Source organism: Dipteris shenzhenensis, chromosome 9 (genome assembly GCF_047967505.1).
Source record: "Dipteris shenzhenensis isolate YYH24624 ecotype China chromosome 9, Dip_SZ_1.0, whole genome shotgun sequence".
Lineage (NCBI taxonomy): Eukaryota > Viridiplantae > Streptophyta > Polypodiopsida > Gleicheniales > Dipteridaceae > Dipteris > Dipteris shenzhenensis.
In genome coordinates, this window is record NC_141604.1 from 54,599,341 (window position 1) to 54,720,612 (window position 121,272).

The window sequence follows — 121,272 nt, forward strand, 5'->3', positions numbered from 1 at the left end:
GTGTGTGTTAGTGATTTGAAGCTTAGCTTCTGAAAGTTATTGAGTCATTTGATCTATCATAAATTCTATAGTTCTTTGTCTTAAGTTTACAATTCATCTCGTGATTCTTATAAGCATTTAATTTGATTGAGCCTTCAAGCTATGCTTATATATTAATATAAAATCTTGGCGAAAGTCTTCAAACTCATTTTTAAAGATCATAGTATTAGTAGAAGGCAATACCTTTTTGTATATATTCTTTTGAATTTTGAAGGAAAAAATGTAATCCTGGCAAATTTTTAAATTTTTTTGTGTAAAATTTTCGAATCCTGGCGAATGTTTCAAACTTTTATTTTTATTAAGGCGTAAAAACTTTCGATGCCATATAAAAGCTTAGCTTCTTAACAAAACTAACTTGAAAAAATCCTGTATTTGAATTTTGTTCATTGATGGTGGCAAAGTCATGTATTTGAATTTTGTTGATTGATGGTGCCAACAAAGAGAGAGAGATCTATGTAACAAATGCAAAATTTTCAACACAAAAAGAATCAATAAGCCCTCCTAGACCACAAGCATGTAGTAACATTGACTTTGGCAAAATTTGGGACACTTTGTAGGCTTTTGCCAAGTGTTCCACACAAAACGCATCTTCTGTCACTATCCTCAGTATGATCTTCAACCTAGGGTGATTCATTGGGAACTATGATGGCTATGCTTGATCTTTGGGTCATGAAGGCTACTTGCTTACTTGATGGCAACTGGGTCGTAACTTAGGTAAAGAATTGTTGAGTTGTCGAGGCCTTTCTAGGAACCTAACTTAGATAGATGTGATTAGTTCGTGCATGATTGAGTGTTGGTCATAGAGATGAGAAAACATGAGCGGGGATGATAAAGATGAAAGTAGAAAGTATGCAAAAGAATAAAATAGAGTTATACTCACATAACTTCCTTTTATAATGTTTCCTTACTCCACATGGGCATGAATAATTGGCTCTTTTGGGTCGATGCAGTTATTCATACATGCATTTGCAATTTTAGTTGGTCTTGTAAGGTCGACTATTATTAATGGAACACCAACTTGTAAGGGCTTCATCTCGTACGGTCGACTATTATCAATGTAATGCTAGTTTGTAAGGGCTTCATCTCGCAATGCCTTGGTCTTGCAATATATTTTTCCTTTTTAAAGCCTAACCATTTGTGAGGTCTATTGGTTGCATGGTCTATTCGCATGGCAAGTTCACGAGGTTGGCTTACAAATTTTCAACTTGAGAGGTCTTTAGTGTTGTTACTAATTTGGCATATTCTCTCCTATTGTGTGAAGTGCAATGCCTACCTTTTTGGACCCATGTTGTTTTCTTATATTTTCTAAACATGTGATTTTCTAATGCAATGTTAGCATCTTACTTTACCCATTGCAAAATAAATGACCTATCCTATATGCGCAGCTCCGCTCCAAGTGACTTATATACAAATTGTTTGCAAATGAACTACAAACCTTGTTCTAGAAGTAAAATCTTACTAGGATTGACTTAAGGACTCTATAAGGATTAGCAAACAATGGAGTTGCCAATTTAATCGCTTTCTCTATCCATTCCCTCGTGTCTTGTAGGATCCTTGTTTGTAATTGTGCTCTCTTGTTCTGATGTCTTCAATCACTCGTCCCTTGGCTCAAAAAAGCAAGTGTAGCTTCAAAGGTCTCTAGAGATGGCTCCTTCATCTTAGGTATCCATTGCAATCATATACCTAGCTTTATTAAAATATTGTTGTTAGGAGCATTCATGGTAGGCACTCTAGATTAGATTTGGATCTTGCTTCATTCATCATGTTGTCCTTTTTCGCATCACTTCCCATGGAGAGGAGCACTTGGGAGTAGTTTATTTTCTCCATTAGCAACCGAGACCCTCAGCGAGAGGCAAAGTTTACCAACATTCAAGAAAGCCTTCAATATTCCTTTGGCCAATGTCGCTATGATGGATTCCTTGAGAGGTGACACAGAAGATAAGATTAGGATTACCCACAACAAACCCTTGCATGAGGGTTTCATCACCCAAAATAATCTATTAATGAGTGCCACATGTCAAGGTCTCGTTCCTTCTTCCTCCCTATTTTTTTAAGGCTTTTTAAATTTCTAAAGGTTTTAAAATTGCTGAAGCCATCCATTGCATATTCTTTATCACTGACGCACCTCCAATCACCCACGCATCTCCGCCGTCACCATATCTAAAGCAACATATGCCCACAATTGCATCCCCTCAAAAAGTTGAAACAACATAGTTTAAAGCTTGCACATCTTTCATGTAGATCAGTCAGTGCGATGGTAAACGTGTGGCACCGAGAAATCTATATAGAAGTTCCTTTGATTGCATATGTAATATTACGCAGTAGTTAGCATAATTCAAGCATGACACAACCTTCTCTTGATAGTAAACACATCTGAGTTTTCTTTCCTTACCTGCAATTTTAGTATTTCTGTGCTCCTAAAATTGATAACCCTAGAATAGCACATCCAACCTAGTCTACAAACTCACAAAATTGGTGGAGTATAAATATATTCCACAGAGAAAATGTAGAAAATGCCCACACCTTTGATAATAGTACAAGACATAAGCAAGTCCATAGGTTTGGGAAAAACGTTATTTCTCTTACTTTTCTTTTTAAATAATTTCCTCATCCATGCTACATCATAGTTACACCATGATAACAGGTATTGGTATAGTCAGGATTGAAAGTAGTGACATTTGGGAAATAATTCATTCTCTCAAGAAAATATTCATTTGATAAGTTCCTTGCCCATGACAAAAAAAAAAGGTAAAATTTGCCGACCTTTATGATGAAAAGGGATTCTTTGGACTTCCAATCTCTTTGAATGCAGAGGGACATGTGCTATTTAGGAGACACTCTTCACAATGAGGCCGCAATGGTGTACAAATAGTTTGCCCGAATCCAACCTGTACAATGAACAATGACTCTCTCTCTCTCTCTCTCTCTCTCTCTCTCTCTCTCTCATACATCTCACATGTGGGTGCAGATGCTTGCTTTAGCGACATCACCCCATAGCTTCTATTATATTTTCTTCAATCTCATAGAGTCTTCTTTTTTTTAAATACTTAAATAGACTTTCTTTCTTTCTTTCTACTTTCCTGTCTCGCATTTGTCAAACTTCATATGAGCAACCGTCCTAGATCTATACGACATTCTCCCTCCATCCCCTCTTTCGGCAAGGGCCTTACCAAGCTTTGCTTCAGCCCACAATGGCTTGTCTGACTTACTTTATTTACTGTACTCTGTCTCATAGGCCCGCAACGCATTCTGAAAGCGTTAATACAACTTTCTTTCTTCCTTTCTCAACTCCCTGTCTCACAACCTGGCAGACACAGATGCGAGATATCTTTGCAGCTCCACCCTTGCACAGGGCTATGTATTTCGACCTTGACTCTAAGTACTAGATTCTTGTTATTTTTGTTTTAGCTTTAGTGTGTGTACTCTGCAAAGGGCCTTAGCAGTATGGGTTACTTCTTGTGCTTGTACTTTGTCTAATAGGCCCGTGAGGCCTCTAGAAGATGTAAATACATCTTTCTTTTCTTTCTTTTTTCTCTAGTCACCCCCCCCACGCCCTCTCCCTTCTCTCTCTCTCTCTCTCTCTCTCTCTCTCTCTCCCCCCCCCCCCCGGCAGACCAAGCCCCTCACAACTCCCCGCTCCACCCCTTCAGTGCGCCCCCACCCCCCTCCTCCCCTGGAACATTCTACACCTCCTCCCAGCGCCCTACAGGCCCCTCCCACCCCTTGAAGCCCCCCCCCAAAAAAAATTAAAATTAAAATTAAATCAGTTGCTGCGCCTCTCCCCACCCCCCTCGCAGTTCCCTCTTCAAGTTGCTGCTGCTGCTGTTGAGGTTGCTGCTGTAAAGCCTGGAAGTTGCTGAAGCTGCCAATTGAGGCTGCTGCATGGTGCTCCTACAGTCATACAACCAATCAATCATGTAAGAAATCTCAAAGTATCAGTGTTAGTAAGAAATCTGGCGTGTAAGAAGTCTGCAAAAGAAGGAATCTAGAAGAGCAGGGAGGAGCAAGAAAGACGCAGGACTGCATGTCCACATCATGATGATACAAGGCTGCTTAGAGGATACATGGGGGAAACAAGTACTCAAACAGGTAATGACCACCTAAGTGGCTGGGACACTGCCTAAGTCCACCTCTGATCTCCTCATGCACTGATGGGTGAGAAGGCACATGTGGATAAAGTCCTGGCCAAGATGACGAAGCAAGTGGAGAAATTAAAGGCATAATGTGAGCTGGAAAGCACCAGCACAAAGGGGAAAATGCAGGTTGTGGAAACGGAGTTGAAAAAACTCAACAAAATGAAGGGATCGCCAGAGATTGCATGCAAGGAAATGGAGGAATTGAAATCAGAAAATGCGCATCTAAGAAAGCAAAGGGCAGCCATGAGGAATATGCAGGGGAACACGAGGAAATTGTGACGTGAATGGCTGACAAACACACAGAGTTTTCACAGCAAATAACCGAGGGGAAGAGATGCTAGAGTGGAAAGAGGTAGTCAAAAAATGTCCACAAAAACAATGTGTATCAGATGCTTTAGAGGAAGATAAAATTTTTGAACGTACTTGTTAGAGGGCTGGCAGTGGGTGACACCTGGATGGACGATGCTGAAGATTCGATTAATAACATGGGCATAAATCTGACTTTTGAGGCAGCTTGGAGAGTGTGTAAAGCTGATGCACCAGCAAGGCCAATGGTGATCAAATTCAGAACTGTAGCAAAGCAAGGATGCTCCCTCTCAACTACACTTTTTGGGCTATACATTGATACATAGAGAGTCACCGCTTCGCCAACCTCATGGTATAGATACTCATATTGAAATGATATCATACCCATAGCCTTTCTGGCATTAGGCTTACAGAGACATTTAGAGCCCATAGAGGTGTTTTGCACACAGAGAGACTTGACGGTTAAACCAAGGTTATGCTCACGGGCGGTATGGCATTGACATAGTTTCGGATATCAGGGGGAGCTGGTGGAGATCGTGCAAATCTACACTCGTTTAGGGTCTTTTCAAAGGACTGGTGTTCACGGTCCTTCATGTAGCTAGAGCACAGCTTACAAAGGTCAAAGACCCCTAGCTCGACTAGAGCAATAGTAGCAACTCACCCTTCAGTTATGGGATTTACATATCATCATAATGCTTTTACAGAATATTGGGCCAAGCTTGATAGATGGTATCTTATTCATGCTCAGCAATATGATGATTATACATGTCAAATGTGGACTGATTATTCTCAACAACTATCTGATCAAACTCCACTTTGGCTCAACCTTTCATTTGGTATGCCTCTGGATGACATGCAGCTCTCTTCAGTCAGACACTTACAGGTCAATCAATTATATCTCTCACGAAAAATTCCAGCAAATGATCAGACTGGCTTGCAGGCCCTTGTTATTCCATGCTCAAGAGGATCTGGACTTTGCTTGGAACTCTTTTGTACATCGTATTCAAAATGTCATTAAGGAATATGGAAGATGGTACATGGCAGAAACCAGACAGCATATCCAGTGGGCAAAATCATATAAGCAGTAATTGGTACAGATTAGTCATCAAAGGTCTCTTTCTGCTTCTGAGCAACATTTATTGTCTTGTGTTTCTTCCATAATTGATGCTAATGATAAACGCAAGCTTTCCAAATGGCAGACAAGGGCTATAGTTAAACCTATGCTGGATAAGGGTTGTTCCTCGAAATCTTTCTTTCGGACTTTACATGCACATAGACAAAGTCAATCCATCATGAGGGTCAGGAAACCTGATGGTCTTTGGACACAGACTTTATCTCAGCTAGAAAAACAATGTTTGGATCATTTTCAGCTTCTTTTTTCTCAGCCATCTTCTTCTACATCTCAGGTTGTATTGCCTTAGAACACATTTATTGAGCTTGTTTCTCCTATTGTTTCTTTGCAAAAAGCTTCCATGCTGGAAATGTCTTTTTCAGATATTGAATTGGATGAAGCCCTCAAGCATTTGGGTAAACATAAATCCCCTGGCTGGGATGGTTTGACGGTTGAATTTTTTGCAGCCTTCTGGGCTGAATTGAAGGGTCCAATTTTGAAGTTCATTAATGTAGCCTGGCAGCATCAACATCTTCCCTCAGCTTGGAAGCATGGTCTGGTTAAGCTTGTGCCCAAAAAACCTCTATGTGAGACAATGGATGATTGGAGGCCCATCACTTTGATGCCTGTTATATATAAACTTATTGCTAAAATGTTGGTACATCGGATAAAGGATATCCTTCATGATGGACTTCATCCCAGGCAATATGGTTTTGTTCCAAGAAGGCATATACATGACAATATCTCCAATACTCTCATCGCAATGGAATATGCAAAATATTCAGCTCAAGATGTTTTGGTCATGCAGGTGGATGTGGCAAAGGCATTTGATACGGTACAGTGGGATTATGTCTCTCAAATCATGTTTAAACTTGGTTTTGGGCCAAAGCTAGTTAATGTCATATATTGGCTTTACTCAGATTCCACTGCTCAATGCTTTATAGGGAATCATTTGTCTGAGTCTTGGACTCTGGAACGATCAGTTCGACAAGGATGCCCTCTCAGTGCTTTGCTCTATGCCATTGCTTCACATCTTTTGCTTCTTTATATGGATCATCTGGTTGATACTGGACAGTTAGAGGGGCTTCAGATTTTTGGTTCACGGCCTTTCATTGCACAGGCTTATGCACATGATTCGTTCTTCATGCCAAAGAACAGTCCTCTGGAGCTTCGCCTATTGATGGATACCCTTTCAGATTTTGGGTTGGCAGCTGGTCTTAAAATTAATTTTCAAAAATCAAAACTCTTGCCTCTCAAGCATTGTGACTGGCATGCTATCCTGTGGCCCGGCCAGATTATTTTTCGGAAAACATAGTAAGACATTTGGGCTACCCCATTGGCTGGAAAATCAGAAATAAGCAACAAATATCTTGGGTGTTAAACAAAATTCAGGAAAAATAAGAATATTGGAAGCTCTCCACTTGGCCCCTGCATGTACGGCTTCGAATTGTCCAGTCCATTGTTCTAGATTATGTCCAGTTCTACCTTCCTCTATTACATTGGTCATCTCGAGATCTCTCTTCTTTTATGTCTCAAGCCATGGAGATTTTCTGGAAAACTAAGCTTCATAAAAAAGCTTTAAGGTTGCTCAAAATGGACCTGCTTTGCTCACCAAGAATGCATGGTGGTTTGAATATAATAAACATCAAATTTCATGTGTTGGCAAAAAGATCACTATGCTCAAGACCTTTTTTCAACAAGAGCAGCCTTGGTCTATCATGTTGGCAATTTTGTGTGGTCAGATGCGCACAAATGCTTATGGACATTGGCTAGTTGATCCATCGGAAGTAGTACTTGGCGAATTTATCCCTGGTTGTCCATTTTCTACTTCCTTGATTCAAGATTGGAAGAAAGTTCTCTCTCACATCAAATGGTCTCCCCATCCTGCTTCTATAGCTTCCTCACTTAGAAGGGAAAGCCTTCATTGGAGTGCTGTATTTTCCTCTCCCCTTGCTGTACAACAACCAATCAGAGCTTACAATCTTATGAAGTTGGGCATCCGGTTCATTGATAACGTGGTAGATACGCAAGGACATATTCTCTCTTTTCTGGGTAGCATGCCGACAATACAATCTTGGGATGCATCACATACCTATTTGGAAAGCTATTGCCAATCTCTTACTCCCTTTGGTTCCGATTCCAACCATGGTTGTAAGACACGTTAAGACACGACACGTTAGACACGCTTCAGACACGAGTGTCTAAAGTGTCTTAAAGATAAGACACGTCATTGTAATAATAAATATTTAATTAATATATGTATAAGTATACAAGTGTACAACTTGCTAGCATAGCTAGTTGCTTGATTCTAGAAGTACAATAAGCTACACTTAAACAATGCAAGAAGTAACAATGCAAGACTCACTACTCAAGAGCTTGCAAGTCAAGAGTCACGACTCAAGAGCTTGCAAGTCATGACTCACAATTTTAAAGATTTAACAACATCATTAATCAATACACATAAATATTATGGCAACACTCTGTCAATCACATGTCACATGAATGCAATATGCATCTCGATACATATAATTGAAAGGAAACTTTTGACTCTCAAGATTCATCCTAATCCGAATCTGCGAGGTCACTGCCACTGCTAGATCCGAAGTCACCATCAGTGATAGCATGGTTAAGTCAAACTCGATGTTTGTTGTTACACCCAACCCACTTAAAAAAACAAGAGTGTCTAAAGGTGTCTTAAGGTAAGACACGTGTCTTAAGTGTCTTATCATAAGACACGAGTGTCTTAACAACCATGATTCCAACATTGAATGTAAGAGATAGGCTTCAAGATTGGCACCTTCAGTCTTCAAGTCCAAGATTATCCTCTCGGCCTTTGCATTTATTGACTTCTATACAGGCTTATCGATTGATATTACCTCCTCCATGGATTGCTCATCATGCTAATTCTCTATGGCATCTGAATAAGTCATTAGCCTGGTGGAAAGGAAAATTGCAATTGCTATGGAAGTTGAAAATGCCATTGAAGCAGAGACTCTTTCTTTGGAGATGCATTGTTGGTATTCTTCCAGTGGGAGTGAAATTGGCTCAAAGAAGGATTGCCTCACCTCTTTGTCCAAGATGTCATCATACTCCTGAGAGTATTCCGCATTTATTGTGGTTTTGTTCATACTCCAGAGACCTTCTAGACAAGATCTCCTATTTCTTATCTCTCAGATTTCCTGCACACAGGTTCTACAGGTTTTTCTGGATGTTTGGCAAGCGATCAGCTTCTTTGTCACAGTATTCTCTTTTCTTCCAATGGATCAGATACTGGGCCTTATGGACCCTCTGGCTGCAGCGAAATCATGCATATCTGAATTCTCCCCTTCAGCACCCTTATGAGTTCTTCCGAGCCTCATTGCGGCTGTCTTTATATGATGCCTTACATGAGGAAGATTTGGATGTTTCTTGTATTCAGCTTTTCTTTTACTGCTTCTGATGGATAGGGCATTGGCTCTTTTCTCGAGCACTACCCTGATGTAAATGGATGTTTCATAATATAATTTTCTTGGTTTCACCCAAAAAAAAAAAAAAGTGTGTGTGTTTGAAGATATGGTGAGTGTCGTTGTGTGGGTGTGTATGTGTCTGTGTATGTGTGAGTGACCTCTGCTGTTCAACCTCGTCAAGGTTTCCGTACAGCCTCCCCCTTCTGTCCATATACCTGTACGGTCCCCGTACAACGTTCGCACGCTGTTCGTACGTCCGTACAAACCTAGGTTGCAAATTTCGTAAAGGTTAGGTGGACGTACGTACGTGCAGTTCTGCTCGCAGTTCCGTACAGTCCCGTCTGCATCTCCGTACAGATTTCAGAAAGACCACCTCTGCAGCTCCGTACACGTTTGTTGTTTATGTACTTCCCCGTACAGTCATGTCTTTGTACGCTCTTTTTTTCCTTCTTGTCTTGTCATATCTCAATCATGGCTTCAGGTTTGGATGTTTGTACATATGCTCAAAAAGAAAGACCCGCAGATGCTAAGCGCCGCCTATCAGAGCCTACATCACAAGATGATAAACTTACTATGGAAGCTCAGTACGTGTTTGACACCCTTAAGGATGACTTTCAGCAGTCACGACAGGAATGGGGCAAACCGGTTCCAGAGGTCACGTACAAATTGAAATTGCCGTCCCTTGTGAATCCTCTCAGGAAGTTGTCTCAAACTGCGGTTATAATTTTCTTTCCAGAAGAATCCCAGCGGCCAGTGATGTCACGCAGTGGATTAAGTCCATCCTTGGAGAATGCTTTGTACAGGGAGTGTATTTTGCTTCCAGAGGCTTTTATGAGGTGCATTTATCAGATGCTTCGTGCAAGCAGAGGCTTCTTGAAGAATCTGCGCGATCAGATGATTGCGATTGCCATCACCATCACCAACAACCCTGTTTTACGAGAAGCAGATGGTACATGCTATGCCCTGGTCCCCAAACAAGCATTATCAAAGTCTTATACGACATCATTGTCCTGTATGGGTTAAGGTTGTTAATTTCCCGGACTATATGCGTGAGAGTTTCCTGGCCTGGCTGCTTCTTTGGGACAGGTCATTTGTCCTCCACGCCCCATGGAAAACCGTAACAGGTTCTGCATTCTCTAGGACACCGATACACCTACCCCTCCTTCTATTGCAGTGGAAGTTGAGGGAGTACAATTGGGAAAAAAGTATTTTAAATTGAAGTGGGGCGTGTTTACAGGAGCTTGTTTTGCCTGCCACAAGTTTGGGCATCTAGCCTCTGAATGCCCAATGGTTCTGCATCAGCCCCCTCCCAATGCCTTGCCGCCCCAGACACGAGAAAAGAATGAGAATTTGCAAGCTAAGACAGCAAATAGAAATGGAGCAAAGAATGCCAAACCAATCAATCAGGTGCAGTCACTTGCAGGAAAAGGAAAAGAGAAGATGAAGGAATCTGCAAAGACAAATCCATGACAATATATCCAATGCCTTGACTGCAATTGAATATGCTAAGTATTTGCATCAAGATGTGCTTATATTGCACGTGGATATTGCTAAGGCATTTGACACTGCTCAATGGGATTTTATCTCTCAAATCATGACAAATTTGGGCTTTGATCCCAAGATAGCAAATGCAGTTTACTGGCTTTATTCTGGCTCTACTTCTCAGTGCATTCTTGGGGGTCATCTGTCTCAGTCATGGACATTGGGTCGATCAGTTAGACAGGGCTGCCCTCTTAGTGCTCTCTTCTATGCCATTGCGACCCATCCCCTTTTAATGTATCTTGATCATCTTACAAACACAGGACAGATGACTAGTCTTAAAATCCCTGGGGCTGCATCTTTTTTGGCACAAGCATATGCTAATGATTCCTTCTTTATGCCACAGAATTCTCCCCGGGAAGTTCACATGCTTATGACCACTCTTTCATTGTATGGTTTGGCAGCGGGATTGCATGTCAATTTCAACAAATCTAAATTACTTCCCCTGAAACAATGTGACTGGCATTCTATTCTTTGGCCAGGTCAGGTGGTGCATTCCAAAGATGTAGTCAGGCATTTGGGATATCCCATAGGATGGCATATCACCAGGAAGCAGCAGCTAAAATGGATCTTCCAAAGACTTCAACATAAACTGGAATACTGGAAGATTTCTATTTGGCCTCTTCATGTCAGGCTCAAAATAGTACACTCCATTGTAATGTCCTATGTCCAGTTCTATTTGCCTTTGCTGCATTGGTCCTCCAGGGATATTTCAGCCTTTATGTCTCAAGCTATGGAGATGTTATGGAGAACAAAAACTGCTGCGAAAGCATTGAGACTGATGAAGATGGAAATGTTGTGCTCTCCTAGGATGCATGGTGGACTTAATGTCCTCAATATAAGATATCATGTACTTGCAAGGAAGGCGACTATAATGCATACTTTTTTCCGCCAACAACAGCCATGGACTTGTATGCTAGCATCCATGTGTGTCAACATGAGGACTTGTGCTTATGGTCATTGGACTACTGATCATTGGGAGGTTGTTATTGGGAGATTTGTAGGGAAGATACCTGGCTGTCCTTTCTCTACTGCTCTGATACTTGACTGGAAACAAGTACTTTCTAAGGTCAAATGGGCTCTTGATAATTGCTCAGGAACAAACTCAATGAGGAAAGAAAGTATTCATTGGAGTGCCATCTTTGACATTCCACTCGCTTTACAGGAACCTGTACAATCTCATGAAATTGGGAATTAGATACATACATGATGTGGTAGATGATCAGGCTATGTCTTATCTTTTCCTCATGCCACTGCTTCCTATGCATTGGGAATGCATCATAGGTCTATATGAAAGAAAATTGCTGATTTATTACATCCTTTTCTACCTGTTTCTCCTGTGGCTGACACAGACAGGCTTACGGATTGGCAATTGCAACCCTCTGCTACATGCACTCATCCTATTCCTCTTCCTGCCTTAACCTCCATCAAAGCCCACAGGCTTCTTCAGCCTGCTCCATGGATTCAGCAATATGCTAATTCTCTATGGCATATAAGGAAGCCCCTCTGATGGTGGCGGAAGAATCTCGGGATGTTATGGAAGTGTAAAATGCCATTGAAATAAAGACTTTTTCTTTGGAGATGTATGACAAGCACATTGTTAGTGGGGGTCACACTTGCTAAACGTCGCATTGCACCATCCACATGTTTAAGATGTCAAGCTCCTTCAGAGACTGTTCTTCATTTGCTTTGGCACTGCCCGTGTTCTAGGATCCTCTTCAGGAGAATTTCAGATAATCTTCAGCTCCGTTTCCCGAGTCACAGATTTGGGAAACATTTCTGACTCTTTGGCAGATTTATGAGGTCTTTGTCTCAATACTCACTATTTCTCTCTTGGGTGAGATATTGGGCTCTTTGCACAATCTAGAGTGAGCATAATTTGGCATACTTGGGTCGGCAGATTCACAAGTCATATGAATCTTTCCGAGCCTCATTGCGGCAATCCTTATATGATGCCTGCCATGAGGGTGATATGGATGCTTCTTGCATAGAGCTTTTCTTTTTATGTTTCTGATCTTTGGGATACTCTCCATTTCGGAGACCTCCCATCATGTAAATTTATGAGCATATAAATATATTGCACTGGATATTACCAAAAAAAAAAGTGTGTGTGTGTGTGTGTTGTGTGTGTGTGTGAGACATGTGTGTGTACCCCCCACACACACACACACATATGTATGTATGTATGTACCGAACTGCTCAAGCCACGATCTACTTCGCAACTTGCTCGACCTGCTAGGCCACAACTGCTCCATGACCTGGCGGCAACCTTCTGTAAAGCTGCTTGATGACCTGATCATGAACCTTATGCGTGAATACAATTTTCCCCACCTTGCTGCTTCGTCAGGCATTCTTGAATCTCCTGCGGCCAGCTATTGCGTATCGTGCTGCTCACATGGGTTTTCGACGCTGCAACCTACTGTCACGCCTAGCCTTTGAGCTGCTGAACCCTCCATCTTGCAGTCTAGCGCTTCGTCCGATCCTTCAAACTCTGTTCAGCCAGCTTCGACTCCTTGCTGCTGTTGCAATTCTCTATGCAGCTCGTTTTCAAGCTCTTTCCACATCTCATTGGCTTATGTCGCTATCTTTCTTTTGCTTTTCACCTGCTCACAGCATATGGGTTTGTCGTTGTGTGGATGTGTCCAGTGAGCTTCCCTTGCTGTTTCTTTCCTCTTCACCTTCCAATGGTAAAGAAGGCAGGTGGATCATTATGCAATGTCTTAGTCAAGGTGAAATTCTTGAATTTGCCTCAGTTTATGCACTTCAACTTTCTCATTGTAGAGCTTCAATCTGGGAGACAATGCAACAGTAATCCTGGAGGCACCACGCATTTATTTGTGGGGATTTTAATAATGCACCAAAACAAGGGGATAATACACCTGCCAACACCCACATACTAGCACTTGAACGTTATCATTGGTCCCAATTTATCTCTCGGCTCAGCCTTGTAAAACTTTGAAATGAATTGAAACCTATGCTTCCTGGATATACCTTTCAACATAATGCCCATTCCTCGTATTGGGCAAGATTGGACCATTGGCACATGGGAAATGCACACCAGTACGATGCTCTCACTTGCCAGATATGGGTAAATTTCGCCTTTTCACATTTTGATCATGCTCCTCTATGGCTGAGATTGTCCTTTCATGAGATGTCACATGACAGGTTGCCGAATAAATGATTCCTTATAGTTCACAACAGCTATTTGGAGTGTGATTAGTATAAACACAATTTTTATCATGCTATACCCCTCTTTGGGAACAAATTCAGATTGATCTTCATTATGCCTGGAATGCTTTTGCCTCTCGTATGCGGTCTGTCATTTAGGAGCAGGGGAAGAGTTATTTACATAACTTACGCAAAGCGATTGCTGATGCTAAATTCAACTATCAAAATTCGACAGAACTCATCCATTTCAGAGATTTAACTCAGTCACAGCTCATGTGTTTATGTAGGCCAGACATTTACAGAGCAATGACCATAGGAAAATTGTCATATGGGAAACAAAAGCCAGGCAAAAGGATCTCCCTGATAGAGGTTGTTCTTCTAAGGAGTTTTTTAAAGGCCTGCATCATAAGAGGCAGACTCAAAAATTCTGCGGGTTTTGGTAGCTGATGGTGGTTGGACTTCCTCTCGGATGCAGCTTGCTCAGGCATGTATCACTCATTTTGCTCGACAATTTGGCGATCTGGGATCTGATTCACAGGAGGCTTTGCTTGCAAGACGTAAGCATTTACAGCATCTCCAATTATCACTCCCGTCAAGTCCATGCAGCTGGATGCACCTTTCACAGAAAGGGAGTTGTGTGATGAATTGAAATCTGTCGTAAATGGAAGTCTCTAGGTTGGGATGGTCTTACTATGGAACTCTTCCTTGCACATTTGGATGCTCTCAAGCCTGTTTTATTGCATATAATAAATTATGCTTGGGAAAATCAGTAAATGCTTGACGCTAAGAAAGGGCTGGTCAAGCTACTCCCAAAAAAGAATCTATGTCAGTCATGTGTTAATTGGAGAATCATCACACTTATGCCGGTCATTTATAAGGTGGTTGCTAACGTGGTGGTTGATAGAATAAAATGTTTTCTACATGATGGTCTGCATCCTACCCAATATGGCTTCATACCTGGTCGCCATATCACCGATAATATTGCCAATGCTTATGAATTTGGGATAGAATATGCAAAATATACACAATAAGGTCTGCTTTTGCTGGAAGTAGACATCGCCAAAGCATTTGATATTGTTCAATGGGACTTCATCTCTCAAACCATGCAATGTTTGGGTTTGGGGGATAAAATGCAGCATGTCATATATTGGTTGTACTCTGACAGTAAAGCCGACCACATCTTATCGGGTAACATTTTTGACCAGTGGAGTTTGCATCGACCATTCAGACAAGGATGCCCGCTCAGCTCACTACTATATGCAATAGCTACTTATCCGATGCTTCGATATATAGATTACCTTGTGGATACTGATGCCTTGCACGGTTTAGAGATACATGGCGGAAAGCCCATGCTTGCACAAGCTTATGCAGAGGATTTTTTCTTCCCCCCCGAAAAATACTGAGCAAGATCCTTCACACTCATTGTCTATCCTTGTATGGATTAGCTGCTGGTTTCATGTAAATTCTCGAAAATCGAAGCTTATGTCTTTACATGCTAAAGAGTAGCATTCCTCTCTATGGCCTGGGGAAATTGTGGCTGGATGGTCACTCACCAATTGGGAGGAGACTGCCCGACCAGAGGCGTCACTGTTGACATGGCCCACCGAATATAGAGACCTTGGTGCACGCCCTCCACCACAGTGTGAGACGACCAAACAGACACAAATATGAGAATTTTTGCAGCTCACAGAAGGGCCACCATGGCTCCTGGATATGTCTTCTGACTCCTACTTTGACTCTGAGTGTAGCAATTAGTCACTAGTTTTGGATTTGGAGTCTGAATGTTTTGTAACTTTCATTAAGTCTAGTATACTCCTCAGCCCTTTGTGGCTTGTATGAGTATGTGTTCCTTTGATTTTGTACTTTGTTTCATAGGCCCGCGAGGCCGTTCGAAGATGTTTATACATCTCTATTTATCTAAGAGGCTTCGACAACGATTTCCTACTGTCACTTTTGGCAGATTTTTCTGGTTGTTTGGATTTCATCCTCAGAGACAGGGTTTTGATTTATTTTTTGTATGGGTGAGATATTGGACCCTATGGACTTTATGGCTGGATAGAAATCACAGAGTCTTTGGTGATCCACTATTTTCATCCTTTCTTTTTTTCAAACGATCTCTGCAACAATCATTCTACGATTGTTTTCAGACTCGTTTGATAGATCAGGATGTGTATACAGCTTATACTGAGATCTTTTGTTGAGTAGTAGCTACTTCGTTTTGAAGCAGCTATGAATGTAATTATTTCATCGAAATAAAAGATTTCTTCTCACAAAAAAAAAGAGTGTGTGTGTGTGTGTGTGTGTGTGTGTGTTCCTACAATTCTAATAAGATACTTACGAGATCATTCCAACATTGTACTTTCTTTACACTTCAGCCTTACACTCCTGCTTCTAAATGAATGGTCCTAGCCATAGTTAGAACGAGTCCTATTGCAGTAATGTTCTGGCCACGAAATCTATTTGTACCTAATCAGCTGTTTGAGCCACACTTTAAGCTCCACGTGGTGATCTTGTTTGGTCATAAAAGAAATTTTCAGCAAAGAATTGTCTTCAAAAAAAACATTGGGAGCAGGAGCAGCACTAATCTCACTAGTAAACAAAGTTTCAATAGTGTGACCCCGTGTTAGCTAATACTTGTAATCAGGCTGAATATTCGACCCTCATCTTCGGCCTACAAGGGACCATCACCTCACCCAACTTGAGGTACGTGATGACTCACAACTAGTGTGATGGCAAGTAAGTGAAGACTGAAAGGTTCGAAGTGAAAGTATGATACCACGCCATCAACCACCTATGGAATTTGGTCAAGAGTTCCAAGAAGTAATGCGACATATCCCAAGGTCTCAAAACAGTGTTGCCGATTGCCTAGCACCTGTGGCTTGTGTTCAAGTGGTTCATTGAAGTAGGAACCGGTACCACCCCAAAGGAAGCGGACAGCCAGCATGCCGGTCGTCATTTGTAAGGAGAAAGAAGGGCACCTTGTCCACCTACTCGGCAAGGCCGCCCCCGGAGGAACAGAACTACTCTCCTAGATCCCACTGGGCCTCCCTCAAGGACATACCCTCCCAAAGCCAAAGGCAACATCTGGAGACATCCTGCTCTGAGATACTCGGAGGATCAATGTGCCACTCCTTCCCCAAATGTCCCACCACTCTAATCATCTGCCAATGAATCCCATCCTGACTCCCATCCATCTCTAGGTATCTCTCAGTGAGTGCCTGGAGTAGGCCTCCAGGTCCTACATGGAAAAAAACAGGCTACGTGCAGCCTCGCTGCATCATCATCCTCAAGGGGACACCAATTCGAGAAAACTGGCCCAATTATCTGCTGTCCATCCACACACGAAGTCCCTCCTACCAGGACTCAGGGATAGCTAGGTCAATCTCTCTCATCCGTTGCCCTACTCCTCGTAAATGTGCTAAGGCGCCAAGCCAAGCCTCTGCCTCCATGGGTAATCTGCTCCATCAGCCAAAGGGGCCGGCCGGTCCCACTGTGCCCAACCAATGTGAGAGCATACGCCTCTCATGATCTCTGATCTCTAGGTACCAAACAAGGGGTTGACACTCGAACCCCACTCTACATCTATGCTGAGCACGAATGAGACCCCTGCTAATCTTTGCCAGACCTTATTCAGGCTCCTCATCAAGGAGGAACCCTTCCCCATAAGGGGGGACTTTGAGAAGATCCATCTGTGTGAATGCTGCCACTGTCCCCCAGTGTGTAGGGTGAAGAGGTGAGTGGAATAAAAGAGGTGCATCATGGCAAGGAGTGAGAACACATGAGATATAGAAATAAGTGTTCTATTGATTGTGAGAGAAGTGACTCTCTCTTATAGAAATGGGAAGAGGGTGGCCTAGATCATAGGCACCTTCCCTACATCAGTGGCAATCAGGCCCTATATCAGTGGGACTAGCCTAAATCAAACGAACCTCCCCTGTGGGGGCCTTTGTGCTTACATCATCACTTAGGTCGCACACTAGACACATCATAGCACTTTATGACACACACACTTTTTTTTGTGAGAAGAAATCTTTTATTGCTGTAAAATAATTACATTCATAGTTACTTCGAAAATGAAGTAACTACTACTCAACTAAAGATCTTAGTATAAGCTGTATACATATCCTGATCAATCAAACAAGTCTGAACACAATCATAGAAAGATTGCTGCAGAGATCGTTTGAAAAAAATAAAAGACGAAAAAAGTGGATCACCAAAGACTCTATGATTTCTGTCCATCCATAAAGTCCATAGTGCCCAGTAGCGTACCCATACAAAAAATAAGTCAAAACCATGTCTCTCTGGATGAAAACCAAACAACCAGAAAATTCTGCCAAAAGTAACAGTAGGAAATCTCGCTCGAAGCCTCTGTCGGATGAGAGCAATGAAGTCACAAGTATGTGGACAGAACCAAAAGATGTGAAGCACAGATTCAGTAGAGTGCAGGCATCTGTGACAAACAGCCAGAGCAATATGTCTGTGTGCGAGTAACTGGCCAGATGGAAAAATGCCAAGCAGAACTCGCCAAAAGAAAAGTTGTTGCCGAAGAGGGACTTTGTAATGCCAAAGGAGACGCAGCCGTTTTCTCCACCACTTTAGTGGGCGATCCATATGCCAAACAGTATTTGCTCTGTCAGAAATCCAAGGCGGAGGTAATAACACTTTATACAGAGATGACACTGTGATATGTGAGAGCTTCAAGGGACGTGCTGAAGAGGAGGAAGAGAGTAAAATCCAATCCTAAAGCCTATTCTGAAGTTCCAAGCGAGGTACCGGCAAGAACGGTTGAAGCATTGCTGAGATCCTATGCCATAAAGGACGATAATGAGCTCCCAAACCGTATTTGCTAGCAGTCATAGAAGATAAAAGTGTGCCATCATCCTGAAGTACATCCACCACAGATGAAATGCCTTTGAAGGAGAGAAAATAAGAACGTCTGGGTTCTTGAATGGCCAAAGAAGGGTGGAATACTTTAGACCAATAAATATTCTCAGCCCTCAAAGAGTTTCCCGATAGAGAATCTTGGCCATGCCATTCTAAGTGGGATAAGATATGTTTCCAATCGAGAAGCAGGCGAGAGACAAAAGGGTAGCCTCTGATCTTGCCATGGATAGACCCAAATAGGAAATCCCACTGAGTAGGCTGCCAATGCCCAAAGGCAGAAGTATGAATATGTAATAAGAGAGAGCAGATCATGAAAGCCCAAGGCTGATCTCCTTGCACAAACTGCAACATCATTTTTCCTCTGTGAGCAAGTAAATGCATTTGAATATTGAGAATGTTCAGACCCCCGTGCATCTTTGGACAACAGAGACGATGCATAGAGAGCAATCTGAGACTCTTCTTCCCATGTTTTCCTGAAAATTTCCATGATAGCTGACATAAAGGAAACCAGCTCTGCCTTAGTGAACATAATGAGAGGCAGATAAAATTATATGTATGCTATCAAAATGGATTGTGCGATTCGCAAACGAACATGTAGTGGCCAAGTTGCAAGCTTCCAATATTCAAGTTTTACCCTCAACTTTGTTAGCACCCAATCAGTTTGATGGGAACGGGTGAGTCCCCAACCTAAAGGATAGCCAAGATGTCGAATGAATTGAGAAGCGGAGACAATTTCCCCAAGCCACAAAAGACTGTGCCATTCCTGTTCATGCAACGGCAACAATTTTGATTTCTGAAAATTTACCCGAAGACTAGCAGCCAATCCATATGTAGAAAGAGCCTGCATAATCATGGACAGATCACTCCGAGTATTTTTTGGGGTAAAGAATGAATCATCAGCATATGCTACTTGCATTTTGGAAACAAAAGAATCCCACGCATTATCAATATGAATATGGCTGCGAGAAGACAGAATGAGATGCTTCAGTAACCATGGCCTTGAAAGCAGCATGTTGCAAGTAGCTATTGTTCACGATTAGATGTCGCCTTTGTGGCAATCTATCATCTGGCATAGCATGAAAGGATAACCACAACCATAGAGGTGCATTGCACAAAGGCATAATCAATCCACATTTTGCATGTAAAATCCCCATTTTGTTGCGGAGCTACACTATACCATCGATCCAGACATGCCTTATAAGTAGACAGGGCATTATGTTGGAAGGTCTATCCAGGTGATAAAGGCTGCAATTCCTTCCAAAGGTCAACCAAATCCAGACGCATCAGTAATTGAGACCATGCATGTCTTTCAGGGGTTAACATATGAGTATGTATGGAGATATTGTCACCCTGTTGAGGAGCATTATTGAAATCCCCACATATAAAGGCATGATATCTCCATGGATATTGTTGCATGGCATCCCAAACTGCAGTTCTTTCTCTAGAGGATTGAGGTGCATAAACAGAAGCAAATTCAAACACCTCTTCTCGAATAATGCATTGAAGAACAAGCCATCTGCCTTTGTTGTCATTTAAAGCAATAACTGGGTGAAGCTCATGTTTGATTAGAAAGACCACCCCTGAGAAAGAGTGCTCCCCAGCATAGAAAATATCATAGCCACAGTAGTGTCCTGTCTTTCCTGCATAGACATGTTGGTTGTGTTCTTGTAATGCCACCATGTCAGGCTGAAATCTGTTGATGTACAGCCACACTGTTTTCCATTTCCTACTGTCACACATCCCCTGGACATTGAGTGTAAAACATTTGATATGAGCAGTCATATTTACATATATTTATAGCAATATAACAACTAATTAAAGAAAAAGTGATATATTCCATTCAAAACGAATCATACAACAGGTGGGAGAGAAAGTACTCTATCCCTAGCCTCAACAATGTGGCTAAAAAGCCATGGAGGTGGTCTAAAATGCCACGACATCCCAAAAGGGATCAAATGAAAAAATAATGAGCAGTCCCATGTCCTCATGAAGGATAAAAGTCTCCCACGAGCTGCCAAAGAGGTGCCTGTACACCGCTCCCACTGACTCCTGAGAGTGAAGATAATCTCCGCCCAAATGGAAGCAAGAGTGTCAGCCTCCGTGCATAAATGACCCCCAAGGACAAAAGAACATCGCGAACACCATATCCGCCATAGGGTAATACTAGAAATCACCTCCCAGGCTGACCCTGCAGGTGAAGTAGGCCTGTAATCCTGAGCTGGTACTAGTACCAAAAGTAAGTCCTGCGGCTCCATGATGCTAACATCTGTGGGACCCCGTCTCTGGTGATACTGCATGGAGAAACCGTGGTCTCCTGGCTCTGACTCGTAGAGGGCAAAGGCTCCAAATCCTCTCCCCCATAGGGCTGCGCCCCATGTCATCAGAAAGGACTCGGATGTAACATATGAGAACATCCTGAAAATACCTGTCCAAACCACTCTAGAGCTGAGGCAACTCCATAAACAATGCTTACTAGATTCCTCTGCCAGCTGACAACGCATACACAAGGAGGGTCTACCCATCTGCTGAAGCCAAGTACCCACATGTATAGTCCTATAAATAGTGAGCCAAAGGAAGTAGGAGACTTTCTTGGCTCTACTGATGCCCCAAAAGTGAGTCCAGTAACTCAGCAAGAGCTCTGCACTAAGTTCCTGTGCGTGCCAATGCTGTGAGGCAGATGGTAGATGATGAGAGTCTCTCTGCTGAAGCCTGTAAACTGCCCTCGTCGAGTACTGGAAAAAAGAAAGAGGACGGGCACCTGCCACCGGTGCAGGCCACGCCCACTCCCCTGGGTCCCAATCAAGCTCTGCAAGAGGTCGACCCTGAAAGATCCAAAGTCTCCATCTAGGATCCTCTGCAATGGTCAACCTGGAAGGATCTGTGGCCCATTCCTTACCAAGGCAACCAATGACCCTACCTCTCTGCCAAAGGAGCTCCCATCGATCCAAGGACTGAGTGGGATACAATCTGTGAGAGGAGTCCGTCTAAAAATAAGTAAACGGTGCCGGTCCTAAACGAACTCCAATGCATAGCCCAGCCTCACTAAAACAACCTGACCAAGTAGGGATGGGATGAACACAGGCTGAATCTGTAAGCATATCCCTCCACCCCTGAGGAATAGCTCTCATGATCAGTAATCTAGTGGCAGCAATCTGTCCAAGTGGCCCGTGTCTATCTCTGATCTCCTCCTCTTACATCTCCACACCTCCCCTGAACCAATCTCCGACTGTCACAACCCCCTGAGCATGCCATCTGGCCAAGGGAGTCCTAAGTTCTGTACCAGGGGAAGATCCCTGATACCGAACCAGGGGGTTATGATATAGTGGCTGTCGGACAATTTCCTCTCTGGAGGAGGGAACTACTCTGATGAGGTGTTGTCGGAAAAGATCCCATATCTGTATAAGCCTTTTCACAAGTGGTGAGGAAGGCTGAGAATGCTGGTCTGTCAGGAAAATCCAACTGACTCTACCTGCCCACTGGCCTGTTGCTCTGGGGGTACACTGGTGAATCCCATGCAGTAGGAACTGCTTCCACGGCTGATCTCCTGGAGTCAAACCTCTAACAAGAAGTTTGACTAAAAGGACTCTGCTCTGCAACTCATGATCAAGAACTCCAAGTCCTCCCTGCGAGGCGGGTAAAGTGATAGTATCCCATGAAACCCTGGCCCTAGTGTCCGCAGAACCATCACCACCACTCCACAGGAAGTTCCGGAGCAATCTCCTCACCTAACGGATCGAGTCAGCATGAAAGCACCAACATGACGCAACATACCACATAGTTGCTAGTAGAACCTGGTTGAGTACCAACGCTCTTCCGGCCAAAGAAAGTCTAGCCGTGCTCCAGTAGGCTAGCTTTCTCCGGATGCTCTCAAGAACTGGGGCAAACTGTTGCGTCGGGGACACCTCAATGCCAACCTGAAAGCCAAGATATCTCGTGGAGGTGCCTCTGGGAATCCATACAAAGCCTCTGTCTCCTCCCCATGCTGGGGTATCCTACTGAGCTCCAGTCCAGATGCCTTTTCATTTGTTCCAATTGACAAGTCCTCCTGAGGCTAGGCAGAACTTGTCAATTGAATCCGCATCAATAGCAAGACTAAATGCATCTCCTCTGACTGTCAGTGCCGTGTCGTCAGCAAACTCAGTGTCCAGAAGCTCCTGCTCCTGCCGGATAGGCAGATGGAGGCCCAAAGTGCCATGACTGGTAGCTTGCATAAAGTATCCCATAGCCTCCGCTACGAAAAGGAAAAGGTAAGGTGCAAGCGGGCATCCCTGTCGTACCGATCTGGATAGCTGAAAAGCCGGTCCTCTGCCTCCACAGACCACCATCCTGCTAGAGGAGTGGGAGTAAAGAGAGGAGACCCAAGAAATCCATCTATCACTGAAGCCTAGTCTCCTCATAGTGCCCTCCAAGAAACCCCAGTCCACCCTATCATAAGCCTTCTCAAAATCGAGGAGAAGAACTGCAATCTCTTGCTGACTCTCCTTTGCCGAGTGAGTGGCCTCCCAAAAAGTGAAGATGTTATCCAAGATACTCCGATCTTGGACAAATCCTGTCTGAGTAGCTCTGATGATATCTGGCAGCAAAGGCTTTAGGCGAAGAGCCAAGGTCTTCACTAGGATCTTGTAGGCCGTCCCTAAAAGTGTAATGGGTCTCCAATTACGAAGAACTGTCTTGTCTCCCCCTTTCGAGATAAGACAAATCAAACCTGTGCATAATGTCTCGCCCAAAGATCCTGAATCAAGAGCCTCTGAAAAGGCTGAGAGTAGATGAGGCCCAATCGTATCCCAAAGAGCTCTAAAAAGAAGTGGCGACAAACCGTGCTCCCCCGGGAATCTGTCTCTGGGCAGCTCATGTAACGCATCCGTGATCTCCAAGAGTGATAGTGGGCTATCCAAAACATGACTCATCCTGTCTGAGACCATGAGGGGGACATGGCTCCAAATCTCCTCTCTGGCTCTGATCATCTCCTCGGTGACTGGATCGACGGTGTAAAGAGTGGAGTAAAAATCAGAAGTGATCTCAACAAGATGGTGAGGGTCCGTCTAAAGAGACCCGGCCTCATCCACAAGTCTACGAAGGCTGTCCGAAGAGTATCTCTGACCCACTGCCCTGAAGAATTCTCTAGAACATCTATCCCCCTTCTGAATCCAGAAAGTCTGCTGAGAGTAAAACCTGAACTGGGCCCTCTTGCCCTGAATCTCCTCTAGTCTCTCCTGAGCCTCCGAAAGCTGCCCTTTGATGAAAAGAGAATGAAAAAAACTCTGAATCAATCTCTGAAGTCTGGATACCTCCGCTCTTGCATTCCGATCTCTGATTCTGAGCTTTTTCTTCTCCTCTTTTGCCCTCAACTGGCAAGCCATGCTGACTCTAGCCCAAGCCCTCTCTACCCACAACAACCAGCCCTGATCCACAGGAGTGTCCACTGACAATCAAGTCTCTCTCAACCGTTCCACGAACTCTGTATCCTGAAAAACAAAGTCCGGAACTCTGACAGAGCCTGTGCTCTCCAATCGAGAGGTAGGAAGAATCTGTAATAGGATTGGAGCATGGTCAGATAAAACATAATGCGGGCGGATCCCAATGGCGGATATAAAACCTGTCAAGTCTAACCAAAGAAAGAGAGCCATGGAAAACCCCGGACCAAGAGAACTGAAGACTGTCTGCCAATTGACGAAAGTCATCCAATCGAGCAGCATCATGAAGTCCAACATGCAAAACCAAACTATCCCACTCCACTCTCTCCCTGTCGGAAAGGCCACCCTCTGTCTGACCCGACTTGTCTTCAGTGAATTCAACCATGTTGAAGTCACCTCCAACAATCCAGGTGTCTGCCTGAGGAAGGGACTCTCTAAGCTGTCTCCAAAAAGCACGTCTGTGAGCTGGATCCGTGGGAGCATACACATTAAGAACACCAACTGCTGTGTTCTCAATATGAAGAATAACATAGCATGCTCTGCCCTCCACTAGTGTACCCTCTTGGGTGATCTCTGAGGCCCACCTAGCTGAAACTGAAATGCAAACTCCTCCTCTCGTGCCATCCGCTGGGCTCCAAAAAGTCCGGCTCTGTCCTCTGAGTAAGGATCTGCATCTGTCAATCCTGTCCTGGGAGAGCTTATGCTCCTGGATAAGCACAATGTCTGGAGGGGACCCTGAGGAAATAAACCGAAGGGAGTCCCTAAGCAACTGCAATCTAGGAACTCCCAATCTACGACCATCCGCATCTGAGGTAAATCTGCGGCCGTTCAGTCCTCTCACATTCCAAGATATGATGGACAACCTAGACATCGGATGGAAGTGAGGGTGTGCCAGTGGCAACGGCATAAAACTCTCTCTCTGATGGCTCAATCCAAAGTCGGTCTCTGATCAAACTCAAAATCTGTCCCAACTTATGTAAAATGGCTCCATCCAAGGGAATAGTACTCTGCCGCGAACCAAGGAGCTGAAAGTCAAACCAACCAGCACTCCTGGGCAAATCAAAGTCTCCCTAAATCTCAAAGAACAGAAATAGAAAGGCCCTGCCACCGAAGCCAGGTCGAAGGGTCCTAGGGTAAGAATGAATCTGCGAGCCGAAAAAACAGTGAACCGATGAAAACTGAGTCATCCTCATAAGCTGTATAGCAATCTCACTATCAAGTAACTCAGCTGACCAGCTTTCACTCCCCCGAGATCAAAAGCTACTAGTGGAGAAACGAAGAACATGCCCCTCTCTAGAAGAGTAGCTGATCCCAAGAACTCCTCTACCTCCTCTGACCGTCGGCAAAACACTGGTAGAAGTTCCAATTGAGTGAGGGAGTCTGTGATAACCCCTCGAGCCAAAAAGGGCCAAAACTCAATGGGCAGATCTCTGTCAACCATCATGGGGTCAGGTCTAGGAGTCTGAAGAGCTGAAAAGGGTTGAGCCATCCTGACTCTGCTCCTGGAATAGGTGAGAGGGAGAGGAAGAATCTGCGACGAGGTGCCTGTCCGCATGGGTGACTAAAACTCTGTCTCCGTCTCCTCTGAGCTCTCCGTGAAAGCTGTTGCACTGGAGGCACCTCCAGGTCCTCTAATTCCACTGGAGGCCCACCCAGAGGAGTCTCCTCTCGTTCTGCTGAATGAGTCGAAGCAGGCTCAGAGACCCCTGGAGGCTGAACTGAAACTCTGGGTCTCTTGTAGGGTGAGAAAGATCCGGAGTCTCTGAACGAGGCCTACGACTAGGGCAATCCCTAATAAAATGACCTCTCTTCCGACAGACAAGACACTGATCAGGAAGCCCCTCGTACAAAACCCTCTGCTGCATCTAGACCCCATCTCCCGTGGAGTACGAAATCAAAGTAGGCAAAGGTCGAGGAGGGGGGAACTCTGAAGTGAGTCCAACCCTCATAACACCTGTACCAGCAAGTGACTGAGCATAGGAAAGTCTAGCACCTGATGGGATGACTGTACCTGCCACGCTAGCCATATGCTCCATAGCTCTGCGACAAGAGCTAACCTCATCAGGAAGTCCAAGGAAAAGCATCCAAAAAGAGACCTGACGCGGTCCTGGGGATGTAGTACTGAAGTGCTTCCGCCAAGGCCACAAATGGATGACTCTGCTCTGAAACTGAATCGGAGAGCTCATAAGTACTCTTTGAGCCTGCTCTGCGGACTGAAGGCCAAAAGACCCTCTGCCAAGCAATCGAAAAAATGTAACTGAGACACCCAATGAGGCCATGCTGGTGTACACCCAATCACGTAACTGTTGGCCTCTACCGGGGAGAAAGCCAATGATGTGCGTCAAACGAAAACCCTCCTCCGCTACCTCAATCATCTGCACAATGTCGGGAGGAAAGGAAACTGTGACTTCGATCTCCTCAGGTTCGGCGACAAGAGTGGCATTAGTGTCCTCCATTGTCTCAGCTTGCGCTGTCCTGAGGGGAGGAGCTATCTCTGCTGAGAATACCCACCAAGAACTCGCAACCAACCACTAGAATCCCAAAAAAACCCCTGGTTAAAGAATGCTCCCAACTTCAGCCTGCGAGGAATGACAACAGAAAAAACCCTCCGCCAATGCCTGGAAGCAGCCCAAGAACACAGCTCCCCGAAACTCACGCAGAACAGTCCCGGAAGAGGGCCCTGAAGCCCAACTTGAGGTGCAAGGGAGGGGGCAGACAGCAGCTACTGGCAGCCTGAAGGGCGTCCTAGAAGGCAGCCCGAAGGGGCAACCTGAAGAAGGCACAGCAGGGCGCGACCTGCACAGCGGGCTGAAGGGAGGGACGCAACGCGAACAGGCTAAGGGGGGCTCGACCACCAGGACCCCCCTGCAGCAGCCAAACGGGCTGAGAGGAGGCGCAACTCGAGTAGGCAAGGGGAGGCGACGCGCTGCAGGGAAACCTGTGCAACCTAGGCAGCAAGGCGCTGACCAGGAGCAGGTCGCGGCTAACCTGCGAGGCCTAGGCAACAGGTCGCTGCCAAGGAGCAGATCGCGGCTAAGGGCAGGGCGCTGCCAGGGGTGGCTAATGGCGACGGACGAAGGCGGGGGGCAGCAGCAGACGATGCTCCTCCTACGATCTAAGACATTTTACCCATTGGAGGTTAACTAATATAACAACTATGTACAACAGAAATTTTCATTGATGTCAGCCCTGCATTTCTATCTCAGGGTCAAGGCCTCTTCCCTGAGTAGAAGTATCCACCTGAGGAGTAGACAGCAAAGCAGCAACCTCTTCTTCAGGGAAGAGTGTTATGCTAGCTGTCACTACAGCCCATGTGATCCCAATTCCTGTATTGACCTCTGGGGTGTTTCCACTAGAAGACGCACCATTCCAAGTGCGAGGGGGTGGAAGTCTTCGAGCAGAAATAACTTTTCTTGGACTTTGCCATCCATCAGTTGGAGGTTTCTGTCCTTTTGTTGAGGGTTGAATACAACACATACACACACATGTGACTCCCCTAGATGCACACATGCACCATAGAGCAAGCCCTTGATCACACTTATCCCAACATACCCCCCCTCAAGGGTTTGCCTCTTGCAATGTCAAGGATACATCTAGTCTCATAGTTTCTCATGCCATCTCATGGTGGTCAAGAATAAGTCTATGTCTAGGATCTCATGCTAGCAAAGGTACCCAAGGGTCAAGGTTTACAAAACTGGGATAGACCAAACACATATCACATGACCTCCATCATATGGTGACCACAAAGGTGATTTACAAGAGACAAAACATATGACATTCTTTGTACTACTCGAGACAGAGAACCTCAAAATTTGACCAAGTGATGATAAACAAAAAATCAAAAGACAAAGTGCTCAAAAGGCAAAGTCCTTGTCTTCTAACACAAAGTTTGATTTTTCATTTGTTGATGGAGTCTTTCCTTCACCAAGATTTTCTTTGTTGTTGATGCAGCTATTCTTCACATGAAATGCTTCATTCTCTTGGGACTCATTCCTCTCCTCTTCTTGGGATTGTCTCTTGGAGAGCAGCTGTCCTTGTCTTCTACCACAAAGTTTGATTTTTCATTTGTTGATGGAGTCTTTCCTTCACCAAGATTTTCTTTGTTGTTGATGCAGCTCTTCTTCACATGAAATGCTTCATTCTCTTGGGAATCATTCCTCTCCTCTTCTTGGGATTGTCTCTTAGAGAGCAGCTGTAGAGAAAACCTTTTTAGATGGCAATACTCCATAGTATGATTGGGTACTCCACAGAAGGCACATGTCTTTTTCTTAGTGTTCACCTTGATGAAATATTTACCATTACAAGACTTTACTCTCATTCTAGGCTTCTTTTGGAATGCTTTCCTCTGAGATACATAATCAATGTTAAAGGAACAATATGATGAAGGCATATTGAAAAGGTCTTACCACTAATATGGTAGTGTCTAGTCCCTTACAAATAAGTCTCCTTCTCCACAAGTATAATTGATTGGAGAGAGAGTTAGATACCCCAAACTCTTAGCATAAAGGAAATACAATGTCTATTGCTTCAAAAAATAGCATTCAAGCATATTCAAAACCTAAATACATTATGAGCATTTACCAAAACTGTCAAACTGCAGGACAGTGGTCCAAAGATAAGACTGAAAAATGCCTCAGATCACTTCCACTGGTCAAACATCCAAAAGACCAAAGATAACTGACATAATAATGAAACTTTCTAGCACTTAACCATATTCAATGGTTCATCTTAGAAGCAGATATCACTGTTACCCCCAAATTGAGAAGTCTGAAATTGGAGGGTGCAATTGAAGCTGAAGAGAAAAGCTTTGAGAGGGCTTTCAAAGGCAAATGGAAGCTCTTACTGAGGACTACTTCCAGGAGAGACGAATAGCAAAATTGTGCGTTGTGTCACCGTGGATTCTATGGACCATTGTCCACCAAAATTCATCAGCACCTTCCCAAGAGTGTCGCCCAGCTCGCCCTCAGAGTAATTGACAAGATATGGCTCTAACAGGCTGAATTGCACGAAATTTCGTCGAGCAGTCTGAGTGTCGCCACGGGCAGCATAAGCCTAATTGCGCAGATCCCAACGGTGAAGACATGCGCCTTAACTAGATAAAGCTACAGCATGAAGCGTTCTAAAAGTTAACGATCAGATGGCTCTAGGTGACTCTAGGAGCTAGGTAGGATCAACCTTGCTCTGATAGCAAATGAAGAGGTGAGTGGGATAAAAGCGATGCATCATGGCAAGAAGTGAGAACACATGAGATATAGAAATGAGTGTTCTATTGATTGTGATAGGTGACTCTCTCTTATAGAAATAAGAAGAGGGTGGCCTAGATCATAGGCACCTTCCCTACATCAGTGGGACTGGCCTAAATCAAAGGAACCTCCCATGTGGGGGCCTTTCTGCTTACATCATCACTTAGGTCACACACTAGACACATCATAGCACTCGATGTGCCTCTACAACACACACACACACACACATGTGACTCCCCTAGATGCACACATGCACCATAGAGCAAGCCCTTGATCACACTTATCCCAACATAGGGTGTTCCTGAGAAACCCTTGCTGTAAGAAGAGCTTCCAAGGTTTTGCACCTGGGAGGCCGCGAACAACCAACTTCCCTAGGAGGGCTCTGCTCTGCATCACAGATCAATGATACCCAAGCCTCCCAATACCTACGGCATGATCACCGTCTGCCAAGCAACCTGGGCTCTGGTATTCCTCGTGCCATCCAATCCTGCCCAAAGAAAATTCCGAATCAAACGTCGAAGCTGTCCAATGCACACTCTGTAAAAGCACCAGCAAAAGGCAATGTACTAGGCCGTGGCAAGAAGGACCAGGTTTGCAACTAAGGCAAGGCACGGCCTGCTAGGCCGAGCTCCAATAGAGAAGCTTACACCAAACACTCTCGAGAACCCAGGCAATCTGCTGCTCTGTTGTAATATCATCCCCACCTGGCATCCGAGGTATCTCGTTGTCTGACCCCGAGGTATCGAGCGAAAGCCAAAGGCACTCCCCCACTCTTAAATCTCCTCAGAGCCTATGAAGAAACCGATGGATTTTGTCCAATTCATCCATGCACCAGAGGCCTCGCAGTAGATGGTGGCTAGGGCTTCCCTAACTCTCTCCAAGCTCAAAGTGGTACTCTCGACGTATAAGACTCTGAACATCTCAACACACTTCTGGAGGGGGTAGTAGTGTGCCGGATCATCCTTGCCTCAGGCAGTAATCTAATAACTCCTACTGACAAACAATGAATCAGCTTCTCCTGCATGAAGCTCAACTGGAAGTTCACTTCAGCACCATAAGCGTGCCAAAGATCTAGACCCACTAGACCCATCCAATCTTCCATCATGCTAGAGATCTGCTTCACAAGTGTTAAGGCGGTAGTAGGAGAGTTCAGCTGGAAAACACCTCTTCCGTAGATGGTGACCTCCTGGATGTAGTCCCCTTTTAGTGCTAGACTTGCTAGAATCCAGTCTCTCACTTGCCTCCTCGTGGGTGTGAGACCAACTATTCTGCCCACTATTGCCTTGTCCTAAAGTGACCAAACTGCATGCTTCATCTTCAAAACTGTATTGAAGATCTTTGGTGACACTCCTAACCACCTCTTGGTACCTTGAAGGAGATTGCTCACTTGGAAATGAGGTACTTTTAGAGCTAGTGACAGGTCTTGACGACTGTGAAGCCCTTCTAGTTCTTTCTGATCCACTAACAAGAGAAGACAAGGGTGATGCACTCATCTGCCCACTGTCCACCTTGGAGGAAGGAGGTGGGGACAATCCTCTAGTGACTGAGTTGGTACTAGTTGGTGATGAGGCCTCTGATATTGATGTTGAGTCATCCTTACTACTGTCACCTTTCATTTGTAACCTTGTCACAGCTCCCAACCCGGCACCAATCAAATGGGGTTTGTCACTCTCCCCCGCCACTACTACATCAACCATGTTGACTTGGGATGCTGATTCCCCTCGGCCATTGGGACAATCTTTGGTGTAGTGGTCATTTGTATTGCACTGTGTACAAGAGGGTCCCTCGAATGGTTGTGTACAGAAATCTTGGTAGTGGCCGTACTCACCACATCTATAGCACATGATGGGCTTGCGAAAGTTGGTACCCTGCCTCCACCTCCACGTCCACCTTGGAACCCACCCCGTCGACCGCATTGATAAGGGGATCCATATCCACCCCCTCACATAGGTGGCTAATACTATGCATAGTAGGACGGAGGATAGAAGTATGGAGACCCAATCTGATTGGGAGCAAGAGCTTGGAGCAAAGGAGGATTAGGGAGAAGCAGAGGTGGAATGGTAGGAGGGGTAGGTGGTTCAGGTGCCTTCACAGCGGCTGAAACTAAAGGTACTGGCCCCGAAGTGATTGATGCAGCTCTGTTGACTGTAGCCACTAAAGGTTCCCCAGTTGGATACTCCGTTAGAAGCTTTCTCAACCCCTTAAGATATCTACACTCGGAGGCATCGTGTCCATGAATTTCACAAAATATGCAAAAGGAGGTTGGAGTGGGTACCTTATGCTTCAATGGACATTCCCAGTAACCATGGCCAAAACCCTTGCAGTCGGTGCACCAAAGGCCACTTCTTATCTGAGCTTCAAAGGGTGACTGTCCATCCCCCCTTGTTCTGTCTTTCAGACCTTCTTTGATTTCTTCTAACGCCTTCTTGAGTTGCTGCCAAGCTTGGGAGCCCTCTTCTCTTGAAAGTTGGGCGGTCTAAGTATGTGTTAAGGCGAAACTTAACTGGGACCGTTCCATCTTCACCGCTTTCCTCAGGAATTCTTATAGTGAGGCATGCTCATGGAGTTTGTCAACCAGTCTTATAGCGATGGTGGAAGGTAAGCCTTCAAAAACCACCCCTTCATGACGGCATCATTGGGTGGCACAGACATCTTTGCGACCAGGACCCTCAGAGTAGCCTGAAATCCTCTCCATTTCTCCATCTTGTTTTGGAATCTGTTCATGAAGAATGCAATTGGCTGTAAGTGGATTTATAAGGTGAAGCACAATGCAGATGGTTCTGTGAACAGATACAAGGGAAGATTAGTTGTCAAGGGGTATGCACAGACATATGGCATTGATTATGAAGAAACATTCAGTCCAGTTGCAAGGATGGCAACCGTAAGAGCAGTCATTGCTATGGCTGCATCAAAGGGATGGTCTTTACATCAGATCGATGTAAAGAATGCCTTCTTGCATGGTAATTTGCAAGAAGAGGTATTTATGGAGCAGCCACCAGATTATGTTCATGCTGCTCATCCTGAGCTTGTTTGCGGGTTGAAGAAAGCCTTGTATGGCTTGAAGCAAGCACCTAGAGCATGGTCTGACAAGATAGGAAAGTATCTTGTCACTATTGGCTTTCAGATTTCCAAGGCAGATTTCTCACTTTATGTGAGAAAAACAGAGAAAGGTATTATGCTGCTTGTCATTTATGTTAATGATTTGATCATCACAGGTGATAGTGATGAAGATATCCTTCATGTGAAAATGCTATTGAAGCAGAAGTTTGAGATGAAGGATTTGGGAGAGCTGCGTTATTTCTCGGGCATTGAGGTGATTAGATCACCAAGTGGGATACGGCTCTTGCAGAGGCAGTATGGATTGGACATGCTGTCCAAATATGGGATGACAGGCTGCAAGCCTATTTCAGTTCCTTTGGAGCAGAATGTGAAGCTGAGTGCAGATGCAGGTGAGCTTCTGGAAGACCCTACTATGTAGAGGCGCATAGTAGGAAGTTTGATTTATATGACTATTACCAGGCCAACTTTGAGCTATGTTGTTGGATTGATAAGTCAGTTTATGCAAGCTTCAAGGAAACCGCATTTGGATGCGGCTAGACGCATACTCAGGTATGTGAAGTCCACATTGCAATATGGACTCTTTTATGAGACTGGGGTTCAAATACAGTTGCATGGATACACTGATGCTGATTGGGCTGATAGTATTTCTGATGGACGATCTACCAGTGGATATGTGTTCTCTTTTGGGAGTGCTGCAGTCACTTGGAGCAGCAAGAAACAGCCTACAGTTGCTTTGTCGAGCACAGAGGCTAAGTACAGGGGTGCAGCAATGGCTGCATGTGAGGTAGCTTGGTTGCATAAGCTACTTTATGATATGCATCAGTCTACAGATGGGTCAGTTGTCATTTATTGTGACAACATGAGCAGTATACACTTGGCAAATAATCCAGTCTATCATACTAGAACAAAGCACATTGAGGTGCATTATCACTATGTGCGAGAGAAGGTTTTACTAGGTCTTATTGATCTAGTTTATGTCAACACAGAGGATCAGGTAGCTGACATATTCACGAAGGCATTGGGCGCAGAGAAGCTGCGCAAGTTCAGAGACCTGCTTGGTGTGCAGGAATTGGAATTGAGCTCGAGGGGGAGTGTTCAGATATCGAGCTCCACTCGTGATATGCCAAGGTGACCGTTGTGCATTTATGTCACCAACTTGTTAGCTGCAGATGCGGTTGGTACACCGCCCATGAATAATAGCTGGATGACAGCTATCCTTATGTACTCTAGTTCGTGGCTCAGTTAGTATGCCACCTTAGTTAGCTGAGTTTGGTTTGAGACCCACATATAGGGTTCTTCTATTTCTTTGTACTAGAGTTCTTTTGGCTTTCACAACTAAGAAGAGGAAATTTGTTTTCAGCCTCCACCTTTGTGTGTATTCCCCCATTGTGTATGTGAGAAAGCCGCAAGTGAGACTCCTTCCTTCTCTCCCACTATCTTCACAGGGAAGACTGTCAGCAGGCCTAAAACTAATGATGGTACCTCATCTTCATCTAGCCACGCTGATCACAAAAGAAAAAGAGATGCAATGATTGCAGGAAGCCCAAACATGACATTTCAGAATATAGAAAGCAACTTGCGTCAAAGAAAAAGAAGCAGCAGCAAGGATTTGCATTAGAGATGCTCCTATTGAAGTGAGCACAGCCATGAGGCAGCAAATATTGCTGGTTGTGGGCCTTTGTTGTCACATGCAGCTTTATCTGTGGTTGATTCTAGTCGAATTAGTCGTTCTAAGCACATCACCTCCTATAAAGAAGCTATTTCAGTCCTTGGATGATGCACCTAAGGGGCACATAGTTACATGTGCCAATAATGTATCATATCCCATAAGAGGGATCGGTCAAGTAGAAGTCACTTCAGTCTGAAGTGATGCAATCACTTTTTTGTAAGTTATGTATGTTCCAAGAATAAAGTTTAATCTAATTCCTATTTAAGCCATAGCAAAAAAGGGCTATAGAGTCATTTTTTATGGTTATTATTGTGCCGTGTATAGCTTCCGGCATGATAACAGCATTGTACTTACTGGAACGGTCAACAGAGGGCTGCATGATCTTGACTCCTATGAAGAAGCTATTTCAGTCCTTGGATGATGCACCTAAGGGGCACATAGTTACATGTGCCAATAATGTATCATATCCCATAAGAGGGATCGGTCAAGTAGAAGTCACTTCAGTCTGAAGTGATGCAATCACTTTTTTGTAAGTTATGTATGTTCCAAGAATAAAGTTTAATCTAATTCCTATTTAAGCCATAGCAAAAAAGGGCTATAGAGTCATTTTTTATGGTTATTATTGTGCCGTGTATAGCTTCCGGCATGATAACAGCATTGTACTTACTGGAACGGTCAACAGAGGGCTGCATGATCTTGACTCCTATGAAGAAGCTATTTCAGTCCTTGGATGATGCACCTAAGGGGCACATAGTTACATGTGCCAATAATGTATCATATCCCATAAGAGGGATCGGTCAAGTAGAAGTCACTTCAGTCTGAAGTGATGCAATCACTTTTTTGTAAGTTATGTATGTTCCAAGAATAAAGTTTAATCTAATTCCTATTTAAGCCATAGCAAAAAAGGGCTATAGAGTCATTTTTTATGGTTATTATTGTGCCGTGTATAGCTTCCGGCATGATAACAGCATTGTACTTACTGGAACGGTCAACAGAGGGCTGCATGATCTTGACTCCTATGACAACGGGGCTGTTATTGTTGAGTCTCTCATGCCATAGGCATGTATCAGAAATAAATTATTCAGCATCTAATGGCCTTGGAAATGTTATGTAGATTTTGGTATTTCCATTTTTTGTTTATGCCACTTAAACTTCACAATGAGAAGTCCCCTTTTCCATATGTTTGTTTGCATTGGTCCATAGGGTTCTTGAGTGTATCTAATCTTCATAAAAATTCAATGATTTTTTCCATCCAAGCCTACTTTCACTATAACTCTGTAAAACTCAAATTTCCTTCTTCCTCAAAGGACACATCTCTTCAGCTTTGTATTGACTAAGGCATCAATATCATTGATGTTTATTTTTTGTACATCCTCTGGTATTACAAGGTTTGTAGTTGTATTCCATGTTATGCCTATGCCCTTCACTGTGCCCATTCCTTACATCAATCGTTTCTTCTCCTCCGCAATATCTATGTGCAGATGCATGTGTAGCAGTGACTTCCAAAGGTACTACCCTATCATGTCAGATCTGCAAACTGTTACAAGGACATGTCAAAAGTGTGCCTCTCGTGTTCAGACATCTATAGAGTATCTTTTTATGTGGAGATGATTATGAGTCTCTTTTGAGCTCATTCTTATACAGAATCTTCCAAACCACAGATGTAAAGATGCTTCTTTAATTTCCCTAGCAGAGCCTCCTTGATCTTTGCCTTTGAAACTATGAGTTCAGCTGTCTCACCTTCCCATCACTGCTCTTCAAGAAACATTACAGTGTCTTTGCTAGCTGTCACAAGAAATAAAGTTATGGGAGCAGGCTGATCACAGAAACTTCTTCTACAGATGCTCTTTTCCAGCTCTCAAATGTCAAATTTATCTTCTCATGTCAAGGCATGCTATGCCAACCAAGCTTTCTATTCTTTGAAAGTCGCTTCTTCAATAATGTCCGTTGTTTATCTACATTAGTCTCAATCACAAGTCTAAAGTTGATGTCTTCTCTTTATTTCTACTAGCTTCTATTCCAGTATGCTTCTGATTGCTACCTTCAAGCATGTGTGCATGTCTATGTAAAGGTAAAACCAACAGGAATATGGACGAAGTTGGAAGCCTCTGCATACTTCTTGAAGAAAAAACGAGGCTGCTGTAAAGTAGGACTTCCTAAAAATTCACACACAAATGCCATGCATCCTTATGACTCCATCAAAGTAAAATGGAGATGGTTCACCAAGGCTCAAAGCAATCGATGATGCTAGTACTAAATTCTGTCAAAAAGCTGCTTTATCAGAAAAAGCTAACTTCATGAAGCTTTACATCATGACACCAAAGGTATGAGGTGGATGTAAGAGATTGCTAGCCGAGAGAATCAATAAAGCAGATGGCAAGAGCTGAATTCTGGTTAAGCTATGAGACGCCTGTTGAGTTCTTGACAAAAAATTATGGTGGGTTTCTAAACCACATTTAAGGTTTAGTCTCATGACAATACTTCAAACCATTACAAAAACCAACGTAGGAAATTGACTTAGCTTTGAAGGTGCATAGTACTGTGGAAACTAAAGCAATGAAGACATTGAGACAACTTACAAGAAGAGGGTTGATTTCCATCCATTCTTCTTTTGGAAGCCAAGCCTCTAGAGCTATCCTTGTCTCCTCTGGAGTTTTTGTCTTCTGCAGAAACAGATGATTGGAATCACTAATATGGACCTTAGATCAATCTCTCCAACAGAATTATACCATTAAATTTCAAAGCTGAATATATATAAGCATAAATGCAATGACAGCACTACTCATAAAGATGAAACGGTAGAAACACATTAAAAAACCATTGCATGCTTATTGTATTAATGTAGCGCAATGACATTTATTAACCAGCTTTTCTATGCTGAGAGGGTTGTTTTTTTGAAGTTACAAAGTATTTATGGGGAAAACACAACAAAATCTCACACTAGCTCCAATGCGGATAGTTTCTTTCTTTTTCAAAGAATCTATTAATAAATTCCTTAGTGACACGGACACCGAGGAAAATACAAGTCCCCCTTGATATCAAAGCTACAAGGATGTCCCCTTGGCTGGCCACTCTATGGGGATTACTTCGTACAAAGGGCTGAACAAATAGCCACTCTGTTGGTTTATAATGTCATATTGTACCACCATCTATGAAATGAAGGAAAGGGCATGGCTCCCATATACTGATGAAAGCCTCCCTCCTGCGCATAGCACAATCTGAGTCTCCCTGGAGCCTATACTATCCCCCTCTGAGAATATGAATGGTATCTAGCCAAATGTGGGCCAATGTCTCCAAGGCTGATGTGGTCTGCTGCTCTATGGCCTGCTTGCACCTAGCTGTCAACATGTACCAGGCAACGATGCTCACTATCAGCTCTCATCTATGATGGTGTCTAGGTATGCATGAAGGGTAGCTCTTGTCCTACCAATCTGAAGGACAAACTCCCCTGAATGTCCTCGTACCCACAAGTATATACTTTGTAGCTCAAGCCACCGCTCCCTAGGTCACCACTGTCGCATCCCGAATCCTAGTGGAGACCATCCTCAAAACTCTTCTTCAAAGCTCTTGTGCTAGTGGGTGATCCCAAATGCAATGCCTCTAAGACTCCTTCGTGAAACCAATCGTGAGCATGTAACTGGAAAACAACCAAACCCAAGGCATGTGCCCACTGCAAGGGTTCTATATGCGCCAACTGCCAAAGGAAGTGGGAGATCCTCGTTGGCTTGTAATAGTCCTCGAGCCTGCACCAAAAACCCTCAACAAGCCTCCAAAGAGTCCTTGTTTGTGCCACTGCACTGCTGCGGTTGGTATGCCATCAATCCTCCCGATCTAAATAGCTGGGAAAAAAAATATCGAGGCCATCTTGAATGAAAGAGTCTCTACGAAACCCCTCTCCTAGGTCCCAATGAATCCTTTGTAAGGGTCTCATTTCCAACCACCAAGCCGCCTCCTTTGTTGCGCATAGAGCTGTATCATTATACAACCTCCTCTGATACTGAGCTACTATTCTGGCCCTCTGAGGTGTACATCCTCCAAAGTCCTCCATTCTGACCACGTGTCTGCATCCTACCGTCGTCTTGCACCATAAATGTTAAAGAAGACTGACTTAAGTATCCACCGCCAATACCAAGATCTCATGCCTCATAAAATACCCAAGCCATAAAGGAGCCCATACAACAAATGGCTCCTCCAATCCTCAGAGCATGCACAATCTCCTTTATCATGGTCTGCGATCCTCTAAGCCCTTGAATTCTCTATCTCAATGCAAGTGGGAGCAACTCCGTGAAAAAAAAAAGCACTCTCCCACTATGCTAGCCGTGGTCTGAGAGAAACCTCCCCAACAAAGGTTGGGTCTCTGCCCAATGGTATGTTCAGACAGCAAACCGATAAGATCGTTGAAAAGGAGAGGCTGTCGCCTCCTCTCTTCAAACAACATGGGATGCTTCAGAAAAAGTGTCTCATTCTGCATCCCAAGCCCTACGAATAGCTACAGTAAATCTCACCTCTTAGCTCATATCCAAGCGAGTTGCCCTCATCCTAGAAAAAATCGCCTAGTACTGGACTCCCAAGCATCTCCCAAGTCTGGCAGGATCTCATTAAGTTTGTAAAGGAGTAGTTCCTTCCACGGCATACTGCCAAGCAACATGCCTCAAATAATGACTTTCACAAGCAACGCTCTGCTCTGGAGCCCTGAGTCCACAATGCCTAACCCTCCTTTGGAGCTTGGCTGAATAATGACATTCCAAGCCATCCCCTCTTGACCAAATGAAGTTTTGATGAGTCGCTTAACCTGGCCATTGGATGATCCAGCAAGAGGCTATGTACCACATAGTAGCAAGCAAAACCTGGTTGACAACCACTACTCTACCTACCAAGGATAGCCTAGCTGAGCTTTAATGCAAGAACTTTCTCTGAATGCTCAGGAATAGCTGTGCCAATTACTTCTCAAATGCGTTGACCAGGCTGCAGCCCTACATGGCAATCCAAGTATTGCCCTGCAATCCCTTTAAGTACCTAAGTAAAATGTCCATGCGGTCTCTAGTCAAGGTGTGGTAAATCACTGATTAAAACCCCGTAGGACTTGTGCCAATTAATAAGAGCTCCCCAAGTGAGGCGAAACACCTCCATTGCTAAAACAAATGCTCTGAAGTTGTCTACCCTTCTATCAAGATACACTGCCATATCATCTACAAGCCAAACTGCCGACCAGTCACAGAACTCCTGCCTCTACCGGCCTGATATACATGTTGTCGTACAACCCGCATTACCCTCCGCACCTGCTATTATACCAGCTCAAGTACCTTTACAAAGCTTGACCTAACAATAGATCTATGTGCTGCCATGTGGCAGCCAATCTGCTGGCCACATGGCAGCCCTAATCTTTCCATGTATGTCCCATCTAGTATAATAATCATACTCCCCCATGTTCTCCTCATATGAGGGTTCACAAGTGCGGCGATGAAGACACACCACATATCGTTAGACAGACCTTGTGGTGATGAACGATGGTGCATGCAAAGCTTGTGGTGATCAGCAACGAGGCTAGCGATGAACCTTCGTCCACCATATGTTGCTCTAACGGAACAATCCACCAACATTTCAGTGGTTTGCATGCGTGTGTAAAGACATTCCAAATTGGAATGCATGCGGGCATCTTTATAAGCGCCTTGCGTAGTCTATCGCACTCCATCGTTGGGTATGAAGCCGCTCAAGTATCGTACTCGAGCATTGGTCGATGATTGCTTGAAGTTCGCATGCCCTTGCTTTTTGTGGCATTGCAATTGTAGTTCGCAAGCCCCTGCTTCATTCGACGAGCGATGCTACTACAACTATTCTGCATTCCATGGTCAGGCTGCTATCGGGTTCCGTCAGAATTTCAATGTGGTTGTAATGATTGCTATTAGTGACGCAGGCTTCTATTTCGTTCAATGTTTGTGTAGTCTTGACAATTGCCATTGGCTTCGATCGTTGTACAGGTGCAGGTCTTTATCTCGCTAGAGCACCCTGTTTCTTAGAATACCAGCATTCTCTCTCTCTCTCTCTCTCTCTCTCTCTCTCTCTCTCTCTCTCTCTCTCTCTCTCTCTCTCCGCTCCCCCTTGCTCACCCCTCCGCTCAGCCCCCCCGCTCACCCCTCGCTCACCCCTCCGCTCAGTCCCCCCGCTCACCCCTCCTTGCTGCTCCTTTGCCCTCAGCTCACCCCTCCGCTCAGTCCCCCCGCTCACCCCTCCGCTCAGCCCCCCCACTCACCCCTCCGCTCAGCCCCCCCACTCACCCCTCCGCTCAATCCCCCCGCTCACCCCTCCGCTCACCCCCCGCCCCCCCCCCGCTCACCCCCCCCGCTCAGCCCCCACAGCCCTCACAGCCCCTCGCTCAGCCCCCCGCTCAGCCCCCCCCCTCACTCACCCCTCCGCTCAGTCCCCCCGCTCACCCCTCCACTCACCCCCCGCCCCCCCCCCGCTCACACCCTCGCACTTGCAGCCCCGACCCCCCCCCTTTTTTTGTTTTTTTTTTTTTTGGGTGTGGCAGCCCCAAACCCACCCTCTTTTTTTTTTTTTTTTTTTTGGGGGGGCAGCCCCAACCCCAACTTTTCTTCCCGCTTTTCAATGTTGCCGGCTTCCCGTAATTAAAAATGGCTGACACCGTCAAGCATGTTACAGAAGCAGCAACAGCAGCAACATCAATGGCCGCCACGACCGAGATGCTGCACTATAGTAGAAGAGGACTCGCATCTTCTACAAAGGACAGCGCACTGCCCGCACTTGCCGCACTCCCAGTCGCAGGTACACTGGTTTCAGCTCCATTGTCCCATCTTCTGCCCAACGCAGTGCCCGCACTCCCAGTCGCAGGTTCACCGGTTTCAGCTCCATTATCTCATCTTTCGCCCATAGCTACTTTGTACCCGCAGTTTTTTTCACCCCTCCCCTCTCAGGTTCCTTCTTCTCCTACCCCTTCTCCACCCTTTTTTCTCTCCCTCTCACAGCCCTATGTCACCTCTTCCCCTTTGTTGCCTATTTTACCTACTTTGCCAGAGGTTACCTCCTCCTCATCCTCTCTACAGACAAGCTTGTTCCTTTCACTGAGCAGGTTGAGAAATATTGTTGCGGGCTGCCTAAGGAGTTGAGAGACTATTGCACGAAGACCCAAGTTTCTAATATGTCTCAACTTATCAAGAATGCTAGCACGGCTTATGCTTTGATGCAGGGGAAGACTTCGGGGTTCAAAGGTGGACAAGCAAGAAGCTAAGAAAGATGACACAGATAAGAAAACTGGATTCCAATTTTCCAAAATAGAGAAGAAGGCCAATCGTCATAAGGCTGCGTTTGTTGCAAGGAGGCGACAAAATAATAAAAAGGCATCCGAGTATTTGAGTAAAGAGGAGCGGAGAACTCTCTTTGAGGAAAAGAAGTGTTTCAAATGCATAGAACCAGGTCATATATCTCGGGATTGCCCACAGTGGAAAGAGGAGAAGGCTGAGGCAAGAAAAGGTGATCAAAAAGGGAAGAAACAGAAGACCATGGCTGGGTTGATGCCTGATGTGATCAGAAGGTGAGGAAACTGAGTTATGCAGAACTTGAGATAAGGTTTGGGATCAAACAGCCCTTATTTGCTTTGATCTATGGCTAACCCGGAGCTCACTACTCCTGTCACACCTATTATAGGGAAGTTGCACATGCATATCCAGTATTTTGTGGACAGCAAAGATTTTTACATTATGCCACTTGCAAGTTGTGATGTTTTGTTGGGTATGCCATGGATGCATTGTTGGGATGCGGTGATCGAAGCCAAGAAGAGAAAAAATACAGTTTTGCATAAGGGGAAGACCCATGTAATTGACACGAAATTAAAAGGGGAGTCTGTCCCAGTTGTAACGGCTTCTGCCATTAATTCTATAATGAAAAATCATATTTCTGCATACATGGTTTTTGCTCGTGAGATACCCCCTGTAGATGAAGAGCATACTGTTTCCCGTTTAGAAAAGCAAAGGGCTGTTTTTCTAACTGAATTTTCAGATTGCTTTTCTAATGAGTTGCCTAGTGAGCTTCCACCAGAAAGGCCAGAGGACCATGGGATTGACATCATACATGGCAATAGTCCACCCAATAGACCACCTTACAGAGTTAGTGCGGCGCAACAACAAGAGATCATGAGTCAGGTAAATGAACTTTTGGAGAAGGGGCTGATTCAACCAAGTTCATCACCTTATTGCTCTCCAGTTCTGCTGGTTCAAAAGAAGGATGGTTCTTGGTGTACGTGTATTGATTACCACGCCCTGAATAAAATCACCATTAAGAATCGCTTCCCTATACCCAAAATCGATGACATTCTGGATAGGTTGAAGGGGGGAGCTGTTTTCAGCCGCATTGATTTGAAAAGTGGGTACCATCAGGTTCACATACGTTCGGAGGATATCCATAAGACGGCGTTCAAGACTTCTTTTGAGTTGTATGAGTTTTTGGTTAAGCCTTTCGGACTCACTAATGCTCCTGCCACCTTCAATCGTATGATGGACAGGATCTTTCGAGACCACAAAGCCTTTGTGGGTACTTTCTTTGATGACATGATTGTATTTTCAAAAGATGAAGACGAGCATTGGGAGCATCTCACGATTGTGTTCGCTGAGCTCAGGAAGCAAACGTTGCTCATAAACCCCAAGAAGAGTGAGTTTTTCATGACTGAGATTCATTTTCTGGAGCGTATTGTTTCCAAGGACGGGGTTCGTATGGATCCAACTAAAGTGGAAGCAATACGGAGTTGGCCACAACCAAAGAATTTGCACGAGGTTCGTAGTTTCTTGGGTTTGTGTTCCTACTACCGTCGTTTTATCCGTCACCTTGCAGAAATTGCAGCCCGTATGCATGCGCTTTCCAAGAAGGAGAGACCTTTCCAGTGGGCACAAGCGGAGAATGACTCTTTCGAGGAGTTGAAGCGCAAGCTTACAACAGATCCGGTGCTGATTTTACCAGACTTGAGGAAGTCTTTTCATGTGCATGCGGATGCTTGCAGTAAAAATGGTATTGGAGCTGTTCTCACACAGGATGGGCATCCTATAGCTTATGAGAGCCGCATTCTACAGCCAGCTGAGTTGCATTTATAGATTTATGAGAAGGAGATGTTGGCTGTCCTTCATGCTTTATCCACTTGGAAGCATTATTTATTGGGAGCTGATTTTACAGCACAGACGGATCATCAATCTTTGCGCTACTTCTTGACACAGTCTAAGCTCTCCGAGAAGCACATGAGGTGGGCAAACTTCTTGTCCATGTTTCATTTTCAGATTGTACATGTGGAGGGCAAGAAGAATGTGGTTGAAAATGCCTTGTCCACGAAGCCACAAGTTTCAGCTATGACAATTGCTTATCACAATGGGTTGGATGAAATGAAGGATTTCTATGCGGAAGATGAGCAATTTGCTGAAATCTATGACCAGCTTATTAATGGACTACGGCACGAACATTATGTGTTTAAGGATGGGTTTATGATGATGCATGGCAGGTTATGTGTAGCTAAGCAACTAAGGCAAAAGGTCATGAGGGAATGTCATGATCCACCATATGCAAGACATCGAGGTATTGATGCTACAGCTAAGGCAGCGGAGCATTTCTTTTATTGGCCTACACTGCGTCGCGATATTGATGAGTATGTCCGCACGTGCCTAACCTGTCAGAAGGCGAAGTACGATGGCAAGAAGACTTCTGAACTGTTACATCCTTTGCCCATACGCGATGGACCATGGGAGAGCATAGCCATGGATTTTATTTTTGATTTGCCGAGGACACCTACAGGTAATGATGGAATATGGACAATCATTGATCGCTTCAGTAAGCAGGCGCACTTCATTCCTGTACAGAAGAAGATTGGGACAGATCATATGACGAAGTTGTTCATGCAGAATATCTTCAAGTATCATGGTATGCCAAAGTCCATGGATGAGATCCTTGTACCCGAGTAGATCCTAGCACATAGGGAAAGGAAGGTAAAAGGTAATATTGTACAACGCTATTTGGTGAAGCTTTGTAACTATTCATCATTGCATACGAAGTGGATGGAGGAGGACGAGTTAGCAGATACTCCTCGGGTGTTACAGCTTTATCTTGAGGCTTTCCAGTTTTAGCCCACTTTACGTGGTGCTCATTCAGGTTCAGCAGAGCGCCGGGTGTCTGTAGCATTAACTGATGCACAGGGGGGGAGTTTGAGCTTCCATTCTTGTTGTACAGACCCGCCCATGTATCTTAGAGGACACTTGGTGTTCCATTTTGTTTCACCCGAGGTATTGGTTGCTGACAATATCTTCGTTGTGACGGCCTCTATGATTGGTATCCTAGCCACTTGGTTTTGATGCATCTTATGTGCAATGTATTATGTATTTGTTACCTAGGCTCTACAGATACATATTCATTATTGGTTCACCTGTTGGCGGCATTGGTACGCTGTCCTTTCAGGTTTGGTTGGTCTGTTGGGTCGCTCTCATTTCAGACTTGGTTGATCTATTGATGGCATTGTTGGCTGTATTTCAGATTTGGTTATTTTTCTATTTCAGCTTTGGTTATTTCATTTGCTCCATTGCTACTCTTTCTTTTTGTTTGGTTTGCAAGCAATCGAGGACGTTTGCCTTCTTTCAAGAGGGGGGTTTGTCACGAGGACGTGAAATTATGGGACTTTTGATTTGCAACTTTCGTAATTTGCGTGTGACTGCCTTGAGCCTCTAGGTGGGAAATCGAAATTCCTAGTGCGCCCTTCAAAATAGTAAATGTGCGCCCAGTTACTAGGCAATTAATTCCTAGGGCCAAAGTGTGCAACAGGGGGCCAAAAGAGTGGTAAAATTAAAAACTGCTATTTTAAGCACAGGACTACAAAAGAGGCCCAGTGCTCTTATTTTGGGGTAGAAGAGGGCTTGTCTTTGCTTGCTTTTGCTGTTCCCAGGTTAGTTGCCGGCTAGTTATTGCGTTTGGGTTTCTTTCCTCGCGAAGAAGGGTTGATTTATGCTGTTGGGCAGTGGCCACGGAGGCTATAGACTGTGGCAACCCGCTGGGAAGTACTTGGTTGTTTGATTGCACCAGAGTCCAGCTGTTGAGGGCTTTGTCTTGCAATTGTTCAGCCATGTTGGCTGGTTGGGCACTTGGATGTGCGATTGCGAGAGTGGTTCAGACAGTGGATGCTATTGGCGTCTCTGTTGCATGCTTTGGTTGGCTGAGGATACAGGATTGCCTAGGGATTGGATGCCGTTCATCGTTTGAAGTTGAGCAGGGAATTACAGGGTGGGCTGGACGAGAAGTCTGAGGGCATTGGTTTGCCTGTAGAGCAGCTTCCCTTTGTAATTAGCCTCTTGGCTTCAAATGAATATTAAATAAATACCGCAAGGGGCACCAGTGTTTGGGGCCAATCGGTGTCTTTGTTTTTTAGTAGGAGCGCTTTAGCTCCCCTGTGATTTGTGGTGTGGTGCAAATTTATTTGTCTATTTACTGTATATGTTGTATTTACATGGATCCTACCACCCTTTACGTTGTTGAGGCTGGTTTCAGCATATTTGCCCATTTCATATGCTTCTCGGAGAGTTTTGTCTGAGTCTGGAAATATCTCAAACCTCGGTGATCTGTTTTAACAGTAAAATCTGCACCCAAAAGATAATGCTTCCATGTATGGATGGCATGAATTTCAGCCAGCAACTCTTTCTCATAGATTCCCAAATATCTGTCTGCATCCCAGAGTCTCCAGCTCTCATAGGCCTGATGCAATGCAGCCCCAGCACATTCCCCACAAGCATCACAATCCACCTCGAATGACTGATACAAATCTAGAGGTATTAAGATTGGCTCTGTGGTCAGCCTCTCTTTGAGTGTGGTGAATGTTGTCTTTTGTGGAATTCCCCATCTGAAAGCGGCATTTTTCTTTGTAAGATCATGGAGTGGAGTGGCTATATCTGCAAAATGCCGGATAAATCTTTTGTAGTAAGAACACATGCCTAGGAAACTTCAAACTTCATGCACAATTTTCATCTCTGGCCATTCCTGAATGGCACGGATCTTTGTCGGATCCATCCGTATCCCATCTTTGGATATTATATGCCCGAAGTAATGGATCTCTTCCAGAAAGAATTCACTTTTCTTGCTGTTTGCATAGAGCTGATGATTTCTTAGCTCTTGAAACACTGTAGCAAGATGATCCTTGTGCTCTTCTTCGGACTTCAAAAAGACAATAATGTCATTGAAGAAGGTACCAGTGAACTGTCTGTAGGGTCGGAAGATGCGATCCATCATCCTATTGAAAGTAGTTGGGGCATTAGTCAATCCAAAAGGCATCACCAGATATTCATACAACCCAAAAGTAGTGCAGAAAGCTGTCTTATGCACATCCTGAGGTTGTATCCTCACTTGGTGATAGCCACTCTTTAAGTCTATTCTGCTGAAAACTGAAGCTCCATTTAACTAATCCAGCACATCATCAATGCGCAGAATAGGGAATCTATTCTTGATGGTCATTTTGTTCAATGCGCGGTAATCGACGCACATATGGAATGAGCCATCTTTCTTCTGTACTAGCAGTACAGGGGAACAAAAAGGATAAGAACTGAGCTGAATCAGCCCCTTGGACAACAAGTCCTGCACCTGAGTCATAATCTCCTCTCACTGAGTTGCACCAACTCTGTATGGGGGCCAATTGGGTGGCTCACTGCCAGGAATGAGTTCTGTACCATGATCCTCAAGTCTGTCAGGGGGTAACGCCCCTGGCAAAGCGCAGAAAAACAATCTTTAAAAATTTCAAGAAACTAAAATTTATTCTGATCTGCCTCACTTATTTCAGCATGCATTTCCATCTCTCTCTCTTTTACAAAATCCATGTAAGCTGAAACTGCGGACTTTATTTCTTTTCCAACATAACTACTTGATATAATGGGAATAGTTTCCCCTCTATTCCTAGCAACCACACCATGTACTTTGCCCCTATTTACAAACTCGAGCACTCCCTCAGGAAGAGTCAACTTCACTGCCTTGCGATGGAACCAAGGCATACCCAAGACTACATCATGATGTTTTAGTGGAGAAATGAAGAAGTCTTCCTGATCCACATAACTCTGTACATGAAGACGGAGCTTCCCTATCAAGGGAGTAACTGGCACAAGGTTCCCACAGAACATCTCGTCGGCATCTAGAGCCCTGCCCAACTCCTTCCTCCTTATTCCTAGCCTCAAGGCTAGATCCTCTGATCCTCTGGGTTTGAAACATGACCCAAAATGTTAGGAATTCCTCCTGCTATTGACTTGTGCCGTCCCCATGGCTTCTCTGCCACTTTTCCCTTCGGAGTTGAAGGCTTTTCTGGGCACTGGGCAGCCACATGCCCCTCTTTGCCGCATCTAAAGCATTTACCCTCTTTCCTGAAAGTTTCAATCTGTTCAGGGGTAAATTGCGGTCTTCCCTTATAGGGCTTTTGTACCTGGTTTCCCCTCGGCTTCTGAGGCTGAAATCCCCTCTTCTGAGCCTTGGGAAACTCTCTTGTTTCAAACATGGGGGTCACTGGCTTTTTATCCCCCGGTATCCCTGCCTGTAGTGAAGGCACACTAGTAGGATCTTGCATGTACACGAGACTAGCCACATTGGCCGAATGCATAAGATCTAATATTTCTTTAATATCTTTAGTGTTCACTTGGGCCTCTATCTTTGGAGTGAGTCCGGCCCAGTACTTCTTGAGTTGAGTCATGTCAGAAATTTTCTTGAAAGGCGAAACCTGCAAGTATGCGTCCCAAAATTTCTGGTTGTAAGACTCAACTGTATCTTGTGCTTCCATATGAATGCTCTCCCAACCAAGAAGGCCATGATCCCGAAACTGTTTGGGAATAAACTGTTTATAGAAAGCTTTCTTGAAGTCCTTCCATTTCTTGAGGGCTACATAGTTGGCTGTTTTAGCTATCCACCATGCACTGGCTGTACCAGTCAAGTGCAAACCAACCATACGACGCTTTGAGAACTCACTGAAATTTTACAAGCTGAAGGCAGCATCAAACTGCCTTTTCAACTTGGCCATATTGGCCATTGTAAGTGGCAAATCTTACTGACTTCCCACCATCTTTAAATTCTTTAGTCTCTGCCTTCCTGCCGGACTTCTTCTTCTTCTTCTTCTTCTTCTTTGGCTCTGAAGATCCAAAAGAAGGAGATGATGTTGAGGATGAAGAGGTAGAGCTAGAAGATGAAGACGAACTGGATGAACTATGATGATGCTTCGCCTTTTTCTTCTTGGGAAAAGGACCTGCTCTTTTCCTCTTTTTGCCCACCACTTCTTCCTGATCTGCTCCAGAGGGAGGCTTTTTTGGCTTTTCCTCGAAAAGAGGTTGTACCATCTTGCGAAACAAGGGATCGCTTGTTGCCTCTCCCAACTGAGTAATCAACTCTCTGTAGGCATTCTCTTTATTTATCTGTATAGCCTCAGCCTGCTGTACCTGATCAGACTCTGCCATTCCCTCATGGGATGATTGGGCATGCTACTGTGAAGCCATCTCTGCAACTTGTCTGAGATCTGCAAACTCTCACACACACGGTGTATGCAACTGATGCACTCAGCCTTTGCTTTTCAAAGAGAAAATACCTCAACAAGAGGTGTATTTCATTCACACTTGTGCCAGTACAAGCTATCAACTCAAGGCATGAACTCAAAACTGTGTGCCCCTTTTCTGGCTACTGCAAATGACATTCACAATGCATCTGTTTTCCCCTTTTTCACTGCTCAAAGGCATGCATGTTCTTTACTTGTGCAAATCTCTGATTTTTTTGCTTTTTCTGTTACTTTTCTGACAGAAAAAAGTCTGACAGGTAGGTGGAAACTGATGGCCAGAATTGTCTCTGCGACTGTCTCTTTTTTTTTTCTTTTCTTTTTGAAACAGTAACTGGATGAGTAACCGACTAGTTACACTAACCAGACTAGTACTGTTCTGGTCTGGTTAGAAGAACAGTCTAGTTGGTCTGTAACTAGACCACTGACTGAACTGAACTAGGTACAGTCTGGTTAGACTAGTCTGGTTGGGTCAAGTTAACTAGGCCTCTAACCAGTTCACTAACCAAGGTTAAGTTAGATTAACCCATGGTCTGCCACATTAACGAATTTGTCCACCTCAACTGTCTCCCATGTCAGCATGTGTGGTCTGGTTGCCATGTCAACCACCTGTATGCCACGTGTCAGGGCCATGTCAGCATCTAAGCTGGCTGCCACGTGTACTGCCATGCCAGCACCACACGTGAGTATGCCACGTCATCTGTGTGCCACGTGTCTGCTGACCTGCCATGTCATCTTTGCTGCCTGGCTGGGCACCACGTCAACGTAGCCTAAGGTTGAGAAAAATTCTGGCAAAGTTTCAAGGTTGTCACGGACTTCCGTCAGCGTCGCAAAACTGTGATGAACAACTTTGCTCGCATCTATTTCACGACGAACACCTCGAAAGCTCTTCTCTTGTGGTTCACCAGTCGACACCCTGTGCTTGCCAACCATCAGTGCACGCGTGAGAATATTCCTTTGGGGTCGTCAGCGCAGAATTCGCCTTCGCAAAACCTCCACGCTACCAGAAACTCCAAACAACGTTGAAAGATCTCTCCAGGTCCTTTTGGTCGTTCAGCGTTGTGAGACTACCCGGAGATGCATGCCAAGGTAAGCGTCACGTGAAGAATTTACTTCACGGAGAGGCGTGTTGCTGTGTGGAGATCTCCGTCGTCCAGCTCTTCATCAGATGCACAAGTCTCTAGTGAAGGCGTGTCTACACCTTCACGACGCCTGACCACATATTCACACCCCCAAATCTCTACCTGCATCACAATTTCTTGTGGAGTTTTCTTTTTGCACGCAGCCCGTACTTGATCGTCACAGCTACAAAGAGTTGTGAAGCCATGCTCTGATACCAATGCAATCTTCCCGCTTTTTCACAAACTTCTTACTGATGCAATCTTTCTGCTCTTTGCAATCTTACGAACAGCTCCATCGCTATTTCTTTACTCTCTCTCTCTCTATCTATCTATCTATCTCTCTCTCTCTCTCTTTCTCTCTGTTGGAAAATCAACCCTTCTTAGTACCTGCAACAATTAATTGTTAGCGCTGTTGCATGCAAATAAGAATATATATTTGTTATGTGTGCACGTGTGTTCAGTAGGGATGCCCACCGTGACTAGGATTAGTCCACATATTATTATTTGCATGCAACAGCGCTAATATATATATATATATATATATATTCTCTGGTTGACCGGAGTCAATGCTCTTGATCATAATTAAGGAGGCTTTGACCAATGGTCGAGGAACCTTAATTGTGGCCAAGTCTCTTGAACCGAAGGTGGCACATCTCTCCAACCGAAGTTGGCACAACTTAGTTAACTGTAGTTAACCCTCTTGGCGCATGCCAAGTCTCGTTGATCGAAGTCAACACTCTCTGACCGTAGTCAACTCTGTGGTTCTCTGGTTAACCACAGTTAACCCTCTTGGTAATGAACCAAGTCTCCCCGACCGAAATCAAGTTTACTTGACCAAAGTCAAGTATCTTTGACCGTAGTCAATTCTTTGACCATTCAAAGAACTCTTTGACCATAATTGACACAAATGAAAACTCTTTAATTATGATCAGATAAATGGTCAACTGTACCTTGACTTAGGATATTTACATTGTGATGACACTTCTTTGGGTTCATCACCTTCCTTCCTCTTTTGACAGGCTTTCTTCTTTCTACATTCTTTTGCAATATGGGCCGGCTTGTCACAATAGAAACACTTTTGATCCCGATTCGTCTTTCTTTTATCACCATTGTCATAGAACGCCCCTTCTAGTAACGATCATCCTTGGGCTTTCTTTTTTCAAGCTTACCCTTGCCGCCTTTCCCTCTCACAAGGAAGGCCTCGCACCACCATAGCTCCATCGTGGGAGCAATAGAGGCCCAAGCTGCTCAGAGGTCGTTGGAGTAGACTGTTGTATTGTTGTGACAAACCTTTGAAGCTTCTAGGGAGAGACTCTAGCACAAGCATAGCCAACTGCCTTGTATCATTGTGTGGCCGATTGCAACCAATTGGTTCGTCACATTCTTGACCTTAGTGAGATGGCCATGGATCTTGTCTCCATCCTACATCCGCATAGTGAACAATAAAAATGGAGGGAAAGGATGCGTGATGTGTTATTTGTTTCATAAAGATCCCTTAAGATCTTCTAGGCCTCGCTGTGGTATCTGCAAGCTGGAAGTGGAGGATGACCACCCAATTGCAGTGATGACCACCCAACTGCAATGCTGTCGACTATCATGGAGAGTGCCTCCGCATTTATGTGTCCAATCTCACACTGCTACTAGGTCTGCCGGTGTCACGAATCTGTTGTCGGATCCATCACGTCCTTGGGCGTCATCTCGGTTCCTTTAGTAATCCCCCATACTAGCCTTGCAACTAAATTACTACATAGGTTCACCTTCCAAATAAGATAGTTAGCCCCATCCAATTTCCCACTTTCTCCAAAGTTAGGAATAGGCATGCGAGAGGCCATTGCAAGCAATTGAGAATGACCTAACAAACTTTGACCAGAGTACAACCATCAAATAGAAAAGTGAAATTACAGCACCTGACTGAATCGGAATCTCCTCCTTCCTAGAGGGACGCCTTTCTTCAGCTCATTGGAGCAAAACACAAGGGTATCACCCTTGTCTCTGATATTAGAGTTGAGGGTCTACTGAAGAAGTAACCTTATGCAAGCGAATAAACTTCTCAATTCTCTCTCTCTTCTCAATTATCTCTATCTCACTCTTGACACACACACACTCTGGGCCAACACTAAGAGAAATGAAGCAGAAGATAGAGAAGAAGCACTCAGATTTTATTCATCCACAGGCATCGGAAAAACCACTCACAGAGTGTGAACAAGAAACATCAGGCAAAGTGCTGGGAAAAAGACAGCTAGAAAGGGGGCTTCCCAAAAATCTAAGACGTGAGGTTGATTCATACTTAGGGGCAACGAAAACGAGGAAACAAGAAACGTGAATGGAAACATTTCGGGGTGTCTAGAAGGGCTGAAACGGGGAAATGCCACGACATCAATGGGGGTTTAGAAAAAAGGATTTTGAGCTGAGCACACGCATACTATATACAGCCTACAACCTACCTTTAACTTAAAACATGGAGCATAACACATACCACAAGCTACAAAATTACAACTTTGAAGAAAGATCAAGTATAGAACTTAGACCTATCACCTTAGAAGTTAGAGCAGTGAGGAATAAATGACAAATATGAAATCAATGAGAAAGGCTAAATAGTAAAGATTGGCAAGTTACAAAATGCCAATATTGAATATATCGCTCAAAGTTTCCAACTTCATATATGTCGAAACTTGAAAGTACAAAACCCAAAAAGCCTAGTTTATAAGCCTCAAGGCCATCTGCTACATCAATGATGCTATGATCAAAATCTAGAATCCAAAAGCCTCAACCTCCTCCTCCTCTTCCTCCTCCTCCTCCTCCTCCTCTTCCTCCTCCTCCTCCTCCTCCTCATCATCATCATCATCATCATCTGATGCCTCCTCCTCCGCCTCCCCCTCCTCCTCCTTCTCATCATCATCATCATCATCAGTGAGGGTGTCACTTTGTTGTGCACTTCCCTTGTGTTGAAACTCTGGGTCCACAACACAAACACAGCTGAATGGGAGAGTAGTATTGGTTCCACCTGCTCACGGCCAAGTTCTCCAGCTCTCTCAACATTTGGGGATCTTTCTCTAACACTCTGATTGTTATGCTCTAGCCAAGATAGCATGACCTCGGAAAGATCGGTGGGCATTTTCTCTTAGATGACCGACTTCTGTAATATTTTATGTGCGTAAATGAAATCGTCAAGAGAAGTAACTGCCAAGGTCCTAGGTGAGGGTGAAATGGCATTGACTAGGTGGTTCTGAGTGCTAAGGCCTAGGTGCACCTAAATGTGCAATAATGCCAAGGGGCAAGTGGTTTTAAATGTGCCCCAAGAGAGGGGTAAATGGTGCACCAAGTGGAAAGGCTAAAATGATGACATTTGGCAAGGGGAACATCTAGGGAAATGAGGGTCTCGTGGATATGCATGAGGAAGAAAAAGGACGAATTAATTGAAAAATGTGCGATCCAGGAGAGTAGGCTGGGAGGAAATAACAGATGCCATCGCCCGGTCCTAGGTGAGGGTTGATAGTACCAGACTAGGTGGATCTAAGGCTAAGGGTCTAATGCAATAAATGTGCCTAGGGGCAAAGGAAACTAAAGCATCCCAAGAGAGGGGTGAAATGTTGCATTAGTAAGGCCCTATAATGATGACATATGGCATCTAGATCCATCTAGGGAGATGGGGCTTGTTGAAGCTAGAGAGAGATGAGAATGAGCTCTCACGTATGTTTTTTTTGGAATTCTCAGTTGGCTCTCACGTTTCAACAAGGTTGGCTGGGTGGAACAATAGTGGTGCTTCTCCCGTGATTTGTCTGTAGTTAGAAGTTAGTGTGTTACATCAGCGTGGGTGACTGATAATCTAGCTCGATCTCATGAGTATGTGTTAGAGAATAGAGATTCTATCAATTGGTATCAGAGCTCAAGGCAAAGGAAGAGCGACGAGTTAGGTGACGGAAGGAAGGCTTGAAGCGCAGAAGTGACGCAAGGTGGTCAATTGCATCACCTGTTCGTGACGTGCGAGGGACGTGAGGATCGCTGGTTGTGACGAAGGCTGTACGTGACGGGAGCAGGTGGACGCGCATCTCCGGTTGATGTTCTGCAATGACAATGTGGTGTGGTGTTGACGGGCACTTACGCTCATTTACGTAGGCCTCCCTCCATCAGAGCGATGTCCATCTATAAGCCTACAAAGATTCCGTCGGTTAACGAACTGTAGGCCTAGATATCCTGGTGGATTGACAAGGTGAGGAGAAACGGGCAACGTAGGAAGAGTCGCCATCGCCATCGCCTGCCAAGTTTCCGTGGCTAATTTACGTCATAGTTCCAGAAGGTCGCCGGTGAAACGACGCACATCAGGGGCGAGTGACAACTGGATACCCGTCGGTGGTAGCGACGATGCTGAATCATTGACTGGACTTCCGCGGTTTTACCGTTTTTCTTTCCAACCGTTGATGGGGCTTTGTTTGGATATGACATCGAAGCTGACATCAGGCGCTTTGGTATCTTTAACGGTGGAGGGAAAAGATCGTGGTTAGCCCAGGATGCTTAAAACCCGATCGTTGAACTCGGGATATATTAAAAAAAAGCGAACCAGAGATAAGTACGACAAGGGGGATCAATCAACATTTCGAGAAGGAAATCAGGGAGCACCTTCTTTCGATACAGCTTTTACAGTTTTATATATGGTCCTGTTATTCCTGCACCGTAAAAGGAACGTTCAGAGTATTATATATTTGGGAGTTTAGTGTGCAGGAGAAAGAAAAACAAGAAAGCAAAATAGAAAAGAGGTGTATATATATTTTATTTGGGTTCTAGAAAAGACTGAAAAAAAAAAAACCATTTTCCCTTTTTAAACTATGGAGGCAGAAGGACAAAATTCTAGGGTGAATCCTAGTGAGTCTAGAGCACGGTCTACGCAACAAATGTCGCATCACACAGCACCTACTTTGATCGGTAGGATTTCGATATTAGAAGATGCTTTACAGCAGATTATGAACCAGCAGCTTCAAGTGAACGCTGGTCAGAATGAGATCAGGAAGATGGTGCAAGCCTTGTCGGCTAGACCGTCTAGAATTGATAAGGGCAAAGCTCCAGCAGAGCCAGAGCCCAGTATACACTCATCAGAGCGCGCGAGGGTCAAAGTGCCTAATATCGCTAATTATAGACCGGAGAAGTACACTGGTCGGATGACCGAGCGCAGTTCTGATGTGATCGAGGTCTGGTTACACAAGTGGGAAGAAGCCTTCGCCATTTGTGAAATCAGATCTGATCTAAAGAAAATCCGTGAGGCCACTCACCTGTTTATTGAGGCAGCGGATAGATGGTGGATAAAGCAACAGAAGGATCAAGTTGCTCCTACCACCTGGAAAGGGTTTAAAGCTGAATTTAAGAAACACTTTCTCCCACCTGATGAAGAGTCTCGAGCTTGGGATGCTTATAGAAATCTTTGTCAGACGAGTCTGTCGGTGGCAGAGTACACCGACAAATTCAGGGAATGTGTCATGAAAATAACAGACCCTCTCCCTATGTCGGTTCAGTTAAAAGACTATATCTATGGACTGAACGACAAGATCAAAATGGCAGTTCGGGCTAAATATGTGACTACATTAGATGAATCTATTGCAGTAGCCTTGAACTATGAGGATGCCAGAGGCAGATCTGGTGGATTTGTGCAGGCAGGGACTCAGTATGAGTACCCGAAAAAAGGGGGATTTCAGAGGAAATGGACTTCAAAGACAAGTGTCTCGCAGCCAAGTGGCCAAACCAAGCAGGTGAAGCCGGTTGAGGGACCAGTAAAAAAAGTACCACCGTTGCGGTGAAAAGGAAAATAACTCCAATGGCAGCCCGGGCTTGGTCAAAGTTCGGGTTGACCCCTGAACAAAAAGAGAAAATGCCCACCGATCTTTTCGAGGTCATGCTATCTCGGCTAGAGCATAACATTCTTGCCACCGGGGTCTAAGGTGCACCCAGTATTTCATGTTTCTCGTTTAAAGAAATTTTTGCATATTGGTGACTCACTACTCGAAGGTGTGGTTTTGTTTCAGGAGATAGAGGATAATGCAAGACGCAAACCAACAAGAATCCTGGACCGAGGAACAATGCAAATACGAAATCGGAAGATACCCACGGTGTTGGTTGCATGGCATGGTCAACCTCTATCGGAAACTACCTGGGAATCCGTATACCAGTTACGGAAAGTGTTCCCAGATTTCATCATCGAGGACGTTGATGCTTGAAGAGGGAAGGAATGTTATGCTCTAGCCAAGATAGCATGACCTCGGAAAGATAAGTGGGCATTTTCTCTTAGATGACCGACTTCTGTAATATTTTATGTGTGTAAATGAAATGGTCAAGAGAAGTAACTGCCAAGGTCCTAGGTGAGGGTGAAATGGCATTGACTAGGTGGTTCTGAGTGCTAAGGCCTAGGTGCACCTAAATGTGCAATAATGCCAAGGGGCAAGTGGTTTTCAATGTGCCCCAAGAGAGGGGTAAATGGTGCACCAAGTGGAAAGGCTAAAATGATGACATTTGGCAAGGGGAACCATCTAGGAAAATGAGGGTCTTGTGGATATGCATGAGGAAGAAAAAGGACGAATTAATTGAAAAACGTGCGATCCAGGAGAGTAGGCTGGGAGGAAATAACAGATGCCATCGCCCATGATCTGAGTGTGTGTTAGAGAATAGAGATTCTATCACTGATATTTTCTATCATGCGATCCATCCCCTGATATACTTTGCCAATATTAGGCTTATCTCCATCAACCTTTTTCAGCAACAACACAATCGTCTAACACAAAGCATACATGTGTGATGCATTAGCCCAAAAGCCATCGCTGCCTATACACAAGTCATAGACCAACAACCAAAGGGCCTGCCTATAAGTGGGCCATGCATCCCAATTTGGGCTTGCCACAACCTACTTAGGTGCAAGTCTCATTTCAATGAGTCTTCGAAGCATCAGATAATTGTATGCAAGCGTTGTCTCCGCATACTTCAAGAGCTCCTTGCTTGCAACCTTGCGATACAAGGAGAGAGAAAAATGATGATGTGTAATAAATGCAACTATCTCTCTTCCATTGTCAATACTATTTTTTACCCAGGGCAATTGGCCAATATCTTTCAACAAATTATTTAAACAATGGGCAATACAAGAACTTCACTGAATGTGAGGATGCTTTTGCTCCAATAATGCACCTGCAGCTTTGTTGGTATTTTCACCATATGAAACAAGCTGCACAACATCGGATGGCCCACATATTCCACTACATCTGCCCACATCTGCATCAAAACATTTGCTTTTTTTTTGCTGTACTCCACACTCTATGGAGTGTATGTAAAGAGAAGATCATCTACAATATGCCAAAATGCCCTCAAGTGAGCGACTCCGCACATTACTCCAACCATCTGCAACCAAAGTGACCCCACACTTATGCCATTTCTCCTTCACAGGCTGAATGGCTTCATAAACTGCCTTCACCTCATCCTCTCAAAGCTTTCCCCTCAATGCATCAAAAGTGGGAGGGATATATGTGGGCCAACATCTCCTTGAAATAAGTAGATCTTGCAACATTGAAACTAATCCGATCAAGTAAAAAAAAGGTCCATGGCTGAATCTACCTGTACCTTCTATTGTGGATGCCATGTTGTGTAAAGGGTTCCTTGCCTTCGTGCAGGTGGGAGAGGTGAAGGAGATGCACTAGGAGTAGAACCTGTAGCTCCAAGAACATGTGCACTCCCAGAAGAGGAAACTGTAGCGGAGGGAAGAGGAGTCCTTTTTGCCGTAGCCACATGAGACCCTGAAGTAGCTCCTCCACCTGTGGATGCAATATTCTTTAGTCTATTTACGGGAGGAAATGCTTCAACCTCTCGTGCCAACCTTGCTTTCTTTGCCTCAAAGACTACGCCACATAGCGTAATTCCCTCTCCCTTGATGCCAAGAAGATGGGCCTTCACCCTATCAGGGATCCCACCTCTTTTCAATCCACACCACCTGGACATGAACCTGCGGCGAGCGCCTCCTTTCTTGCTGTTATAGGAACCCAGCAGATCAACTTGACTCCACCGAAAATCTGCTTGGGTGAAGTCCGCCTTGGGAGAAGCCTCAAGGATGGCTTCTTGAAGCCATGGAGGATTGAAAGAGGGCTGAAACTAGAAAGAGGGCTGAAGGGCTGAAAGGGAGGGCTGAAACTTGAACAAAGGAGGCTAAAAGAGGACTGAATAGACGGCGGAAAGAGAGGGCAGAAAGAGAGGGCTGAAGGAGGGTTGAAAGAGGGCTGAAAGAGGGCTGAAAGAGAGGGCTGAAGGAGTAGCAGCTGAGCTATAAAGAAGGGCTGAGGGGAGTGGATGATGGAGGGGGGCTGAGCCAGCTTCTACATCCTCTTTGAAATCCTCTTTGAAAAGCAATCGTCCCTTTATTTGCTGTGAGACTAAGAAAGAACGAAATTTGATTAAGTCTAGGCTCCTACACTATGTGAAATTTCTATTCTCTTGTTAAGAGTCATATATTTTCAGTTTTTGTCACGTGACTTACTTTGACTCTTGAATTCTTGCGATTTTTGTCATCCGAACTTTGGAGCTTGGCAATCATGACTCTAGTTTTTGGATTTCCATTATTGGCAGCGTTCTTAGCTCTTTGTTGTTTGCAGTTCAATTTAAATGCTAGTTTTTAATGAACTAAGACACAACAAATCCATACAACCTTTGAGGCAGCTGTCCCTAAGGGGATCCCTAATTGCCTCATGAGTCAATTCACATGATTCATGACTCATGAGGCATCGAGACTTTCCCTTAAGAACCATGCATGCTCGTTCTACAATGTTATAAAATCTTACCTCTTTATCAACCAACATACATGAGTATCTTAAATGGAGATCTTCTTCATCGAGGCCTGTTAGAAAAGTTCACTGATCCATTTGTGAGTCCCATATGAGCAGGCTGAGGGTTAAGTTTCCCTAGTTAGTGTGGAGACTTACCTGGAATTCTGCCTAGTGTACAACCTGGTTCATGGTTTGCAGTACGGGCTGGTACAGTCTTTGGAACAGTGTGCGGCACGCGGGTGTTTGGAACATTGCGCAGGTCAGCAGCACTCCTGCAGCAGCCTTGCAGTATTGGGACAGGTCTATTTATAGGCCTGGCATGGCCTGGGAACAGGTGGGGTATATACAGATAGGCAGACCTGGATGTTGGTCGAGCTTAACAGACCCAGGTCAGCTGGGGTCTGTTTTGGTAAAAATTATTGACTAGGTTGGCCTGGTCAGGTGCCTGCTGCCTATAAAAAAGGAGTCTTAGTTGGCTCAGTTCAAATCACACAGAATCCCTTGACAGAAGGCATGTAGGAGCAAACAGAGTCAGCCTTTTTGGCCCATAGTTATGAAACGCGCCGCGAAACGCGTTTCAGGAAAACCCCCAGCCAGAAACGGCGTTTCAGGGCTGAAACGTTTCAGCCCCCTGAAACAGCTGTCTGAAACATTTAAGCCAGTCTGAAATGCGTTTAAGGGACCCTGAAACGGGCCGTTTCAAGTAACACATGCTCCATTCTAAATCGCGATTTGCGCCAATGGGTATTCTCTCTCTCTGTGTTTTCATTTTTGGCCTCCACTGCAATCTTTCACTCCCTCCACCCCTTCAGCCTCACACTCTTGGAGTTTTGAGGGTTTTCTAGCCCTCCTTCAGCCCCATTCACTCCTTGGGAGTCCTTTCTCGGATTATTAATTATTTGAAGGGTTGCAAATCCACTTTCCCCTAATGGGCTGGACCTCGTTCTGAACAACCATCACTAAGCATAGATGCCTTGTGTAGCTCAGGTAGCTGGACAACAAGTATACGGTGGCATGGGACACTGTAGCTTATTGTTGTTGATCAGGAGGAGTAATGTGCTTCTTATGGAGCGGTGGGTCAAGAACATCCTAATAGAAGCAAACGGAAAAATCCATCTCCATCAAGGAAATTTCCTACCTCAATTTCTGCATCAACAGGGCAGGCAACTGAGTTGCAGCAAAGCCGAGGCCCGAGAAGGGATAGGGAACAGGAGAAAAGTGCATAGACAATAGAATAATGATGCAAGCAAGGACAAGGAAGAGAGGCAAACAGCAAGGTGGAAGGCAGCAAGCAAGAAAAGAGAGTTGAGACATGCAAAGAGGGAGAAAAAAATTAGGGAGAAGGGTTGAAGAGCTCAAATGAGATGTGGGGGCAGGAGGGTAGTGTCAAACAATGAGCAGGAAGACAAAATGAGTATTTCATCTTAATCTCGCCGTATAAGCCGTTCCAAGCACAAAACTTGGGGAAGGTACCTGATAGGGAGCAGACTGCTAAAAATATTGCCACAACATCAGCAGCCGCAACTTAGACAGAAACTTCACGAGGTGAAAACCCACATGTCCACTAACACACCAAATACCACATTATTGCCATAAAAACTGTATGCAGCATATGTGTTGCTTCCAGACCTATATATTCTTTGACAGAAAGTTCCTGTCTTGTGAAAAAATTAGCTCTTTTCAGCTGCAACGCTTTCAAGAAAACCAAAACTGGAAGTAAACTTGCCAGCTACTTACAACAGAACTGTTGGATAAAATGGCCAGAATATACATAAAGAAAAACGGAAAGGAGTCTTAAAAGTTTAAAAACAAATGGGAAGTAACAAAGCAAAACAATATCTGGCCTGATTGACAAAAGAAGGCCAATCCATGCCCAAATTTATTGAGTCAATTGCATTTTTAACAAGCATATATATATCCCCTCCTGTCCCATAAATATTTAGACAAGTGCTCACCTGCAGAAGTCCTGTGGAGTTTGATTGTCCAACCCAGCCAAGCCAGTTGGCAATGCATTGGACGTGAGTATGCACACATCGTAAGTAACAAAGCAAAACAATATCTGGCCTGATTGACAAAGCTAAACAAAAGAAGGCCAATGCATGCCCAAATCTATTGAGTCAATTGTATTTTTAACAAGCATATATATATCCCTTCCTGTCCCATAAATTTTTAGACAAGTGCTCACCTGCGGAAGTCCTGTGGAGTTTGATTGTCCAACCCAGCCAAGCCGGTTGGCAATGCGGTGGACATGAGTATCCACACAGATACCTTGAACATTCTCCCAAGCAACATTCATAATCTGCAACAATTTATTATTTAATAGAACAAAATTGCCACCTTTATTTGCCTAATTACTGTGTTTCCCCCCCATTTAAAAATGAATCGCTCATCCCACAGCTCATTTGAGACTTACTAGGTAAGCCATCTTGGGACCTATTCCAGGAAGAGCGAGAAGGTCTTGTAGATTGTTTGGGATGTCTCCACCATATCTGTCCTGACACAATGCTGCTAATTTCTTCAAGTAGCCCGCCTTTCTTGAATAAAACCCAACCTTTCATGATCCAAAAAGAAGACATAATTCTTGCTTCCAAAGAAACAAAAATGACAGTACACCTGCAGATGAAATATTAAAGGATCCAAGTTCCAAACTTTAGCATTACACTACACCTTACCGGGTATATAAGTTTACTGATGGATGTTTCCGTTGATCTTGCAATACCTTCAACGGATAAAATGCCTTGTTTCTGAAGCCTTTGCACTGCCCCTGATTACCAACATCAGGGGTTCAGAAAGTACTTCGCAACTCTCTTTGCAAAATATATTTGGAAACCTTCTTTCGGAAAGTTCTATGTGCAGAGCATGTGAGTGAAAATACAGCCTGTTAATTTGAAGTAGCCTCTATCTGAAGAAATTACCCATTCTATGATAGAAAATAGATTATCAAGAAGTTCACAGTATGATTTGTAGTTATACATCATTGTCAGAGACGTTATGACAGAAATTACAAAACAAATCCATTCAACCCAACCATCAAGTAAAAAATTGAATTCACACCATTCAAGAAACAAATCAAGGAAAATGAAATATATGAATTTGCTATAGGTCCCTCTCTTTTCTTTTCTTTATTTTCATCCTTTTAATCATCTTGGTGTAAATCTTTTCACCAAAAGTATGTGTCTATGTATGCAAGTAGCTACATATATAGCTAGGTGGATATATATAGGTATGTGCGTAGGTATGTAGGTGTGTACATATGTTATTATGGAGGATGTACTTGTGTATGTAATGTAGGCATGTTCGTGTTTTATGTATGTACATGTGTGTCTAGGTATGTACGTACGTACAAAGGTAACTAGGTGTGTAAGCCCCTAGAAGCGAATATTGATTACCTATGTCCGAAATGCTACGAATTCAAATAATTGAGAGGGGAGCTCTTCTCTAATAACAAAGTGTGGAGATGCATACAATGCAAGCCAAAATATAACCTTTGGGAGGAACAGTCCAACACATGCAAGACCAGACTGTCCAAATGCAACACAAAGGGACAATGCCAAGTCACATCCAAAACAGCTGATGTAGACACGTACAAAACCCAAGGGAAAATCATCCCTGCTCATCTGGCTCAGAAAGAGCTTGGAGTGGAGGCTGAAAAGAAAAAAACCGAGGCTCAACTAGCAAGCTTGGCTGCAAAAGTAGCTGAAGCAAATACGATGATAGTAAAGGCAGGCCCAACGTCGTATGCACATTGCTTCATAACATCTCGGCTCTCCTACAAGGGACCCAACTATATGTTGGAGAGGACTTCACTTCAAAAGAGTAAGAAGACCACATGAAGCGCTTTGAAGCACGTAAGAACCCTCAACCTAGACTAGGCTCAAGCAACAAGGGGAGTCCACTAAGATTGTTAAGGGCTTCATGACCCATGGGATCATGAGAAACCTTGATGCCTTGATGAAGGGTTCACCATAAGGCGTTCAACAAAACTCAAACTCTCCTCCTGGACATGCGCATTTTGTTACCTTCCGGCATCCTCTTCAAGAATGCTATCGTTCAATCCTTGATTTGTGGAGATAGCTGTCTCAAAATCATGTTGGGTTAGAGCTTAGAATGTCATTAAATCATCCCTCAACGAATAGGCTGCATGGGCTTTTGTAACCTAGTAGCCCTAGCTTCCACTCCCAAGGCCGTGGTCTTTGAGTCTAGACCAGCTATTTGCTCTCGCACTACCTCCATCACTTTCTTTTTCTTGACCTCCGAGCTAACACTCATGTCATGTGTATCCCCTTCTCTTTGTTGGACACTGGTATGCTTGGTCATCTTTTAACTAAAATTTCTCAGTCTCACCCCTTATTGCTTCTCCTTAATTTTTGCATTAGCAATACTCAAGCAAGAAATTGTGGAGGACTTCCCTCTTCCTCAGAGCTTTCTTTGATGCCACGGGTGATAGTTTTGATGACAGATCGGTATCGCATAGGCATGCTTTGGTTGCCTTTGAAACTATGTCCTTTGAAAGTCAGCAAGAGCTTAGATTGCTTTGCTCCTTCAAATGTCCCCTACGAGATGAAAGCTAAGAAGAAGACAATGTCTTGTTGGATGAGTTGTCTGCTAAGTCAATCGCACCATCTTTTGACTTGAGGAGTTAATTGTCAATTGATTTACCTTCTTTTGTTGATCTTGTCAAAAAGTAATGATTGCTCCTATCATATGTACTACCTCATCCATACTAACTTGAGATGTAGGTTTCTCCACCCCATCTTTGCTATTATGATCATATGTATTGCACCACATCCAGTTGTGATAGTGTCTTACGCACTTGCACTTGCACTTGCAAGAGGCGACTTGATCGCCACAAATTGGTATCAAAGCACACTGACGTCTCTGTGGGAGAACATGTGGACTGGATGAATTCAATTAGTTCCATAATACTTGGAGTTTTGAATTTGGGATCTGTTGCACGCTTGGGATGTTTGATTGCCTAGTGATTGGATGCATATTCGCCATATAAAGTTGAGTATTGCAAGGTGTGCAAGATATTGGAAGTCTGTGGGCAATGGTTTGCCTGTGGTGCAGCTTTCAAGAGACCTTGTAAATTGTAATCAGCCCTCTTGGCTTTATATGAATATTAAAGAAATACCGTAAGGGGCGCCAGTGTTTGGGGCCAATTGGTGTCTTTGTTTTTGAGTAGGAGCGCTCTAGCTCCCTGTAATTTAATCTGTGGTGATTGATAATTTCATTATTTGCTGTGTATGATGTGGTTAAAGTGGGTTCTACCACACTTTGATTAGTGAAGGCTGGTTTCAAAGATCTTCAAACATGGAAAGATATTTTGAGCAAGAGATGAAAGTGGAATGGAAAATTTCCTATGTCGACCCCTTCGGATTGAGAGTCCGGCCAAAACAACAGGTATCTTGCCTTATGACACGCAAGATTCAGTAGTTGAATGCCAAAATAGGAATTTTAGAAGATGCTTGTAACAAATTATTATGCAACAATTATAAGCAAACAAAAGTCAAGAAGAGTTAAAAAAAATTTTATGCATACATTTGTTGAAGTGTGTTCTAGGGAGGATAAAGGTAAAGAACTAGCAAAACCAAAGTTTGGTGTCCATACGCAAGAAAACATAAAACTGACATGGCCTAACATAGCAAACTATATGCTTGATAATATAAAGGCCCAAGAATTTTGATATATGAAGGCCTAACATAGCAAACTATATGCCTAATAAATATGAAGGCCCAAGAATTTTCCAAGGTTGGCTTCATAAAAAGGGACAAGGCTTTTGCCATTTGTGATGTACATAATGACATTATGGAAATCCGCGAGGCCACTCACATGTTCACTGAGGTAGCACATAGATGGTGGATCAAAGCAAAAGGGCGGTGTTGCTTGCGTTACTTTGGAGAACCTCAAGATGGAGTTCTAGAACATTTTCTCTCTTGATGAAGCATCAAGAGCGTGGGATGAATAGAAGTATGTCACACGAAAGAATTAAAAGAATATACCAATGATTCAAAGAAATTATAATGAGATTCTTGACCCATTATCACAATTTGTTCCAGTCAAAGATATATATTTTCTGCTTGAATGAAGGTAAGTGGGCAATGCAATAGCAATTGCATTAAATTATGAAGATTGAGAATCAAAACCAATGGTTTCGTGCCTCTCGGGGCTCAGAACGAGTACCCACAAAAACCTATGTTTGTGAAGAAGTTTGTAAAGAAGTGAAGCAATCAGCTACCTTCAACAATAAGCGAGATATACCTTTGTAAGACTAGAATATATCCAATCATACAAATTTAGAATTATTGTTATTCTAAAGTCCAAATATTTACACAGAAAACGAAAGAGAAGAAAAAAGAGGTAACAAAAACTTTTTTTAAAAACAAAAGGAAGACATACTTAGCAAGCAAAGCAACACTTATGGTCGTCATCAATGCCCAAGCATAAGCATAAGTAGCTATATTGCGTTTCTAATGACCCGCGGAGTCTCTTGGGCAAACCAATGCTTACTAAAATACGTCGAATAAACAAAAGAGAAAGAAAACAAGAAATAAAGAAGAAAGGAAGAAGGTGACTACGCAAAAATAAACAAGCAAATCAAGAGACAAAATCTTTTAAAAAACAGGAATAAAATCAAAATCAATCTCTCTCTCTCTCTCTCTCTCTCTCTCTCTCTCTCTCTCTCTCTCTCTCTCTCTCTATTATCTTGTCCCTTGCATCCTTTAGCTACCAAGACACAGTAACAACACATCCCCCTCACACCCCCCTCCAAACCTCTCTCAGCCCCTCACCCCCCTCGCAGCTCCCCTCTCCCCCTCGCAGCCCCTCACCCCCCCCTCGCAGCTCCCCTCACCCCCCCTCGCAGCTCCCCCCTCTCCCCCTCGCAGCCCCTCCCCCCCCCTCGCAGCTCCCCTCTCCCCCTCGCAGCCCCTCACCCCCCCCTCGCAGCTCCCCTCACCCCCCCCTCGCAGCTCCCCTCTCCCCCTCGCAGCCCCTCGCAGCTCACCCCTCCCCCTCGCAGCCCCTCTCCCCCTCGCAGCTCACCTCACCCCCCCCTCGCAGCTCCCCTCTCCCCCTCGCAGCCCCTCGCAGCTCACCCCCCTCGCAGCCCCCTCTCCCCCTCGCAGCCCCCCTCTCCCCCTCGCAACCCCTCGCAGCTCACCCCTCCCCCCCCTCGCAGCTCCCCCCCCTCGCAGCTCCTCGCCCCCCCCTCGCAGCTCCTCCCCCCCCCCTCGCAGCTCCTCCCCCTCGCAGCGGCCCACCCCGCTCAGACCCTCCCCCTCGCAGCTCAGCCGCTCAGGCCCCCCACCCCGCTCACCCGCTCATCACGCATTGGCAGCGCTCGCCATCTCCTGCTTTTCAATGCCGCCGGTTTCCCGTTTCCCGTAATTAAACATGGCCGACATCGTCGAGCATATTACAGAAGGAGCAACAACAGCAACATCAATGGCCTCCACGACCGACATGCTGCACTATAGTAGAAGAGGACTTGCATCCTCTTCAAAGGACAGAGCAGTACCCGCACTTGCCGCACTCCCAGTCGCAGGTACACCGGTTTCAGCTCCACTATCTCATCTTCCGCCCAGCGCAGTGCCCGCACTTGCCGCACTCCCAGTCACAGGTACACCAGTTTCAGCCCCATTATCTCATCTTCCACCCATAGCCACCTTGTACCCGCAGTTTTTTTCACCCCTCCCCTCTCAGGTCCCTTCTTCTCCTACCCCTTCTCCAACTTTAGCCTTCCCCTCCTCTCCATCCTCGGTACCCGCTTTCTCTCCCCCTCTCCAGCCTTCTCCCTCATCCCCGCTACCCACCTTACCGGTTTCCCCCCTTTCCCCCCTTTCTCCCTCTCTTTCTCCTTCCATGCCTTGCACTATTTGTCCTTGCCAACACATCCAACCAGAGCTTCAGCACTTTCAGACCCACCTCCGAGATGCCCTTCAGATGCTTCACAGGAAGGACGAGACCATTGCTCTCCTTACAGCTCAGGTTGCATCTCTTACTGATCGAGTGACACAGCAGGACCGGGAGATCTTGTCTATTAGAACAGATCTTCAGGTCTTACAGGCGACTCATAGGACTCTTGCTGGAGAGATTCATGGACACACAGAGCGAGTGCAACAGATCGAGACTCGCGTTCAGCACATAGACATATCTCCCACTACAGCAGTAGCAGCGGTTGAGGAGCGTTTGACCTCCCTTCAGACAGAGGTCCAGAGAGCCACAGAGTGGGTGGATGTCGTCCGCCGTCAGCCATCACAGCCTCAGAGATCGACTGTATCAGCTACATTGGCCGAGTCACAGCAGAGGGCCACAAAGGCCCTCAACATTCGCATTCGTGGTATCTTGCCCTCGGAGACAGAGTCCACGATGACACAGGCTGTGACCTTTGTCTCTCAGACATTGGGAGTACAGGATCATGGCATAGTAGGAGCATATAGAGTCGGGAGAGATCGTACTAGAGAGCAGCCCCTCATTATCAGATTCAGAGATGCCCAGGCACGTCTAGCTGCCCTCAGGAGGAGAGGGACACTCAGAGACCACCCACAGATTTCCATGGACGAGGATCTGACTCAGATACAGGTTGAGGAGCGCAAGGCGCTCATGCCTCAGAGAGACGCAGCCCGAGCTCAGGGCAAGTGGCCAGTGATCAGGGATGGCAGACTCATCACAGGCACCTTGAGGCGTGCTCCCACAGTGCCTAGGGATGACAGACCAGCAGATATGGCCCCACCTCCACCTCCTGCTCCGACCGCCTGACGGGACAGGGCTCATGGGACACGCCACCTGTCAGATAGTCTACGCATCGCTGTATGGAACTGCAATGGTTCTTTTACAGCACAGCCAGGCAATCTACGGGGGGCATTCTTTGGGAGAGATATCATCTTTTTCACAGAGACACACGAGAGTCCAGAGAGACCTTTGCCACGAGTGACAGGATATACATGGAGATCTGCCTTTAGACAGCACACTCGAGCATTTGGAGTGAGAGGATCTGGAGGAGTGGCCATTTTGTACAGAGAGCATCTCGATCGGATCATCACAGTGGAGAGAGCGGATTCACATGCCCGATTCTTGTGGGTACGCATCCACCGCAGAGCCTCTCAGCGAGATCTCTTTATTGCAGTTTGCTACTTCCCCCCGGCGCAGTCGTTTTATTCTTCCACTGGACCAGGCCAGTCCATATTTGAGGATCTCTCAGCGGACATTGCAGATTTTTCACATCGCGGAGAAGTCATCCTCTTAGGGGACTTCAACGCGAGGACCTCAAACAGACAGGCCCTCACTTATGACTTCACGGAGGATCCGGTCATACTTCCGGCATCTCACAATGATAGCCTCTGTCGGACTTCATCAGACAGCACAGTACAGCCCACAGATCAGGGACGTCAGTTACTGGAGCTCCTCACCTCGCACAGTATGGTCATTTATAACGGCTTGTCCAGGTGGCCACAGTCTTCCATGCCTACATTCTCTTCTGCTTCTGGGCGTGGCACTAGCGTGATCGACTACATCATAGGTCCCCCGACTCTAGTCCCTTCCATCCATAGCCTTACTGTTAGCCCCTTCATGCCCTCTGCCGACCATGCACTCATCCACTTTACTTTGACTCATGTCTCCCATGACCCACCCCCCCCTCGTCATCACGACCGCACATCCTATTATGAGGTTCATTTCGACCACCAGTTCGATGATGTATATAGCCAGAACCTCAACCGCCTACTCCGTCCTCATCTATTAGATGCTCTACCATCCACGCAGGACCGGTGGGAACTTGTACATTCTTCACTCGTTTCTGCTGCCCACATGTCCTTCCCTGCCACGTGTCATTCGTCTAGTCCCCCACCGGTTGGTCTTGTTCCTTGCAACGGTTGGTATGACGAGGAGTGTAAGGAACTCCGCAGGAAACTTCACCTTGAGACCAAGGAGAAGTCTCCCCTCCTTACCGAAACCAAGAGAGACTACAAGTGGTTGGTTAGGCGCAAGAAACGCCAATTTCTAGCCCAGAATGAGGAGGAGCTGAGAAGCTTGCTTTTCAGCTGTGACTCCAAGGAATTCTGGAGAAAATTCCTCCGCTCGAAGTCTCAGAGCCCCCTTACAGATCCACGTGTCTGGTCTGCATATACTTCAGCTCTATACGATGTTCCAGATCAGCCAGCCATCGATTTATCCCATTCCCCTAGGCCAGCTTCATCTATTCTTTTCACACCAGAGAGTGTCCGTGCAGCAGTCCACCGATTGAAGAATGGGAGAGCTAAGGATCATGATGGATTGCAAGCGGAGTATGTAATCCATGGGATTGATGCCTTAGATTTTGTTCTTTCCCGTCTCTTCAATGAGTCTGTTTGTACAGGCCTACCACAGTCCTGGTTAGGCAATACCATAGTACCTATCCACAAGTCGGGGGACCCTATGGAGCCGTCGAATTACAGGACCATCATGATCGGCCACGTTATGGCCAAGATCTTTGCATCAGTTTTGGAAAGCCGTATAAATGACCATGCCGAGACGACAGGACTCAGAGCCAGAGGGCAGGCTGGATTTCGTAGGGATCATTCGACACTTGACCACATCCTCACACTTAGGGCACTGGTGGAAGAGGCGAAGTCACGAAGGCAACGGCTTTATTGTTGCTTCATGGACTTCAGGAAGGCATTTGACACAGTTCCGCGATTCAGATTGTTTCAGAGGATTCGCCAGATGGGCTTTAGTGGAGAGATACAGTGGGCTATCATGGCTTTGTATGAGAGGGTCATTGGTCGGGCTCGGACACGTGAGGGGCTCTCAGAGGAGGTATGCAGCACGATTGGGGTGAAGCAGGGCTGCCCGCTCTCTCCCACTCTCTTTGGATTATACATTGATGAGCTAGAGATGTTTGTACAGATGACAGGTGGTGTGGGCTCTACTCTCTCAGGATCCTCCATTCCTATCCTCCTGTATGCGGACGATGTGGTTCTCATTTCCTCTACTGCTCAGGGCCTCCAGGCACATATTGAGGCACTTCACAGGTTTTGCCAGGACAGGGGGTTGACCGTAAACCTTGGCAAGACCAAGGTTATGGTTTTCAACACCTCTGATCGTATTTACAGCATGGATGAGTTTTACTTCACTTATGACGGACAGCCCATTGAGCTTGTTAGAGAGTACACTTATTTGGGGGCAGTTTTCAGGGGACCGGTCTTCACCATGACATATGCAGCACGAGATAGGATTAGTAAAGGGTATGCCTCGTTGGCTCATCTTGAGCGTCAGTGTTTTCAGTCCCACTTTCAGCATCCCGATACGAAATCCTTGCTTTTTGATACATTGGTGAGACCAGCTGCGATGTATGCAGCTCCTTTCTGGGCAGGAGACCTCGGCGCTGCAGATTGGAGACGAGTAGAGAGGTTACAGATCATCATGTTCTCTCGGCTCATTAGGGCCAAGGCTACAGTTCCGCACGAGATCATGCTAGCAGAGTTTGGAGCTACTCCCCTTGCATTGGATGCAGCGTTTCAGTCGGTCATGTATCTGCACAGGGTCAGGGAGTTTGGAGACTCAGCAGCAGGCAGAGCTCGGTTGCCATGGTTAGCACTTGCATCTTCTATGGAGTTGGCACGATCAGGGACCCGATACTGCTGGTACTTCAGACTCACTAGGTGGCTCACATCCCTTGGACTAGATATGGATAGACTGCCTCCGTTCCGATACAGCATAGATGCCCCTCATCTCAAGTTGACTCGCCACGAGCTTAGCCAGGTCACGAGAGCAGACTTGCTGCAGCTTCATACGTATCGCACTTGGGTTTATCCCACGCAGCTTCCGGTGAAGATGGCCACATATCGTGACCACTTCCTTCGGATCTCAGAGGATGGATTTGTCATCCCACCAGGCTATACAGGTACCCACATGTCCCACTCACTGAGGATTGCCCTCGGCCAGCTTAGAGTCTCTTCGCATCAGCTCGAGATAGAGGCTGGTAGGATGCGACGCATGGAGGATGGACGGCGACCAGGCCGAGAGACCAGGATCTGCCCTTGTTGCACCATGGGAGAGGTGGAGTCAGAGGAGCACTTCATTTGCAGATGCCCGCTATATTATGAGATCAGAGGTAGATTCCACTGTCTCTTCACGGATGGCTTTGGACCTCTCTCACGAGTGATGGACTACGAGGATCAGCATTGCCTAGCCCTTTATGTCAGGGAGGCCACTATGCTTCGGCGAGACTACCTCAGAGAGCACAGACCGGAGCGTGATAGAGCCCAGCCTCATAGAGCTCAGGCACACGCTATACTAGAGGACAGAGACCAAGAGGAGCACGAGGACGGCAGAGCCCACACAGGACACATGCCTCCACCATGTGGATGTACATATGAGATGGTGCAGGATCTTGTTACATAGGGGACGTACTCGCCGCTTCATCTCCAGACGATCCAGGATGATGGCAGCATTTCGGAGGAGACTTACTCATGGAGATCTCGCCCCACCAGCCGCTCACCTCACCTTTGCCCAGATTTGTACTCTCATAGCAGGAGGTAGAGTCGATGGACAGGATTTCCAGTATTATTTTGGTTCTCAGACTCCGTGACACCTGGACTTGTATCTTTGCATTGGCATATTGTGCTCATCCCCCCCATTTTGCATCCGGGGGCGGTTTCCGTGCATCTAGTTTACTCTGTATTTAGGCTCAGATTTGACATTATGTACTTTCACTTGCATTATATTGCGTAGCACTTAGATGATATTCGACGATGCCTCTTCTTTGGGGCACGTTGATTTTGTGCTATCTTGTATGCAGAGTTCTTGATGTCCCATGGGCCCATTTTGGCCTCTAGTGGACAATAATACACTTTCTTTCTTTCTTTCTTTCTCTCTCTCTCACTTGCATTGTATTGCGTAGCACTTAGATGATATTCGACGATGCCTCTTCTTTGTGGCACGTTGATTTTGTGCTATCTTGTATGCAGAGTTCTTGATGTCCCATGGGCCCATTTTGGCCTTTAGTGGACAATAATACACTTTCTTTCTTTCTTTCTTTCTCTCTCTCTCTCTCTCTCTCAGCCCCTCCATCACCCGCTCAGCCCCCCGCTCAGCCTCTCCGCCTCAGCCCCCCCCCCCTCTCACCCGCTCAGCCCCCCCGCTCACCCCCTTGCACTCGCAGCCCCCGCTCACCACTCGCTCACCCCTTGCACCCCTCCTCTCACCCCTCCGCTGCCCCCCCGCTCACCCCTTGGAACCCCCCCCTTCACCCCTCCGCTCAGCCCTCGCACCCCTCCTCTCACCCCTCCGCTCAGCCCCCGCAGCCCCCCCGCTCACCCCCCTCCCTCAACCCTCCCGCTCACCCCCTCGGTCAACCCCCCCGCCCACCCCCTCGCGCCCCTCCTCTCACCCCCCCCCTCGCACTTGCAGCCCCGACCCCCCCCCGGCCTCCCCCCCTTTTTTTTTTTTTAAATAATTTTTAAACGCAGCCCCAACCCCCTTTTTTTTCTTTTAAAATAAAAAATAAATTTAAAAAACACCAACTTTTCTTTTTAATTTTAAAATCTCTCTCTCTCTCTCTCTCTCTCTCTCTCTCTCTCTCATCGCGCATTGGCAGCGCTCGCCATCTCCCGCTTTTCAATGTTGCTAGTTTCCCGTAATTAAACATGGCCGACACCGTCGAGCATGTTACAGAAGCAGCAACAGCAGCAACATCAATGGCCACCACGACCGATATGCTGCACTATAGTAGAAGAGGACTTGCATCTTCTTCAAAGGACAGCGCAGTGCGTGCACTTGCCGCACTCCCAGTCGCAGGTACACCGGTTTCAGCTCCACTATCTCATCTTCCGCCAAGCGCAGTGCCCGCACTTGCCGCACTCCCAGTCGCGGGTACACCGGTTTCAGCTCCATTATCTCATCTTCCGCCCATAGCTACTTTGTACCCGCAGTTTTTTTCACCCCTCCCCTCTCAGGTTCCTTCTTCTCCTACCCCTTCTCCACCCTTTTTGCTCCCCCTCTCACAGCCCTCTGTCACCTCTTCCCCCCCTTTGTTGCCTATTTTACCTACTTTGCCAGAGGCTCCCTCCTCCTCATCCTCTCTACAGACTTTACCCATCCCCTCCTCTCCATCCCCGGTACCCGCTTTCTCTCCCCCTTTCCAGCCTTCTCCTTCATCCCTGCTACCCACCTTACCCCTTCCATGCCTTGTGCTGTTTGTCCTTGCCGCCACATCCTACCAGAGCTTCAGCACTTTGAGACCCACCTCCGAGCTGCCCTTCAGATGCTTCACAGGAAGGACGAGACCATTGCTCTACTTACAGCTCAGGTTGCATCTCTTGCTGATCGAGTGACACAACAGGATCGGGAGATCTTGTCTATTAGGACAGATCTTCAGGTCTTACAGGCGACTCATAGGACTCTTGCTGGAGAGATTCATGGACACACAGAGCGAGTGCAGCAGATCGAGACTCGCGTTCAGCACATAGACACATCTCCCACTACAGCAGTAGCAGCGGTTCAGGAGCGTTTGACCTCCCTTCAGACAGAGGTCCAGAGAGCCACAGAGTGGGTGGATGTAGTCCGCCGTCAGCCATCACAGCCTCAGAGATCGACTGTATCAGCTACATTGGCCGAGCCACAGCAGAGGGCCACAAAGGCCCTCAACATTCGCATTCGTGGTATCTTGCCCTCGGTGACAGAGTCCACGATGACACAGGCTGTGACCTTTGTCTCTCAGACACTGGGAGTACAGGATCATGGCATAGTAGGATCATATAGAGTTGGGAGGGATCGTACTAGAGAGCAGCCCCTCATTATCAGATTCAGAGATGCCCATGCACATCTAGCTGCCCTCAGGAGGAGAGGGACACTCAGAGACCACCCACAGATTTCCATGGACGAGGATCTGACTCAGATACAAGTTGAGGAGCGCAAGGCACTCATGCCTCAGAGAGATGCAGCCCGAGCTCAGGGCAAGTGGGCAGTGATCAGGGATGGCAGACTCATCACAGGCACCTTGAGGCATGCTCCCACAGTGCTTAGAGATGACAAACCAGTAGATATAGCCCCACCTCCACCTCCTGCTACGACCGCTTGACGGGACAGGGCCCATGGGACACACCACCCGTCAGATAGTCTACGCATCGTTGTATGGAACTGCAATGGTTCTTTTATAGCACAGCCAGGCAATCTACGGGGGGCATTCTTTGGGAGAGATATCATCTTTTTCACAGAGACACACGAGAGTCCAGAGAGACCTTTGCCACGAGTGACAGGGTATACATGGAGGTCTGCCTTCACGCAGCACACTCGAACATTTGGAGTGAAAGGATCTAGAGGAGTGGCCATTTTCTACAGAGAGCATCTCGATTGGATCATCACAGTGGAGAGAGCGGATTCACATGCCCGATTCTTGTGGGTACGCATCCGCCGCAGAGCCCCTCAGCGAGATCTTTTTACTGCAGTTTGCTACTTCCCCCCGGCGCAATCGATCTATTCTTCCACTGGACCAGGCCAGTCCATATTTGAGGATCTCTCAGCGGACATTGCAGATTTTTCACATCGCGGAGAAGTCATCCTTTTAGGAGACTTCAACGCGAGGACCTCAGACAGATAGGCCCTCACTTATGGCTTCATGGAGGATCCGGTCATACTCCCAGCATTTCATGATGATAGCCTCTGTAGAACTTCATCAGACTGCACAGTACAGCCCACAGATCAGGGACGTCAGTTACTGGAGCTCCTCACCTCGCACAGTATGGTCATTTATAACGGCTTGTCCAGGTGGACACAGTCTTCCATGCCTACATTCTCTTCTGCTTCTGGGCGTGGTACTAGCGTGATTGACTACATCATAGGTCCCCCGACTCTAGTCCCTTCCATCCATAGCCTTACTGTTAGCCCCTTCATGCCCTCTGTCGACCATGCACTCATCCACTTTACTTTGACTAATGTCTCCCATGACCCACCCCCCTCGTTATCATGACCGCCAACCCTATTACGAGGTTCATTTCGACCACCAGTTCGATGATGTATATAGCCAGAACCTCAGCCGCCTACTCCGTCCTCATCTATTAGATGCTCTACCATCCACGCAGGACCGGTGGGAACTTGTACATACTTCACTCGTTTCTGCCGCTCACATGTCATTCCCTGCCACATGTCATTTGTCTAGTCCCCCATCGGTTGGTCTTGTTCCTTGCAACGGTTGGTATGACGAGAAGTGTAAGGAACTCCGCAGGAAACTTCACCTTGAGACCAAGGAGAAGTCTCCCCTCCTTGCTGAAACCAAGAGAGACTACAAGTGGTTGGTTAGGCGCAAGAAACGCCAATTTCTAGCCCGGAATGAGGAGGAGCTGAGAAGCTTGCTTTTCAGCTGTGACTCCAAGGAATTCTAGAGAAAATTCCTCCGCTCGAAGTCTCAGAGCCCCCTCACAGATCCACGTGTCTGCTCTGCATACACTTCCGCTCTATACGATGTTCCAGATCAGCCAGCCATCGATTTATCCCATTCCCCTAGGCCAGCTTCATCTAGTCTCTTCACACCAGAGAGTGTCCGTGCAGCAGTCCACCGATTGAAGAATGGGAGAGCTAAGGATCATGATGGATTGCAAGCGGAGTATGTAATCCATGGGATTGATGCCTTAGATTTTGTTCTTTCCCGTCTCTTCAATGAGTCTGTTTGTACAGGCCTACCACAGTCCTGGTTAGGCAATACCATAGTACCTATCCACAAGTCGGGGGACCCTATGGAGCCGTCGAATCACAGGACCATCATGATTGGCCACGTTATGGCCAAGATCTATGCATCAGTTTTGGAAAGCTGTATAAATGACCATGCCGAGATGACAGGACTCAGAGCCAGAGGGCAGGCTGGATTTCGCAGGGATCATTCGACACTTGACCACATCCTCACACTCAGGGCACTGGTAGAGGCGGCGAAGTCACGAAGGCAACGGCTTTATTGTTGCTTCGTGGACTTCAGGAAGGCATTTGACACAGTTCCGCGATTCAGATTGTTTCAGAGGATTCGCCAGATGGGCTTCAGTGGAGAGATACAGTGGGCTATCATGGCTTTGTATGAGAGGGTCACTGGTCGGGTTCGGACACGTGAGGGGCTCTCAGAGGAGGTATGCAGCACGATTGGGGTGAAGCAGGGTTGCCCGCTCTCTCCTACTCTCTTTGGATTATATATTTATGAGCTAGAGATGTTTATACAGATGACAGGCGGTGTGGGCTCTACTCTCTCAGGATCCTCCATTCCTATCCTCCTGTATGCGGACAATGTGGTTCTCATTTCCTCTACTGCTCAGGGCCTCCAGGCACATATTGAGGCACTCCACACGTTTTGCCAGGACAGGGGGTTGACCGTAAACCTTGGCAAGACCAAGGTTATGGTTTTCAACACCTCTGATCGTATTTACAGCACGGATGAGTTTTGCTTCACTTATGACGGACAGCCCATTGAGCTTGTTAGAGAGTACACTTATTTGGGGGCAGTTTTCAGGGGACCGGTTTTCACCATGACATATGCAGCACGAGATAGGATTAGTAAAGGGTATGCTTCGTTGGCTCATCTTGAGCGTCAGTGTTTTCAGTCCCACTTTCAGCATCCCGATACGAAATCCTTGCTTTTTGATACATTGGTGAGACCAGTAGTTGAGACCTCGGCCCTGCAGATTGGAGACGAGTAGAGAGGTTACAGATCATCATGTTCTCTCGGCTCATTAGGGCCAAGGCTACAGTTCCACACGAGATCATGCTAGCAGAGTTTGGAGCTACTCCCCTTGCATTGGATGCAGCGTTTCAGTCGGTCATGTATTTGCATAGGGTTAGGGAGTTTGGAGACTCAGCAGCAGGCAGAGCTCGGTTGCCATGGTTAGCACTTGCATCTTCTATGGAGTTGGCACGATCTGGGGCCCGATACTGCTGGTACTTCAGACTCACTAGGTGGCTCACATCTCTTGGACTAGACATGGATAGACTGCCTCCCTTCCGATACAGCATAGATGCCCCTCATCTCGAGTTGACTCACCACGAGCTTAGCCAGGTCACGAGAGCAGACTTGCTGCAGCTTCATACGTATCGCACTTGGATTTATCCCACGCAGCTTCCGACGAAGATGGCCACATATCGTGACCACTTCCTTCGGATCTCAGAGGATGGATTTGTCATTCCACCAGGCTATATAGGTATCCACATGTCCCACTCACTGAGGATTGCCCTTGGCCAGCTTAGAGTCTCTTCGCATCAGCTCGAGATAGAGGCTGGTAGGATGCGACGCATGGAGGATGGACGGCGACCAGGCTGAGAGACTAGGATCTGCCCTTGTTGCACCATGGGAGAGGTGGCGTTAGAGGAGCACTTCATTTGCAGATGCCCGCTATATTATGAGCTCAGAGGTAGATCCCACTGTCTCTTCACGGATGGCTTTGGACCTCTCTCACGAGTAATGGACTACGAGGATCAGCATTGCCTAGCTCTTTATGTCAGGGAGGCCACTATGCTTCGACGAGACTACCTCAGAGACCATCAACACAGACCGGAGCGTGATAGAGCCCAGCCTGATAGAGCTCAGGCACACGCTATACCAGAGGACAGAGACCAGGAGGAGCACGAGGAGATCAGAGCTCACACAGGACACATGCCTCCACCCTGTGGATGTACATATGAGATGGTTTGTAGACGCCGCAGGATCTTGTTACATAGGGGACGTACTCGTCGCTTCATCTCCAGACGATCCAGGATGATGGCAGCTTTTCGGAGGAGACTTACTCATGGAGATCTCGCCCCACCAGCCGCTCACCTCACCTTTGCTCAAATTTGTACTCTCATAGCAGGAGGCAGAGTCGATGGACAGGATTTCCAGTATTATTTTGGTTCTCAAACTCCGTGACACCTGGACTTGTATCTTTGCATTGGCATATTGTACTCATCCCCCCATTTTGCACCCAGGGGCGGTTTCCTTGCATCTAGTTTACTTTGTATTTAGGCTCAGATTTGACATTATGTACTTTCACTTGCATTGTATTGCGTAGCACTTAGATGATATTCGACGATGCCTCTTCTTTGTGGCACGTTGATTTTGTGCTATCTTGTATGCAGAGTTCTTGATGTCCCAAGGCCCATTTTGGCCTTTAGTGGACAATAATACACTTTCTTTCTTTCTCTCTCTCTCTCTCTCTCTCTCATTTAAAACATAAAAAACTAAATGGACCCCTTGCACTTATTTACCGCTTCCTACAACGATGCAAAATTACATTCCTACAAAGACAATAAGCCAAATGGCTAAATCTAAAACTGGACGTAGATTCATGACAAGTACCACCATAGGAGTGAGAAGAAAGATTTCACCACAGCCAAGGCTTAGCTAAAGTGAGACTCCTAAAAGAAAGGGCTTGTGGTTCTGTCACGAGGAGGTGAAGTTATGAACCATGACTAACTTTTGCTTAAGGGACTAGCCCAAGGGAAGTGACACTTTCCAGAAGTCCCTAGGTACACACACTAGGCCTACTTGCTAAGGGCAACAAGGCAAGGTTTAGAGGGGTCTAAATGTTGGGCCCAAGGAGAAACCAATGTTTCATTGTTAGTAGGGGTTAGGACTTTAATGTGAGGGGCAAACCAATGTTCCACTGGTTTGTGTGGGTTAGAGCATTAATGAGGGGGCCACGTGGCAACCCCTCATGCACACCTACCCCCCTTGCTCTCCTTCCACCTTGGTTTTGATGAAGGTACGGGTTTTTCAACACATCTTACTTCTCTCTCTCTCTCCCCCATCAGCATTGGCACACAAATTGAGGCTGATGGCATTCATTTGAAGGTCGTACGGATATCACAAGCATCCCAAGGTGCGTTGATTAGTCGTATGGATTGTACAAACCATTCGGGCATGCTATATGAGGCTGTGTATGGAGCTGCTGCTGCTGTATAGAATCGTTGCATGCCACCCGAGATTGATTCCTGGCTGTACGGATCAGTTAGCACGCATCCCAAGGTGTGGTTATTGCTGTATGGACTGTTTTCACACAGCCCAAGGCTGTTTTGGCTGTTTGTACGGCCCATTACACTCCCCAACGCTTTTTGCTAGCTGTACGCTCTTCCTCTCCAGCCTGTGATCCTTCTGCTCTCTCTCTCGTTCAGAACATTCTCTCTCTTCCTCTCTCTCGTACGCAGAGTTCTTGATGTCCCATGGGCCCATTTTGGCCTTTAGTGGACAATAATACACTTTCTTTCTTTCTTTCTTTCTCACTCCTAGCTGCCCATTCCTCTTGCTGCCTCTTGCTTGCTAGGATCTGCTGCCTCTGGAGGTATTTTGGAGCTGGATTGAAGTCATTTTGGAAGCTCGTTGTTGCTCCTTTGTTGTTGAAAGCCCCTCGTGGCCATTCAGGCAGTGATTGGGCACCCAGTCACAGAGGGTGTAATCAAAGGGGCAATGTGTGGATTTTCTTCCTGTATTCTGGTCACTTGTTCAGTCTGAGATCTGTGTTGAGGCTTGATCACCTTGAGAGGCTAGTCAATGGGTTGTGGGATTGCCATAACTGGTTGAGTAAGTTAAATAAGTTGTGGAATGCTTGGACACCTTTACAGTTGGTCATGGACAATGGTGAATGCCTTAGCCTTGCCTTGGCACTTGGGTACTAGTGTGTGCACTAGGATGGAATGCAGGTTATAGCCAAGGTTTGGCTTGAACAGTGGAATTGCCCGTGGGGCAAAGCACAAGGGTGAGCCCTTGTCGTATGTACAAATCTCATTCTTAAAGAAATAAATAAATGCCGGAAGGGGCGCCAAGAGTTTGGGGCCAGTGTGGTGTCTTGTACTTGGTTTCATTGAGCAGGGGCACTCTAGCCTCCATCCAGTTATTTCTCAAATTGTTTCGAGGTGGTATTGTTTAAAGTTAAGTGGTTGGAAATGATGCAATGTGGCTATGAGTAATGAATATGCAATGCAAGTTATGGTCTACTGCCCTTTAGGAAGCTGAAGGCCAGTTACAGGTTCTTATGTCTTCATCCACCACATCAGTGAAAGATTGCCCAAGAAATAAAGAAAAATGCATGGCAAGGATGGTGATCTTAGAATGCAATGGAGAAATGAAAGAGAGTCCTAAGGATGAGAAGCTTTAAATTCAGTTGACAAAATCTTCTCAAAGACAAATTCTATTTTGTTGTGTGTGTCTGTTGCTAAGAAAATAGATGATGCACTTGATAGTATCCTTTCAAACCCGTAGCTACAAGTTATTCAGCCTATGCCAAACCAGAATTAATAAAGATGAAAGGGCAAGTAGCCAATCATAGTGCAATTGTGTTGTCTGACTCTGCATCAACACAAGTTGGAACTCCATATCCAAGATTGTTGAGTGGAGAACAAGGAGGACGAAACAGCTCAAATGTACTCCATGAAAAATAATGAGTGGAAGTACAAAGTACAACCATATGCTATATGGCCTATCTTAGGACTATGTGTCCTAACCCTAGATAGGATTAACAGTACTAACAGTCTGAAAAGACTAAATCTAGGCTACAAGAGGAAAATGTAGCAAAAAATCCTCCTCAATGTTATGGCTGAAGTATCCCAGAAACGTCACAGAAATACCTGGAAACTAAATCATGATTGCACATGTTCATCCGTAATGGATATAGCAACCTATGATAGTACAAGGATGGCAATGATATGTAACAAAAGTAACCAAGTATAAAGCTTGCCGAAAAGCTTCAAAATTGGGTCACAAAAAAGCCTTCATGAAGAGATCTGCCAATTTATCATGCGTCGGTATGCCTCCAGCTAACAGTCACTCCCTGATATAATGATAGGAAACCATGCAGTCAGAATGGGAATGAGTGATTGCAACATAGAGTCACATCACTAGATACACTGGATAGGGTTGTGCTATCTAAGCACACCTTGTAGGTCACATGCAAAGTGTGCCTACTAAGCACAAAACTGCCTGGCAAGGAAAACCTCCGGAGTAATAAGTGCTTCGTACCTAGTCTATCATCTGTCACTCCCAGAGCATATATACTTTTAAAAAACCTGGAGTGAAGTGGTGAACAAGTACAGTTCTGTTGGTTACGGCAGTAGAGGAGACACCAACAAAGGATCCTCCTGAATACCTCAACCAACCTTTTTTCTAGCCTTACCTGGATATTTTTCCACAGGAATCGCCAAAGCGGTTACCACCTCGACGACCAGTGGATCACCCAATCGAACTTATTCCCGGCAGTAATCCACCGTCGAAACCTCCTTATCGGGTTTCTTACACTCAAAATGAAGAAATCCAAAGACAGGTCACCGAACTACTCGACAAAGGTCACATTCGGCCCAGTCACAGCCCTTTCAAATCTCATGTACTACTTGTGGAAAAAAAGAATAAGTCAATGCGCCTCTGCATCGACTACCGAGCCCTCAACAAGCTCACTATCAAAAACAAGTATCCATTGCCTCGCATCGATGATCTCTTCGATCAACTTCTACATGCAACACAATTCTCAAAGATTGATCTTCGTTCAGGTTATCATCAAATTCGCATACGAGAAGGCGATGAGTACAAGACAGCTTTTCGAACAAAGTATGGACACTATGAATGTTTGGTCATGCCTTTTGGGTTAAACAATGCCCCGGCCACATTCATGACACTCATAAACGACATCTTCAGGCCTTTCCTCGATAAGTTCGTCATCATTTACCTCCATGACATCCTCGTTTTCAGCAGATCCCGACATGAGCACAAACAACATCTTCACCAAGTTTTTGAAGTTCTCCGCGCAAATTCTCTCTACATCAACATTGAGAAGAGTGAGTTCTTCAAGACCCAACTCGAATATTTGGGACATGTTATTTCCGCTCAAGGCATCTCTATGGATCCCAAGAAGGTCGAGATAATCCGAAACTGGCCTACTCCTAAGAATGTTCATGATGTCCGCTCTTTTCTCGGATTGGCAAACTTCTACCATACAAAGGTCTATCAATTTTCCGAAATCGCAGCTCCTATGTCCGAATTATTGAAAAGCACAACAGTTTTTCAGTGGCTTCCCGAAACAGAGTATAGTTTCCAACAACTCAAGCAAGCACTCACTACCACACCAGTTATGGCTATTGCTGACCCAAACCTTCCATTTGAGGTCATGACCAACGCTTCCGACATCGCTACAGGAGCAGTCTTGATGCAAGAAGGCAGAGTTATTGCTTTTGACAGCCATAAACATTCTGATATCCAAACCCGATACCCGGTTTATGATAAGGAGTTTCTTGCCGTTGTACATGCTTATCGCTCTTGGAAACATTACCTCATGGGAGCTGACTCTGTGGTCAAGACAGACCATCACTCTTTAAAGTATATCTTTACTCAGCCAGTCATGAACGCTCGACAAGCACGCTAGGTTGAGTTTCTGACAACTTTCACATGACCATTGAGTACATTCCAGGACTACGCAATGTAGTTGCCGATGCTCTCAGCAGGTTACCTCTAGCATCAGCTATAGTAATCTCTACATTATCTGTGGATGTTCCGAATTCATTCAAAGGGAAGTATTTCAATGATAAAGACTTCGGCACAACAATACAGGTTCTTTCAAAAGATCAACCTTCGACTTCCAAACAGAAGATATTCTCATCCTATACTTATACGGACGACCTTCTGTATCATCAAGATCACGTCTGTGTACCATATGACAAGGATGTACGACGTCTTTTGTTAAAAGAGCATCATGTAGTTCCTTATGCTGCCCATCCAAGCATCAATAAGACTTATCGGTTACTCAGTGCAACATACTACTGGCCTCAGATGAAAAGCGACGTCATCAAAATGGTTACATCTTGCTTATCTTGTCAACAAATGAAAGCAAGCCGACGACTTCCAACAGGACTTCTTCAGCCTCTTCCAGTTCCAACTGAAAGGTGGGAAAGTATTTCCACGGATTTCATTACAACACTACCACGATCCTCCCGAGGTAACACTCGGATTATGGTAATTGTTGATCGATTGTCCGAAATGGCACACTTTGTTGCTTGCAAAAGCAGTGCACAGGCTCCGAACATAGCCAAACTCTTCATACAACACATCTTCCGACACCATGGATTGCCCAAGAATATCATATCCGACAGAGATCCTAAGTTTACCGGTCACTTTTGGATTTCACTGTTCGAATCTTTGGGTACAACTCTACTGTTCAGTTCAGCCTACCACCCAGAATCAGATGGCCAGACTGAAAGAGTCAACCAAGTTCTGGAAGAAATGCTTCGACATTATATTCAGTCACGCCTAGCAGCTTGAGAAGAGTATCTACCACTCCTTGAGTTTGCTTATAATAACTCTTTCCATAGTGCCATCAACTTGACTCCATTCCAAGCAGCTTATGGACACACTCCGATTGTACCAACGAATTTTGTACTTCAACATCGAGTGGCCCTAGCTGATCAACTAGTTCAAGAAATGCACGACATTCTCCTCCAAGTCAGGGATCATATGCGAAAAGCGCAAGAGCGGTATCAACAGTCTGCCAACAAACATAGATGTCACTTGGAATTTGACACTGGTGACATGGTGCTATTATTTGTAGCCCCACATCGCTATAAGACGGTTAAGTCTGTGTTTCCTAAGTTGCGACCAAGATACTATGGACCTTTCCGGATCGTCAAGAAAAATTCACCTTTAAGTTACAAGTTGGAATTACCACCATCATGGGATAAAATCCATCCAACATTTCATATTTCTTGGCTAAAGACGTACATTCCAGGCGATGAAGCAGTTCCTCCTGTAGGTGATTATGTCCCAGAAATTGAAGACGATTATGTTCTCCTTATTCCTGAGCGTATTCTGGACCATCGACAGCGACAGACTCGACATCGACTTATCACAAAATTCCTTGTTCTTTGGCGAGATCTGGACAACTCCGACGCTACTTGGCAATCTGATGAAGACTTACAGCAGTACCCTGACATTTTACAGCAGTATTTTCAGAATTTACAGTGATATTTTCTACATCTCCACCAGGGTCTTATTTTGAGTGGGAGGGGATGTCACGATCTGTGACGTATTCCTTTCTCTATTTCTAGACTTATGGATGGTTTGATGAATGGACACTTGTGGAAGGGTATGCCCTTTCGACGGGACACTTCCTATGAGGCACAACTCTTCACAAGAGACACTCTATTGAAGAGGCATTCCTATTGTAATGTACCCTCTCATCAAGGGACACACCCTTCACAAGGGGTACACACCTCTTCATGCACATACCCTTTGGAGTACACACCTTTTCATGTGTGACTCTTCACGCTCTATATAAGAGAGGCCCAATTGTATGGATGACACTACATCTACACTACACACATTCAAGCAATACAATTATTCCTTTTTCTCTGCTATTTCAGTCTCCTTTCTGTTCCTTAGCACATTTCTAAATATAGTAAATCTAGGATTTCTTACAGGGAAGGGTATGCCCTTTCGATGGGACACTTCCTATGAGGCACAACCCTTCACAAGAGAAACTCTATTGAAGAGACATTCCTATTGTAATGTACCCTCTCATTAAGGGACACACCCTTCACAAGGGGTACACACCTCTTCATACTCACTTCTCAACTGTGGGTTGATGTGCTCAAGAGGGGCATCCCTGTATATGACAATGATGAGGATTATAGAGCTACTAATCCAGGAGGCCAGGTGGACGTCGATGTCATGGCTGAGGCCTGACAACTTACACCTTCACTATGCTTTTTGGTTCGGCTGTACATACCTTCTATGTCTACTTCAATTACTTGCATTACATACAATGTTCAAGGTCTTTGAAATGTCAATAAGTGGAGACTTTTTGGCACTATGTACATAGAATGCACCCCGATGTAATTTTTTTACAGGAACACAACCAACACTTCTTGGCTGGCCAACAAGGCCACTTTGCTGGTTATGACATCTTTTATGCTGGTACAATGCACTTTTCGGGGGTATGCATGCTGGCAAAACATGATATGCAGCCCACGGTTGCTTACAATGACCCCCAGGGTCGATGGATGGTGATCAGATGCATGTGTCACGCTGATCTTTATGAAATAGCATCTGTCTATGCCTCTCAAACTTCTGCGACAAGAGCTCAAATGTGGGCCTCCCTCAAACAATATCCATGGCTGTCTAATGCCTTTTTGTGTGGAGACTTTAATAACTCGCCTGCCATCCAAGACACCACCACTCATCGTTCTCACATGATCCCCACTGAGCTTCGACATTGGGAAGATATGCTTTCTTTCTTGCATGCAGAAGATTTATGGCTCTCAACAAGGGATAGAGATATGGGTTGCACATACCGTCACAATGGCTTTACTCATTACTCGGCTCGACTTGACAGATGGTATTTGTTGCATGCTCAGCAGTTTGCTAGTTTCACATGTGCACTATGGGTTAATCATTCCCTCTTGCTATCTGATCACTTTCCAGTATGCTTGACATTATCTATAGCACGTTTGACGGATGATATGCCTTTTTTTGGTCGTCGCCTACTCCATGTTAATAGTGCTTATTTGCTTCATCAACAATTTCAGAACATGGTGAGAGTGGCTGTCCGCCCCCTCCTCTTACATGCTCAGGAGGACATGGATTTCGCTTGGATCAGTCTTGCCCATCGTTTGCAGGCTGTTATTCAAGATTATGGACGGAGTTACATGGGAAACCTCAGGCTTAAGCTGAAATGGGCTCAATCTCACAAGCAACAAATGGATGTAATCAGCTCTTATAGGCAGTTCACCTCCTCTGAACAGGATTCTTGTGCTTATGCGGTTCACATCATCCATCAAAATGATCTTCGCAAATTAAAGAAGTGGCAAATCCGAGCTCGCATGAAACCCCTTTTGGATAAGGGCTGCTCCTGCAAAGCCTTCTTTAAAAGCCTGCATGCGGATAGGCGAAAGGAGGACATTTGCAGGATCAGGCAAGATGATGGCACCTGGACCACCTCCAAATCAGAATTGGAATCGCAATGCTCTAGTCATTTCCAGCATCTCTTTTCTCCTCAGCCTGATCATTCAATGCAAGTGAATGCAGCTAGGTCTCAATTTATGATGCATGTTCAGCCTATATTGTCCCCGGAACAGGCTCGTGCACTGGAGCAGCCCTTTATGCTTAATGAACTGGATGATGCTTTGAGTCATTTACGTAAAGGCAGCTCTCCTGGTTGGGATGGATTGACTGTTGAATTTTTCCGAGTATTTTGGGGTGATCTCAAGAACACTCTACTTCTTATGATAATCATGCTTGGGCAGAACAATCTCTTCCTCCTTCTTGGAAACATGGCCTTGTCAAATTGATCCCCAAAAAAAGGTTGTGTGAGACAATGGCTGATTGGCGGCCCATATCTCTTATGCCAGTCATTTACAAACTCATTGCCAAAATGATTGTCCTCAGGGTTCGATTTATCTTGCAAGCAGGACTTCATCCCAGGCAGTATGGGTTTGTTCCCAGAAGACAGATTACTGACAATATCTCCAATGCTTTGCTTGCGATTGAGTATGCCAAATATTCTAAACAAGATGTTCTCATTCTGCAAGTGGACATTGCCAAAGCATTTGATATTGTCCATTGGGATTTTAGGAGAATACTTACAACTATGTTGCAGCCATTTGTTCCTATTCCTCCACTGTTTGTACAGGACAGATTACTGGACTGGAATCTGACTTCCTTATCTCCTGCTACCTGTTCGCTTTCAATGCATAATCTGGCCTCCTCGATGGTCTACAAATTTCTTCTTCCACCGCCATGGATTGATAAGCATGCCAACACTCTTTGGAATTTGGATAGGCCTTTATCTTGGTGGCAATCACGACTCAAGAAAATTTGGAAAGCCAAATTGCCATTGAAACAGAGGCTTTTCTTTTGGAGATGTATAGTGGGAGCTTTTTCCATTGGGGTGAAATTGGCAGCACGTCGCATTGCTTCCCCTTCTTGCCCCCATTGCTCTCATCACCGTGAGACAGTTCCCCATTTGTTATGGTCTTGCCCGCACTCTCGGATATTGATCACTCATGTCTCTCATTTGCTGCGGCTTCGGTTTCCCTCTATCAGATTCGGGAAACTCTTCTGGATGTTTAGATGCTTCTCATCTCAGATGTCTCCATTCCTCCTTTTCTTTCACTGGACTCGTTTTTGGGTACTATGGACCATTTGGACACAGAGATTGCATTCTAGGATGGGACAACAGTTTCCTCAGGCATATGCTTTCTTCAGAATGTCCCTCAAGCAATCTTTATATGATAGTTATGCTGCGAGGGACTTGGATGCTACTAGCCTTGAAGTGTTTTCTGACTGTTTTTGAGTTCTTCCATTAGGCTCTCTTTTGGAGTCTAATGTCATGTACATTGATCTCATGTTAATAATATAGTTACTGGTTTCACAAAAAAAAAAAAAAAGTATGTGCATGTGCCTGTGCCTGTGCTTGTGCTTGCGCATGTGCATGTGCATGTGCCTGTGCCTGTGTGTGCATGTGCATGTGTCCATATGTATGTATGTATGTATCCACATTTGACTAGAATATCCAAGAAATCTAAATTAAACATTTACAGATTAAGAAATCTAATACTTGGTATACCGTGTCAACCGCTACCGAATCAGCCATATGAAATCACAAAACCTTCAATTAAATAAGGAGGTGAATACAGTCGTCCCCTATCAAAAAAAATGGCTGCTCTCAAAAGCATCTCAAAGAACACTTCACTAAGCGAAATTCTTTAAAATGCACCATCCTTCTTCTCGTCTCCCATATACATGTGCATGTCAATCCAATCTAGAATTGCATTCAAGCTCATTTGCCATATACTAACTTGCTTTTTGCATGTATAAAAACTCCCCTGTCTTAAGCTGCAAGAAGCCAAAACCAACCGTGTGTGACCTCATCTTTTGTTTGGCTTGAAAGCAAAGCTGATACCAGGACAGCAAACCTACGCTCCTGCCACATCCATGGGAGCCACCAAATGATAAGGAAGCAGTCTCAATCCCCAAACAAGCGCAAAACTTAGGGGTGTGATCACAAGTTAATAGTCCTAAAGTTTCCAAATAAAATAGTTTCACAAAATCAAGCAAAAAGGTTGGATATGACAAACCTTAGGTGGAAGAAAACTGCCCGCTTTCTCACAGCCCATAACATCAACAGGTGCATTCCTAGAGGCTCTCATCTTTCGTATAGTCTCTAAGACTTCTTGCCAGCGCCCTGGCATCACTAAACCGACAAAATTCTCTATATTACTTTGCTACTAAGTCTTCAAAAGCACTACAAAAGAATTTGTCTTTCTTAGGAAGACAAACTCAACTGAAAAGCCTTCCTTAGGTGCTTGCAAAAGCATTAAAATGGAGCAAAATACATAAGAGGCCACAGTATGGTTAGAGGATTGCCCAAAATGGATAGAAAAAAACATCATTTGAAATTCGGAGATGATAAGAATTTTTCACTATATAGCTAAGGTCTCAGCACCCCAAAGCAAATGATACTCAATAGGAAAGGATAGGTGACATAAGAGCAAGTTTTGTGAAAGGCCACTTAGTTAAGTGTAACTCAAAATTAAAAAGTTAATCAAAATCAGCATCAAAGTCTCTACTAAAGAAGTATTCTCTAACGAGGCAGTGCTGACAAAAACATAGAGGCTCACTCTTAGTGTAAGAAATCCTAGATTTACTATATTTAGAAATGTGCTAAGGAACAGAAAGGAGACTGAGATAGCAGAGAACAAGGAATAATTGTATTGCTTGAATATCTGTAGGGTAGATGTTGTTGTCATCCATACAATTGGGCCTCTCTTATATAGAGAGTGAAGAGTCACACATGAAAAGGTGTGTACTCCAAAGAGTATGTGCATGAAGAGGTGTGTACCCCTTGTGAAGGGTGTGACCCTTGATGAGAGGGTACATTACAATAGGAATGTCTCTTCATTAGAATGTCTCTTGTGAAGGGTTATGCCTCATTAGGAAGTGTCTCGTCGAAAAGGCAAGTGTCCCGTTGAAAGGGCATACCCTTCCACAACTGTCCATTCATCAAACCATCCATAAGTCTAGAAAGAGAAAGGAATACGTCACAGATCGTGACATCCCCTCCCACTCAAAAGAAGACCCTGGTGGAGATAATGAACTGATGTAGAAAATATCACTGTAAATTCTGAAAATACTGCTGTAAAAGATCAGGGTACTGCTGTAAGTCTTCATCAGACTGCCAAGTAGCGTCGGAGTCGTCCAGATCTCGCCAAAGAACAAGGAATTCCGTGATAAGTCGATGTCGAGTCTCTCGCTGTCGATGGTCCAGAATACGCTCAGGAATAAGGAGAACATAATCGTCTTCGATTTCTGGGACACAATCACCTGCAGGAGGAACTGCTTCTTCGCCTGGAATATACGTCTTTAGCCAAGAAATATGAAATGTTGGATGGATTTTACCCCATGATGGTGGTAATTCCAATTTGTAACTTAAAGGTGAATTTTTCATGACGATCCGGAAAGGTCCATAGTATCTTGGTCGCAACTTAGGAAACACAGACTTAACCGTCTTATAGCGATGTGGGGCTACAAATAATAGCACCATCTCACCAATGTTAAATTCCAGGTGACGTCTATGTTTGTTGGCAGACCGTTGATACCGCTCTTGCGCTTTTCGCATATGATCCCTGACTTGTAGTAGAATGTCTTGCATTTCTTGAACCAGTTGATCAACTAGGGCCACTCGATGTTGAAGTACAAAATTTGTTGGTACAATCGGAGTGTGTCCATAAGCTGCTTGGAATGGAGTCATGCTGATGGCACTATGGAAAGAGTTATTATAAGCAAACTCAAGGAGTGGTAGATACTCTTCCCAGGCTGCGAGGCGTGACTGAACATAATGTCGAAGCATTTCTTCCAGAACTTGGTTGACTCTTTCAGTCTGTCCATCTGATTCTGGGTGGTAGGCTGAACTGAACAGTAGAGTTGTACCCAAAGATTCGAACAGGGAAATCCAAAAGTGACTGCTAACTTAGAATCTCTGTCGGATATGATATTCTTGGGTAATCCATGGTGTCGGAAGATGTGTTGTATAAAGAGTTTGGCTATGTTCGGGGCCTGTGCACTGCTTTTGCAAGCAACAAAGTGTGCTATTTTGGACAAGCGATCAACAATTACCATAATCTGAGTGTTACCTCGGGAAGATCGTGGTAGTGTTGTAATAAAATCCATGGAAATACTTTCCCACCTTTCAGTTGGAACTGGAAGAGGCTGAAGAAGTCCTGTTGGAAGACGTCGACTTGCTTTCATTTGTTGACAAGATAAGCAAGATGTAACCATTTTGATGACATCGCTTTTCATCTGAGGCCAATAGTATGTTACACTGAGTAACCGATAAGTCTTATTGATGCCTGGATGGGCAGCATAAGGAACTACATGATGCTCTTTTAACAAAAGACGTCGAACATCCTTGTCATGTGGTACACAGATGCGATCTTGATAATACAGAAGGTCGTCCGTATAAGAATAGGATGAGAAAATCTTTTGTTCCGAAGTCGAAGGTTGATCTTTGGAAAGAACCTGTACTGCTGTGCCGAAGTCTTTATCATTGAAATACTTTCCTTTGAATGAATTTGGAACATCCACAGATAATGTAGAGATTACCATGGCTGATGCTAGAGGTAACCTGCTGAGAGCATCTGCAACTACATTGCGTAGTCCTGGTATATACTCAATGGTCATGTGAAAGTTGGCCAAAAACTCAACCCAGCGTGCTTGTCGAGCGTTCATGACTGGCTGAGTAAAGATGTACTTTAAAGAGTGATGGTCTGTTTTGACCACAGAGTCGGCACCCATGAGATAATGTTTCCAAGAGCGATAAGCATGTACAACAGCAAGAAACTCCTTATCATAGACTGGATATCGGGTTTGGATATCAGAATGTTTATGGCTGTCAAAAGCAATAACTCTGCCTTCTTGCATCAAGACTGCTCCTGTAGCGATGTCGGAAGCGTCGGTCATGACCTCAAATGGAAGGTTTGGGTCAGCAATAGCCATAACTGGTGTAGTAGTGAGTGCTTGCTTGAGTTGTTGGAAACTATACTCTGTTTCGGGAAGCCACTGAAAAATTGATGTGCTTTTCAATAATTCGGACATAGGAGCTACAATTTCGGAAAACTGAGACCTTTGTATGGTAAAAATTTGCCAATCCGAGAAAAGAGCGGACATCATGAACATTCTTAGGAGTAGGCCAGTTTCGGATTACCTCGACCTTCTTGGGATCCACAGAGATGCCTTGAGCTGAAATAACATGTCCCAAATATTCGAGTTGGGTTTTGAAGAACTTACTCTTCTCAATGTTGATGTAGAGAGAATTTGCGCGGAGAACTTCAAAAACTTGGTGAAGATGTTGTTTGTGCTCATGTAGGGATCTGCTGAAAACGAGGATGTCATCGAGGTAAACGATGACGAACTTATCAAGGAAAGGCCTGAAGATGTCGTTCATTAATGTCATGAATGTGGCCGGGGCATTGTTTAACCCAAAAGGCATGACCAAACATTCATAGTGTCCATACTTTGTTCGAAAAGCTGTCTTGTATTCATCACCTTCTCGTATGCGGATTTGATGATAACCTGAACAAAGATCAATCTTTGAGAATTGTGTTGCATGTAGAAGTTGATCGAAGAGGTCATCGATGCGAGGCAATGGATACTTGTTTTTGATAGTGAGCTTGTTGAGGGCTCGGTAGTCGATGCAGAGGCGCATAGACTTGTTCTTTTTTTCCACAAGTAGTACAGGAGCTCCGAAAGGGCTGCGACTGGGCCGAATGTGACCTTTGTCAAGTAGCTCGGTGACCTGTCTTTGGATTTCTTCATTTTGATTGTGAGAAACCCGATAAGGAGGTTTCGACGGTGGATTACTGCCGGGAATAAGTTCAATTGGGTGATCCACTGGTCGTCGAGGTGGCAACTGCTTTGGCAATTCCTCTGGAAAAAGATCCAGGTAGGGCTGGAAAAAAGGTTGGTTGAGGTATTCAGGAGGATCCTTTGTTGGTGTCTCCTCTACTGCCGTAACCAACAGAAGTGAAGTCTTTACTTGGCGTTTACGAACCCACTTCTTTACTTGTAGGGCAGAGGCAACTGGGGTTGAAGGAGAATCCCTAGAACCAGTTAGCTCAATAAGTTTTCCCTGGTGGACAAACTGGATAGTATGGCTGCGAAAACTGATTGATGGATCATAGTCGTAGAGCCATTGTTGTCCGAGTATGACATCGTACCGAGAAAGAGGCATAATGTCGAAGTTCAACTTGTCCGTATAATGTTGGATGCGAAAAGACAAGTTTTTGATCCTGGTATTGCACAAGAAAGTCGTTCCATTTGCGAGTTCAATCTGATAGTCCACGAGGCTAGGACTGGTGGTCAACTGAAGTTTATCGACCACAGAACTGGCTAGGAAATTATGAGAACAGCCACTATCGATGAGGATGGTGACCGTTGTTCCACGAATCGATCCTTGAACGCAAAGTACTTGAGTGGCCAGGGAAGGTTCGGGGTTGCTGGCAAGGCTCAGGTGGATGGTATTCGCCATTCGAACAGCTTTGCCTTTCTTGTCTTGTGCTGAGGTAGCATCTTCTTTTTGGGAAGTGCTAGGTTCCATATTGGAATTTTGCTTTGGTCGCTTGGGACAATCGAACCATCTATGGTCGCCTGTACAGATGGTACAAAGTCCTTTTGTGCTGGAGCTGTTCTTCTTGTCAGTGGCCGCACCTTTATGTTGGGGATGTCGGTAATGACTTTGTGAAGAAGAAGAAGCGCGATCCTTGGGGGAATGCTTCTGTTGGAATCCAGCAAATGATTTCTGAGGCTTCTGGGGATCTTGAGACTGTCGCTGACCTTGATTACCGAAGTTTTTTCGAAACTTGGTATTATCTTGAGGACGAGCACCTTTGGCCGTAGGAGAGTTCTGTGTGCGATTAGCACTCTGCTTCCCTGTGTTTAGAAAATCTGTAATGCGCTCTGCGTAAGCAATAGCGCCATCTGTGGTGGTGATGTTTGCTTTAAGAACATCAATGCGTAACGAGGGATTTAGGCCTGAGATGAAAGCATGAAGGCGATCATCCTCAGTTAAACCATCAATCTCCAGCACCAATGTGGTGAACTGAGAGATATAGGAAGACGGGGAACCCGTTTGCTCCAACTGTCGGAGTTTTGAACGTGCTTGGAAGTCCGCATTGGCAGGTACAAACTGCTTACGGAGCACGTGTTCAAAACGTTCCCATGTTAACACACTTTTTCCGTCCTTTAAGCGTCTTTGCCACCATAGAAATGTTGTATCCTTCAAGAGGGAGGCTGCCAAGGCGATCTTTTTGCCTTCCGTGAGGTCAACAGTGTCAAAATACATGCGCATTTTAGCGAGCCATTGGTCAACTGTTCGGCGATTACGTTGACCAGTGTAGGCTTCCAGAAGTTTGACGTCAAGTCTTTTAGTTTTGGAAGCTTGAAGTAATCGGTAGAGGGCACGTAGTTCAATGTTTTCTACCTCTGGTGGGAAAGAGTCCGCATCGTCGTCGGGTTGCGTCACGTCATCCTCTGTATGTGCTGGACTTCGAGAATCTTGAAGTTGTTGAACTTTTTGAACCAAGTCGGAGATGCTGTCCTGAAGCTGAGATATTTGAAGTTGCAATAGAGATTCGCTTTGGACGTTGCCTTCAGTGGTCTTTTTGGGACTTGATTCTTTAATCTCTGGAGAGGCTTCACGCGAGCGGTGCGACATGTCGGAAATCCCTGTGAGAAAAGCGCGAACTTGCGCTCTAGTTTGTACCATTCCTGGAAGAGGATTCGGGCTGCTCCCTGAGGTTGCTCATATTGGAGGGGGCAGGCGAGGCAAGATGGAACCACCCGTGGAAATCTGGTAAGGGAGGTCTTGTCTTAGGTAACACTGGAGATTCCGAAAATGGTGTTACTGCTCGTGATAGGAGAGGGGTAGGTAGCAGAGTCCACGGATCTGAAAAGGGATAAGGAGCTGCTGTCGGAAGTGGAGGATATCCAGGAGAGGGAGTGCCTTCAGAGGATAAATACTGACTTGGAGAAGGTACAACCTGTAGAGGAGGATATCTGGGAGCTGATGGAGGTGGAGAGTACCCTGGAGATGCCGAAGGTGAAGGGTAAAATTCTCTCCAAAAACGAACAGCAAACTCCTGAGAAATATCGTGTTCCGGATATCTTCGTGTCTCGTGGAACACAACCTGTACTGTGCTGATGAAATAATGTAACTGAGGTGCCTCACGCAGAAGGTAGAGGATGTGATCCAAGTCACTCGGAGGGCACGTGACACAGAAGACCCAAGATGCAAAGGCTCCAAAATGGGCACGCTGTGCAATTTGAACACGATATTGTGTAGTAGCAGATGCCTGTGGTGTCCTTGAAAGGCCGGGTGAATTACCAGGGGTTTCCATGCTTTAATGTGGATTCTTTCATTTGCTGTAATTTGTTAAAAAGAATCCTTAAAAAGCAGATTGGAAAGACTCCACCTGGCAATACTTTAATCTGCCAAGTTATTGCGTAGAAGAAGGCTGCAAATCGTTGTCCGGAGGTCCATGTTGCACTGTTTTGCGAGAGAACGAGGCTTGTCTGGTCCGGGCTGTCAACAGGCTGTCTTCATCGCGTGAATAGTTGCAACTGGTGCTGATGTGGCAGGGCAAAGATGGCGAAACAAGGGAAGGGCTGCAGGCTGTCAGGAAATGGCAGGTATCCAGGGCCGCAATGGGCAAGGCTAGGGCTGCAAATAGCGATGCAGGGCTGTCAGCGAAAATGGTGAGGCAAGGGCTGGCAGCAAACAGGGCTGGCAGCGTGAATGGCGAAGCAGGGACTGGCAGCGCAGGCTGTACGGCTGTACGGCTGGCAGCGTGAATGGCTGTACGGCAGGCTTGCACAGGCTGTACGGCAGGGCAAGGGCTGACGCAGGCTACCGGCTGGTCCGTACGGTGCAGGCTGTACGGCCGTATGGCGAAGGCATGCGCAGGGTGGTACGGAATGGCTGCGCAGGGCTGTACGGCTGGCTGCGCAGGCTGCTTCGAGATCCGTACGGTGCAATAAAGAGGGTCGCCTCTTTTCGTTGGGGGCTGCCCAATGGGTTAGTTGCCCAAAAATTAATTTGGGGGTTTAGTTAACCCTAGGGTAGCTAGGGTAAACCTAGGGGTAGGGGATGGGTTTAATTTTTGTCCCTTTTTACCCCTCTAGGTACCCTTTTGTAGGTACTTGGGGCCTAGGAGGTGTGCCTATTCGAAGGGGTGTGACCCTTGGAATAGGTGCACCTGTTCATGAGGGGATATGTCCCTATTGTTAAAAGGGGTGCGACCCTGCATGAATAGGTATGTCCATTTGCCCACGATGGGGTATGTCCCATGAGTGAGGAGTCGAGACTCGTCACCAAAAGGTGTGTCCCATGGTGGAAAAGGTGCGTCCCTTGGTTTTGGGACAGCCCAAGCACCTGAAAAGACACGATTTTGGTCGTGTCCATTCACATCAACTTGTGATGTGAGGGAGATGGAGAGGCTAGGATGACTTTAGGCCGGGTAGGCGTTAAAAAATTTTACGCTCATCCTCTCCATCTCTTCCATGCACAATGTGCACGGAATATCCTTCTAGCGGCAAAAATGTATCAGATCAGCGCTAGAAGGTGGGGGGCATTTCCTACAGGCAGGAGCGAATTTTGCTCTGATACCACCGTAAGAAATCCTAGATTTACTATATTTAGAAATGTGCTAAGGAACAGAAAGGAGACTGAGATAGCAGAGAACAAGGAATAATTGTATTGCTTGAATATCTGTAGGGTAGATGTTGTCATCCATACAATTGGGCCTCTCTTATATAGAGAGTGAAGAGTCACACATGAAAAGGTGTGTACTCCAAAGGGTATGTGCATAAAGAGGTGTGTACCCCTTGTGAAGGGTGTGACCCTTGATGAGAGGGTACATTACAAAAGGAATGTCTCTTCATTAGAATGTCTCTTGTGAAGGGTTATGCCTCATTAGGAAGTGTCCCGTCGAAAAGGCAAGTGTCCCGTTGAAAGGGCATACCCTTCCACAAGTGTCCATTCATCAAACCATCCATAAGTCTAGAAAGAGAAAGGAATACGTCACAGATCGTGACACTTAGTTGATTCGCTCTGGTGAGAATTTAGAGATTGCAAATAGCTACTCACTTATAGAGCCAACTCCAAATGATGCGCCCCTAACACGAGCAGGAACACAATAGAAAAAGTAGCAGACTCCAGTAATTATAGGAAGTCAAGTATAAGATATTACCATGTATGTTGTGAGCCGTATGAAATAACCAAGGGGTACGGCACCCATGTAGGCAGTAACCTCAAACTGTTGCCATGCTGATAGATCTTTGCATATTTTATGCAAGTGGCTTGACACCATTTTTCTTTCTTAAGTAACCTTACTTTAGGGGTTGTATTGACTTTCAATACATACTTTTTGTGGAATACGTTCAATATATAGAAGAACACATACTCTAGATATATAAACCAAGTACACAATTGTGCATATCCATGAATGTCATATTCACGCATCAAATGATCAGACATAGTACTTTGTTGAATTTCAATATTATTATTTTCATCATTATTAGTCCCTAAAAATATGTCGTCAAAGGATGCAAGGTGAGTAACCTTAGAAAATCGATATCAGGGCGGCTAAAGACAATTTAAAAGAAAACCTGTGACAAAGAGGGATGGGCTTTTTTTCAAGAAAAAGAGGGACGGTTTGAGCAGAAATATTTAGTATTTATTGAAGTTCATGGTGATAATGCCTTCCATATATAAGAGGGATGGTTTGGTCAGAAATACAAAGTATATGGTGATAATGCCTTCCAGCCATGAGGGAGAATGTTGCGAGACAAGTCGCACTTACTGGTTGACGCGGAAGACATGAAGCTGATTACTTCGAAGCATGGTTTTGTCGGACTTGTTGGAACTCGCTTGACACTAGAGCCAGAGCCTGCCTCACCCTTTCAATCATGCATTTTTTTCAAAATAGAATCATAATGGAATTTAAGACTGCCAAAGGGTGATGAAAAACAATTCATTGTTCAGGACTCGTGTAGAAAAATAGGCGAGTTCTTGTAGCTCCATAATTTGAAAAAAGCCAAATGAGAACACGTTCGAAAGAAAATCATGAAATACCTCAGGAAAGCTATTGAGCTTCTGTTGATCAGATTGAAACGCTCGTGTGCCATCATCCCTTTCGTAAGAGATTTCAGGCACGCTACGTTTTCGTTTCTTCCTAATCGATTCGGGTTGTTTTTGTCTTGGAATGACCACTTGTTTATGTACGATCTGCGTGGAATCGTAGGCATAAAGAGAAAAATCGCTCACTGCTTTCTTCCTAGTCCTCCTTTGGCATCCTGCCAGAGCAAGCAGCAAGCAATGTACAATCATTTCGCAATGAACAAACCATACGAATGCAATCCGTATGTAGCATCCCAACTAATTTTCGCATGTCACGTCTGTTCTGTGTGCATCAGCAAACATCCTAATAAGAAAACACGCAACTCTAACAAAGAACAAAATAACCCAGTATAGCAGAGGATGCCCTTATAAGAAAAGCACACAGCTCTAACAAAGAACAAAATAAGTATAGCAGAGGATCAGGTCGTCGATAGATGTTAGTCGTAAGTTGCTTGCGTTCTCGTGGACTATTCTCCAATGTACTTACGTATCTATCTATCAATAACGAGGATTGTTCCAGACTTGGCACAAGCGCAAAACGTGCTAAAAAGGGAATAAGCAATATTCTCCACGTATCTATCTTCTATTTATCAATAACGAGGACTGTTACAGAACTGGCACAAGCGTAAAAGTGAATTTAAAACAGGAAGCTGCACATCATTGAGCTCTTTCTGGATTCGCAGCCAAACAGCCGGGAAACTTTGTTGACGCATCTTTCGACTTGGCTCGAATAACAAACATTCGATCTATTTCAGCACCTTGCTCTCCGTCGTCCATGCTCTCTACTTCTCGTTGAATGAAGAACCGTTGGCGGGAGTTAGCGGATTGTGGGGGATTATTTCAAAGACCTCAAGAGTTTCTAAGGCCTTTCTCTATCTATGAGTAACCTCACCCGTCTACCACGCTCCGCTAGATCGCAAAGCTGTGATCGTAAATTAACTTTAACTAGGTTGCGGTCGTCTTCCAGCATGTAGCTACTAACTCGAAATTGAACTTGAATCTTGGCAGTTTATCAAATGTGGAGATGAGACACGACACACACGGCTCATTAGGACCCGATCCTCCGTGCAAATATCAAGGGTGGTGATTTATTATTGACTTGGTCATATTGCTTATGTGTTTTCGGGGTTAAAGCCTAACAAATAGATGAATAAGGCGACACTCACAAGAGCTCATAATTGATCGTCATTGCAGTCTATACAATACTGTCACATAGACTACAATCATATGAATAAAGGTGTCGATAAATTGGATTTCCTTGCTCCCTCGCATCGAGACATGCATTAAAAGAGAGGACATCTTGTAAGAATTCCGATTGAAAACAAGCAATTTTGAATGGGCTAGCAATTGAAAAATATTTATATGATAAAATATAATATATAATTATTATAACCACACATTGTGTGGGCGGAGAGGCGGCGCGCTTCTTTCCCCAAAGAGTTATAATCCGAGGGAACGGGCCTTTCCCAGTGCACCGAGAATATAAACGCCGATAATATTAGCGCCAAGAATAAGTCTTACGAATGAATATACTGGCATATTACCTGAATGTCAATAGTCTTAATCGTAGTCGAACGTCGGTAAAATCACCACGAGCGACTGCTAATATTTCTTTGCTCCAGTTTTTGCTGCAAGCAAACTTGAACCATCAAGGTGAGAAAGTAGCTTGGGGCGAGCTTTCCCAATCTTCACCTGTCCAGAGTACCAAAGAAACATGATGAAAGGGCCAAACATTTCACACCTTAATATACCTATTCCACACCCTTAGTCCATCACAATAGCACCTTTCAACCGTAGGAGATTTCTTGTTTCCAAAGCCCATACCCGTGCAGAGCTTCATATGCCCAAACACCAGTAGTCTCTTGGGTCCTTGATTCCCTACACATCCTACATATTCTCACAATGTTTGAGATTCAAACTCTTCAAATTCATCAGCTTACTGTTCCTTTTGAAAGGAAAGGACCTCAGTGAGTTGCACCCAATGAAGCTCATGTACTCAAGTATTCTCAATCTTTTTGCTCACTCTAAGACGTGCACAATTTTATAACTGTGTAGATCTAGAACCATTGTAGTGCCTCATCTTCATGATGCTTTTGGGTAGATCTATGACACTCGTAAGGCTCAAATCTAGAACTCAAAGACCTCCAAAGTCTTCTTTCTATCAAAAGTGTGCAGGTTGCTTTCTCTCAAATTTGAGCAAGATTGAGTGATCAAGGTACTAGAGTCTTCGTATGAATAGTGCAAAATCTCTACGAACATCTCCGAAGTCTCATCTCCTAGCCATGATAATTCTATTGATTCACAAGGGCAAAATCACCTACTATATGCCACTTATCTTTCGCCTATCAACTCTTGAACTGCCGCCCATTCCTAATCAACCCAAATATGTCATCTATTGCCTTACTTACCAATCAAAGACTAAGGTGATGATGAATCAATACGGCTTAAGGCAACTCAAGTACCAACGAATCAACAAGGAGATGGAAACGTGGTGTGAAAGGGAGGAATTAGCAAGCAACAAGTTTGGAGACTATGGATGGGATTCTAAAAGGCCAAAAGCACACGTACACTTAGTTATTATGGGAATCAATTCCCTTACTCTTTACTTGCCAGTTCTCAACATTATTCTATCGCATCCTAGATCTTTTGATAAAGCTTCAACTCAAAAAGTGCACCTTGCAACATAGCATGACGATATTGTTTGTTTAACACCATTTACTACCTCCTCCAGACTTCTTACAGTTGTTCCTCACACGCTTAGAGATGGCTCATCATGAGGCAAAACTCTTCATCCACTTGCTTCTCTTAGTTGGGTTCCTTCCCATTCTCCGTATTTTACTACACTAATTTCACCGCCTAAATTCCTGTAGCCAGTGAGGGTGCCACTTTTCTTGTCATGATGGTTGCATCATCTGGCAACTCTTTCTCTTTTGTTGCAGGAGTGCAAACAAGTCCTATATCACATAAATTTATCTCCTTGAGAACCTCGCGTCCCAAGGCTCAAGAAGCTTGTAAGATGACTCACTGGATTGTCTCATTGAGAATTAGAACATCCATATTTGGTGTTCTAGTTTTGAAGTCAGGGATCTAGCAGCACACGCACAAGGTTACTACAAACAAAAGTAGTAGATGGCAGTGAAGCAAATGTCCCACAAGTTCAGGCAAAGCAAACAAGAGTTCATGATGGAGAGTTGGACCACCAACCTGTAGTTTTCGACTTTCTTGTTTGACATTTGTGAATAGCAGCACTAAGAACCAATTCAATAGTGGCGAGGAAATGATCACTGAGGGCTAAGAATTTGACATTGATGCAGGCAAAAAATTTTGAGCATTTTGACAAACTTATTCCATCATCTCACATGAAAATTGGAGTAGATCGCAATAGAAAAACGCCGAGCTAGCTCTGTTTTTCTCTTGTTACATGTTATAGGCATGGCAAGAGCCTGGCGGAAGGTCAGTAGAGCTAGCACTATTCTTAAGCATAGTCCAACATCCAATTGAGAAAGCTCTCCCCCTCGGATGAGGCAAGAGAGCCAGCCTAGCAGTATTTGGTTATGGAACAGGGAATGTTTGCAAGGTGGTGGATTTTAATCATGTTCAGATGTAATCAGATTGACGAAAAGCATAGTGTGCATAGATTGTCGAATTGTAAAGCAAGAATCAACAAAAAGCAGACTCAAATTTGGAAGAGTTTTTGTAGCTCTTGATATCAATTTAAGATCAAGGGGTTAGGATTAAACACATGGCTTAGGGAGAGCTCTTAAATCCAAAACTTCCCTCTAGGCTGCCTACTGTAATAAATTTAAGGTTTCATTTATAAATCTCAAACTATGAAGAAAATTTGTGAAAAACATATACATACCTACCAACACACACACACACACACACACACACACACACATAAATATTTAAGATTTTTCAATTGTACAATAATTAAAATGCCTTTCATTCCTCCTTTCTAAATGTATATATACGATAAATATAAAAGTAAGAGATATATCTATTTTTAATAAATATGAATATAAATATTTGTGTGTGTGTGTGCGTGTGTGTATAAATAAATTTAAATATTTATACACACATATTTATATATTTATACATATAAATAAATTTATACATTTAAAATTATATGTGTGTGTATCTATAACTATGTCATCTCAGTAGTGGGGCCCTCCTTCCCGCCCCCCCCCCCCTCTCTCTCTCTCTCTCTCTCTCTCTCTCTCTCTCTCTCTCTCTCTCTCTCTCTCTCTCCTCTCTTCTCTCTTTTATATATAAATATATGTGTGTGTCTGTGTGTACTCTCTCTCTCTCTCTCTCTCTCTCTCTCTCTCTCTCTATATATAAATAAATAAATACACACACACGCACTCATACACATCTCTCTCTCTCTCTCTCTCTCTCTCTCTCTCTCTTTTATATATAAATATATATACACATAAATATAAATATAAATAAATAAATACACACACGCACACACACATACACATATATCTTCTCTCTCTCTCTCTCATACCTACGTACGTACGTACATACATACATATATAAATATTAATATTGATAATTATAGAGATATATATATATATATACTCTCTCTCTCTCTCTCTCTCTCTCTCTTTGTGTGTGTGCACTTTGCCATATGTGGTCATGATCTGATCTCTTTTACCCCCCCCCATGACCACCACGTGTTGCAGCTCTGAACCCACACAGCCTTCCTCTGAAGCTCCCCGAACCGCTTTCATGCATTTCCTCCTTTCTAAATGTATATATACAATAAATATAAAAGTAAGAGATATATGTATTTTAAATAAATAGAAATATCAATGTGTGTGTGTGTGTGTGTAAATAAACTTATATATTTATACACACATATTTATATATTTATACATATAAAGAAATCTATAAATTGAAACATCTAAGTTTTAAAATAAAAATCTAAATATAAATTTGAAACATCTAAATTTGAAGCATCTAAGTTTGAGACATAAAGAAATAAAAATGTTTGAGACATCTAAGTTGAAAAATGCAACTAGAGTTTGCAAAAATTTCGATCAAAATTAAGAATTTTTAATAATATTGAGTTTGACAAACATAATATTGAAAAAAGATGCCGAATCCTCGAGTACTATAGGTTTCGAGGTCGGGGTCCACTTACCTGCCACCATCCAAACAAACTAGGTGTTAGAACATCATAGTTACGTTTGGGTAGACACGTAATGCATGTTTTCCCCGGCTTGTTATCGCTTTACCTAGGAATATAGACAACCATATGGATTCTTAGATAATTTAAAAAACAATTTAGCCACAAGTGAAGTTTAAGACACAAATGGAGTAAGGAGTGAATGAGTGCATGGGATAAGAAGGGATTAGAGGGGGTATGGGACAATTAGTGGGCTTGGTATGCGGGGTGATTAAAAAGAAAATGTAAAGGAAAGACTTCACAGGGGTACATAAAAGAATAATTCATAGTTAGGGAAGCATTCATGTGTGTATGTTTGTGTGTAAAGAAATAAGTATATGTGTGTATGAGATACATTTACTAATCAAATTTATTATATATATATATATTATTTTGTATTTTTTGTGTGTGTGTGTGTGTGTGTGTGTGTGTGTGTGTGTGTGTGTGTGTTTGTGTGTGTGTGCATAACTATGCCACATTGGTAGTCAGGGCCTCCTTCTTGCCAACTGTCCAATTTCAATATATCGAACGGTGATATACAATTTCAGTGTAATGATAGGCAACTCCAATTGTCACCACGCTAAGTGAACATGCAACCAGCTTCGGCCACAGAGGTGAATAGAATCACATAGGTAGTTACGACCATAGAGGTGAGTAGAAAAAATAGTGTGCTATCTTAGACAGTTGAAGCTTTGTGTGAGTGAGCAACTTATGCATGAGCACCTTTTATAGATCTTTCATGACTAAGCTAACTAGTCGGTTCACCTTCTCAAGTCAAGACTCTTCTCATGAGAATTCATTACATATGAGCAATTGTATGCGTCTCGTGCACTCTTTATCTAAAAATTATGAGACTATATGAGTATAAACATTTCTACAATACCCATGTATTTCTAATTTAGCTCTACTATAGTATATCTATCCCTTAACTATCATCAGGATGCTTATAGCTGCCCTCTAGGATTAACATTTCAATGATATATTAGATGTTCAACCTCTGCTATCAAACAAACACCGCATTATTGTAATGGTCTAGATGTGATTTCTCATTCAACACTATCATAAAAAGCATGTGTGTGTGTGTGTGTGTGTGTGTGTGTGTGCGTGTGCATGGATAACTATGCCACATTAGTAGTTGGGGCCTCCTTCCTACCAACCATCCAATTTCAGTATATTGAACGGTTGGATCATGCTGACTACGCCAGACCGTTTATGCATGGAATTCTGGCCCATTTCCTCTCCTACCCAAAATAGCGGTGTTTGGCTGGTTTCATTCGTGAGGTGCTTAGACACACTGCGAGAGGATACTTCGAGCATGGAGACAAGAGCATACTTCTTCCTCGACTGATACCTCTCAAAGCTCTATCACGAAGTTCTTTCAGCCAGATCACATAGACCCCCATGAGACGAGACCTCGACATGTCCGTGACCTGGAGCCTGTGACCCGACAGCTTAGACAGAGGGTTGACACATAGATCATACTTGGGGACATCCTTGTTTAGAGTCGAAGCTCGACCGATGGGCGTCACAGTGGCCCTGGTTAGACACAAAACTAAGACATACCAGGATTGCACCTTTGAGGGGCCAACATCACTCTATTGCCAACCACATGCCTCCATTGCCTCATCCATCCTGATGTCGTACTGTTGCTGTTGTTGATGATGATGTTGATGATGATGCTGAGATTGATATATAGTCGACTATCGACATGACTATGCTGTACTTAGGACTTAGTACTGACATTTTGCATTTATTGCATTCTGCATTGTTGTGGATGCTCGTTTAGTAGCTCCACTACCACACCTCATTGTATCAGGTTTTTCACAGTCTCATAGACCCATCGATCTTCCGAAGACTTTAATAAACTTTCATTCTATCTCTGTATATATAAAATAAAATATATTATATTAATTAAAATATTTAATATATGTAAGATTCTCTCTCTCTCTCTCTCTCTCTCTCTCTCTCTCTCTCTCTCTCTCTCTCTCTCTCTCTCTCTCTCTCTCTCTCTCTCTCTCTCTCTCTCTCTCTCTTTGTGGCACCCTCATCTATCTGTGCCAACCACCACGTGTCGAGCCACATCATTGTCTACCCGCTAATCTTTGCGGTCCCACCACATCGACATCGATATGTCATCTTGCCATGTGTCCGCATGGGCTTCGCCACATTGTGCGTACTACCCTCAACCACATTGCGTGTACAACTGTCAGTCGCCAGCCTTTATGTTGTTGGTGTGCTAGCCACGCCAACCTTTATTTGCACAATCCTTTGTTCCCCTGTAGTCTGTCCACCGCTAGCCACCACGATGCCACATGGTGCTTTTGCAGCAGCCCGTGCTAGTGTGTCCTCTTGCACCTTTTTCCTCCTCATGCCAAGTGTTGCTCCCGCGTGTGTGGTTGTTAGGAGACGCCATGTGGTCATCAATGCTCCTATGCTGGCCCTTTGTCTCCTCTGACCCTCACTAATGGCACCACATAGCACATTAGCCTTTGCCTCGCCTTTGCCCACCACTACCATGTAGCACTCTGCATCCTACCACCATGGCTCTACCCACTGCCCGCTCTTTGACTCTACGCCTCATTGACACACGTCCAAGTCCAGTCAACCCCTTGACTCTGTGATCGCCACATGTTGTTGTTGGCTTGTTGATTGTGCCACATGGTGCCTCCTCTCCCGAACCACCCTTCTTCTTCTCAAACCTCCACATACCTACCACATCACTAGGTATGGGATTAGTGGCTGTAAGGAATATAATAGATGGGGATTCTACAAGGGCTTTAAATGAAAGCTATCATGGAATAACATGAGAGGGGATGCAAAGGCTTTCCCAAATCTAAGGGTTAGGTTGTCCCATCGCCTTTGGTGAATTTTTTCCCTTGTTAAAAAAAAAGAATCGTCTATAATGCTTATGAATCTCCTTGCATGAGCACCCATTCTGGTAGCCATTTGAACAAAGTTTTTTAACGATGGGCGGGAGGTCCTGCCCTCTCCGAAGTCCTTCCATCCTTGGCTGCCCAACGATGGGCACCGTTCACATCTATTAATCACCTTTGTATTCAAGGTCCATCATTGGGAGGTTGTTGGGCGGTGCGTAAAGGGGGTGTCTATGGAACGGCAAACAATTTTTTAAAACCCCCAATGGGCAATAGTGTATAATGGGATGCATCCATTCTAGATTGCCCAAGACTCTTTTTTGGCACCCACACATTTAGCTGTACTTGGGCACCATTTGGCGATGTGTAAAGAGCTTGTCAATTCTATTAAATGCTTTATATCATTTGTGAATTTCCACTTGTAAATTTTGGCTTGCCCTTTATGGTAGGACATAGTAATGGTGCAAGTTCCAAAAGGAAAAAATAATTTCTTTAATTTTTTATGGTGCTCTGATACTTAATGAATGTTTTGAATGAAAGGCCATGGATGCCAATTACACTGATTGCATTTGCTCAAAAATGAGAATTGTGTTGTCAATGCAATTTCTCTAGAAGAATGATTACTTGGTACGATATGTAGTTTCCCATCTTATTTAACCTCTCGACATTAACCGTTGTACCTACAATAGGTGAATATCTTTCACCTTCTCAGCTTCTTTCCCTCTGCCAGTTTTTCGTTTAATTTGCTCAATCTTGTCTTCTCTTCACCTTTCCTCCATCCCTTTTTGTATTTTGTTGCCCATGAGTTTTAGCCATGGAAAATGATCGTATGGCTCTCAAGGCTAGATTTAGCACAAATCGACTCCTCAATTCTTTAACCAATCATTTGGCCTTATATCATATCCAAATCAAGCATTCATAGACTGCTCACAATTCTAAAGCTTCACAGAGGATTAAGGTGCTGGGATGGATGGCAATGCTCAATGCAGAGCACGTTTCAACAATCATGCCAAGTTTTAGTCTAGGCTCAACATGTAGCCGTGTTGTTGCCTTTGGGTTGTTTGCGATGTGAATTGTCTTACTGCAAGTTTTATGCTTTCTTTTGGATGCCTTTAAAATGTGGAAGGGGTGCCAACTAGATTTAAAGTGTTATTGTGGTGCTTTTCCTTGGATGTGTTTGTGTGGTAAGGGTACAATACCATGTGTTTTTGGGGTGGAGAGTTTCCCAACACAAATTTGATTCAATGTGTTGATAATAAATCATTATTTTTGTGCATTGTTTGTTTGATTCATAACATTGCACATTGTTTTTACAAAAGGAAGGGAGCATTGGCAAGGATGTGAACTTATTTGAAAAAATCCAAGAGTTTTTGGCTAGGGATATTTTGATACAAGTCACCACAAATAATAATGTCCATGCCTCCAAGGGATTTAGGTGGTCGTGTTTGATTCTATGCATGTGCATGCCTGAGGGAAGGAGTGTGCTTTGTCCTATCAAAGACACTTCATTGAAGACAACCAAGTCCAAGTTTATGTATGTAGTGGAAAGCATATGTAGTTTTTCAGTGAGAGACTTTTGTAATTGGCCCTTATGAGAGAGGCAAATGAAGGATAGAGTGTATGGTTGTGCATCCTATGTTGTAAGATGCTTTTCCAGTGTACATTAGCAAAAGAGCCCTGGGCATCTCCGTGTCAAATATTTGTTGATGGCAGTAGTGACACAACAAAGCTTGTACCAACATTAACAAGGTGAAAGTTTTGGTTGTACTAGCATTATCCATCAAAAACAAGTACAAGGAAGAGATACATGTCATTCATTTTTTCAGCAATATGTCTTTTAGGAGTATTTGTTGAAATTCAATTTGTGTAGAGAGCTATACTATTGCTCATTTGACATGAGTGTGTATGTAAGTTGGCAAGCTGGGTGAAATGGTTTTGCCTTGTTGCTCGTGCTTATTTGTTTTCGTAGATTTATATATCGACACTATTTATTATAATCCAACTCCATAGACAATGTTGATGCATGATTGCTTGTGTTGACCGTTGCACTTGCGAGGCTGTAAGTTTGTTGAATTGATTTCTTTATCCTCTTCATGTATGAATTGATGATGTGTGTAAAAGTCGTGCCATGTGGGGATCTCATTATTTAAAGACTGTTTCCCATCAACAAAAGGCAAGAAAAGCAAACAAAGCTCTCTATAATAGTTTTCTAGGTCTTTTCATTTGTTGTAGTTGTTGTAACAAAATAATTTTCTCTCTGTTTTTTTTTGTGGATTACGTGGTTGTGCTTGTGTACTCGCTATTGAAAGATGCAAGGCACGTGTGTGAGAGTGATGTTTTCTACAACTGCTTGTTGATAATGACAGTGAAGAAGATGGAGGTCCATTTTCTCCAACTACAAATTTATCTTTAGTAGGAAGGTCTATTCTTCTGGTGGGTTTGTGTTGATGTATTCAAATTCTCTAATGTTGCTTGTTACCAATAATGAGAGGCATAAGTAAAAAACTTGTTTGGTACTAATGTATTATGTGTTGAGTGTTGCATTGCCAAGTTTCTTTGTTGATCTTTGTGAAATATGAAGTGGAATAAGTAACTACTCCACGTGGGTTCAAGACAAGTTGTGCGTCTGTATTTGTTCCCCATAATTTTGACAAGGTGGGGTTGAAATTGTTAGGGAACATATATTTTGAGTGCCTTCCAAATTGTTGAGAGTTCAACCACTAGAAAGGTAGATATTCTCTTGAATTTTTGTTTTTCAAAGGTAGTGATGAGCCCATGCTTTAGCATGTGATGAGGCCATGCTCTCATGGGACCTGAATCACTTTGGGTTGATTTGGCAAGAACAAGGTGGTGAAACTTGCACACAACAACAATCATTGAAGATATTATCTTTGCCTAGGCTCTTTGGCTCTGAGAGATGTCTGTTATTATTCAACTCACTCTAGCATAACATGACAATTGATGGTCTAGGTGATAGCCTCACACAAAAATGTAGATGGAATTATGGCTCTTTTTGGCTCTTACTATACAAACTTATGTATTTCTTGTGATTTTTATAGGCCTATCAAGAATTAACGTCTATGAAAAACATGAATCTTTGTGTCTTGACTTTGGCATGAAAGATCTTATAGGTACTATAATTCTAATTGTTGAGGGAAAGAACTTCCTAAATAGGGAGGATCGATGTGTGACTCACAAAATAGTAGGAAAGCATAGGTGCAAAAGGAGAATTGCATGCAAGCACCCAAATGTGGGTGTCAATCATCATCAAAATGAAATGGTCGTACAATGATGTAGGTAGGGTCCACCAACATCAATCTCAATGCTCACTTTCCATTCCAAAGATGCAAGATGCCACTTTATGTGCCATACCAAGATACCACTCTATATTCATAACTCCATGCCATCTATAGGCCTAACCGTGGCAGGCACCTAATTGTGGTTGGGGACAATTGGAAGGTTGGATAGTCAGACCAATGGGACAGTTGGACCTATCAGAGCTCCAACACATTCACACTAATGGTGGAATGAGAAATCATTGAATTATGATGACACTAATTACAAGTGCAATGAGAACTATTATAAGTTTATACACCACTTTAGGATTAATTTCTAGGGCTAGGAACCCATAAAATATCATGTGAGTACAAAAAGAATTACACATGAATGAGGTCCATGCTCCAAGTGCACATAGCTGCATGAAAGTTGATGAGCATGGAGTAGCCAATAACTTATTCAGTTTGTAAGTGAAGCTTCAATATCTACTACACATCAATGTACTATAACTGACACAATATTTTGAATATATGGTAAAAGATCATCATTATGCTCCATCCTCCCAATTCATAGGAAAGCACAAGAAGGGGATTCCATCAAAATCACTTGGGATGTCTGGGATTCCTACAACATTTCAAACATACATATCAAAATATTAAGGGTGACATCGACAAGTGCGTAATTGTTTAGCTTCATGTCTGGGATTCCTACAACATTTCAAACATACATATCAAAATATTAAGGGTGACATCGACAAGTGCGTAATTGTTTAGCTTCATGTCTGTTAGGAACCTAGATGATGTCAGCAAAATCACTTGGGATGTCTGGGATTCCTACAACATTTCAAACATACATATCAAAATATTAAGGGTGACATCGACAAGTGCGTAATTGTTTAGCTTCATGTCTGTTAGGAACCTAGATGATGTCAGCAGGCTAGGAATAACCAACAACTCTTGGCTCTTCAAGCCATCTCGATTCTTGCATACATATATAGCAATCAAGTTTGTCAACTACGATGGGGCTAAATTTGTCATTACTTGGTCATTCAGACTGCTAACTTTAGAGTCAGATTCATTAGAGTCATACGAGTCAGATTCGTACCACCTCCTTGGCACTATCACTGGTTTAATGAAAATTTGTTCAACACACCTACTTGATAAATGAAACTATTTCATGGTGTCAAGCCATGAATCCATTCTTATCATCATCATTAAGAATTGTAGACCCCTTCTAGAGTTGCATTGGGAACATAGCCCCATAGCATTGCTACGATTTTGATAGCAGTTGTATACCAAATGAAAAACATGTGCATGATTGCAAAACTAGTAGAGAATACATTTGCATTACTACATGCCTTAGATTTATAAGCAGCTCCATACTAGTGCTAGAATTTACTAATAGAGCAAAAAACATGTGCGTCATTGCACATCATGAAGAATAAAATGGAGCATTGACCACTCATCTTGGCATAAATGGATAGACAAAACCATGCCGCTATATACCTAAAAGAAGCATGCATGAATTTACAGGAATCTCCAAACCATTCATGGATTTATAGGTAGCTCTATATGCACATACTATGGGACCATCTAACAATCAGCTCCATATTGTTGCATGGATTGAGTGGCAGCTATAAAGTGTTCACTCATGCCTTGGATTCACTCATCATCCAATTGTCTCGCTGAAGTTAAGTTTCTTCTTAAATCAAGAACATGCCTTACCCCCTTCAATGACCATTGGTTTCCATTTTGCAATTTCATTAGCACCTTGCCCTTTCCAACAGCCTTCAATGCTTCATCATCACCTAAAATGAACAACTCAAAAATCACCTTGAACATAGTCTTGAAAATATTTATTATGAGGTGTAGCATGAAATGAAGCCCCTGAGCCCACTACCCATGCATCAATGTTAGTATCCAATAAAAGAATTAAGGCATCTTGCAACACAGTACCGGCTATATTGCTTCCTACATATTCTCTTCTTGTCCATCTCCTTCCTTTTTCTTTCATAACAAACATGCTTTCTTCAGGTATCCTATCTTCCCACAATGCCACCACCCAGGCTTCCTTTGGATTTGGATATACTTCTTCTTGACTTGTCACGATGTCATGGGCTCTTTCATCTCTCCCTTTGTCTTCCCCTATTCTCAAGAGTCAGATCATTATCTGATGTTTTAAATGTGCTTTTCGATCACATTTCCTCACTAAGGAGAACGCCACCAACATCATCAAACTTAAAAGTGTTTGGCGCAAAAATAGAGTTACTCGCATCCATGACTAAGCTATCCCAACTTTCTAGCAATTGAGCACAAAATCAGGAGAGCTCGAACCTCATCATCAAATTTTACTCCTACAGACCTTACTTGGCTTGTATTTGTATCCAACTGATTCAAATGATCAGCTATAGACCCACCTTTTGACATCTTCAGATCGAATAGATGTTTCATAAGAAATACCTTGTTAGAAGCTGATGGTTTCTCATACAATGTATCGATCGTGCTCATCAAGTCCTTTGTACAAGAATGTTGAAATCCACTAATGCTGCTAGACACAATCGTATCGTTCCTAGCCCCTTTTCTGTCAAGAATCTCCTTGTCCAATTGACGCAAGCTTCTTTGCGATCCCGCCTAATGGCAAGAAATGGTCCTTTTGGTACATATAATCCTCAACCTGCATCTTCCAATGCTGATAGTTCTACCATCAAACTTTTCAAATTGAACTTGCCTTATTTCATCATTGCTCCCACTTGAACCAAGAACCTCATTCCAAACGAGTCAAATGGGCGTTGGTCAAACAAATGCTCTAATACCAATTATTAGAAGTAATATGAAAATGGAGCAACAATGCCAAGACACGGAATGCATAGAATACACTATAAAAAAAGCACACGTAATGGAAGAGAAAGAAAGACACCGATATATGTGGTTCACCTAGTGTGGGCTATGTCCACAGAGAAATAGCTAGTTCTTTTTTTTTTGTTATCTAGCAAGCGAGAAGATATAAGATACAAGTAGTATATCCATTGCACTCCTACTCTGTGAGCCATATCCTTATCTTACAATTTTGACCACACAACTCATGTAGCAATTTTCATGTATTTTTGGCTTTGTGGGTGCTGCCCCTAAACCCTTGTTAAGGGGGGCCTAATGCATGTTGCCAAACCCCCCCCCCTTTGAAACCCTCTGATGACAATCCTAGGGGGGACATTGCTCCCCCCCCCCCACCCACCCTTTTCATGGAAAGGCTATAAATACTCCTAGGTCCAAAGCACGGCAAAAAAAACAACCTTAAAAAAGAAAAGACTAGGCATATACAACACAAACATGATGTGCATTGTGTTAAGATAGTGACTCTTGCTCGACGGCATGGAATATGTGCCACATCTTTTGCTCTATTGTGACCTTGTAGGTCTGGATCTCTCTTTGGGCTTTGGGCTTTGGCTTGTGCCATTTGGCATTGTCTCTTGAGTTGAGCATTTTTGGTCCATTCCGATTCGGCATCCACCTATGTTAGGTACACCCTTATTTCTTTATTGGTTGCCTAGTTTTATCTACATGCATCAATAACCTCTAGACCCATAGCTTCTGATATCTTGCACCGATTTTGTTCCATTGTGAGTTCTTATTGGGGGTTGACGTTATCCAACCATGCCAATATCAATTGGGTCGAGGTAGTGATAGTCTCCTTTTCATGATAATTGAAAACTTCTAGGGTTGTCTATTGTAATTGGACCATGAGTTGCATGAATTTAACTTCATATTATCGGCTTGGGCAAGATTCTCCATGGGTAGCCCATGCTATTCTTCTATGCTCACGTAGTTATGGCTAAAATAGGGGATGTTTGCTTCCATGTGTTTCACCCACATAGATCCTAAAGGTTTAGCCTCTGGTGGCATAATGGTTTATCCCTTCATGATGTTGGTGACCAAGTGTTCCATTGCGAGTTGAGAGGCATTGGAATCCATATGACTAGAAGTTTAGGCTTTTGGGGTGTCATGTGGGAGTCCTTTGTTAACTTGCGATTTGCTTTGGTCTCTTGCTCTTGTCATCATCATTGTGCACCTCAAGCCTTGGCTTGCTTAGCTTCCTGTTCTTTGGTGCTACATGTTTTAGCCACCATCGAGCGGATTTGCCTTGGCCCTCTGCCAACTTCTTCTTATCATGGATATGAGTCTTGAAAGATGGAGCCAAGTGTGGGAGTCCAGCTGAAGCAGGTTCCTGGATCAAAGCGCGAGCTATTGCTATTAGGCCAAAATCATCTACGGGCATCAGTGAAATTGCCATATGATTTATGATTGGGATTAATAGAATAGTTACTATTGGGGTTGGCAAAGTCTAGCTAAATGGGTTGGAGTAATTACATTGTGGTGGTCTAATAGGTCCACCATGGTGAGGAAGCATAATAGTTGTGCAAGTTTGATGAAGTTGGCCGTTTGAAGATCTTACAATGCAATAACTCCCTTGTATTTATGGATGGAGGAATCACTTAGGTTTTATAGCTTCTCTCTAAGCAATTAGAAGTTCTTGAATGGATCATTGATGATCAGGAGTTGAAATGCACTGCGGACCACGCCAATGTTCAATGTAAACCTGACCTCTTGTTCCTTAGACTCTTCAACAAATGTGGTGCTCGTATTGACACTATAGTTTACTACAAACAAGCAAGTCTAGCTAGCAAGGTAGCTTGGTACACATTGTACATAGCCCAGGGCCTCTATGGATGGTTGGACTTGTGGATCTGAATGGGAACCGTAGGAGTTAGCACTGTGATATGTGATGGAATGGGCCTTTTATATGAATTTGGAGTGCACCACAACTCCATCTAAGATCCATTGTGGGCCTAAGGGAGAAATAGAGGACAATTAGACCCCATGCTTGGTATAAAGCGTTGAAGAAGGCGCGGACTCGACATGTATTTTCTTAATCGTTTGTGATGTTGATAGTTGTGTTGAAGCTTTGGGATGCAACTGTGGTTGGATTTCTTATCAGATTGAAGGTGTCACAGATGATTGATGAGGGATTAGTGCTAGGCTTGGGGTGGTGGTGTGACAACAAAAAATGATATTTTCTTTTGAAACTTGTGGGAGGATTTGTGGGACCCGCAAGGTGACAAAAGCTAGCCATGGAGACAAAGAACCAAGAAGCGTGACAGAGAAGTTAGTGGTGGGAGATGGCTCTTTGCGGCTACTCTTGTTGCGGCTTGTCAATCTTTTGATGTTGACTACTTTATTTCATGTAATCATTTATGTGGGTTTGACACTAATTAGAATAATTAGTGAAAATGATTGCAAATGTGATTATGAGTGGGGTGCATCATTGTAAATACTACGGATATGAATTATAAATATCTTGGTATAGGGATAGAATGGTTTGAGAGATATATTATTTGCTTTGTAATTGGGAAAATAGAAATGATTCATGTATTTTGAGTGGGCCAGATGACTGCATGGCCTCCATAATGTACTAAAATAATATCGAGAGCACATGCCAAGCACATGGAGGGCATGTGGAGGAGTGTGGAAGAGTGTAAAGTCAAGAGGAATCCTTCTAGAATTCCAAGGTGGTATATGGAGGATGTTGACGAATGGAAAAGAGAGGGTCCTTATGGGTTCAAGGGGAAAGACTCTTGACTTTCTCAATTTTCAAAGAGTCATGAGGATCTTGTGATGGGACACTTTTTAAAATGTGCCCAAAAGGAAATTTGATGGTGACCCATGTCCTTATGTCACCGGGGGGTGAAGGAATCTACTAGCTGAAAATGTAACAAGGTGAAGGAGGGTGAGAATTGCTCTATAAAAGAGACCTCTCTCCTCCCTCTCCATCATCTGGTTCTTCTCATTGTAGTTATGCCATCACTTGTATCTAGCTTTGCCTATCTCTTCCCTTCTCCCTAGAGCATTAGGCTCTCACTTTGTATCCCTCTTCTTGCTTCTGATGTTTTGAATAAAGTTCATGCTTCTTTTTCCTCATCCTTCTTCCATCTCCTCTCTCCTCGCTCTAAAGCTTAGTGTACCCACATGAGTGAGTCATTTCTAGATCTGTTTTAAGGGTATTCTCTACTCCCGTGGGCGACCTCAATTTGCCATGTATCTTGGAAGCTACTTCTCTGCTGAAGGAGATCGTTGCCCTTTCCATAACTACAGTCGGGTATGGATAGTTTTGACAGTCTTCCATAAAATGGTCATAACTTTCTATTCCGAGCTCCGTTTTGAATGAAAATTATATCAAAATCTTTGTCTTTTCAAGATCTATCTATTGATGTATTCAGATATTTGTTCCATTTAGTAGAACAAAAGTTATTGTTGTTTGAATGGTCGGGTCTGTTGTTTGGAGAGGTTTTGAGAACCTTTTGCAAAACCATCATAACTTTTTGTTCCAAGCTCTGTTTTGAATGAAACTTATATCAAAATCTTAATCTTTTCAAGATCTATCTATTGATGTATTTAGATATTTGTTCCATTTAGTAGAATAAAAGTTATTGTTGTCGGAGTGCTCGGGTCTATTGTTTGGAGCAGTTTTGAGAACCTTTCGTAAAACCATCATAACTTTCTGTTCCAAGCTCCGTTTTGAATGAAACTGATATCAAAATCTTCGTCTTTTCGAGATCTATGTTTCTTCCCAACTGTCTCATTCAGCCAAATCAGCCCTATCAATTCATGCCTTTCACATCAGTTTACATTGTGTTGAGTCAAAAGATGTTCTTCCAACAACGGCTTGCCCTTACTTTTGGGGCTGACTGATTAGCTCAAATCAATGCTTCTCCTCAGCCTTTCTTATTTCCAATGCTAGAGTACAACCTCACCTTTGATGTCTATATCTTTGTTTTGATATGAGAAGATAGAGAGTGAGTGTCTCTTTAAGCTTCATCTAATGCCCAAATCTCTTCTCTCTTCTTCAATTTGTGGGTTGACGTGACCAAAACCAAACCCCCAGTTTTGTGTCATAGTGGGACGTCACATGTGTCTCATGAATTCAATAAATTTCCTCTTCAAAATCAAATTGAATATCTGATTCTAGGGTGAAAAGATTCTTCAAGGGTTGATTAACCATGTTAGAGGAATTTGACGACATGAGGGAGTATTCAACAATGTCGAGAGGGTGTTGTAAGAATTTAATTGGAGGCTTGAATGAGAATATGAAGGGTGAAGGAAATCTAGGAGAATTTTGGCAACATAATAGGCTAACGACTATGTCAGTGTTTGGAACCCCTGGTGGGATTTTATAGTTTTGGGGCAAGTCAACAACGCTGACTAAGCTATGTTAGTGGCACCGACTTAGTCAAGTTTGATTACACACATGCATTTTAAAGACTTCCAAAGTTGTTTTTAGCCTTGTGGCCCCCTTTTTAAACATAACTGTGCTACTCCTCTAAGCGTCCCACTCTAGATTTTGGCTTGATGAGATAGCCAATTCAACCCCCACGTATACTTAACAGTAAGTCAAAGCCCTATTGGACTAATTTCATGGCTGACAAAAAAAGCAAATTATGGTTGTGGACCTCTTCCCTTGTCTTACGAAAACTCCCTTAAGCATTGAGATGCAAAATGTTGTACCATGAGGTGGCTAGTTCAACCACCTCTCTAACTTTAGCCGTAAGTTAGTGTGCTGGGTGATTTTGATAACTCGGCTAACCAAAGGATAGATTTGGCATTATAGGCCTCTTTATTGGTCCTTATAGATTTTGCAATCCAATTCATAGCATCATTACATGGTTGATCCAACCACCATGTTGAATTAGCCCTAAGTCAACACCGTGTTGTGTGAAGGAGGTCTTCCTATAAGAGTTTTAAGCCAACATATGATTTAGGGCTTCCCTTAACGTCGTGCATATGAGCTTTGATGTCATCAGATGTAATTTATGGGCTCCAAGTCAACTACCATGCTGACTTAGCTAAGTCAGCACCTGTGGCTGCCTAAGTTACTGCTTAAGCTTCTTCTGGATCTTGATGTGGTTTGTTGTTAACATAAAGTAGTGTACTAACTTCCAGTGGTAGATTTAGCTTGTATAATTGACCAAGGAATGATTGGAATAGCAAGTGAGATTGTGAAGAACAAAAAAATCATATTTCTACTTAAAAGGCATATCAAGGTATGTTACTAAAACTATGTTTCTCAGAGAAACTATATTTTTATAGTTTATTACAAAAAAAGCACATTTTTGCTTCAAATGAGAATGTCTATTGTGTCCATAAATATTGGCACAAAGATGGAGAACTTTATCTAATGATGACAATGATGTTAGGTATGGTGGATACTGGGATGGAAAGGATTTTGAAAAACCCCACATGTAGAGTGGTTTTTTATATAGAAATCCCCCTCATAACTCCACTCATAACTTCTATTTGATAGGAAGTATGCTTGAATAAAACCTCTTATAACCCCTCTTATTGGGGTGTTTCTTCAAAGAAACTCATTTGAAGGAAGCAGTTTTATCATGCAACTACCTTGGACTTTGAAGGAATGCTCTCATCACCCCTCTTCAAGGGGGGCTTCTCCAAAGAAAGCCATTTGTAGAAAGCCTTCCAAGGTAGTTTTGCCGGCAAAACCATCTTGGACAACATTTTTTTAAAATGTCATAACTTTTACATTTAATGTCCAAATATAGTCATTTAGCCACTCAAATTAAACAAAAAAGGCCCATTTGAGCACATCTACCAGGTTATAAGTTATAAATTATATCATTTAGAGTCTTAAATCCTGAATTTAAATTTTAAGAGTATAAAAACAGTCATAAAATATCTTTAATCTTAGTAGACTTTTCACTTTTTAGTGAAATCATAATTGATTCTCATTGATGAAGCCTTTAATGAGAGCCACAAAAAGTGATAAGAAAACTCTATGGAGAGGAAGTATAACAAGCTATGGTTTAATGGAAGTGTGATATTTAATTATTGGCTCATTGTTTTTGCCTAAACACTCCTAAACACTCTAGAAATAGCTAGCGAAATTGCATTCTACTAAACACCCCTGACTAAAAATGAAGAGATAGAACTAATTTCCAAAGTCGTTTCTCTACCAAACATTCCTTGAGTCTAATCTTGAAATGCTTATAGAAACTTGCTCATAAAATTTTACTCAGAGGAAGTGCAACTCCATCCTGAACTACACTGACTCAATCTAGGTGAGCACTCAAGTGCCCTGGGACCAAAAGTGACCTTGACTTACCTAGACCTAGCAAAAGGATCAAAATTGCACTAGTGTTGCATACCTTCTTGACATCCATGAAGAGCATGAGTTGAATGTCTCCACTATTTGGGTCCTCTTCATGGCTTGATGATCGTTAAGAAAAGCACTATCTTGGGGCATCGATGAGAACCTTTGTTTGAGAAGAGTTCTTTAATGGTAGCAACATTGCCTTGAGATATTTGGTTTCTTCCAATGCAACAAGTTCTTGTCGTCTACTCCATTTTTAGGAGCAAGTTCTTTTGGCTCTATTGCCATGGAAGTGGACAAAATGTTGCATTGAAAGAACAATTGTGTAATCAGTCGTGTAGATTTCCTTTGCGTAGTCTCTCCCTTTGTAGACCCAGTAGTAGGTTCTCGTGGTTATACTCCTTTTTTGGGAGCAGGTTCTTGTGGGATTATAACCAGTACATCCGCAAATATCGATGTTTCAATCTTAGTCCTTTTGGGCCTTCATTGATACTTTGCGATTGTGAAGGTGGATACTCATTATTGATGGTAGAGGAAGGTCACATTTAGCAAAGCTTTGGTACCCATATTTTAGTATTTCCTTAATAGTATCCTTGGAATTGCAATAGTGCCATGGGTAACCACCGAAGTTGCCACCTTTGTATGGGTAACTCTTGTGGGTCAAGATTCGTGACTGGAGTAGTGGGTGACCAATGAAGTGAAGTACGTGGAATCCATATTTGATCTTCTCCTTCAAAGTAATGTTGGGCTTGTAATAGGTCCTTCCTAATGCAAAGATTTATGTGTCATTGTCTCCTTCATCAGCACTATGTCGATGCTAAGGATTGGGTCTTCGAATTCAGTTGGTAGTCATGGTTGATTACGAGAGGAGCACTTTAATAGGGGTATGGCCATGGTACTTTTGTACTCCTTTAAAAGATAGACTACTGAGGTTTGACCATTTACGAGTGTTGTTCTCTAAGAAATGACATTCCAGCATCATAATTGTCCCAAAATGACCTGTTCTTCTATTGTTTTGGCGGTCATGAAAAAGAATTAAGCTTCAACTACATGGCTATTAAAAGATATTTGGAGTGTGAATAACCCAAGGTGGATAGATATTGGCCACTAATGGCTCTGATTTTTGTGAAAGTAGAGTTAAGAGGTACCTATTGTTGCAAGCTTTCCCATACCTCTTGTGCGATAAATTTATGACTTGCACCTTAATCAACCAATTTATTGGTTGATATTAATGTGAATGCACAAGCAACTTGTCAGAATCCATGGCTAGATCTTCGAAGTTATTCTCATCTCAAGAGTTTCTTTATAAATGGTCATTAATGCTTTTTGCTAAAGCTTAGCATTCCTAGCTTTGCTTCTTCCTAGGTAGTCTTTTCAAGAGCTTGAGCTCTTCCTTTTGCTCTTTATCCCCATGAATGGCTTAGTGGGTTTGTAGGGTAAGTGGTCCTTAATAGCATTGAGTTTGCTACCATTTATGTATTCATCCTTATGTACTCAAGAAATGAATTGGAAACTAATAGAGAGTATATCCAAGATCAAAAGTGGGTAGTAAGATAATTTGGACCATGCATGAATTGGGAATTATTGTATAGGTAGTCAAAGCATAAGAAAACTCAGACATTCTACTGGTGGGCTTTCCTTTATACTAGAAAGCAAACCTATTCAAGTAAAAGGAAGCTTGTGTGCATGTGTGTGTGTGTGTCCTACAACCAAGTAGGAGTACTCACCAAGATTGATAGTGCTAATTGGAAAGCTTTTCATAAGCTTGGTTCTAAGTGTGTGTGTGTTCTACAACCAAGTAGGAGTAGTCCCCAAGATTGATAGTGTTAATTGGAAAGCTTTTCAAGAAGCTTGGCTTTAAGTGTGTGTGTGTGTGTCCTACAACCAAATTGGAGTACTAATTGGAAAGCTCTTCATAAAGCTTGGCTCTAAGTGTGTGTGTGTGTGTCCTTAACCAAACTGAACTACTCCCCATTGATAGCACTTTCCAACTTCATAAAACTCGATGATCAATCATGATAAGTCACAATTTCCTCTTTATCAGCATCATATTAGAGCAATTTGTATTTCAAAAAAGCGATTTCCAACAAGGCAACATCATGTCATGTCCACCATCCATAAAGTTTCACTCACAGACCCAATGGGAAAATAGCTTGAATGTTTTCTATGTGCTTGTGGGAATGATTTTGTAGCTTTTGAGTCTTTATCAATTTACCTAAGAACCAGGTTGGTTGCATCAAAAGCAAGGCATTGCAATGCTCCTCTTGTTACGCTTAATGTCACTCGAACTTTTGATGTTAATGAGAGCAAAGTTGCAAGCGATTGAGATGGCTAAATTCGTGGATCAAAGGCCTCTTGGCAGTTTTTTTTCCCCAGGAAAAGATTCGAAATTGCATTACCAAAAATAAATTTACATCTCAAAAAAGAAAAGAAACGCCTTTTTGGATAAAGGCCAAAACTTCACTTCCATAATCGGCCTAAAGCCTTGTAGGCATCTTTCCTCTGTCCAAAATAGCCGGATAGTCCTCTTCATTTCTACCAAAATATCTTCCACAGCATCTTGCCACGAGGAATTCTACTCCATTTTTGAAATTCCAAATCAACATTATAACTAGAGTTCTTAGAGTCTGCCATGCTATGACAAGTCATTTAAACCTCCTTTATCTCCAAGTAGAGCCATCTTCCACTTCAGTTTGATAGCAACATGGACATTGCACAGCCTCCTTTCGACTCTTCTCCACAGTTCCCTAGACATTGGGCATTACCAAAGCAAATGCAATTTTGCAAAGAGACACAAGGGTGAAACGTTAAGATTCCATTTGGCGATCCTTGCCCTGACAAGAAGCTTTCCCATTATTACCCTCCAAGGAAGAAATTGAGTTTAACAGAGGGGGTTGCCTTCCATACCCTCTTCAACCACAGGCTCCATGTTGCCATCCATCTAGTGGAGCGATTTTCTAGCTAGTGCTGTTGCAGAGAATGCTGTCTCTTCCTTGAAATCATTGAGGCTTACCTTAGAAAATGGTTTACCCATGGACCAGACAAAGCCCTTGAAACTGGCATTATCCCTGATTAGACGCCTAGTTGGCCACTCCTCTTTTATTCTACCCAACAATTCTCTTATCAGTTGGGCTTCAATAGCATTCAGCCCAAACCTTCGTTCAATTTGCTCCGACTATAGCTATCTATAAACCCTAGGGTCCCAAATTTGTCTGAAAGTTCTCAGCCCTTTCCTAAAAAGTTGGGCAACCAATCTTGGATGGCTTCGAATTATAGCAATACCGTTGTTAAATGCCCAATTTGAGAGCCACATTGATATGCCTAGTGAAGCATCACCATACAAAGGTTTAAGGCCCCCCCATGAACATCCTTTGGCTTTGACCTTCCACATTTGTACCAGCCTTGATAGTAATCGGATTAAGGCACCTTGATCGGGAAGTCAGATAGTAAAAAATCTTGCCAATCCCTTTGGGCACATTGGCAATCTTCGCCCAAGGCTGGTTGCTCCCTATATGTAGTAACCATTCTGTGCATAAGGCCTCGTTCTTGGCCTTCATCCTCACCAAATCGAGGCCTCCAGGCTCTTTTGAAGTGACGAGCAGCTCCCACCAATTAAAGGAGTGCCACCTGCCTTCCCATATGAAATTAGAGATGCTCCAACCAATTAAAGGAGTGCCACCTGCCTTCCCATATGAAATTAGAGATGCATCTGTCCACCTTTTTGAGGCATGAGTTTGAGAAAGGAAGAACATACAAGACATACACTAGCAATGATTCCATGACGTGCTTTGCAACTGTCAATCTTCTTGTTTTAGAGAGTGTCGAACTTCCCACTTGTCGAACTTCCCTCTAATCTTTTGAAAGGCCCAATAAAACTTATTTTTCATAGAGACCCCTACTCCTAGCAGGCATCCAAGATTTTTGATTATCTATCCTAAAGGGATCCACTTACCATTCTCCCAAGCCAGCCAGTTTGTCTTTATTCATCTTGGAATATGAAAGAGCAGCAAATTCATTAAACAATTCCATGAACCTTTTCACATTTCCTTCTGAGCCTGCTAGAAAGCTTGTATCATCATTTGTGAAAAATTAAGTGCAATAATCCGAGTCATCAGGCATCTTTAGACCTTTGATATGACTGGTGCTCAAATGGTAATTTATCTAACAAAGAAGCGGTTCCGTGTGACAATGGCAAACA

The 121,272-nt window shown here is 44.0% G+C and overlaps 1 protein-coding gene across 6 annotated transcripts; it reads right to left on the minus strand.

Annotated features, from left to right (window-relative positions):
* Window positions 1–1,813: 1,813 nt before the first annotated feature.
* Window positions 1,814–97,483, minus strand: LOC147898851 (endonuclease III homolog 1, chloroplastic-like). 6 transcript variants are annotated; one of them, XM_087378972.1, is made up of 10 exons: window positions 96,549–97,074; window positions 96,277–96,373; window positions 87,499–87,614; window positions 87,278–87,344; window positions 61,134–61,225; window positions 60,875–61,012; window positions 60,647–60,760; window positions 36,595–36,678; window positions 2,803–2,927; window positions 1,814–2,230 (listed from the first exon to the last, which is right to left on the minus strand). In XM_087378972.1, exons 1-9 carry the CDS (start codon window positions 96,801–96,803, stop codon window positions 2,805–2,807), a joined length of 1,086 nt encoding a protein of 361 aa, XP_087235098.1. In that variant the 5' UTR covers window positions 96,804–97,074; the 3' UTR covers window positions 1,814–2,230; window positions 2,803–2,804. The 6 variants fall into 6 exon arrangements, with proteins under 6 accessions (XP_087235098.1, XP_087235100.1, XP_087235099.1 ...); XM_087378974.1 differs by lacking the exon at window positions 1,814–2,230 and adding an exon at window positions 97,352–97,483 and having other exon boundaries at window positions 2,621–2,927; window positions 96,549–96,769; XM_087378973.1 differs by lacking the exon at window positions 1,814–2,230 and having other exon boundaries at window positions 2,621–2,927; window positions 87,499–87,605.
* Between the last annotated feature and the right edge of the window lie 23,789 nt (window positions 97,484–121,272).

What these genes read in the sequence shown, in the direction of transcription:
- LOC147898851 (XM_087378972.1), bottom strand. Translation starts at nt 96,803, where the DNA reads ATGATTGTACATTGCTTGCTGCTTGCTCTGGCAGGATGCCAAAGGAGG. An exon ending in GCAGTTTTCTTCCACCTAAG is followed by an intron (nt 87,345 to 87,498) that starts GTTTGTCATATC and finishes TGGATGTGGCAG; the next exon opens with GAGCGTAGGTTTGCTGTCCT. An exon ending in GTCCCAAGATGGCTTACCTA is followed by an intron (nt 60,761 to 60,874) that starts GTAAGTCTCAAA and finishes AAATTGTTGCAG; the next exon opens with ATTATGAATGTTGCTTGGGA.